The sequence below is a fragment of the Vigna unguiculata genome, chromosome 8, assembly GCF_037176805.1.
Source record: "Vigna unguiculata cultivar grain cowpea cultivar isolate G323 ecotype 2 chromosome 8, ASM3717680v1, whole genome shotgun sequence".
Classification (NCBI taxonomy): domain Eukaryota; kingdom Viridiplantae; phylum Streptophyta; class Magnoliopsida; order Fabales; family Fabaceae; genus Vigna; species Vigna unguiculata.
The window spans coordinates 11247351-11391529 of record NC_140799.1 but is presented as its reverse complement, the minus strand read 5'-3'; the positions used below and the strand labels follow the sequence as shown (position 1 = coordinate 11391529).

General features: G+C 35.5%; 6 protein-coding genes, 1 long non-coding RNA gene and 2 pseudogenes across 7 annotated transcripts; 5 read left to right on the top strand and 4 right to left on the bottom strand.

Annotated features, from left to right (window-relative positions):
* The first annotated feature begins 11796 nt into the window (after nt 1-11796).
* On the top strand, nt 11797-16557 carry LOC114193215 (uncharacterized). Its single transcript, XR_003606237.2, has 3 exons — nt 11797-11947; nt 16212-16393; nt 16474-16557. It is a non-coding gene; the product is annotated as an uncharacterized LOC114193215 (long non-coding RNA).
* Nucleotides 16558-76948: 60391 nt separating this feature from the next.
* Nucleotides 76949-82875, top strand: LOC114194697 (alcohol dehydrogenase 1-like). Its single transcript, XM_028085065.2, has 10 exons — nt 76949-77133; nt 78247-78383; nt 80047-80093; nt 80531-80856; nt 81028-81110; nt 81208-81283; nt 81505-81566; nt 81662-81757; nt 81855-82016; nt 82504-82875. Exons 1-10 carry the CDS (start codon nt 77097-77099, stop codon nt 82618-82620), a joined length of 1143 nt encoding a protein of 380 aa, XP_027940866.1. The 5' UTR covers nt 76949-77096; the 3' UTR covers nt 82621-82875.
* A 4896-nt stretch (nt 82876-87771) lies between these two features.
* Nucleotides 87772-88971, top strand: LOC114194832 (uncharacterized). Its single transcript, XM_028085244.2, has 3 exons — nt 87772-88104; nt 88335-88582; nt 88830-88971. Exons 1-3 carry the CDS (start codon nt 87772-87774, stop codon nt 88969-88971), a joined length of 723 nt encoding a protein of 240 aa, XP_027941045.2.
* Nucleotides 88972-90827: 1856 nt separating this feature from the next.
* On the bottom strand, nt 90828-91220 carry LOC114194831 (uncharacterized). The gene has a single exon (XM_028085243.1). It carries the CDS (start codon nt 91218-91220, stop codon nt 90828-90830), a length of 393 nt encoding a protein of 130 aa, XP_027941044.1.
* A 9238-nt stretch (nt 91221-100458) lies between these two features.
* On the top strand, nt 100459-107915 carry LOC114194677 (S-adenosyl-L-methionine-dependent methyltransferases superfamily protein). The gene is made up of 9 exons (XM_028085040.2): nt 100459-101275; nt 102584-102733; nt 102809-103079; nt 105458-105568; nt 105764-105923; nt 106207-106464; nt 106605-106727; nt 107008-107085; nt 107161-107915. Exons 1-9 carry the CDS (start codon nt 100658-100660, stop codon nt 107363-107365), a joined length of 1974 nt encoding a protein of 657 aa, XP_027940841.1. The 5' UTR covers nt 100459-100657; the 3' UTR covers nt 107366-107915.
* Nucleotides 107916-109282: 1367 nt separating this feature from the next.
* Nucleotides 109283-131228, top strand: LOC114195482 (uncharacterized). Its single transcript, XM_028085970.2, has 6 exons — nt 109283-109482; nt 109819-110833; nt 120465-120797; nt 128589-128678; nt 128807-128851; nt 130054-131228. The coding sequence occupies exons 2-6, from the start codon at nt 109931-109933 to the stop codon at nt 130963-130965; spliced, it is 2283 nt and encodes a 760-aa protein (XP_027941771.1). The 5' UTR covers nt 109283-109482; nt 109819-109930; the 3' UTR covers nt 130966-131228.
* On the bottom strand, nt 121850-124932 carry LOC146884139 (uncharacterized; annotated as a pseudogene).
* Nucleotides 131229-132340: 1112 nt separating the features above from the next.
* Nucleotides 132341-137430, bottom strand: LOC114193383 (Tetratricopeptide repeat (TPR)-like superfamily protein). The gene is made up of 5 exons (XM_028083149.2): nt 137144-137430; nt 134652-134790; nt 134415-134446; nt 133599-133685; nt 132341-132837 (listed from the first exon to the last, which is right to left on the bottom strand). Exons 1-5 carry the CDS (start codon nt 137330-137332, stop codon nt 132703-132705), a joined length of 582 nt encoding a protein of 193 aa, XP_027938950.1. The 5' UTR covers nt 137333-137430; the 3' UTR covers nt 132341-132702.
* A 2854-nt stretch (nt 137431-140284) lies between these two features.
* On the bottom strand, nt 140285-141365 carry LOC146884138 (wall-associated receptor kinase 4-like; annotated as a pseudogene).
* Between the last annotated feature and the right edge of the window lie 2814 nt (nt 141366-144179).

Genomic DNA, 144179 nt, shown 5'->3' with positions numbered 1-144179 from the left:
TTTGGAAAGTCAAGGCCCTTCCTTCTGCTCAACATTTTGCCTGGAAAGGTTTTTTGAACAAAGCTGCTACAAAAGACAATTTGGGTAGAAGGGGAATAAATATAACTGATAGCTTATGCAATATGTGTAGGTTAGTTGATGAATCCAGCAGTCATTTATTTTTTACTTGTGATGTGGCCATGGGGTGTGGAACATGTGCAACAAATGGATGGGTGTTAGCAATGTCAATTATTTCATGCCAAGACAACACTTTAATCATTTTTATCTTTTTGGTCTAGATGGTAAACAAAATAATGCATGGAAATGTATGTGGATGACAGTAGTTTGGTGATGAAGGATTATCTTGTTCCTTTTTAAGATTATTGAATATGGTGTGAGTTGATTAAGAAAGCAAAGCGAAATCCCCACTGGACATTAAGATAGCAAGCTATCTAGATGTGAAGGTTCCTTTCACAAAGCTCAAGAGAAGAAAATGATGGATTGATTCAAAACAAAAAGGAAATGGAAAGCACATAAACCATAGAAAACCAAGAACCATTAAAAGAAGAAGAAAACATAAAATGGAAAGGAAAGAAATGGTAAAAATGTGAGAAGCACGCCACTACAAGGCTAGGCTAGAAGCCATGACAACCTTGAAGATGAGTGGATGTGTGCCGCCACTTGCTATGCAAGATAAGGCTTAAAAGTATTCACTCCCAAGGGAGGAAACTCTCACAAATGGTTGAGACACAAGAGTGTTTTTACTTCAAAATGTTCAACCCTTTTACATGTCTAGGAGCACCCCTTATATAGAAGAGTTTAGGGGTCTCTAAGCAAATAAAAGATACCTAAGGATGTCTCTACAAAAACCTAACCCTAGCTTCTAGAAACTAGGTCAAATAAGGTTACAAAAAATGAGAGACAAAAGAGCTAACTATGGTGTGTGCAAGGTTAATTTCGTTCTAGCACAAAAGGAGACAAAAAATGTGTCTCATATGTCTCCAAAAAGTGGCCAAAGTGTGCTAAAAACAAAGGAGACCAAAGGTACATAGGTACACTTGCTTCATGCCTTTTACTTTATGCTTTATGCCTTTGCTTTACTCTCTCCTCCACATCATTTATGCTCCCCAATCACCATGCGCCACCTAGCATTGCTTTCTTACTCCTAATTAACCTACAAAGCAAATAAACATAGATTAGCATGTTGGCTTAAGTCAAGTCAACTATAGTCAACAAGTCAAACCTAGTCAAAGGTCAACAAGTCAACTAAAGTTGATTCAACTAAGTCAACTTTGGGAATCAAAACTAACAAACACAAATGAAAGGGATGAAGGATTAGTGAACTTCCTTTCTAAACATGCTTAGTGTTCTTAAGCATGTGCCTCTATCCTTTGTTGGGGTCAATCCTTCATCATTTGGTATCTAGAGCTTTGGTTGTCCTTGAATATGGTGTTTTCATGTTCTAACTTTGTCTTGTGTAGCTATCTTTGAATGGTCCACATAAAAACAATGTTGGCAGAAACTGTTCACGATTTTAAAAGATTAAACTGCACCTGCTCAGTGGTCCAAAAATTACGTTCTTGATGTCCAAAGAAAGCTCTGTTAGTCTAGTTTTTAACAAAAAAAGAACCAATGCATTTGGAATTCTGTGGAGAGAGTTATGATTGAAATAGTGAGCAAAGATCAGAGCTGCCGAGATCACCGCGAATCAACGTTTTTCAGGTTATGTTGGGCAGTTTTGGCTACTATTTTTGTTACTCTTCTTACTCCTAAATGTTGTTAGATAACATGTCTTTGTGTGCTTAATCATTGACCTTCATTTCCAAAAGTTTAAATGCATGATAGCTACATGTTTGAGTCTTTAAATGTGCCTAACTTTTGCTTGAGTCATATGTCATATGTTAGCTTGAAGTTTTCTTATTCTTGTTTTTCCAAGTATTTGAATCTTGCTTTCACTTTATGTCTTGCTTGATGTATGCTCCATGAAATTGATTTTGGCCTAAAACTTGAGGAACTAAGTGTTCAAGCCACCTAAAACTCTTTCTCACCATTTTATGAAACTAGTTGTGAAAAGAAGAAAATTTTTGCACCAAATATTGTCTAAAAACCGAGAGCAATCTTGCTCATTGGTGAACTAAAAGTGTGTTTTTCACTAAGTGTTATGCTACAAGTTTCATGCTTGAGAAGTGGGTGATATTGGCAAATTAGTTCCATGCTTTAACTTGGTTATGATCTTTCTTGGTGTATGCATGATTTAAGACTTGAAGATGCTTGTCAAGTGCTTTCCATAGAGTCTTTAAAATGTGTTTTTCTTGTTTTAGTCTTGTTAAAAGTTTTGTCTCAAACTTTTCTTCTTTAGAGTTTAGCTTTCCTTGTTTTTGTGCTTTTCTTGCTTGTCACTAGGTGTTCTTTGTTTTGTCTTAGTAGTTTTCTTTTCTTGAAACTCTTGGGATGTTGTGCCCGAATCACTTGTCTTGCATTTGAAAGGTTTTGAACAAGTTTTTAAAAGTGTTTGCTTCACTCCTTTGGTGGATTTTGAGTGCTAGCCTTGCCTTGTTACTTTGGGAGAGTGATCTAAACACTTGGGTTACAATTTTGGGTTGGATTTGGTCTCGATTTTCTTGTTTTCTAACCTCTAATCCATTTATTTTGTCTCGGATTTGAGTGTTTTTATTGTAGGAATCATGGCAAGTTCATCAAATGCACCTACTCCAAACAAAAACAATACATTGATGAGATTGCTTCGGGATTTGGAGTTGTCTAGGAAGGAGTCCTTTGAACAATTGAGAAAAGACAAGGAGCAAAGTGACCTAAGAATCCAAGAGCACATTAAAAGGCTTGAAGCTAAAGAGCAAGAAAGAGAGGCTAGGAAAAGAGGGCATTCTAGGCGCAACCCATCACAAGAGATGGAAACTCCAAAGATTCCTAAGTTCTATGGAGGAAGTGATCCCAAAGTCTTCCCTGATTGGGAAGCTAAAGTTGATCAAATTTTCAATGAAAATGATGTAAAGGATCAAACACAAGTTGATCTAGTAGTTTTAGGATTTTTGGAGTATGCCAATACTTGGTGGCATAAAGTTTGTAAGAATTATGACCAAGGGCCACCCGCGGCTTCTTGGATGGACATTAAAACTCTTATGCGCGCTAGATTTGTTCCTCCCTCCTATAGGAAGGAACTTCTTTTGAAGCTCCAAAGGCTTCACCAAGATTCTATGAGTGTGAGTGAGTACTTTAAAGAATTAGAGTCTCAAATGCATAGGGTTGAAATAAAAGAAACTAACAAAGAGAAAATAAAAAGATTTGTGAGTGGTCTTAGGAGAGACATACAAGACCAAGTAGAGTTGTATGAGTACTCCACTCTTGAAAATGTTTTCACACTTGCCCTTGGGATTGAAATTCAATTGAAAAGAAAAAGAAGGGCAAGGAAGAGTTACTCACCCAACCACTACTTTAGTCACTCATGGAAGGGAAAGGATAAAAAGAAACATGATAAGTTCACTTCTAACTCTCATCAAGAACCACCAAGTAAAAGTAAGTCACCAAGTGATCACATTCACCATTCCACTTCTCAAAGATCAAGTTCCATTAAATGTTTTAAATGTTTGGGTTATAATCACATTGCTTTAAATTGCCCAACCAAAAGGACCATGATCTTAAAGAAGAGTAATGATGTTGAAAGTGAACACTCATCTCCCCATTCTCTTTCAAAAGAATCTTCTTCCTCTAGTAAAACTAAAATTTTTGAGAAAGACCCTATGTTATTAAGGCGCATGATAGGTCAAGATCAAAGTGAGCTTGAGCCAACTCAAAGAGAAAACATTTTTCAATCTAGATGCAAAATTAACAAATGGGTTTGCTCTCTAATTATTGATGGAGGAAGTAGTACCAATGTAGCTAGCACAAGGTTGGTGGAAAAGCTTAGCTTAGAGACCATTCCTCATGCTAATCCCTACAAGCTTGCTTGGATAAGTAAAGAGGGAGAAATAGATGTCAATAAACAAGTCCTAATTAACTTCTCTATAGGAAGCTACAAAGATGAGGTGCTATGTGATGTTGTTCCCATGGAAGTCACACATATCTTACTAGGTAGGCCATGGCAATTTGATAAACAAACTTTACATGATGGCTATACCAACCAATACATTTTCTTCAAAAATGGGAAAAAGACAACTTTACTACCTCTATCACCTCAAGAAGTTAATAAGGATAGAAATATAATAAGAAAAGATAAAGAAGAAAAAGAAAAGGGGCAAGCTTTCACCAAGGTTTTACTTGCCTACAAAAAAATTCTCCCAAAGCAAGAGAGGAAGAGTAGTCTAGAAAATAAAGATGGCCTAACCAAAGCTAGGGGTAATACCCTTAGAAAGGATGGAACAAGAACTCATAAAAGGGAAGCACAAATCCTCCCCCAAATCAAGTCAAGCTCCATCTACAAAGGCTTAAAGAATTTGTGGTCAAATTCTCTCCAAGGAGGGGAGGATGATGAAGGATTGACCCCAACAAAGGATAGAGGCACATGCTTAAGAACACTAAGCATGTTTAGAAAGGAAGTTCACTAATCCTTCATCCCTTTCATTTGTGTTTGTTAGTTTTGATTCCCAAAGTTGACTTAGTTGAATCAACTTTAGTTGACTTGTTGACCTTTGACTAGGTTTGACTTGTTGACTATAGTTGACTTGACTTAAGCCAACATGCTAATCTATGTTTATTTGCTTTGTAGGTTAATTAGGAGTAAGAAAGCAATGCTAGGTGGCGCATGGTGATTGGGGAGCATAAATGATGTGGAGGAGAGAGTAAAGCAAAGGCATAAAACATAAAGTAAAAGGCATGAAGCAAGTGTACCTATGTACCTTTGGTCTCCTTTGTTTTTAGCACACTTTGGCCACTGTTTGGAGACATATGAGACACATTTTTTGTCTCCTTTTGTGCTAGAACGAAATTAGCCTTGCACACACCATAGTTAGCTCTTTTGTCTCTCATTTTTTGTAACCTTATTTGACCTAGTTTCTAGAAGCTAGGGTTAGGTTTTTGTAGAGACATCCTTAGGTATCTTTTATTTGCTTAGAGACCCCTAAACTCTTCTATATAAGGGGTGCTCCTAGACATGTAAAAGGGTTGAACATTTTGAAGTAAAAACACTCTTGTGTCTCAACCATTTGTGAGAGTTTCCTCCCTTGGGAGTGAATACTTTTAAGTCTTATCTTGCATAGCAAGTGGCGGCACACATCCACTCATCTTCAAGGTTGTCATGGCTTCTAGCCTAGCCTTGTAGTGGCGTGCTTCTCACATTTTTACCATTTCTTTCCTTTCCATTTTATGTTTTCTTCTTCTTTTAATGGTTCTTGGTTTTCTATGGTTTATGTGCTTTCCATTTCCTTTTTGTTTTGAATCAATCCATCATCTTCTTCTCTTGAGCTTTGTGAAAGGAACCTTCACATCTAGATAGCTTGCTATCTTAATGTCCAGTGGGGATTTCGCTTTGCTTTCTTAATCAACTCACACCATATTCAATAATCTTAAAAAGGAACAAGATAATCCTTCATCATTTGGGTTATCTGGAAACAAAGAAATAACATTATTTTTAGTGGCGGAACGGTCAACATTATAGAAATGTTCACTGTTGCATAATTGAAAACATGGGGATGGATAACTACTAAATTTCCAAAAGCACAAATTTCTTTCTCTGATTGGTGTCTTAATCCTTTATCATGCCTAAGACCTATAAGGTAGCATGAAATTATCGCGACTGTAGGCATGAAAAGTATTATTAGATTCTTAGGTAAAATATATGCATGGTTCTATGTTTCCACTCTACCTATCAGTGTCAACTTTTGCTCACTATGAATTGTTTGCTATAATTTTGTGTTTCCCTTCGAGGTAAAACTGATGGTTGAGCAGTGCGATGAGCATATAAGGAAATACATATTAAAGACATTGGTAATTGGCTATGGTGGACATTATCTAAGGAGGAATGTTGATAGACAAATGCATACATAGACACCTGCAAAAACTAAAACATAGTTGCAAACACTCGTTGACAGAACACGATACAAAGCATAATTCATATTACTTTGTGGGGATTTCTGTCAAGACATGATACACTTTATCGACCATACTACAATTAGACTCAACTGTGCTATATATGGTGTTTGAATTTACAATTGGAGTGTCTTGATGGATGAATATAAGTTAGGATTTTTTGACTTATAATTACACTGATAATTTTTATTGTAGGTACACTATATTATAAAAACTTTTTATATTTGTATACGGGTTGAAGCACACCCCTAGTGTTCCAAATATATACATATATATATCCTTTTGCTGATAAAAGAAAAGTTGCAGATTAAAGTTGTACGAAAGGATACTTTGAAAGTTTAAATTCTTTTATTTGTTATGAGTTTCAAACTTTGAAAGGGTTTATTTTTTTATTTTCTTATCAGCTTTCAAAGGAAACATTAAAAAAAGTTAGTAGATTAGATCTTTAAATAAAATTATCTTTTGTCTGGTTCCAATTAATCAGAAGTGTTCCAATCCGAAATTCATGATAAAATTACAGTTAAGAAGAAAAAGAAATGTACTTTTAATAACCATGCAATGCTTTCTTTTAAACATCGCACAGGGCTAGGGCTGGCCCATTTTTCTTCTTTTCGCACATGTTCACTTTCTGTGTGCACTCCATTGAGTTGACTTCTGTTTTATTTCTGTTTTGGGCTATTACAACATTTTTATCCCCACAACCCATTTGTATGGGTATTGCTTCCTGCACCCCATCAATTTCTTCATGTATCTATCAGTTTTTTTTTTTTAATTTCATTCCTACCCTACTGATTTTTATTTGAAGTTGTATCCTTTGTGGAGACTATCCCGTGAGCAGAAGTATTAATTTTATTACAATAAAACTAATAATAACATGACATCAATAAAGTTGAACAGTAAATGGACAACAAAACAATAATAGGAGGGTAAAATGTAAAATTAAACCAATGTCTTTATAATCTTATGGAATATTTAGTAACCTTTTTTCCTTTTCATTTTGAATATTAAATTTAGTCAAGTAATTTAAATTTATAAAAATGTTCATTCTGAATTTTTATGTAATAATAGTCACTACATTTAAATAAGTAAAGTTAGTGTATTGACATATGTTTGACTTGAAATTTAAATAATATTTTAAATTATTATTATTATTTTTTACTTAAATAAGATATAAATAGTCCCTTTGATCTTTTAATACCAGACAGATTTGAGAAGAAATTAATTGCTCTTTTTATAAGGCTTTTTACAATTTATATAAAGTATTAAATTTCTTTCCTTTTCTTTTTCCTATTAATGAATAACGAAATTAATTAACATTAGGGTAAATATGGTATATTTGACCTATTGTTTTAAAATTAGAACAAAACAAATAAATTAATTACTATTTTTTATTTGTTCGATTATGTTAGAAGATCTAGAAACTATATTTGGGTAACCTGGTTGTAATATTTCAATATCATATTTAAACAATTAAAACTCTTCGTAAATTTTATAAAGTTAGAAGAAAAAAGTGTGTCAAATAAATCAAGGCTTATCGGTTACTAGTGATACATTATCCTTTAAGATTATTAAAACAATGATATGAAGTTTTCACACAAGGTGAACTTCATAATGAACTCGGTTTACTCGGTTTATGTGACATTCTTCCAATTGTGTTGAAGGTTCTTTAACATTATCAGTTAAAGTTATGATTAATGTTCTTCTCTCAACATGAACATTATTATTTTGTTTAATGTATATTGAAATTGTGTCTAATATGAAACGTAGTAAAATTAAATTATATAACACAAAAAATAAGTTAATAAAAAGAATTTACGCTTGTAATGTATTTAGAATTTTCAAAATGTTAGACTTCTTATGTAATGAACACAAAAGAACCACAACAAACTTTTGAGGAAGAATTACCAACAACGACCAATGAAATTTAATGTATAAAAGACATTCTTACTCCTACAAATAAGGCGCTAAGTACACTTCTTTTTTCCCAACATCAAATGTCTCTAATAGGTACTTTTGAACCTTTTCACTTTTATTCCCAACGCCTTGAATGGCAATAGGATCAATAAATCCATGTAAATACCTTAAACATTGAAAATAAATCATATAAGAATAACATATTGAATATATTCAAACTTCATAAAAGTAATAAAAGTTTGCTTACAACAACCAAAGTTGTATTACTGATATACATAACATATCAGTGCCAAAGAGAACTTCAAAAATATCCTTTTGACATAAAAAAGGGGTGTTGAAGGTCCTATTTGTGGCTTGAAGAAGCACTTCTAATTGTATAGGTTGCAAGGCGATAGTCGCTGCCATTGCACCAAGTCATTCTAGAATTGTCGGTTGTGGTAATGATTCATTCACATCTTCCTTTTCTTGTACTCTAATTTGTTATACATATTTAAAATATTAAATAACATTAATATACACTTATGTAAATAAATTCATAATTGAATAAGTAAGAGCAATTACCTCCTTTGCAATTACTTTTACTAATCTAACTGGCCAAAGGATAAAATTTCCAGGGACCTGCTCCACTGTCTTAACCTCTTGAGTGGGTACTGGGACTCGAGTAGTAGCATCTCAAACATCTATAATCACTACTCTCGTAATATCATTTGCCATGGTTGCATGGTGTATGGCTATTCATGATTGAAACTAACAACGTTGTTTAACAACATGTGCAGGCTCTTCATCTCCATAACTGTAAAGATGGAATACTTAGATGGATGCAGTGGCGGAACCACGAAGGGACGGGGGAGCCGTGGCCCCCCCAACGTTTTTGATTTTTTTTATTTATATTATATGAATTTTTTTTGTTTTTAATTTTTTAAATTATGTATAAGAAATTTAATGTTTTGGAATTTTTTAAATAATAAAAATATATATTAGGAATAGATAAATATTAAAATAGGTATCTTTTTATTTATTTTATAAAATATAATATTTAATGTTAATAAATAATAAAACATAAAATTAAATTTAATAAAAAATAAATAAATTTATTAAGATATTTTTTATTTTGTCTCTCACTGTTTTTTGAGTTTCTTACGTATTGTATCCACTTTAGACTTTTACTTGTTTTGTTTTCTTTTGTTTATGAAGAAAAAAAGAAAGTTGAACACAAATTCATTATTTTGTTCTCTCATTTTTGTATGCTTTCTTCTATTATTGAAGAGAAAAGTAATTCTTTTTTTCTCAATTGATAGTGAAATATTAGTTTAATAATTAATATTATTTTTTATCTCACGAACATTTGGTATATTCATTTTTATAAATATTAAGAAAAAGCAATGCACTAAGTGTTTTTTAATAACTGGTTTTTAATTGTGACTTGATTATCATATATTTTTCTTTTATTAATTACATATCACAATTTTTATTTAGATTATGATAAATTATCTTTTAGTATTTTTTTTAAAACATAAGTATATTGATGAAGAAATAAAAGAATAAATTAATTATTTAAAAGTGATAAAATGGAAGCTAGTGTGAGGAAGAAAATAGAAAAAATCAATCTTTGACAAAAATAAGAAGTCAATTACATCTATTTCATTGATTTTTTAATCTGTCTCGTCTTATTTTAACTCTTCTTGTTTCTACAACTATATCAAAAAGATAATTTTCTACAATGAAAATTATTAAAATAAGACTGCAAAATAATACGGAAGGTGAATTTTTTTTGCTGACGATATGATTATTTACATTAAAAACAAACTATAACTACAAATTTTAGTATTGATTCAATTATTATTAAGTTAAATAATCTTACGGATCCATAATTAAATATATAAATTTTAAATATATTTTGGCACCCCCATAAATATCGAACAAGTTCCGCAACTGTCTATGACAGTTTCTAAAACTTATTTCAATATTATTACTTTTAAATGTCATATATAAAACAATTTATATATATAAATATTTCATTTATTTATGAGATTTTGATACATATATGCAGATTGAACTCACTGCACCAAAAGAATTTGCAAGCCAATGCCCTCTAAATTCTTTCAAATTCTTCAAAACTAAGGAAAGTCCCACTGGATTCTTTGAGATCCAATCCGGATCAACAAACATTCGAACACCTTGGTGGTAAGATTTCTACTTTACATGAGCCAAAAGTTAAAAGTTAATTTTATCAAAGAAAAAAAGAAGATAACTTAGATGAGAAGAGGAGAAGAAGTTAAATTTAAAAAATGCAACTTGTGTAATGGTTGGATTTTGGGTGCAGACGTACATGCATGCATGCACAATGTTCAATGTGTCGGGGAACGTATCCGTAATAAAATAAATAATAAATATTAATATCAGTTCGGAGGCCTCAAAGGGCGGAAAGTTGTCATTTGTTTAGAGTTAGGTTGTCTTATTCACATGTGTACATATCCTTAGTGGGGTGGTTTTTTGACAGTGATGCTTCTATTTGGTTTCAAGTGTACTTTTCAAGTTTGTCAAGCTAATAATAAAAAAAGAGGACATTTTCATAAAGAAATATATAAAAAAGTAGCAGATAGGAAACTTATAGCTATAGTCTCTTAGAATGAAAAGATTTTTAAGTTGCAATGGAGAAGTTTTAGAGAAAGTGAGGACTTCCCAAGATGGAAAGATAAAGATATCAAGTGATGGAAACCTTCTGCATGAGGAAAATGGAACAGCAATTGCAGGTGACATCCGCAACAGTTGGGCTGGTGTTTCAACTCTGCAATCCCTTTTCATTCAAGAACACAACGCAGTTTGTGATTCTCTCAAGGTATAATGATCATAAATTTCATCATGGAAAAAAACATTAACCAATCTTATTAATGAAGAGAAAACACTAACTGATCAATCTTTCAGAAAGATTACCCTGATATGAATGACGGAGAACTTTATCGCCATGCAAGATTGGTGACTTCAGCTGTGATTGCAAAGGTTCACACCATTGATTGGACTGTGGAGCTTCTTAAAACCGATACTCTGCTTGCAGGGATGCGTGGCAATTGGTAAGCCTCTCAACACCACACAATTTTCTCACTGTTTTTTTAATTTATATTGAAAATGTAAAAGAATTTATTTCTTTTTTTTTTTTTGAAATTATTGTTTATATTTCAGGTATGGGCTATTGGGGAAGAAGTTTAAGGAAACATTTGGACATGTTGGTGGATCCATCTTGGGAGGATTAGTTGGTTTGAAGAAGCCAGAAAATCATGGTGTCCCATACTCTTTAACTGAAGAATTTGTGAGTGTCTATAGAATGCACCCACTCCTACCTGATAACCTGCAACTGAGAGACATGTCTGCAACTCCTGGCCCAAACAAATCTCTGCCAGTAATCGAAGAGTATGACTATAAAATCTTATCGTAGTCAATGACTACTGAACTGTTATAAATGGTTAATGACAAAAGTTTTTCCATTTGGTATTGTAGAATCCCTATGAAAGACTTGATTGGACTAACAGGAGAGAAGACATTAAAAGAAATAGGAGTTGAAAGACAACTTGTGTCTATGGTGGTCACCAAGCTTGTGTCTTGATAATTGATTTTTAATGATATAAACAAATAATACAACGATATTTCGTTTTATAATTACTATTTTGGTAAGGACAATAATTATAGTGAAGTGATATATAAAATAATAGAAATAGGAAAAAAGAAAGAGATATAAGCTAATTTTGGGGAAACAACCTTTCTTTTACTTTTTCTTTCTTCTTCCCACAAATGTGAAATTTGTTTCCAGCACAACACATGCAAATGTGAAATTTGTTTCCAGCACAACACATGGGCACCATACTCATAATACATGACTTCTCATCTTTATAATCTAACACCTTTTCAGTTTTCTCTTCTTATAATATCCATTCCATTTTCACTCTTCATACACTCCACCATCAAGGTTCGTCTTCTCCGCACCGCCTAACCCTTGCCGGAGTGCCTCTACCGTTCTCAGGTAAACCCAATCCTCTCCTGGCCTTGCTCTCTATCAGATTCACTGCTTACCATTTTGTTTCATAATTTTTGGATGGATATGATTTTAGTTAGTACATGTTTTTATGATTCTGTGAGTTTTATTTGGAATCGGAAGAAGCCTATTTTGAATGTTGGTGACGTGACCAGTTTCCAATGGAAGGATGCTTTTGGTTGTTGGAGTGAGGTTCTGGAAAATCATTGATTATTTGTTCATTATGGATTGTACCAGTTGCGTTTTCTGAGTTCATTTTTGTGGTGCGTGTGACTTTGCTAGGAGATCTCTTATTAATCCTTTAAGTCACGGTTCTACTTGATACTGATCTCGCATATAAGAAACATCATTTGACTCTTACGATTTAAACATCATTTTCGATATGATTATGACACTGTATACACTATACTGTATAATATGTATAGTATTTATGTATATTAGGATGACTATAAACACTCTTTGTGTTCTATATTAAATCTTAGATATTTTGTAATTTTAATTATTATATACGAGGACTTGTTTTCATGGATATATATATATTTTTAAGATACTTTCAAGAATTAATTAAAAAAATTTAATAATATTTTTTTAATTTAAAACAACGAACAAAGTATGTCTTGCTCATGCTTTGGAAGCATGAACTATGTTTATGATTGATTAGGATCTTTATAAGGATTCATCCTATGTCTAAAAGTTGAAAAAATCATAAGTTGAAATTATTTATACTTTAAAATTAAATCGATAATATATATTCAATTTGAATATTATGAAAGTAACTAATGAAATGTGGGAAAAAAATGTTGATAGTTATTTATTTTGATACCAAATTATAGTAAAACATTTTGGAATAAAATTTTGTTCAATTAACAAATTACAAAATTTAAAAACACTCATTTGTTAAGTTTGTTTAATTAGCTCTCAAAAATACACGAGACTATAAATAAAGATCAATAGTTAATTCATTTTCCATCAACATTCGATCATAATGAATAACTTCATTTTTGCTTTTATAATGTTGTTTTTAGTACATGGTCCTACTAGAGGATTTGATTATTGGAAGATTGCAAAAACTTGGCCACTATAATTCTGTCACAAAAGTCTCTTTATGATTACAAAAACAACATCAATAAAGTTTATTATACATGGTTTATAACCATCTAACAATTTCTTCTCAACAATTTCTTCTCATGACACTCTAATTGTAAATCTAATAAACTACTAGAAAATTTTGACATAAAATTTTTATTTAAATTTATAAACACAATAATATTTTAATATAATACTGAAAATATGATACATTTTATTTTATGTGAAAATATGATATATATTATACTCACCACCTTATAAAATAAAAAGGTATCATCTTTCCAATATCATATCAAAATATTATTGTATTTATAAATTTAAACGAAAACGTTATGTCAGAATTTTATAATAGTTTATTAAATTTATAATTAGAGTGTTGTGAGAAGAAATTGTTAGATGATCATAAATCATGTATAATATACTTTATTGATTTTGTTTTCGTAATCATAAAGAGACTTTTGTGATAGAATTTTGGTGGCCAAATTTATACAGTCTTTGGATGATCAATCCTTTAGTAGAACCATATAATAAAAAAAAACATTATGAAAGAAAAATGAAGTTATTCACTATTCATGGAGAATAAATGAATTATTGATAGCTATTTATAGTCTCATACATCTTGTAAGAGCTAATTAAACAAATTTAAACAGTTAACGTTTTTACATTTTGATTTTATTAATTAAACAAAATTTTATTCTAAAATGTGTTACTATAATTTATATATATATATATAAAAAACATTGAACTGAACTATATGTTTTTCTCCCATTTCATTAGGAACTATATCTTTTTCTCACATTTCATTTTGAACTTTCTTAATTACAAAATATCTGACACTTATTTCTATTATAGCTATCCTAATATACCCAAATACTATACATCTCATATATTTAGTAATTTTAATTATTATATACAAAGACTTTGTTGTCATGGATATATATATTTAACATGTTTTCAAGAATTAATTAAAAAATTTCATTAATATTTTTTTACTTTAAAACAAAGAACAAAGTATGTCTTGCTCATGCTTTGGAAGCATGAACTATGTATATGATTGATTAGGATCTTTATAAGGATTCATCCTATGTCTAAAAGTTAAAAAAATAATCATAAGTTAAAATTATTTATACTTTAAAATTAAATCGATAATTTATATATATATATATATATATATATATATATATATATATATATATATATTCAATTTGAAAATTAAGAAAATAACCAATGAAATGTGGGAAAAAAAATATTGTTGATAGTTTTTTATTTTGATTTAAATTATACTAAAACATTTTAGAATAAAATTTGTTTCGATTAACAAATTACAAAATTTAATAAAACTCATTTGTAAGTTTGGTTAATTAGGTCTAAAAAAATACATGAGACTATAAATAGAGATCAATAGTTCATTCATTCTCCATGAACATTCAATCATAATGAATGACTTCATTTTTGTTTTCATAATTGTTTCCTTATTATATAGTATTATTAGAGGATTTGATTATTGGAAGATTGCATAAACTTGGTCACCAGGATTCTACTATGAAAGTCTTTTCATGACTACAAAAACAAAAGAAAAGTTTACTATACATAGTTTATGACTGTCCAACAATTTATTCTCACGACCATTTAGCTGAAAATCTAATAAACTACTAGACAATTCAGTCATAATGTTTTCATTGAATACAGTAATATTTTGATATGTTATTGGAAAGATGATACCCTTTATTTTACAAGGTGTTGAGTATGATATAAATAATAGAAAATAGGAAAATGATATTATGACTCCCAATTTTTAACTCTCATCCTTTATTCTTTGACGTGACTTAGTGTGGACTATTGATTCTTTCAAAAAAAAAAAAGAATGGTACATTAATCAATGTTTCATACTAAATCACATAAGGGAGAAAGTAATAAGAGTAAAAAAAAAATAGAAGTTGTAATATCATTCATATAACTTGAATTATACATGGAGGACTCTAAAACTCATTCTCCGGCCACAACAAATTTTTTATTGCTAATTTGGTTGCGATATAAATAAATGTTAATATACACTAATTTGTAACCACTATTAGGTGGCTATATCAGTCATATATTTCCAACCAACTTTTTCTGTTGCAATTGAGATGATATGATTTATATCATACTCTCACGTAAAATAAAATATATCATCTTTTCAATATCATATCAAAGTACTATTATATTCATAAATTTAAATGGAAATTTTACATCAAATTCTCTAGTAGTTTATTAGGTTTATAATTAGATGGTTGTGGAGAAAATATTTTATGGTCATAAATCATGTATAGCGAACTTTATTGATGTTGCTTTTGTTGTAGTGATAGATTTTCATAATACAATCCTGATGATCAAGTTTGTACACCAACAAAGTAAATTATTCATATTAAGAGTCTCAATTTTAATGAAAAGATCATTGATTTGTTTCGAAGAATTTAACGAAATTTATCATAAAAGATCGAATTATATTAGTTTTTTCAAAAATCGGGATCAAATTGAGACTAAAAAAATTGGAGGACCAACTTAACATTTTTAAACCAAAACATGAATCAAAAGAATAATTAAACCAAATATTTATTAACATAATTTTTATTTTCCTTTTTATTGTCTTTTTAATTTTTCACAGATTGTAATAATCTCTCACTCTCATATGTCTTCTTTTTGTTTTTAAAGAAAAAAAGTTAGACATAAACTCGTTATATTTCTCATTTATCCTCTTCCTTTCCCGTCTCTTGTCTTACTTGATAATGAAAATATTATTTTTTTATTTCATGAGCTTTTTGTATAGTTTTTTTATGAATATAGAAAAAAATAGTGTATTATGTATTAATAATAATGAATATATTTTTCTTTTAATAATTACATGTTTAAATTTTTTATTAGATTATGATCAATTATTTTTTAGTATTATTTACAAAAAAGGTATATTGATAAATAATGAAAGAATAAATTAATTGTTTAAGAGTGATGAAAATGAAATTATTGATTAAAACAATATAGATTCTACCTCTTCACATATTTTGAAGCATTATACTAATGATAAAAAATGTTCAGTTAAAGAAGTCATTTTTTGAAGCATTATACTAATGATTGAATCTAATGATCTCAAAATTATATTATTTTTGTCCCTCCGACGCTTTTGATCAAGATCCACCACTGGATGGATGCATCACATGAACAGCCCCATAAATCATATAAGCGTAGACATGTGCAATGGGTTAGAATTCTCCCATGTTAACATCACTGCACCAATGGAAAGTCCAAACACCAACGGCATAGATATCTCTGGATCATCCAATGTCTTCGTACACTCTTCCACCATTCAAACCGGTAACTAATCCACCCTGATTCCTATATCACTCTTCATCATCACTTTCCATCCATTAATGAATACACATTATTCATCACAGGTAATGACTGCATCGCCATAAACTCGGGTTCTTCCTTCGTCAATAATATAAGTGACATTTTTTGTGGATCTAGTCACGGCATCAGGTAAGTCCAAGTCCAAGTAAATTACTACATGAGTATTATTATAGTATTATTAGGAGTGTTGAATTCCCTTTGTGGTGTGTTTGGTGAATGAAAAAGAAAGTGTTGGGAGCCTGGGACGTAACGGAGATGATGCCAGAGTTGAAAATGTACACGTGCGGAATTGCACCTTCCTGGGATCTTCGAACGGAGTGAGATTGAAGACATGGAGGGTAAGGATGAAATTAAGGTTAAATGAAAATGAATTAATGAATGAATGATTAATATGATGTTGTTTTTTGGTTAACTAGGAAGCACAGGGTTATGCGAGGAAGATCATATCCATAATGCTTTTATTGTAAGAGAATGCATCATACTCAATAAAATTTTTAATCTTTGCATGACTTTCCTGATAAGATAACAAATATCCCCAAAACAGTGTTTTGGACAATTGAGCAGAGAGGATTAATGTATTTTGGGCATGGCTATACAAAAAATGGGGTATCTACTAACACTCAGAAGTAATGGCAACTAGGTCAACATCTATTGTCTATTGATCCCAAGTGATCTTGGGGATTCCTAGGGCTAACTAGTTATCATAGGAGCTTTGCTTGAGACTACGGAAAAATTGCCAAACCTACAAATCTACTCTTGGAAAAGACAACTTTAACTGGGGTTTGGAAATGCCGACAGTGTTTAGAGTAGAGGTGTCAATTTGGCCCAGCCCACAGGGTTTGGCCCTAGCCCATGTGGGCAGGGTCAAAAAAGCCCACATTGAAAAAAAGCCCTCAACAAAAAAGCTCACAGGGCCAAAAACCCTACAAAAGCCCTGTAGGCCAGGGCCAACCCATGGGTTTTCATCTTCCACACGAAAAATATATTATTTTTTAAAATATATTACTATCTGTGGGATAAGCCCAACGAACCGGACAAGCACGACGACCCGAATAGGTCTAACGACTCGGACCTGCCCTACGACCTCGACAAGAACGACGACTCGAACAGGCCCGATGATCCAAACAGGCCCAACAACCCAAACGGGCCCGACGACCCAAACGGGCCCGAATACAGGACAAACCCGACAACACGGACGGGCCCAACGACATGGAAGGGCCCGACGAACCGGACAGGCTCGATGACCTGGACGGGCCCAATGACCTGGACAGGCCCTATGACCCAAACAAGCCCGACGACCCGAACAGGCCCGACGACCCGTATGGACCCGACGACCCGGACGGGTCCTACAACCCAGACGGGCCTGACGACCCAGATGGGACCGACGACACAAACATGCTCGACAACCCAGACGGGCCGAACGACCCAGATGGGCCTAACGACCAAGACAGGCCATACGACCTAGACGAGCCCGACAACCCGGACAGGCCCGACAACCCGGACCGGCCCAACAACTTGGACGAGACAAACGATATGAACAGGCCCGACGACATGGATGGGCCCGACGATCCGAACGGGTCCAATGATCCAGACAGGCCCAACGACCCCAACGACCCCAACGACCCCAACGACCCCAACGGGCCCGACGACCCAGACGGGCCCGACGACCCAGACGTGCCAGACGACCCGAACGGGCCCAATGACCAAAACGGGCCCAATGATCAGAACGGCCCCGACGGACCCGACGACTCGGACGGGACCAACGACCCAGACAGGCCCAATGATCCAGACATGCCCAACGACCCGAACGGGTCGTCAGGCCCATCCGAGTTTTCGAGCGCGTTCGGGTCGTTAGGCCCGTTCAGGTCGTCGGGCTCGTTCGGGTCGTCGGGCCCGTTCGGGTCGTTTGGCACGTCTAGGTCGTAGGGCCCATCTGGTTTGTCGGGCCCGTTTGGGTCATCGGGCCCGTTCGGGTCGTCTAGCACGTTCGGGTCGTCGGGCTCGTCTGGGTCATCGGGCCTGTTCGGGTCGTCGGGCCCATTCGGGTCGTCAAGCCCGTTCGGGTTATCTGGCACGTCTGGGTCATCGGGCCCGTCTGGTTCGTCGAACCCGTTCGGGTCGTCGGGCCCGTTCGGGTCGTCTGGGTCGTCGGGCTTGTTCGGATCATCGAGCCCGTTTGGCTCGTTGGCCCCGTTCAGGTCGTCAGGCCCGTTTGGATCGTCGGGTCCATACGAGTCGTTGGGCCCGTTCGGGTCGTTGGGCCTGTCTGGATCATTGGGCCCGTTCGGGTCGTCGGCCCGTTCAGATCGTTGGGCTCGTTTGGGTCGTAGGGCCCATCTGGCTCGTCTGGCCCATCCGGGTTTTCGGGCCCGTCCATGTTGTCTGGCATGTCCAAGTTGTCATGCCCGTCCTGGTCGTCGGGCCCATCTTTGTCATCTGGCCCGTTCGGGTTTTCGAGCTCGTCCGTGTTGTCTGCCATGTCCGGGTTATTCGGCCTGTCCTGGTCGTCGGGCTCATCTTGCTCGTCGGGTATGTCCTTGTCATCGGGCCCGTCCTGGTCATTGGGCTCGTCCGGGTCGTCGAGCCTGTCCGGGTCATCGGGCCCGTTCGGGTCACTCAACTTAATCTTTGACTCTGGCTTAATGTAGTATTATTTAGGGGGCTAACCCACCTTAGCCCTAGCCCTAACCCACTAGAGAGGGGGCTTTGGGGGTTGGGGCTTTTTTTTGGTCCCCTCATTTGGGGCCCCCCTAAAAGGGGGCTTTATGAAGAGTGGGCCAGGGCTGGCCCATGAGCTAGGGGCCAAATTGACACCTCTAGTTCAGAGCACTTAAAAATGCTTGACAATCCGGCCATCAATCAAGGTAACTGATTTCTATAAGACTTTAATCATAGAAACAGATGCACCCAGCAGAGGTTTAGAAGTTGCACTAAAACAAGAACAGAAACCAGTGGCTAAGCTTCATTAATAAGGGCCAGCCAATTCAATGCAGTGTTAGGGCTATGGGAAAAAAGGGAGCTAGTTAATATAGTTAAGATATTTATTAGGTTAAAATACTTGGTCTTGTTGCAAAATTTTAATTTGGTCATCGTATTTTTATTAGTCTCAATTAGGTCCTCATTTTTGTAAATTAGTATCAATTAGGTTCTTTCCGTTAGTAGAGAACTAACATCGTTAAGTAGGTGCCACGTGTCAGTTCCTCGTTTTTTTGAATTTTTGTTGAATTTTTGAATTTTTTTAAAATTTTTTTAATTGAAAAAAAAAATTATGCCACGTGTCAACCTAATATGGTGACATGTGTCAAATTATTGTATGAATCTCAATTTGGTCCTCATATTTGTTAATTTGATTTGATTTGAGTCTCAAATTTTTTTAAAAATTTTCAATTTCAGACACTTCAAATTTAGACCAAATTTTACTTTTATATAATGTTATGATTATTTTTATTAAAATTGATATTTTTATTAAATATTTTAATAATATTAATTGTATTTAATATTAAAATTTTAAATATATTTATTTTAATTTCTTATAAAATTATTTTAAAATTTTACATTTGAATTTATAAAATTTTTATTTTTAAGCCAACTCTAAAATATTGTTGATATAGAATATTATACAAATATTTCGAATATAAATTTATTAATCTATATATTTATAATTTTAAAATAAAATTTAAATAAAGTTTAATGTAAAATATAAATTTAAATAAATTAAATATTGTTAAAAATATGTAATAGAAATATCACTTGTAATAAAAGTATCATCATTACATTTATAAAAAAATTAAATTTGTTCTAAATTTGGAGCACATGAAATTAAAATTTTTTAAAAAAATTTGGGACTGAAATCAAATCAAATTAATAAATATGAGGACCAAATTGAGATTCATACAATAATTTGACACGTGTCACCATATTAGATTGACACGTGACACACTACAAACCTGACACACGGCATAAATATTTTTTTAAAAAAATTCAAAAAATTCAAAAACAATTCAAAAAATTCAAAAAAACGAGGAGCTGACACGTGGCGTCTACTTAAGGATGTTAGTTCTCTACTAACGAAAAGGACTTAATTGATACTAATTTACAAAAATGAGGACCTAATTGAGACTAATAAAAATACGAGGACCAAATTGAGATTTTGCAACGAAAACGAGAATTAACGGAGTATTTTAACCAACGAGTTAAACAAATAGGAGAATGTAAAGGAAAAAGGGGGAGTTAAATCTATATTCATTTGTAGATTGAGCATTAGCTCTTTGTGAAAGAAGAAATCTTTTGCGAAGGAGAAACACTTGGAGGAGAGATTTCTCTCCTATTTATTCTTTTCATCCTATTCAATAAAAATCTCTTTTCTTTCTCATTTATATTCTTTGTTCTCAGCGGTATATGAATGAAACTCAATTGCTATGGCGGTAGCTGTGAACAAATGGTATCATAACTTGTTTGGTCTCAACCAATTTGGATGGTTAAGACTTGGATCTTGACAAAGCCCATTAAGAAATACAAAGCTCCTTTGGTACATAACATCATTTATACAAATGGGTTGCCGCAGATTCCTATAACTTAGCTCACTCATTTCAAATACAAATATGTATTATTTGCATGTCTAGCTCCGAGAAAATTAGCCACTAATTTCATTATTCTTACATTGTAAGGCATCTTATTTCTTTTGGTAGTTTCCATGAGTCTAATATAAAGGAATCAGTAGAAGCAAGGAGACTAAGGTTATATCTAGAGCATAGTTTATGCAGTCCTTAATGAGAGTAGAAGAGAACATCGTGTACTGGAACTTCTACAAATTTTTTATCTGGAAAAAAGTAACTTTTTTATTGTTTGTGGTGTCCTACTCATGGAAGCTTCAATATTGTTATAATCCTAGATTCATAGGGTAATTGAAAAGCCTTGTTGCATTCAGGGAAAAGAAATAACGGGAGGACAAGTATGTAGTATTGTAGGACATAATTGTGTCTTCCCCCATGTTAAATCTACATAATGATAAAACCAATTAAGCCATTATCACCAACCCCAGCATATATAAATTTGAATTTCTTAAAAGAAATAATGTGGCTAGTAGCCACTATCATATGATACATATAAGCTTGGACTTGCATTTCTATCAACTACAAGTTAGAAACATCAACAAAAAGACTATAAAGCACCAAAATACCGATCAGAGCAGGAAAAAATGGCAAAAAAAAAAACAGAAAGTGCCTTGCTTGTTATAATCAGAAAAAAGTTGAAAAGACGGTCGTATAGTTTCAAACACGTATAAAGGTAGATGTGAAGGAAAAGGAAGGGTTAAATCTAAGTCCCATACTAGTGGAGGGACATTTCCTTGTTTTATCTGTAATGCAATCACAACAAAAGTATGACAAATGATCCCTATAATAAGAAATTTAGATATCAAAATAAACTGCTTTCACAACCTAGCAAACTAGCCACCACAACAAAAGGAAAGGAAATACATATTAGGAAATACCTGAATGCAAATTACATGATAATCCTATAGAATCACCCCATCAACTCTTTTGCTAGCCTTTTGATTCCATAGTGGGATCTACAAAAGTTATATAAGTGTAGCTGGAAAACTCTTCAATCAAATATGTAGTGGTAGTGGTAAGAAAAAACATGGATAAATACTTGAACATGCAATTAGTACTCTGCTTGCTTGTAAGCATTACATAACTAGGAAGAAAGCAAAATATATTAAAGATAAATACTGACAATATTATCAAAAACTTTAACATGTTTTTCCTTCACATTCAACTTGCACAGTGAAAGAGCCATAGAATTATTCCCCATCCCACTATTACTCTATATGGTCACTATTTAGCAACAGTAAGCAAGGTATTAATTATATCTTAGAACAGAAAAAAAAAAGCAATTGACGAAAAAAAATCAATAAAACATCAAACAAAAAAACTCAAATACAAAGAGTGTCAAAATTACTATTCACAATAACAATTCTATTCCATAAATTGTAACATCCCTAAAGAATATTAGTAATATTTAATAAATAAAATCAGAAATAAAAATAAATACCTCATTAATAATAAACCATTTCCCAAAAACACAAGAAATTTAAAACTTTAATATACATGTAATAAAAGCAGGAGTCCATGATTATAAAACTGAAGTAATATTCAAATGGGTCCCAAAAGGGTTACAAAATTAGCTCAAAACCAAAATAATAAATATATATATATAAACAAAATCCCATGTTATCCCTCACTCCGAGTCTATGCATCTCCTGGTCCACGTGTCACATCATCTGCTCTCGGATAACGAGTTATCCGTTCATCGCCAGACACACACAGAAAGGGTGAGCTATGCAAAATATACAAAACAGATGCATGAAGTAAATATGTCACCCATCCCAAAATAACATAACTAAAATTTCATGCTTTTCAAATTACCCCACCATGACCTCATAGTCCTTCATGAGTCATATACATGAACTAGGTATTGGGACTTCACTATGCTCCCACGAAACTAACTCATTCGTGGTCTAACCCTATGAGCCTATCCCGCTCATAGTCCTGCCCTACAGAATCATCGTTTGTAGTAAATCATCCAAGCCTCCTCAACTTGGACCCTGGCACGCACGCAATCACCATACTATGGACTCCTCGCCCAATAGTAGCCAACGGGAACATATCAGTTCCTTGCCCATCGCGCGCCCGACACATGTAATCACCATACTAAGGACTCCTCGCCCATTAGTAGCCGATGGGAACTCAACCAGTTCCATGCCCATCATGTGTCCAACCATCAAGCACATCCCAAACCCCTATTGGACTTAGTCCTTCAAGCCAAAATACCACACCACATGCATATACTTCCTATACTTAGGAAAAAGTAGCCAAACTAACACACACAAGCACACACAAACATAGTAATTTGCTTAAACTCGTTGAAGCCAAGGACTCTCGCCCAAGCTAAGCCCTCAGTCTCGCTTAGGCTAGTTCACCTCGCCTAAGCGAGCTTAAAACAATAGCATCAACACATCATCTCGCTTAGGCGAGATCCTCTAGCCTAGGCGAGGTCATCTCTCGCCCAAACACCTAATTCAATCTCACCTGAGCTACAATGCAAGCAAAACATCATACTTGACCACGACATCTCGCTTAGGCGAGACCCTGGTTCGCTCAAACCCACAAAACTCCTCGCTTGGATGAGGTTTCGCGCTCAGAACACCCAGGTCACCTCGCAACCTCGCTTAGGCGAGTGTCTCTTGCCTGAGCGAGAGACCAAGTCGCTCAAGTACCAAAATAGTCGCTTGGGCAACACACTCGACCCCTAAACTAGTAATGAAACCCTGCAACTCTTGCTTAGGCGAGGGTGACCCGCTTGGGCGAGAATTGCAGTATCCCTCTCTTGGTCTTGCGCGAGAACAAACCACAACCATACCAAAATCCAATTTAGGCAATTTCCAAGCATTCTACCCCATCAAGCCATCACAGTAACATGGTTCAGACAGGTTTGCATCAATCAAACTAAAGGTTTGGCCAAAAACCACAACAACAATACCCTAAACCCTTATACCATTCATATAAACCACCCAAAATGACTTTGTGCCTAACTTCAATCCGCCAATTCTCAATTACAGTGTATATTATACCACAATCATACCCTATAGAATCCAATTGGAAGCAAAACGCAGAAAAACGAGCATTAATGGTATACACGTAATACAACACCCCTAACCTGGAATTAGTTATCGAAATTGAGAAAGACAGGACCCTTGATTCACAATTGCCTTCTTGCTTCAGCTCTTGCACACCCAAAACTCAACCTACACTCTCAATCTCGTGCTCCTCTCTATACAAATTCACCACACTGCCAAAACTCTTCCCTTTACCTAAAAGTTGGCTTTTATAGGTGTCTTTAAGATGGGTTTTAAAACTAAAACGAAATTGGGCTTTTTAGTGTGTTTAATTCTCATTTAGGGGTCATTATAGGATGTTTTCCAGCCCCTCTTGGTTCCCCCTTCTAGGTTTCCTTTTTTGCCCTCTCATATTCCCTCCAAAACTACACTTTTAAAAAATAAAGTTCCAATTTCATTCCCAACAAAGTTTGAACCCATGACCACTTAGTCACCCTTCAAGTGCATAACCAATTCAACCAGGTCATGTTAGTGATACACTCTAATCATGATAAGCTTACAATACCAATTCCATACTCATACATATTATTAAAAATCAATAATAAAACAACAACACATAATTGGCATACATAAGACTCAAACCCAAGTTCTCTCACACAATCAAAGTACTCATTTGAGCTAGTACTTTTCCATGTCACATTAAACAATAATTAATGCCATAAAGGCGCTTTCTACCCACATTTATTAATTAATTAATTATTTAATTAATTAATTTTCACAGGTCTTATAATTCCCCCACCTTTAAAAATTTTCGTCCTCGAAAATAGGACTTACCAGCAAAGAGGTGAGGATAAGACTTCCTCATGAGATCTTCCATCTTCCAAGTCATCTCCTGAGTTGCTTCGTCCTAGAGAACCTTCACAGTTCGAATCTCCTTCCCTCTCAGTTGTTTGACTTGAGAATCTAGAATTCTCACTGGTCCAACTTCCAAAGTCAGATTCTCATGCACTTGGACATCATCCTGCTCCAGCACATGAGTAGGATCTGCCACGTACTTCCTCAACTACGATACGTAGAAGATATTGTGCAGGTTTGCCAAGTGAGGTGGCAATGCAATCTTGTACGCCACCAGTCCAATTCGTCTCGTAATCTGATATAGACCGATGAATCGAGGAGTCAACTTCCTCGACTTCAATGCTCTCCCAATACCCGCTGTAGGTGTAACCCTGAGGGACACGTAGTCACTAGCCTCAAACTCAAGTGGCCTCCTCCTCTTATCTGCGTGGGATTTCTGTCGACTCTGAGTTGCACGCATCCGATCCTGTATTACCCTTACTTTCTCAGTAGTCTGTTGTAAGAATTCTTAGTGTCCGACATCTCCTGCCATACAAGGCCTCGTAAGGTGTCATCCCAATGCTGGAATGGTAACTATTATTATAAGTGAACTCCACCAGTGGTAGAACATCGTTCCACGTCCCAAGATGATCCAAGACACATGTTCTCAGTAAGTCCTCCAGAAACTGTATGGTTCTCTCATACTGGCCATCAGTCTGAGGATGATATGCCGAGCTCATTCTTAACTGAGTGCCCAAGGTGTTCTGCAGCGACTGCCAGAACTTCGATGTAAATCTCGGATCTCTATTTGATATGATACTCGCAGGCACACCATGTAATTTGACTATCTCCCTCACATACAACTCTACTAGTTTATCTAGAGACATCTTCTGATTAATGGGTAGAAAGTGTGCGCACTTCGTCAATCTATCCACTATTACCCATATGGAATCATGCCCCCTCACTGACCTTGGTAGATGTGTAACAAAATCCATGGAAATGATGTCCCATTTCCACTGTGGAATATCAAGAGGCTCCAACGTACCACCCGACCTTTGATGCTCTATTTTCGCTTTTTGGCACACTAAACAGGATGCTACATAGTCTGTCACATTAGTTTTCATGCCAGTCCACCAAAAGGTCGCCTTCAAGTCTTTATACATCTTAGTTATACTTGGATGTATGCTAAGACGGCTCTTATGCCCTTCATCCAAGAGCATCTTCCTTAATACCCGACTCCTGGGTACACACACCCTCTCTCTAAAATGCAGGATGTCGTCTTTATCCATCCTGAAATCTTTTCTCTTATCTGTACCTAACTTACCTATTATCTATTGCACCTCTTGATCCTTTCCCTGTTCCACCCGAACCTCATCTAAAAACTCATTGGTAATTCTCAACATGCTATACCGTATATGACTTTCCCCCATATCCAGCCCTAGATTCATGTCTCGGAACCTCTCTATCAACTCCAACTCCTTAATCATTATGGCTGACACATGGATCCCCTTCCTACTCAGGGCATCTGCTACGACATTAGCTTTACTAGGATGGTATAACAGCTCAAAGTCGTAATCCTTTAAGTACTCCATCCATCGCCTCTGCCTCATATTCAACTCTTTCTGGTCGAACCAGTACTTCAGACTCTTGTGATCGTTGAATACTTGGAACTATGCTCCATACAAATAATGCCTCCAAGTCTTGAGGGCAAAGACTACTGCTGCTAGTTCCAAATCATGCGTAGGATAGTTCTCATGCACCTTCAACTGATGAGATGCATATGCGACTGGCCGTTTCTCTTGCATTAACATGCAACCCCGCCCTTGATATGAGGCATCACAATATACCTCAAACGTCTTAGTCGAATCTAAAATAACTAACAGCGGTCCAGTCGTCAACCTTCTCTTCATGTCCTCAAAACAAGTTTCACATTCATCGGTTCAAGCGAAAGGATGATCCTTTATAGTGAGCTACGTTAATGGATTCACCCTCTTGGAGAAACCCTCCACAAATCTTCTGTAGTAGCCTGCCAAACCCAAGAAGCTCCTCACCTTGGTAACTGTCTACGGTCTCTCCCATTTCACCACTGTTTGAATCTTGGCTGGATCCATTGCTATCCCCTGGGCTGATATTACATGACCCAAGAACTGTACCTCCTCGAGCCAAAATTCACACTTCGATAGTTTCCCATACAGTTGTTGCTCCCTGAGGATTTCCAGCACCACTCTCAGGTGATCTGTGTGTTCCTCCCGGCTCTCAAAATATATGAGTATGTCGTCAATAAACATAACGACAAACTGATCCAAGTACGACCGGAAAATTCTGTTCATGTAATCCATGAAGATCGCAGGAGTATTCGTCACCCCAAACGGCATGACCACATATTCATAATGCCTGTAGCGTGACCTGAAAGCCGTCTTCTGCACATCCTCTAGCTTGACCAAGATCTGATGATACCCAGACCTCAAATCTATCTTTGAGAACACCGCAGCTCCCTTCAGCTGATCTAGTAAGTCATCAATCATCGGCAATGGGTACTTATTCTTTATGGTCAGCTTATTCAATTGTCTATAGTCAACAAACAATCTGGAACTGCCATCCTTTTTCTTCACTAACAATATCGGTGCTCCCCACGGTGACGCACTCGGTCTGATGAACTTCTTTTCAAGCAGGTCTTCAATCTGCCTCTTCAGTTCAGCTAACTCGGTTGGCGCCATTCTGTATGGTGCCATAGAAACTGGTCTCGCTCCAGGGATGAGATCAATAGAGAAATTCACATCCCTACTCGGTGACAATTCTGGAATCTCGTCTGGGAAGACATCAGCATACTCATCCACTACTAGTATGCTTCTGATCTGCTCAAATGTGCTCTTCTTGTCTCCTTGAGCCACTATCACCTCTAGCCACCCTAATCGCCTTTTGAGCTGATATCAACTCTAGCCTCAAGGTCTCTGGAAAAATCACACTACGTCTTTCGCAATCAATAACAACGTGATTGCCCGACAACCAATCCATTCCCAGAATTACATCCAAGCCCTCCATTGGCAAGCAGATGAGATTCACCTTGAACCTGCGGCCCACCACTTCCATTAAGCAACCTACACAGACCGAACTGGTAGCCACCTGACCCGAAGATGGAGTTGAAACCAACAACTCACAATCTAAGTCACGTTTTTCCAAGCTCAGATTTGAGACACATGCATCAAAAATAAAGGAATGTGTTGCTCCGGAATGAAACAACACCAATACTACTTTACCAAACAATACACAAGGTTCAAGAATAAGATTACCCAACTGTGTAGCCTCAGTGGTGGTTAGGGCAAAGACTCTGCCAACTGCTCTAGCTTGTTTTGCTGGCGATGCTGCTGGTTTCTTCGCGCCAGGACTCTTCTTTTCATGACAACTATTGGCAAAGTGTCTCAGTTTGTCGCATATAAAACACTTGCGACAATCGCTTGACCCTCCTACTCCACCTGACAGCTGGGGACAATTTCTCTTCAGATAGGGTCCGCCACACTAGTAGCAAGTGGGACCCTAAGATGCCTGTGGTCGGTTGTAAGGCTTTTTCATCTGCTTAGCCTCAACGAAATTTTTTTGATGTCTGCTCACAACTGGACCAGGGCCCTTCTCCAAATGCTCAACACTCTTGTCCTGTTCCACCAAGACTGGGAATCTTCTCCCTCTCAAGGGTGTCACCACCTTCTTCAACTCATGTTTGAGTCCTCGCTCAAACTTCAAGGACCTCCACTCCTTAGTAATGTTCTGCGAGTAGTATCTCGCCAGATGCTTAAACTTGTTGACATACTCTTGCACTGACATATCCCCTTGCTGCAGTGCAAGGAACTCAGCTTCCTTGTCCTGTCTAGCTATATCTGGAAAGTATTTCTCTAGGAAACGAGTCCTGAAGTTGGCCCACGTCACCGGCTCTTCCCGAGTCTCCATCTGTTGTTGCATATCTGTCCACCAATATTCTGCATCCTCATTCAGCAGATAGGTAGCAAACAGAAGCTTCTGCTCATCTTCACAGTTCATCACCCTAAAAATCTTCTCGCATTTGCAGAGCCATGCATCCGCTTCATTAGGAGAGGCTTTGCCAGTGAATTCCGCTGGCTTGTGGCACAAGAAGTCCTCCATGGTCGGCACCCTGATTGGTGCAATTACCGTTCTAGGCTGCGCTGCTATGGGTGGCTGCATCGCATCCACCATCCGGTGAATAGCCTCAACGATGTCATCAGCACCACTACTCCTCCTACTCCTGTTAGCAGTCATAGCCTGGATACGCCACATTACAACTATTAAAAATCAGTCACTTAGTCAAACAAAACCATTCACACCTTTTCAATGTTCAACACAAACACACAACAAACAACCACATTGATAAGCTCACTCCCCACTAGCCCCAAAATATTTAAAAATATTTTCAAAACTTTTGCTCTGATACCAATTGTAACATCCCTAAGGAATATTACTAATATTTAATAAATAAAATCAGAAATAAAAATAAATACCTCATTTAATAATAAACCATTTCCCAAAAATACGGGAAATTTAAAACTTTAATATACATGTAATAAAAGCAGGAGTCCATAATTATAAAACTGAAGTAATATTCAAATGGGTCCCAAAAGGGTTACAAAATTAGCTCAAAACCAATATATATATATATATATATATATATATATATATATATATATATATATATATATATATATATATATATATACAAAATCCCATGCTATCCCTCGCTCCGAGTCTATGCATCTCCTGACCCACCTGTCACATCATCTGCTCCCGGATAACGAGTTATCCGATCATCACTAGACACACACAGAAAGGGTGAGTTATGCACAATATTAATGTATCAGCACAATCACATCAGAGGAACACTATCCTTTGATTCCACACCACATGGCCACCACCATGTCATCCATGATCTACGTCTTTAGATGAATACCGTAACGCTAGGTGGAGTTTCCAATAAGAACATAGTTTGTAACGTCCCAAGATTACCAAACTCGTCAGTTAAATACTAAGGAGGGCAATCTATCTGGACTCATCCATATGAGCCACAACTCGCACACTCACACCGGCAACACTCGCCAACTGGAGCCACAACTAAAGAGTTCCTCGTGTTCATCTGCCATCCCGAGCCACAACTCAAGACATAAAACAAGAGGCGGACAACAATTTTATAAATAATATGAGATCTTTTATGCCAATTATATTTTCAACCGGTATAAAAATTAATGTGGTGGCAATTTTGTGATATTGAAAAAGACTTTTTATACCGATTATAGTTAGAATTGGTATAAATTTCGTGTATATATATATATATATATATATATATATATATATATATATATATTATCTTTTTTTTTTTTAATTTTAAAAGAGATATTATACTTGTTGACCTTGTAATAGGCACAATATGTTTCTCATTTCCCATTTCTTTCGTTCATCCGCTTTCCTTCACACGGTTCTTCGTTTCCAACATAGTTTTCCCACTTCCCAACAGTCACCGTGCGAAGTCACCTACGAAGTCGCCATCATCGTGTGAAGTCGCCTATTAAGTCGTCGTCACCGTGCGAAGTCGCATCACTGTCGCATTGTGTTATCTTCGTTGTTGAAATCACTTGGTCTCCTAGTTTGTGTCGCCCTCACCGTCCATCTCTTATATGCTTTCTCCATTTAAAGGTCAACATTTGAACCCTAACCACACATTACTGTTGTTTTATTGAATGAGTGAAATTGGTAGATTTGTTCCTTTACAGGAGTTAAGTGTGATTGATGTTGGAGTGAAAACGACCAAGGTTAGTTTTGGTTCTCGTTATTCCTATTATAAATTGCTTAATTGTTCAATTTCTCCTAAAATTTGTTGCGAAATTTCACAATTCTCGTGCAAGTAAAATGTCATGTTTTTAGTTTTATGATTTCCTTCTATGTATGTGTTTATTTATTTATTTTTTCATTTTTGTTATATTAAATATAGTAATATTCTGTAGAATTTTCATTTTTTGGATATTTATTTGTAGTGAGGAGAATGTATACTTCCTTTGCAACAAGCTATGTAGTGATGGAATAGCAAAATCTGAGGGATTTAATCTTTTTGATGTCTTCATTTCCAATGAAAAGAAACAGGCATGTTCTATTTCTTCCTCTGGTTGGTGTTGTATGTTCACTATCTAGTTCAAGGTGATTCATGTAAGACCCGTGAAAATTAATTAATTAAATAATTAATTAATCAATAAATGCGGGTAGAAAGCGCCTTTATGACATTAATTATTGTTTAATATGACGTGGAAAATTACTAGTTCAAATGGTTGAGAGTACTTTGATTGTGTGAGAGGACTTGTGTTTGAGTCCTAAGTATGCCAACTGTGTGTTATTTTAATTTATGCATTATTTTGTTAATATATTTGAATGTTGGACGTGATAATATAATCCTAAAATTTTAGGAATTATCACAAATGTGAATTAGTTGAATTGGTTGTGCATTTGACTTGGTAATTGATGGGTTGTGGGTTCAACCCTTGATGACAACAAATTAATCTCTTTATTTTTGTTATAATATTTGTGGTCTGAATGTGAAAGGGTAGGAAAGCCCTAGAGATAATGGGCAGCCAAGGGAGTTGGGAAAAACAACCCATAATGGCGCTTATGAAAGGTAATAATAGACATTGAAAAGCCAATTTTCATTTTCTTTCTTTTTACCACAATTAGGAGCCATATAAAAGGGAGAGTTAGGCAATTAGAAGGGTTTTATGTTTTAGAAGTTTGAAAAACTAGAGTGAGAAAGGATCACGAATTTTGAGTGGAAAAGTGAATTTGGGAATTGAGAGCAAAGCTGTAATTGATTGGGAGGGTGATAGAGGCCGTACCCCACCAAATTAAAACATATTAAATGCAGTACATGAAAGTGAACCAAGTCGTCTCCCAACGACCAATATTTTCATTCAAAGCCAATTTTCCAGGTGAACACAACAATAAAACACAGGGGGGGGGGGGGGGTTGCCAGACAGATTCAGAATGCTAATCAATAAATTAATTTAAATGCTACAGTGACTAAAACCGTATTGACATCCCTGATTCAAACGCAATTTCACTTATCATAGGCCACCAAATTAACGCCAACCCTGCCTTGTCTCAATCCACTAGATAATAATTCACTAAGCGAAAATTACAATCTAGCTTCATTATGCAATTAAGCAATGCACACATCCTTAAATTCGTGACAGCCAAGCTACATACATTAAGCATGAACGTATCTTAAACAAAACACATGCAATTACTCTGTAAATTAAGCATTGACAGATTCACCACATGCATTCCACGAATTCAGAACAAAACATGACAGATTTCACAAAACAAGCACAACCTCAAAGCTTCATTGCATTTTTCATCAAGGAGTCAATACACGAATTTAGCTAGACATGGAAATGAGTAATTAAACACTTCAAAACTGAAATCACAAAAATCAGAACCAAGAACCCTAACTTATCAAATCTGAAAACGCAATTTAAGAGCAAAAATTGAGATTTCAAAGCTTAAATGGAATGCAAAACGGTGTTATCATATATAAATGCGAAAACCCCATGAATGGGTATTGTTCCAAGTCAATAAAACCCACAAAACGAACTGCCCAAGCAAGAAAACGAATTCCAAATGTAAAACCCTCAATGGGTGCTGTCAAATATGCATAAAAACGGTAAAAATGAGCCAAAAACGTGAAAAACCGCAAGGGGGGACGTCCATGGAAGCTTGGAGAACGAAAATGGAGGTTGAAGATGATGGAGCGGTTGCCTCCCTCTCATGCAGACCTAATTCGTGGTCATATCACCCATGCCACTCAGAATTACAAAACTGCCATTATGAGCCGCAGAATTACAAAAATGCCACTCTAGGCCTCAAATGTTGACCCATTGACTTTGCTGACGTGGAAATGACATGGAAATGATGTGGCAATGATGTGGAAAGTTTCTTCAACTAAATATTAATGTCCAAGCTCCAAAATTGCTTCACCCAAATACCTAAAAATAATTAAAAACAAAAATTAGGCCAAATAATGTGAAATTAGTCCAAATTCGGAACAGTGGCCCAATAAAGCCCAACAGATGAAAAACACTCTAATGATGAACAATTAAGCACTAATCAACTGTCTAATGGGTGCACAAAGGCTAGTGGAATAGAAGAAAATAGTGACTCATCAAAATCGACCACACTTACCCTTTTGCACTCCTGGGCAAAATTAAAGAGTAAAGCAAAGCAAGGACATCACAAACATAACAAGAGAGACAAAAAGACACAAGCGGGTAGGTTCATGGATAGTGGATGACATGTGATGGTATGAGCGGGGAGGTTCATACTCGATTACTCTCATGTGGGGATACGAGCGAGGTAGGTTCGTATGTTCCGTGCTCACAGTTGAGAGATGCTGCGTGCGAGGAGGTACGTAGCTTGTGGATCACATGTGTTGGACTACGGGCGGGTAGGTCCATAGAGTAGGACTACGAGCGAGGAGGTTCATAGAGGCAGGACCACGAGCGGGCGTGTTCATGTGAGCATCATGAATCCTGAGTCCATGGCTAACCTTGTTGTATGTTAGAGGTTGAAAAGCCTTGTGGTGTGTTGTGAATGTAAACAAGGTCTAATTATGATAATATGATTGGGTGTTTTATATTATTTAATTTATGTGTTTCCTTACATTGTCGAGCTCACCCTTTCTGTTTGTGCTTGGCGATGATCGTGTAATTTTACACGGGAGCAGTTGATGATACAGGTAATGCTGCTAACACCTGAGACGGAGAGAGGGACTAGCTGGGAATTAGAGCTAGGGATTTACTATGTTTTAAAGTTTTATTTGGGACTTGTAATAACCTTTGGAATTACTTTTATTGAATGATTGTCGCATTGAATATTAAATTTTGTTTTGTCCCCATGACGGGAATTAATAAAGTTGCAACGTTCAAACTTCTTTTTATATTTTTAAATATTTAATTAAGTAATATCTATTAGGGATGTTACATCAACCCTAGTCGAAGGTGCAACATGTCTTCTTAGGTTGAAGGTCGAGACGATTCGACCCAGAATGATGGTCGGCCACTAGTGCAGTGAAGGGTTTCTGCAGCGGTTATTTTGGTCATTTGACCTTGGTTTAGGACCTAAGGCATATCCAGCCAAGGTAAAAAAGGGTTACCTTTTTGTCTCATATCTCAACACCAAAGAGTTGGCTCTAGGATAAAACTTGCCACAACACCAAAGAATATCACCCTAGCAAAAAACTACATGAATGAGAAGATAGAACATTTTCTCATAACTAATATGAGAGAATACAAAAGAATAAACTATTGCTACTTTATTATGGTAGCAAAAAGCACACTTACTACCCAAAGGTTGCCTTTCAAGTAGCCTAGTGAGTTCAAAGCATCGTAAGCCAAATCAAAGAACAATATGTTGAGCATCAAACCAGTAGCAAAAGACTTCAGTGGAATAATTTCCTAAAGCATACTTGAGTAAACTAACCAACAAATGGAATTTGGAAATAGAGGGGTATAACAATTATTGTCAACACCCAATTTCGTCCGGATAAAATAAATTGTTGTTTGACCTAGATAATAATTAGGAAGAAAGTTAAAAAAAAAATACAAAAAAATAAATATTTAATTGAGCATAAATACATATTTCTTTTTTACTTTTTATCTTATTTCAACTTTATTTTCATCTTCTTTTTGTTTTGTTTTTGTTTTAAATTCGTTTTACTTTTATTTTATGGTTTTTATTTTATTTTATTTTATTACTATTATTATTGTTATTATCTTATATTATTTTAACCTTTTTTTTAATTTTATTTTGAATTTTTGTCTTATTTTATTCTTTCTCTTTATTTGGTTTCATTTTTATTTTTGCTTAGTTTTATTTTATAATCTTTGGGTTTAATATGTTTTACCGTACTTTTTTTCATTTTAGCCTTTTTTTATCTTTCTTTTTTTATTTAGTCGTTTGTTTTAAAAAGAAAAGTTTTCCCTTTTTTTTATGCATATCCATTTTCATTTTCTTAACAACCCAATTCCTTTTTTATGTACCTGCACCATTCGTTTTCTTTTTCTTACCTTGTTTTCATTTCGTTCAAAAGCCTATCAAGTTTCTACCATGTTTACGTCATCTTATTTCGTTTTTACACTTTTTTTTAGATTAATTCTCACACCCACTTTTCTCTCTTTGCATTCTAAAATTCTCCCAATCACTCGCTTCCACGTTGCCACGTGTTACATGTTTTCTCCCTCAACTTATTTTCTAAACCATGCAAAAAAGGGCTCTTTTTTCTCCTGCACCAGCACAACCTACTGGTTGCAGCTCTTTCTTACACCATCATCTCTCCACGTTGGTTTCATGCATCAACACACGGTTTCACGCATTAACCTTCATACATCTCCTTTGTTTTAATCAAAAACTGTCGTTCTTGTGGATTCCCTCAATGATCAACACGCAACCGCCAACAAGGAATCTTTCTCTCCTATAACACGTTTGCCTTTATCTTTCCTGGGAGGCCCAACACTTACTCACACTGAACAACAACCCAAAGTCTACTCTCCTCCACCTACACACACAACTTCCAAGTATCAGAAAAGCACACACGGTGAGAGCACAAAAAGAGAACAAAATGAGAGAGAAAAAGAAGAAGAACAGAGGAGATTGCGAGATTGCGAGAAGAAAGGAACTGTCATAGGCATTGAGGATGTACAAGAGGTACACTTGCATCTTGAACGAACAGACCAAGACCACCACCAGGAGCTTCCGAGAAGTAAGCATCGTTTGTACCTTCAATACTTATGTGTCAACTTGATTAGTTGTTAGTTGTGTGTTGGATCGGTTGTATTTGATCTGTTACTGGTTCACGATTCCAATATGTTTATGTGTGGAGACCGTTGTTGCATTAATGGTTGAAAACGAGACATACACTAAACCCGTCCTCCATTCAACTAACGCTTCACTTTGTCCTCAGAGCCAACCCCTACACTAACACTTTCACTTCCTTCTTCAATACTCTGCATACCCAACACCCTAGCATTGACTACGACCCCATTCTACACATTTTCATTCTCCTACAACCTGCACATAACCACAAACTGCACATAACAACATTCATCTCTCTCGCCATCATCAACATCACGCCCTCACCTCCACCAAACAAAATCCGCATATACACTTAATTCATTTCCCAAACTCCAGCACCTTCATTCAAATTCTAACCATCAGCCTCCATCATCATTTTCACATTCACCTGCATAAAAAAACCAGAATAAAAAACAGATTCACTATCCTCCAATTATCACCACCTTCCCGCCGCACTCAACACAAACAACAATCCTTCCCAAAATCACCATCACCGTCACGCACTCTTCCACCATCAATTAATCTTTTTTCTCATCTTTATCATTCACCTGCGCAAAATCAAAGAACAGACCCCCAATTCCAGTGCCAAACAGCCACATCCAATCGGAACAAAGAGATAAAAAAAAAAACGAATTGAAGCAGTCACCGACGGCTTCGCCGCCGGCGAGTCAGGGTTTCTCGCAGAGGACTCGTGTGCAAACTGGTGCTAGGGTTGAGCCGCGTTGACGCGAGGAGAAGGGAACTGAACTAGAATCTCCAGCGGTGTTCCTAGTTCCCAACAGCGGCGCTGCGACGGCGGTCTGGGTCGCGGTGAGCTGAGCATTGTCGGCAGTGGCTTTGGGCGTCGGAGCAGCGGCCGTTCGAGTCGTGCCTGGGAGGAGGGAGAGTGAAGGTCGCGTATCCTGGGCTCTCGTCGAGGTCTGTGGTGGCGTCGCTGTCGCCGTCTTTGGGTGGTTGCAGCGGGGAGACGATATCTCGGGTTGGATGCGTGCGCGAAAGGGAGTCGTTGAGCCGCCGGGAACGAGGGCGACGTCTCCGGCGTCAATAGGCGCCGCGGTGGTGTGGTGATGCAACGGTGAAGGTGGTCGTTGATGGTGGTCGGCGTCGTCGCCGGCGTCCCTGGCCTGCCGGAGTAAGTGAGGTGTTGATGATGATTGGTCATGGTTTTGGTTCCATGCGGAAGAGGGAGAGAGGGAGGTGACTTGCCTCTTGTGTTTTTTCAGCAGCTAGGGTTTAGGTCAATTGGTTTCACTTGCCACGACTTTTTTTGTTTTTTCGCCTTGCACCCCCATAGTTTCATCTTGCACCTACCATTATTTCGTTTTGGGCTAGAATACTGTTTACGTTCTGCAACCCCTATTTGGATTGTATTATTTGTTTTTCACACCCTCTTTGCATTAGGAACTCCTTCGTGTACCCCCGTTTTTAATTCCTGCACCTCCATCTTGTGTTTGCTTAGCACACCCCTTTATTTACTGCACGCACCCCACCTGTTACTTCATACACCTTTCACATGTGATATTCATGCACCCCATATCTTTGTCTATTGTTTTTGGGCTTGTTGTTGTGTTTACTTTGTGCACCCTCACTAATGACTCATGTACCCCATATTTTATTTTCCACTTTTATTTCTTCTTAAATATTTTCATCCTTTTATTTATTTTATTATTATAAAAAAAAACAAATATATTTGAAAATTATAAAAAATTGCAAAAAATAGAAAAATCAAAAAAGTAAAAATGTTTTCTTTCGCTTCATTGTGTTTGTCCGGTCGCTCGCACCGTGTGACACTTATTTTCTAAACATACCAAAAATAATTTTCTTTCCCTTCTAGTGTCTGTTCGACCGCTCGCGTTGTGTGACACCTATTTTCAAATAATTCGAAAATGCCAAAAAAATATAAAATTTCAAAACATAAAAAACATCAACATTTGCAAACAAACAAGCTTTTAAGAACTACGTGATCCTTGATTCTCCGTTGTAAGATACGTAAGAGCAAGGCCAGTCCTTGTCAGGTTCACCTCCAAAAAATCAAATCATTTTCTTAATAGTTTTCCAAATATCTTTTAAAGAACTACATAACCCTGATTTCTCATTTTGAATGAGAATACGTAGGACCAAGGTCAATCCTTGTCGGGCCCAAAAATTAAAAAAAATATTTTTGTTTCTTTTTTAACATTTTTTACTCATTATTTTTTGGAAAAATTAACATTTTGAAAATCACATCAACTTTGCATATTCAATTAAAGGTACCGCCCTCGGGCGGGCGTTGCAGGGTGCTAACACCTTCCCTAAGCGTAATCGACTCCCGGATCCGAAATCTGGTTTTTCGCAGACTTGTCTTATCTTTACGGTTTTCCATAGTTTTCCAGAATAACTATGGTGGTGACTCCAATCTCTTTTCAAACCTCATTTTCTTTTTTGGTTCGTCGTCCCGTCGCGATTCCGGTTGCAATAATTATAAATCAATCAATACATTCTCATAACTTAAGGAGAAAAAAAAAACACCACTCTCTACGGAGGCACCCCCTATGTCTTCATCGCAACTGAAGTTGTTGAGAGTAAGAATGGCAGGCGTTCCAAAGGGATTGATTTCAGGAGAATGAGCGTCGTTGGATCTACATGAAGTTGCATGTGTGAGAAGTGTCGTCACATTCAATAAGTAAAACAAAATCACGAACGTAACAATATTTTTCATTGCTCAATAACTATATATATATATATATATATATATATATATATATATATATATCAAACAACCATCTTTTTCATATTCTTGAGTGTTTAGGTGACATATGCAGCATTGAGCATGTTTGCATAATCAATTAGAACATGTCTTGGTTGTTCTTTTACATTGTTCTTGCTCCAAATCTCAAATATGCATTTTTGCATTTTTTTTTCCAGTATTTCAGTCGACTGTTTTTCTATTTCAACCGATTGATTAGACTAGTACAAAATATGTTTAGTAAAATCAATCGACTAACTCTGTTTTTGACCGATTGAAAGCATATTGTCTAGAGGTTTTTGCATTCAAACTTGGTGATTGAATTGATTCAATTCAAGATAGTTTTTAGCCTTTAAAGATTGCCTAAATTTTTAACTAGTTAATTCACCCCCCTACTTGGTATTTCAACCATTTCAAAACTTATAGAAGAAACCCATAGTGTTACCAGAATCAAATAGATATATTTAAATGTTCGAAGCCTTCAAGTTAATCAGGAACAAACTAACATTTTCTAAAACCCCAAAACCAGTTGTTTGTTATACATGAAGATTTATAATTGGCAGAGCTACTTTATTTAACTAGTTTTTCTCTAAAGTTTTAAAAACAAAATTCATATTATTCACATTAGCGGCTGACACAAGCATATTATTCATATTAGCAAATATAACTCACCTTCACAGTATCTTCAAGAACACAAAGAATGAACTTCCTAATTTGTGATGTCTTCACCGATTTGCCCTAATGCGAAATTAAAACCAATGAACCAGTGAGAATCATAAATCTTAAAGATCCTCAATTAAGTTTTACATGTGGTATCAGAGCATAGGTTGTAGGATTTATGATTCTCCTTTTATGATGTTCGTTTCCAATTTTTATGAACCCTAATTAAAGTTTGAAGGGTTATTTAAGTTTTCCGCTACTTTAGAATTGAATGTGAATGACATGGTTGGAAACGAGAATTGATTCTCGCTTGGAATTGTATGTGATGGTGATTTTATTTTTTTTTTATTTTTTTTTTGTCATTGAATAAAAGAAAAGAAAAGAAAAAAACGGTTGCATGAACGTGAATAATGTGTGAATGCATGAGCCTTCAAATTTGGAGTGAAAATTGTTACGTGAGTGAACGTGTGAAAATTGGAAGTTTTCCAATTTCATAAATTTCATAATGTGTGAACCGTGTAATTAGTGGTTTTGTTAAATTATGTTTATTTATTTATTAAGATTAAAGTGTAATATTTTTATTGGTTTATGTTACCAATGAAATAAATATTAATTATTTTATTTATATAAATAATTAATATTTTAATTTTAATTTGCAATAATATTTATGTTTGTTATTGTTAAATTAAAATTAATGAGGATGCTATATAAAGTTTATAGCAATTAAATGTGTATTTATTTATTTGAAATTAAGTATGATAAATTTTGTTAGTCACCAAAGTGGCCAAAATTTTAAAGTTTATATGATTTCAAATTATTAATGTTTTTTATTTTAATTACCCATAGTATGGATGCTAAATTATGAATAATTAAATTTATGGGTTAATTAAAATTCATTAATTATAAGACATTTAAAGATCGCCCAAAGGTTGATTAATTGTTCTCATAATTAATGAACATGATTGTAGATAATTTTGTATGCGTCACTAATTTTATTTATATATTTATATACCCAAAGGTAGTAGGTGATTCTAGTTGATGCATATTTTAATTATCAATAATGTTATAATGTGATTAGCATCATTATGTTTATGTTTGTGTATTATTGGATCTCCCAAAGGAGAACATTAGTATGCATAGAATGATTGTTTATATATGAATCTGTTTTTACGTTTAGTTTTATGACTCAAAGCATTAATGTTAGGCATGTGTTAATTGCAGTCTCTGTTCCGGTATCTTTACACGCGCTTGCTTTGTCTGTTCCAGTCTTTAATGGGTTGAATTTCCCTGACTGGAGTGAGCAAGTCCAATTTCACTTAGGTGTGTTGGATCTTGATCTAGCTCTTCTAGTTGAAAAGCCGGCTGCTATCACGGATGCTAGTAGCAATGAAGAGAAAACCCATTATAAAGCCTGGGTAAGATCAAACAGACTTAGCTTAATGTTTATGAGAATGAGCATAGCAAGCAATATAAAATCAGCTCTTCCCAAAACTGATGACGCAAAAGAATTTATGAAATTTGTGGAAGAGCGCTCCCAAACTGTTGATAAGTCTCTCGCTGGGACACTGATGAGTACGTTGACCACTATGAAGTTTGACGGTTCGCGTACTATGCATGAGCATGTGATCGAGATGACAAATATCGCAGCAAGACTTAAGTCTTTAGGAATGGCAGTGGATGAAGGTTTTCTCGTGCAGTTCATTCTGAACTCATTACCGTCTGAGTATGGTCCGTTCCAGATGAACTATAACACCATGAAAGACAAATGGAATGTACATGAATTGCACAGTATGCTAGTTGAGGAGGAGACCCGACTGAAGAACTTAGGAAGCCACTCTATTCAATATGTGAAGAATCAATGAGCTGTTGGAAAGAAAGTTGCTAAGAAACATGGAAAGGGTAAAGGACCACTGAAGATTGACGAGTCCTCAACCAAAATCCAGAAGAAAAATGACAAATGTCATTTCTGCGGGAAGTCTGGACATTTCCAGAAGGACTGCATAAAGCGTAAGGCTTGGTTCGAAAAGAAAGGTGAGCATAATGCTTATGTATGTTTTGAATCAAACTTAACTGAAGTTCCCCATAATACGTGGTGGATTGATTCTGGATGTACGATTCATGTTTCTAATGTGATGCAGGGATTTCTTACAACCCAAACCATAAACCCAAATGAGAAGTTTGTCTTCATGGGCAATAAAGAGAAAGTTCCAGTGGAAGCGGTCGGGACTTATCGTCTAATCCTCGACACTGGATATCACTTAGACCTTATGGATACTTTTTATATACCTAGTATCACTAGGAATTTAATTTCTTTGTCTAAGCTTGATATTGCTGGATATTCTTTTAAGTTTGGGAATGATTGTTTCAGTTTGTTTAAGCGTACTTTTATGATTGGATCTGGTACACTTTATGATGGTTTATATAAATTGAATTTGGATAATTTATATGCTGAAACTCTTATGACTATGCATCACAATGTTGGTACTAAACGTAGTTTAGTGGATGAACGATCTGCTTACTTGTGGCATAAACGTTTGGGACATATTTCCAAAGAAAGAATGCAAAGATTAGTAAAGAATGAAATCCTTCCGGATTTAGATTTTACTGATCTGAATGTGTGTGTGGATTGTATTAAAGGCAAACAAACTAAACACATAAAGAAAGGAGCCACGAGAAGCACTCAGCTTCTTGAAATCATACACACCGATATATGTGGTCCGTTTGATGTAAATTCTTTCAATAAAGAGAAGTATTTCATCACCTTTATTGATGATTTTTTGCGTTATGGGACGTGTCTATCTACTGCATGAGAAATCTCAATCAGTAAATGCCTTGGAAGTTTATATAAATGAAGTGGAAAGGCAATTAGACAGAAAGGTGAAAATCGTAAGGTCTGATAGAGGTGGTGAATATTATGGAAGATATGATGAAAGTGGACAACACCCTGGTCCGTTCGCTAAGTTCCTTGAGAAACGTGGTATTTGTGCTCAATACACAATGCCAGGCACACCACAACAAAATGGTGTATCAGAAAGGCGTAATCGAACCTTAATGGATATGGTTAGGAGTATGTTAAGTAATTCATGTTTACCTGTATCATTGTGGATGTATGCTTTAAAGGCTGCCATGTATTTGTTGAACAGGGTTCCTAGTAAAGCTGTTCAAAAGACTCCTTTTGAGTTATGGACGAATAGGAAACCCAGTTTGAGACACCTGCATGTTTGGGGTTGTCAGGCAGAAGTAAGAATATACAATCCGCAAGAAAAGAAACTGGATGAAAGAACAATCAGTGGATTTTTCATTGGTTATCCAGAAAAATCAAAGGGGGTACATGTTTTACTGTCCTACCCATAGTACTAGAATCGTTGAAACTGGAAATGCTCGATTCATTGAAAATGGCGAAACCAGTGGGAGTGAAGCTTCACGAAATGTGGAGATTAAGGAAGTTAGAGTACAAGTTCCTATAACTAGTACTTCTTTATCAAGAGTTGTTGTTCCACATGTTGTAGAAACTCACAACAATCAAGAAGAACAACAAATTAATGATCCCGAGGTTAATAATGAACCAATAGTAGAACAACCACAAGAAATAGTATTAAGAAGATCTCACAGAGATAGAAAGTCTGCTATTTCGAATGATTATGTGGTTTATCTACAAGAGTCAGAAAATGACTTAAGTATTAATAATGATCCAATTTCTTTTTCAGAAGCCATTAATGGTGATAATTCTGATAAGTGGTTAGATGCCATGAAAGATGAGCTTAAATCAATGGCACATAATGACGTATGGGACCTTGTGGAATTGCCAGAAGGATGCAAGAGAGTTGGGTGTAAATGGGTCTTTAAGACTAAGCGTGACTCTCAAGGCAATATTGAACGTTACAAGGCCCGTCTTGTTGCCAAAGGTTTTACTCAGAAAGATGGCATTGACTATAAGGAAACATTTTCGCCTGTTTCTAAGAAAGATTCTTTTAGAATTATCATGGCATTAGTAGCTCATTATGATCTTGAGTTGCATCAAATGGATGTTAAAACTGCTTTTCTGAATGGGGATTTAGAAGAAGATGTCTATATGGACTAACCGGTGGGGTTCGCTGAAGAAGGAAAGGAGCACATGGTGTGTAAACTTAAGAGATCAATATATGGACTTAAACAAGTTTCTCGGCAATGTGTCAACACCCAATTTTGTCCGGGTTATTTTTTTTTATTTTTTTATTTTTTTTATTTTTTATTTTTTCTTTTCATCTTATTTTACTTTTATTTTTATTATTATTCTATTTTTATTTTATTTTTATTTTTTGTTTTATATTTTTATTTTGTTTTATTTTATTTTATTTTTATTTTATTTTATTTTGTTTTAATATTATTTTATTTATTTTTATTTTATGTACAATTTTCTTTATTTTCCTTTTTTACTTTTTATTATTTAAGAAAAAATAAAATGAAAAAAAAAAGAAGACCAAGAGGTTAACGTAAGGTCTCTGATGGTTATGGGTGGTAGCTAGCTGGCCATGGTCATGATGGCTGAAGAAGGAAGGAGCAGGAAACAACATCTGCTTTCAGCTTATCCCATGTCTCGAGGTGGGAAAGGAACAAAGCAGATGCACAACAAATATCATGAGGGATCCCTTCATTCAGCAGATTGGAACTTCTTCACTCATGGAGGCTTTCCCGCATTCTGTTCTCTAAAAAACAAAAACAACACCTTCATCCTAACATTCTCAACACCATATAACCCAGCCCAATACCACCGTGAATCATGATCACCTCCATAGCCTGTCAATACCACTTGCATCATCACCACCTCCATTAACCATCATCACCATCCCCACTCTTCTCCATTATCATCTTCCATCACCTTCAACCTGCAATCAGAAAAATCAAGCAAACCCACTTCACCGCCACTCTTCATCTTCTTCCGATCACATACATCAAATCAGAAATGGAGAAATAGGAAAAAACAGAAACGACGGCGGCGATGCCGCCGGCGAGTCGGAACTCTGAACGGTGGGGTGTGATCGCGTGACGTTTGCGGACCTAGTCACAGTGTGACTGGCGCAGTGGTGGCGAGTGGCAGAGGCTAGGATGCCTTTCTCTCTCACGGGAAGAAGAAACAAGAAAAAGTGGTGATTCGGGAAGCTTGGCAGCACCGGCGGCATCGACATTCATGGCGGTGGTCACAGCGGTGGTCACATACGTTTCGTTAGCATCATCTTGAAGGAGAAACAACCTCTGTCTCGCGCGTTGGAGAAAAAGGGAGAAAGAGATGCGCCGCCGATTAAGCTCCTGGCGGTGGTCGACGTTGTTGCTAGGGCCCCCTCGCCGGCCGGAACGAGTGCAGCGTAGGTGGGTTTGTCTTGTTGGTGCTGTGAGGCAGTGAAGTTGTCTGGCCGTGAATGAGGGTTGGTGTGAAGGAGAAGAAACTCTCTTTAGGGTTTTGCTTTCTATGAGTTATTTTTGGGTTTAGGTTTAAATCTGCTCCCATTAACTTCTTGCACCACCATTTTTAATATTTTCAGTGTATTGTTTCAGGTCTTACTCTGTGCACCCCCTTTTTTTCCTTTATCTTGCACCCATGTTTTAATTTTTGCTGCGAGTACCCCTGATATTTACTAACCTCGCACCCCTGCCTCACTTGTTCCATACTTTACTCTGCGTACCCCCTTTTCCTTTACCTCACACCCCTGTTTTAATTTTATCTACGAGTACCCCCTGATTTTACTAACCTCGCACCTCTACCACCCTTGTTTCATGTTTTACTTCGTGTACCACCATAATTGATAACCTTGCACCCCTATTCATGTTTATCTTATTTTGGGTCTATGTTTTATGTTTACTTCATGCACCTCACACATTACTTATGCACCCTATTATTATTATTATTATTATTATTTTCTTTCACTTTTGTCCTTTTTGTTATTAAATTTTATTTTATCCTTTTTTTTTGTTATTTATCTATTATTTTTTTTTCTCTCCAAAAAAAAAGAGAAAACAATTTTTTTAAATTATAAAAATTAAAAAAAATAGAAAAAAATGTAAAAAATGAAAATATTCTCTTTTGTTTTATTGTGTCTGTCCGGTCGTCCGCACCGTGTGACACTCATTTTCAAAAAACCAAAAATAGTTTTCTTTCTCTTTCAGTGTCTGTCCGGTCGCCCGCACCGTGTGACACTTATTTTCTAAAAAATACCAAAAGTAATTTCATTTCCCTTTTAGTGTCTGTCCGACCGCTCGCGTCGTATGACACATATTTTCAAGTAATTCAAAAATACCAAAAAAAATATACAAAATTTTCAAAGTACAAAAATATCAACATTTTCAAGCAAAAAGTCTTTTTTTTAAGAACTACGTGATCCTTGATTCTCCCCTGTGAGATACGTAGGAGCAAGGCCATTCCTTGTCAGGTTCACCTCCAAAAAATTAAATCATTTTCCCAATTGTTTTCCAAATCGTTTCTCTTTAAGAACTACGTAACCCTGATTTCTCATTTTTTAAGTGAGAATACGTAGGACCAAGGTCAATCCTTGTCGGGCCCAAAAATTAAAACAATATTTTTGTTTCTTTTTAGTATTATTTGTGTCATTATTTTGAAAATCACATCAACTTTGCATTTTTAATTAAAGGTAACGCCCTCAGGCGGGCGCGGTAGGGTGGTAACACCTTCCCTACGCGTAACCGACTTCCGAATCCAAAATATGGTTTTTTTTCGCAGACTTGTCTTATCTTTATGGTTTTCCATAGTTTTCCAGAATAACTATGGTGGCGACTCCCAAATCTTTTTTAAACCCGTTTTCTTTTTCGGTTCGCCATCCCGTCGCGATTCCGGATGCGACAGCTGGCGACTCCACTGGGGATGCTAGAGAGTCAAGCCATTTAATTATATATGCAAACTTGATGTGGTTTTTCCTTATGTTTTCTTTCCTCTTTCTTTTTATTTGTTTATTATTGTCTTTATTTGCATGTGTATATATTTGTCTCTTGGAATAATTGTTTGTGAATTGTTTTGCTTATTTGTTACATATTTGTCTGGGAAATTTTTTGACTATTTTGCATGTGGGGTTATGGTATGCATCACTCTCTCTCCACACACACACACATTGTGCTGTGCATATCATGAGTGGGGCCTTATACCCAGGTCTGTGTAACTTAGAATTAGAGGGGATTGTGTAGCGATGCCACAGTGGATGAACTTCCCAAGTGGTCATTGTGAGAACCCCAACTAGAGTTTGCTTGTTTCCTTGATACTCTCACTCCTTGTTGTATACCAACTGTTGTGGGAAATATCATGAAATGGGCCATAGCTCTATTGACCTTGATCCTTAAGTTTAGGGAACCATCCCGGTGAGCGCATATACTTTACTTTAGATCCATTAGGCGCTAAACCTCTGTTAAGGCATAAAGGGAGATTGCTTGCTTTAATCCTCACCTTTTGTGTGCATAATGTACATGTGAATAAGTGCCTATTGAGGCACAATCATGCATAGCATTTTTGTATCATATATCACATCTCATGAAAATAAGCGTCTCTTGAGGTATAAACATGCATTTCATTATGTCACTCTGTATATCATGCATTTCATTATGTCACTCTACATATCATGCATTTCATTATGTCACTCCGCATATCATGCATGATGTTTCCAAATACTTGTATCACATTTCATCATCATATCATGGGAATAAATGCCTCTTGAGGCACATGCATGGTACTCTTTAATCGCATCGACATACAAGTGAGTAAGTGCCTCTTGGGCACAAACTTGCGTTGCAATTGTTGTTTTTAGTCATAGTGGCATGTACATAGTTTTTTTTAATCCATATCATGCATCTCACCTCATATGAATAAACAGACTCTGCAAAAGAGAGGAAGGAAATAAAAAGGTTGTTGCATTTTGAGTCATTTGTTTTTCTAGCAAATCATCAAATTCACTTCTTGAAAAAAAAAAAGAGAATAATGGGGTGTCGCGCTTTTCTGGGGTCAAATGTTTAATCAAGAATAACGACTTGACTTTTTCTTTTGATACGTTCGTGTGCGCATGGTTTGAAACAGTCCATCCTTCGGCTTCCCTACAATGAAGGATTTGTCCTATCAACATTGACATTACCTAAGTTGATAAACATAAACCCTTAGAGTTGGCAAATTTTCTAAGTTTATCCTTGTCTACACTTGTTGGGTGGTCCTTGAATCCATCGAGACAAAAAAAAATTTCGTTAAAAAAAAGGAAAATGAGAAAAGAAAATAAAGTTTGCTAGACTCAAAACCAAAAAAGGCAGTTTTGGCAAAAAAAAAACAAAAAAAAAACACGCTTTGGTCAAATCAGTAGGTTTAATGAATAGATAATGTTTGATATCATATCTTTTGAAGCATTTGTCCAATCTGCATAACATGAGATTTTCAAACTCATCCTTTTTTCATTACATTTTCACCATAAAGCCTACATTTTGAATTTCATGGAGGATCAACATAAAAGGGGCACACTGGCCTGGATAGACTGCGAGCAAATCTCTTAGCATGAAAATAAAAAATAAAAAATGTCTGCTAGACTGAAGACCTGAAAGGGTGGTTTAGGCAAAAAAAAAAAAAGACAAGAATAAAAGTAAGGGACAACCTGTAACATGAACCAATTTTCTTCATGAGTTGAAACTTCTTGAAAGAGAAAATAATCATGTTTTGGAAATGATGTGTGGCCATGTTTCTTTATCATAAAACACAAAATGTGAACCTTTGTTACCCCTTTGAGACTTAAAAGAGCAATTTTTGTTTTCAAATTACCTCGAACAAGGGTCACCTCACATTGATGATTTACACTTTTGTTTGACAAACGGTTCACCAATAAAAAAATCCATGAGAATCAAAAAGTTTGAAAAAGACAAAAAAAATGATGATGATGATTCGGTTACATCAAGAAGAAAAAGAAGGAGGATCAATGTTAGAAAAAAGGAGAAATGGTGAACACATAAGAGGCAAATGAATTTATGATGCAGCATTATTCAAAGATCATTCTTCCAAGATACCATCACATCTTTTTAAGTTTTTACTATCCACATTTGCTTTCATACCCTTAGCCTTGACCACGATACAAGCATAATAAAGCCCATACAGATCCAAGACTGATTGTCGGTACCTTTCAAAAAGTTTAATTCATGGAAATCATATTGACGTGCTGAAAGGTTTGTCCAAAATAAAAAAAAGAGAAAGAAAATAAAATTGAAAAATATGTTTTGAGATTTGCTTTCACTGATTCAGACAGTTTTTCATTCACATGTGCCTAAAGCTCCTTAAAATAAGCCTGTTTAATCAATTAGATATGGGGCATCCTCCTTCGTTGTTTCATTCTCACCCTCTTCATGGATTTCATCTTCAATCCTACCATATCCTCTACTCTCAGCCCAAACTTGTCCAACAATTTCATACAATTGTCCGACCCTTTTCTCTAAAATCCAAACTAGACAGTTGTTTCATTTCTCCATTCATATGACCAGTCATAGGGCAATCTCACCTTGATTATCATGGTCACGCTAGGGGCAGCTTTTGATATCCTAATCTTTTTCCACCACTCCATGCCTTACCATAATTGGGGCAGATCAGACACAATTTGTGCTTCAATCTAGGTCCTCAAGTCAAAGAAATCTTTGAACTCCTCTTAATTTGTCTAACCCTTTTCATCATAAATGGAGTAAGTCAAACACATTTTGTACCCTAGGCCAATCCATACTCTCACACTCGGTCAACTTTTGAAGTCCATATCATTTTCTTCATGTCATTAGTAGCTGGGGCAAGCCCAAACATACTTGGTGCCCTAAGACTAAATCAAACTGAGTCAGCTCCCTAGTCGGCCCTCGTCATCTCATCCAACCCCTTCCAAGCCATCAGAAATTTCATACATGTTGTTTAGATAATGCTTCAAAAGAAATAAAAAAAAAAGTTTTTCAATAAATTGATGAGACCAAAGAGTTGATTTCAAAAGAAAAAAAATGAAAGAAAAATAATGTCTCATGAAGAAAGGAACACCCTATTATCAGACCGAAGGCAAGTCAAAGAAAAATAAACCAACTGGGGCAATCCTTTTCACCTAATCCTTTCCATTTCCACTACCTCTTTTGAAATAACATCCATCATTCAAATTCTTCTTCAAACACCAAAACTGGGGCAGTTTTGTGAGTCTCACTTGAATTTCTCACCCCAAATGCTCATCAATCCCCATCTTCTGAAATAAAACCCATTGTTTGATCAAGATCTTTTGTGTATACCAGAACTGGGGCAGTTTCGTGGGTTTTTGCGTGAATATCTCACCTTAACATTCATTGATCAATATCCTTATACCCTTTTTCTCATACACCATAACTGGGGCAGTTTTTGGGATTCTTGTGCTTGTCAACCTGATATTCACATATTGCTTCTCCTTTGAAGGGTGTGTGGAGACAACGTGCCCACACGACTATCTCAGTCTCCTTCAAACTCTTTCCAAACATTTCTAGCTTTCACTCACTTGTGAATTCAAACATGTGTGCACTGATATCATAAAAGAGAAAGTCAAAGATATACTCATTTCAGATGTTAGACCTCGATAAATGTGACATTCCTCACTTTCATGAAACAGTGAAAATAAATGAGTTTGATGATTGCAAACGAAACAGTTGGCTCATACTTGCATAGGATAATCAAAGGAAAAAACACAACCAACTTTGTTTTCATTAGGCATTCAACTTTTCGTGCATATCTGGGTTTCGACACCCTGATCCCTGCACCAAGGTTTTGACACCTTGTTTTCTCTTGCATATCGAGGTTACGACACCTTGACCCTGCCCCAAGGTTCTGACACCTTGTTTCTTATGCATATCGGGGTTACGACACCCTCATCCCTGCGCCAAGGTTACGATGCCTTGTTTCTCTTACATATCAGGGTTACGTCACCCTGATCCCTACACCAAGGTTTTGACACCTTAGTTCTCCTACATATCGGGGTTACAACACCCTGATCCCTGCACTAAGGTTTCAACATCTTGTCTCTCTCGTCTAAGTTAGGGTTCCTACGCTTTGTCAAGGTTCTACATCTTGTTTTTCTCCTTATTAAGTTGGGGTTTCAACATTTTGTCAAAGTTTCAACAACTTGTTTCTTCTCTTTGAAAACATGGCTACCAATGTTTGAACGCCTTGTCAACTATCTTTTGCAATCATTACTCCATTTCAAAATAGGTTGATTTTCATCCTACTTATCTCCACAACAATGAGTGTGATGATTGAAAATAGAACAATTGACTCTAGCAAAAATTTTCAAAATGCAGAGCATAACAAGTTTTTCATCATGCATTCGTGCATTTCATGATCTTGATCTCTACAATAATGTTTTGATTCCTTGTGCTTAAAAATAAGAAAACATGCTTTCTATCATGCATAACCATTTGCATGTCATATCATCATGTCGTGTGTTGACACCAGATTCGAAAAGCAAAAACCTTGACATCATGAACATGCAATCATTTTCATGCATCATACATCTTCAACCATTGTTTCTTCTGAAGGAATCAATCTACAAAAATTATCTTGAGTTTTCTCAAATTAAGGATCATCTTCAAAGTCCTATATATCCTCTGAGCCCAGTTTCGTACTGGCCCACCAAGCCCGGTTTCGTACTGGCCCATCAAGCCTAGTTCTGTCTGGCCCACCAAGCCCAGTTTTGTACTGGCCCACCAAGCCCAGTTTTATCTGGCCCAAGCCCAGCTCCGTACTAGCCACCAAGCCCAGCTCTGTACTGGCCCACCAAGCCAAGTTTTGCACTGGCCATAAACCATAGCTCCGTACTAGCCTACCAAGACCATCTCACTTGGCCCGCTAAGCCTATCTCGTGACCCTCTCCTTAGGAATGGTCAACTCTTGTGTTCTCCTTTCGGACAACGACCCTCTCTTTGAGATTGGTCAAGTCCAGATCCTCCTTTCATCAAGGCCCTCTCCGATGGAATGGTCATTGATTTTCTTATGCTTACATCAAGGCCCTCTCCGATGGAATGGTCATTGATTTTCTTATGTTCACATCAAGGCCCTCTCCCATGGAATGGTCATTGATTTTTGTCACACCAAGGCCCTCTCCGATGGAATAGTCATTGATTTTCTTATGTTTACATCAAGGCTCTCTCCGATGGAATGGTCATTGATTTTCTTATGTTTACAGCAAGACCCTCTCCGATGGAATGGTCATTGTTTTCTCTCTTTATCAAGGCCCTCTCCAATGGAATGGTCATTGATTTTTGTCACATCAAGGCCCTCTCCGATGGAATGGTCATTGATTTTCTTGTTTACATTAAGACCCTCTCCGATGGAATGGTCATTAATCTCTTTGTCACATTAAGACCCTCTCCTATGGAATGGTTGAGTCTTGTTTTTACTTTCCATATCATGAGCCTCTTCACAGAATTGGTCGCCAGATCCGTGTGAATCTATTTTTACTCATCTTTTTCCTCTTGAAAATCCGGACAAAATTAGTGTCTTTATCTTTACTTATCTTTTAATGCGATCATTTGAAAATGTCACATTTTCATATTATCTAATAAAATTTAAGTAAAGAGGGGCAGCTGTCAACACCCAATTTTGTCCGGGTTATTTTTTTTTTATTTTTTTTTATTTTTTCTTTTTTCTTTTCATCTTATTTTACTTTTATTTTTATTATTATTCTATTTTTATTTTATTTTTATTTTTTGTTTTATATTTTTATTTTGTTTTATTTTATTTTATTTTATTTTATTTTATTTTTATTTTATTTTTTATTTTATTTTGTTTTAATATTATTTTATTTATTTTTATTTTATGTACAATTTTCTTTATTTTCCTTTTTTACTTTTTATTATTTAAGAAAAAATAAAATGAAAAAAAAAGAAGACCAAGAGGTTAACGTAAGGTCTCTGATGGTTATGGGTGGTAGCTAGCTGGCCATGGTCATGATGGCTGAAGAAGGAAGGAGCAGGAAGCAACATCTGCTTTCAGCTTATCCCATGTCTCGAGGTGGGAAAGGAACAAAGCAGATGCACAACAAATATCATGAGGGATCCCTTCATTCAGTAGATTGGAACTTCTTCACTCATGGAGGCTTTCCCGCATTCTGTTCTCTAAAAAACAAAAACAACACCTTCATCCTAACATTCTCAACACCATATAACCCAGCCCAATACCACCGTGAATCATGATCACCTCCATAGCCTGTCAATACCACTTGCATCATCACCACCTCCATTAACCATCATCACCATCCCCACTCTTCTCCATTATCATCTTCCATCACCTTCAACCTGCAATCAGAAAAATCAAGCAAACCCACTTCACCGCCACTCTTCATCTTCTTCCGATCACATACATCAAATCAGAAATGGAGAAATAGGAAAAAACAGAAACGACGGCGGCGATGCCGCCGGCGAGTCGGAACTCTGAACGGTGGGGTGTGATCGCGTCACGTTTGCGGACCTAGTCACAGTGTGACTGGCGCGGTGGTGGCGAGTGGCAGAGGCTAGGACGCCTTTCTCTCTCACGGGAAGAAGAAACAAGAAAAAGTGGTGATTCGGGAAGCTTGGCAGCACCGGCGGCATCGACATTCACGGCGGTGGTCACGGCGGTGGTCACATACGCTTCGTTAGCATCATCTTGAAGGAGAAACAACCTCTGTCTCGTGCGTTGGAGAAAAAGGGAGAAAGAGATGCGCCGCCGATTAAGCTCCTGGCGGTGGTCGACGTTGTCGCTAGGGCCCCCTCGCCGGCCGGAACGAGTGCAGCGTAGGTGAGTTTGTCTTGTTGGTGCTGTGAGGCAGTGAAGTTGTCTGGCCGTGAATGAGGGTTGGTGTGAAGGAGAAGAAACTCTCTTTAGGGTATTGCTTTCTATGAGTTATTTTTGGGTTTAGGTTTAAATCTGCTCCCATTAACTTCTTGCACCATTTTTAATATTTTCAGTGTATTGTTTCAGGTCTTACTCTGTGCACCCCCTTTTTTTCCTTTATCTTGCACCCCTGTTTTAATTTTCGCTGCGAGTACCTCTGATATTTACTAACCTTGCACCCCTGCCTCACTTGTTCCATACTTTACTCTGCGTACCCCCTTTTCCTTTATCTCACACCCCTGTTTTAATTTTATCTACGAGTACCCCCTGATTTTACTAACCTCGCACCTCTACCACCCTTGTTTCATGTTTTACTTCGTGTACCACCATAATTGATAACCTTGCACCCCTATTCATGTTTATCTTGTTTTGGGCCTATGTTTTATGTTTACTTCATGCACCTCACACATTACTTATGCACCCTATTATTATTATTATTATTATTATTTTCTTTCACTTTTGTCCTTTTTGTTATTAAATTTTATTTTATCCTTTTTTTTTTGTTATTTATCTATTATTTTTTTTCTCTCCAAAAAAAAAGAGAAAACAATTTTTTTTAAATTATAAAAATTACAAAAAAATAGAAAAAAAATGTAAAAAGTGAAAATATTCTCTTGTTTTATTGTTTCTGTCCGGTCGTCCGCACCGTGTGACACTCATTTTCAAAAAAACCAAAAATAGTTTTCTTTCTCTTTCAGTGTCTGTTCGGTCGCCCGCACCGTGTGACACTTATTTTCTAAAAAATATCAAAAGTAATTTCATTTCCCTTTTAGTGTCTGTCCGACCGCTCGCGTCGTATGACACATATTTTCAAGTAATTCAAAAATACCAAAAAAAATATACAAAATTTTCAAAGTACAAAAATATCAACATTTTCAAGCAAAAAGTCTTTTTTTTTAAGAACTACGTGATCCTTGATTCTCCCCTGTGAGATACGTAGGAGCAAGGCCATTCCTTGTCAGGTTCACCTCCAAAAATATTAAATCATTTTCCCAATTGTTTTCCAAATCGTTTCTCTTTAAGAACTACGTAACCCTGATTTCTCATTTTTTAAGTGAGAATACGTAGGACCAAGGTCAATCCTTGTCGGGCCCAAAAATTAAAACAATATTTTTGTTTCTTTTTAGTATTATTTGTGTCATTATTTTTGGGAAAAATTAATATTTTGAAAATCACATCAACTTTGCATTTTTAATTAAAGGTAACGCCCTCGGGCGGGCGCGGTAGGGTGGTAACACCTTCCCTACGCGTAACCGACTTCCGAATCCAAAATATGGTTTTTTTCGCAGACTTGTCTTATCTTTATGGTTTTCCATAGTTTTCCAGAATAATTGTGGTGGCGACTCCCAAATCTTTTTTAAACCCGTTTTCTTTTTCGGTTTGCCATCCCGTCGCGATTCCGGATGCGACACAATGGTATCTTAAGTTCAATGATACTATTGTGTCCTTTGGATTTAAGGAAAACACCGTTGATCAGTGTATATATCTGAAGGTCAGTGGGAGTAAGTTTATATTTCTGATTCTGTATGTTGATGATATCTTGCTTGCGACTAATGATCTTGGTCTATTAAGTGAGACTAAGATGTTTCTCTCTAATAACTTTGAAGTGAAAGATATGGGTGAGGCATACTATGTGATAGGAATAGAAATATTCCGTGACAGATCACAAGGATTGTTAGGTTTGTCTCAGAATGCATATATTAATAAAGTTTTAGAGAGATTCAGAATGGATAAATGTTCAGCATCTCCTGTTCCAATACAGAAAGGAGACAAGTTTAGTCTCATGCAATGTCCAAAGAATGGTTTGGAACGGAAACAGATGGAAAATATCCCTTATGCATCTGTTGTTGGGAGTTTGATGTATGCTCAAACCTGTACGAGGCCAGATATTAGCTTTGCAGTTGGTATGCTTGGTAGATACCAAAGTAATCCAGGTCTGGAGCATTGGAAAGCTGCAAAGAAAGTTTTAAGATACCTACAAGGAACAAAGAATCACATGCTTACTTATAGAAAATCTGATCACCTTGAGGTGATAGGTTATACAGATTCAGACTTTGCCGGCTGTGTGGATACAAGAAAGTCTACATTTGGTTATGTGTATCTTTTAGCCGGAGGAGCGATTTCATGGAAAAGTGCAAAGCAGTCTGTCATTGCTGCATCCACCATGGAAGCTGAATTTGTGGCATGCTTTGAGGCCACAGTTCAGGCTAATTGGTTGCGGAACTTTATTTCAGGACTTGGAGTAGTCGACAGTATTTCCAAGCCGCTGAAAATTTATTGTGATAATTCTGCAGCAGTCTTCTTTTCTAAAAACGACAAGTATTCTAAAGGTGCTAAACATATGGAGTTGAAATACTTTGCCGTTAAAGAAGAAGTTCAGAAACGTAAAATGTCAATAGAACATATTAGCACAGATCTTATGATTGCTGACCCTTTAACAAAAGGGTTACCGCCCAAATTGTATGCTGGTCATGTAAAGAATATGGGCATTATGTCTACTAGTGAATGTTAAATGTTGAATGTTAATGTTTTGAATGTTTATGTGACACTTTGAGCTCCCTAATGTATAAATTTCTGAAATCTATGTTTTCTTCTTTATGTTTATGCATGCAAATTATGATGAAGAAAACAAATTATGTTATGTTATTGCTTTGTAAAATGACATTATGTTTGAACCCATTATGGACTTCTCGTTTTTAAGGTCATATTAAGGAGAAAGGGATGATATAGTAGTACATGGAAGGGATCATGTCGATCAAATGATGTGTGACCGCCATGAATCTTATTATTTCTGTATCTTTAATTATGAATAATGATGGAACCAATTTATGCAAGGTCTTTTATTGCGCATTATGTTTATGTATTAAATCACATAATGTTATGACATCATATGAGTCAAGTGGGAGAATGTTAGAATTAATTGACGAATTAATTCTATTAGTGACTCATTTGAAATATTATGATGGGCCCAATTGTGATTTAATAAAATATAAAGACTTATTGGTTATTATTATGGGAAGTGATAATAAAATAAAGATAAAGATAAAATAAAAACCAACTTGATGGATGTTGGTTTATTAAAGGAATTGGGGTTCTGTCTCTGGCCATAAGGTTCTTTTCACTGTAACCCATCAAGTACGTGTGAGAAGAGAAAGAAAGGCAAAGAGATAGATTGAGAAACGGTGGTTGAAGAGCATACAAGATTATAAATTTGAAGAACGCATATTTACATGATCTCTCATGGATCAAGGTTAGTGCTCTATTATGTTTTATCGAGTGAGAATCATAAATCTTAAAGATCCTCAATTAAGTTTTACAATTAACTCAAGATAACAACCACGGCAATGGAAGGGAATGATCTTCTTATGAGGAAGGATCGCATCTCTTAGAATTTGAAGAAGAAAAAACATTGAGTCAGAAGAGAGGGTCACGTAGTTTGAAGAAGAACACGTTGAAGACCTAAAATTCTAAAAACAATGTTTAACGTTAACTAACAGAGAGAAGAAACATATTCTTAATTTAAATTTATTTTTAAATAACTTAAAATATTACTTTAAATTTATTTTTAAATAAATTAAAATACTACATTAGAATATTAAAATTTAAATTAATATTAACTAATTCCATGTTATAATAAAATTAATTAATTACAAATTTATTATTATCATTAGGATAAAAACTTAATTATTTACAGTAACATTTATTTAAAAATGTTACCATATTATTATTATGATTATTTATGGTAACATTTTTAATTACCTATGGTAAAAATTTTTAAAAGTATTATTATAATTATTTAAAAGGTAACATTTATAATAAATGTAAAAAATGTTGCAAAATTTAATAAATCTTGTAGTGACATCATTCAAATATAGGACTACGATTAAAAGTGTGTTAACTGCTAATTAATTAACCAACGTTGGATTTATTTTCTACTTTACAAGTGACCATGTTCAAACATAGGAATTAATCTTAATTGAAAAGGTGAAGAGACATAAAGCAGCTTTTTTCAACAACCATCCACCTTTCTCGACATTGTAGTTGATGGTGGCCCATTCTTTTCATGGTTTCAAACCTAATTCTTAGACATGACCTTGCTCTAGAAACTACGATCAAAGAAATTGCTTAAACAACGGGCTTTGCTAACACTAGTTTTATGCAACACCTACAAATTACTTAAATCTTAAGAATAAAAAGTTTTATGCGATTAAGTAATAACTATCTCAGTTATAATTTTTAAAATGATTATCATGAAAATCAACAAAATATGTACAAGAAATATGACAGGAAAAAAGATAAAGCAAGAGAGAAAAAATAAAGCGTGGTTCAGGAAGGTAGTTATGAGAAGATATAAAGAAAGAGAAAAGAAAAAAATAGAAGATTAGAGAAAAGGATGAAGAAGCGTACTTCGTGGTTTTTGGTCATTCCATATTAATACGTTAAAGAAATATTTTGTACTATGGTGATTTAATACTTTTTTTTTCTATTTTGTACTAGGTCGAAGAACCGGCTACATCTCAACTATATGAAGTGATACTAATCATGACTAAGAATTAAAATAAGATTAAACTTTTAATCTCACTAATCAAATCATACTTAATCTGTAGAATATATGGACGATGCTAATATAAGTCTATGGTCTATTGAAAAGTTATAAATAGATTGACATAGAGTATTATTATTCATAAAATATATAAGTGATTTGAGTGACACATCATTCACATCCTACTCGGATAACAAGGTGTATTACTCATTAGATATAAAATATACTCACAATTCACGAAGAAGATATTGGAAGAGATATCATATAGACTCTTGTAAGAACCTTTTGGTACTTACCATGGAGTCGAGTTAGATTGTGAAGAATTATATGGTATCTACAAGGAATATGACAAATATGAACACTAGTTATTACTGAACATAAGGAAGTCTAAAGGATCAAATGACATTGCTTACGAAACTATGAAAGGATCTTGTGGATCTAAAAAGATAAAACACCAAAGAGATTCATGTTTATAACAAAAGAACGAATCCATGAAGAAAAGGCTAGACGCAAAATCCCACATATCTAGGGAACACCAAAACAATGTTAAACAAGTGATGACAAAAAAAAAAGATCCCAAGTCAATTATAGTGTATACTCCCACCACCAAATGATATAATGAGAGCCCTAGAAGCCAAAAGTTATCAAAATATAAGATCCTACTATAATACATAAACTCCTACCTCTTTAATGATCGATGAAACTCGCCACCACCCTTTCATAAATGATATTATGTAAATTATGCTACCTCCACCTAGAAGAGTCTCTCAATCGATTAGTATAACAGGACAACCAACCAAGATGAACACAAGACGTATACGTCATGCAAGTCAGTTATGGACATTGTCATCCTTTTCAAGTGTTCCCTACATCCCTAAAGGGGGTTGCTCTAAGCTAGTTTGCATGGCTTCCACCTAACTCCATTTATTGCATTGACACCTTAGTGGCAAACTTTGGTACATAGTTTGAAACAAGCTTACCACATCTTCTAACGTCCATTGCCCTAGCCAACATCCAACAGAAGAAAGGTGAATATAAGGAGAGAGAAAGCAGAAGAAAGAAAGGAGATATTAAGTAGAAGAACAAAGGATCAAATTTTATTATCTTACACAAAGCATGTACAAGGGTTTATATATGCATGTATACAATGCAATTGTACCAACGGTCAAAACAGAAACAAATAAGCTCTAGTTACGTAACAGCCCCCCGTAAACTCATGGGTGTCCCGTCAATCATGAGTTTAGAGCGAAACTGCATAAATGAAGGTCCAGACAACGGTTTTGTTAGAATATCAACAATTTGTGATGTTGAAGGAATATGATGAAGTTGTAGATGACGCTTTTGAAGGTGATCACGAACAAAATATAGATCGAGCTCAAAGTGCTTTGTTTTAGAATGAAGGACATGATTAAAAGCAAGCATGACAACGCTTTGACTATTTGAAAAAAATGATAGGAACCTTCGGTGAAGCGCCTAGTTCGAAAAGTAGGTTGCAAAACCAAAGAGTTTCTACAGTAACAACTTTTTAAGTTTCTTCGAGAAACCACTTTTTGTTTGCAAGTTGTCCAAGAAATAAGGTTGGAGCCAAAGTAAACCCAAAAACCCGATGTGGATTTTCGATCATCTGGGTCAGCACCCTAGTTAGAATCGCAAAAGGCATGAATGCGAGAATCTGATGAAGGTCGGATGTGAAGGCCAAGGTGTGACGTGCCAGCAATGTAACGTAAAATTCTTTTCACAGCACGCCAATAATGCTCTTAGGGATTATGCATGAACAGGCAAACCTTGTTAATTGAAAATGAGAGTTCAAGACGGGTAATGGTTAGATATTGAAGAGCCCCAACTATGGAATGATATAATTTTGGATATGAAATTGTTGTTGTGCCATCTTGAGACAATTGTAAGGATGAAACCATAGGTGTGGGATATATTTTGGCGTTGTCCATTTTGGCTCTATGTAGAATATCTTTGATGTAGTTTGTTTGAGTAAGAAGAATACTACCATCTGAATCCCAAGTAACCTGGATGCCAAGGAAGTAGTGCAATCGACCTAGATCTTTTAAAGCAAAATTTGTGCGAAGGAGTTAAGTGACAAAATGAATAGCTTTTTGAGGAGCTTCCTGTAACGATTATGTCATTGACATAAACAAGAAGAAATAACGAATGAGTAGATGTGATTTTAATAAATAAAGATGTATCAGATTTTGTGGACTAAAAACCAAGGTTTAGGAGAGTGTGACTTAGCTTAAAAAACCATGATCGTGGCGCTTGTTTAAGGCCATATAACGCTTTGCGTAGCTTGCAGACAAGAGTAGGATCATAAGAAATAAAGTCAGGAGGTTGTTGCATGAAGACATTTTCTTCAAGATCACCGTATAAAAATGCATTGTTGATATTCAACTGATGGATTTCCCATTCAGCAAAGATCGTGTGTGCAAGAATGAGACAAATGGTAGTGGCTTTGATGACCAGACTGAAAGTATCGAGGTAGTCATGTCCAGGAGTTTGTTGAAACCCTTTGGCAACTAAGCGAGGTTTATGCCTCTGAAAACTTCCATCACCATTGAATTTGTTTTTAAAAACCCTATTTACAAATTATTACCATTGCACCTACAGGAAGAGAAGTAAGGGTCCAAGTTTTGTTTGCAAGGAGAGCTTGATACTCTTGTTGCATGGCAGCAAGCCAACCAGAATGTTGCATAGCATGTTTATAAATTGTGGGTTTAGAGGCAATATCAGCAAGAAATGTGCGAGGCTTGAAAATGCTTGCTTTGGCCCTGGTAATCATAGGATGGTGGTTAGTATTGACAAGCGAAGTTTGTATGGGAGATGAAGGTTTGTTTGGGTAGATATGCCAATTGGCGTAGGGGAGGTGTGAGTTGGAAGAATAGTGAGTGTGTGTGGAGTGAAAGAGGTGGAAGAAGAAGCATTACTATTTGTAACAAAAGGGTTATTTGTCGAACCATATGGAAAAACAGTTTCATTAAAAATCACATGTCTGGATATATATGTTTTACCTATGGAAGATAAACATATATACCCTTTATGACGATTATTATATCCTAGAAATAGACATAACTCAGATCACATACTTAATTTGTGTTGATTATAAGGTCTAAGAAGGGGATAACACGCACACCCAAAAACACGAAAGAAACTATAGTTTGGTTGTTTGTGAAACAACTTAGTATAAGGATTATTATTTTCCAAAACAGGTGTAGGCAAAGTATTAATTAGAGTAGTCGCAGAAACAAAAGCTTCATCCCAGTATTTAAGAGGAAGAGACGCACCACTTAGAAGAGCAAGACCAATATTTGTAATGTGACGATGTTTCCTTTCAATATAACCATTTTGTTCATGTGTATGTGGACAAATTAAACAAAAATGAATGCCATATTGTTGAAGCAATTTGTTTAACACAAGAAATTCCTTGGCATTGTTAGTTTGAAGACTTTTAAGTTTAAAACCTGTTTGAGTTTCAGCATATGTTTTAAAATTTATAAAAACAAATTGTGAACGAGCATGCAACAAATACAACCATGTGTAACGAGAGTAGGCATCTATGAAAGCGATGTAGTACCTGGCTCCATTTGTCACAACGATGGGAGTAGGACCCCAAATATCAACAAAAACTAACTCTAAAGGATTATTGTAAATAGTTGTAGATTTTATAAAGGGTAGTTGTTGAGCCTTGGCTAATATACAAGGTTCACAAACATTACGCATTGGAGAACAAGTAATATTACAATTGCGTAAAACATTCATTACAACTGGAAGATAAGCATGTCCAAAACGTGAATGCCACAATTTAAATGAAGATTGTAAAGTAGTATTATGTGATTCAATGATAGGAGCATGAAATTGTTGGAAAACATATAGCCCATTTTTAAGATTTCCTTGCAGCAGAATCTGTTTGGTGGCCTGATTTTTAACATAGCAACGTGTTGGGTAAAATTCAAAATACACATTATTGTCATGCGCAAATTTAGATACACTAAGCAACTTCTTTGAAAGAGAAGGGACATGCAAAAGTTAATGAAGATTAAAACAGTGAGAAATGTGTGGAAATTTGTAGGAAGAGGAACCAATATGAGTGATTTGCATACCTGAATAGTTACCTAGTTAAACTGTTTTGGATCCAATGTAAGATTGTTTATTGGTGAGATTGTTGACATTATTTGTGATATGGTGTGTGGCCCCACTGTCGGGGTACCACACAAAGTCATTAATAAGAGCAGGATTGCCAAGAATGGAGGAGGTATTGTCATCTTGTGAAGAAGATGGAAACGTAGACGTATTAACATGAACGGATGTAGGAGGTTTGTTATCATACTGATGTCAACAGTTTGTGGCAATCTGACCCATCTTGTTGCATATAAGGCATTGAGTGCAGGGATTTTGATTGCTTGGCCATGAAGTGTTGGATGATCCCCAAGAACCTCTTCCAAAGAGTTTGTGTGCCATTAGTACGTTGAGCTCGGTTGCCGCGGTTGAAAGAGCACCCACCTCGCTGGAAAGATCCTTGATATTTGTTCTTGTTGTGAAATTAGTGGTTGTAGAGATGTTTGCTTGAAAAATAGATGAATCATTGAGTTTATGTTTCTCGAAGTGTTCTTCTTGCGCAAGCAAAAGAGCTTTGATATCTTTGACGTTGTACGGATCAAGGCGAGAAGTAACAAAGGTAATGAAAGAATCGTAATCTTCAGATAATCTGTCAAGGATGGCGTCAATATGTTCATCTGCAGATAAGGGAGTGCCTATAGCTACTAAAGAATCGACGATTTTCTTGATGTCAAGATAAACGTTGACAGATCGATCTTTCTTTGATTGACGAAGTTGAACACGCAATTTCTTTATGTGAGCACGCGTATGGAAAGCGTAGTAGGTGGCGAGTTTCTGCCAAATTTGAGATGTGGTTTCAAGACCCACCATCTTGGTGAGAATGGGTGTCGTCATTGATGCAAGAAGCCAAGCCATGATATGTTGATCTTGTTGATAATGATTGATGTACGTCAGGTTGAGAGTGTTGGAGAGACGATTAGTGACGGAGAGAAAGCGAGGAGGAGCATTTGATCCATCAAGATAGTGAAAAAGTTTGAATCCCCTGACAGTAGCTAAGATTTGTTGTTTCCAAATGAGATAATTCTCATCAGATAGTTTCAAAGTAATGGGAGTTGTGAAAGTTTGAGGGGTGAAGGTGATGGATGCTAGAGAGGAAGGAAGAGAAATACTAGTGTATGATGATGGCATGACGGTGAGAAGGTTATGCCCAAAAACTAGCTCTAGATACCATATAAGGAGAGAGAAAGCATAAGAAAGAAAGGAGATCTTAAGCACAAGAACAAAGGATCGAATTTTATTATCTTACAGAAAACATGTACAAGGGTTTATATATGTATGTATACAATGCAACTGTACCAACAGTCAAAACAGAAACATGTAAGCTTCTAGTTACGTAACAATGAACCACTAAGTTTCAATGTAGGTGATCCTTCTTGGTTATTGCGAAGGCAATCAACATTAAGCAATGATAATAAAAAGAAAAAGAATGAAAATAGAACAATAGTAGAAGATCATAAGAAAAATATATATCCATTAATAGAGAAGTTGTGACTACATTAAGATAATTGTTAACTATAACTAGGGATGTCAACGGGACGGGTAGGGTACGGGTAGTAGCTCCCCCGTACCCTACCTGCTGGATAAATATTTGTCCCGTACTCGTATCCATATCCGTCAGGTATCCGTTATGCGGGTACCCATCTAATTTTTTCATATCCGTGGGTATCCACGGGTATCCGCGGGTATTTACAAAAATATTTAAAGAAACAAATATTTAACCATAATTAGTACTTTGATCAACAAGTTCCCTTTCTCCGATTGATTCTTGAAAAACAAAAAAATAAAAAATCACTAACAATTTATAATTGTAGTTTATTTGTGAATGAAATATTAAAGAAATTACTAACTTCATCAATGTCCACCTCTTGCAACATTTAATAAAATTTCATGTTATCATTGTCGAATTTTAATCTAGAAGAGCCTAAAAACATAAGAAGTTCATTAAAAATTTTTAACAATCACTTATTAAAATATCTAAGTAAAAGTGTTAGTTTCATTACCTTCCATCACTACAAGAAAAACCGATATTACCGACGGTCAAAATTCGTCGGTAATGGTCAAAATCCGTCGCTAAATCGACATTACCGACGGATTATCGACGGTCAAAATTTCTTCAGTAAAATGTTTGTCGATAAAATTTTACCGACGGAAATTATGTTTCGTCGGTAATTATCAATAGAAAAATCCGTCAGTAAATTTGTCGGTAATTACCAACGGAAAAATCCATCTGTAATTACCGACCGAAAAATCCGTTCGTAATTACCAAAAAATCCATCGGTAAATTTGTTGCAATGTTCATCTTCTTCCTCATCCCTCTTTCAAAATTTTTGTCGTTTGTTTTCGTAATCGTCGTCGTCGTCGCTACCACCATCACCGCCGCCACTATCGTTGCCTTCGCCGTCGTCTTCTTCTTCTTCCTCTTTCTTCTTCTTCTTCTCCTTCATCTTCTCCTTCTTCCTTTTCTTCTTCTCCTTCTTCCTCTTCTTCTTCTTCTCCTTTTTCTCCTTCTTCTTCTTCTCCTTCTTCTCCATCTCCTTCTTCTCCTTCTTCTTCTCTTTCTCCTTCTTTTTCTTCTTCTTCTCCTTCTTCTCTTCTTCTTCTTCTTCCCTTCTTTTTCTTCTTTTCTTCTTCTTCTCGTCTTCTTAAAAGGTGATATTTGGGCGGGAAAATTTTCGCTTCTTTTATCGACGGATTTTATCGACAGATTTTGGGTTATGTAAGCATCGACGGATTTACCAACGGAAAAATCCGTCGATAATTCAAATTTGGGCGGGAAATTTCTCGTTTTTTTTACCGTCGATAAATTTGTCGGTAATTCAAATTTACCGACAAAAATATATCCGTCAGTAAAATTCCATCAGTAATTTCAGTTTTTTTTGTAGTGCATGTTGGTCCATAACCAGTCTTGGAGACACATCGATGCCTCCACAGTATCTGGAAGTAATATACTCCGTTGTGGGGTAAGAATCTGATCATCATTATTGAATGAAGACTCATAATGTTTTTTACTAATATATATATATATATATATATATATATATATATATATATATATATATATATATATATATATATATAAGGATATCTTTTTGAATTAAAGTTTAGCGGGTACGGGTATCCACGGGTATGGATACTATATCCGTACTCGTCCCATTAACATGGGGGTATCAAAAATACTCGTACCCGCGGGTAGCGGGTATCCATATTTAATATTCGCTTTTTACCCTTGTGATTTGTATCCGCGGATACTCGCAAGTACGGATTTTTTTGACATCCCTAACTATAACTGATCAAAAAGAAAAAGAAAAGGATATACATAAAATAAAGATAAAAAAAAACAAAGAAAAACATAAGATTTATCATTTTCATTAATTTCGGGATCTTCACCTAAAGAGCCCTCAGTAACAAATTCACCACCTTGAAAAGGTTCTCCTAATTAGCATCTCCGCAAGGATGTCATTAACAACTATTAACTCACCTTGGTACACATCTATTCAATACCAATGGTTGTGCTAATGTAGACTCAACCAAGTGGAAAGATTATTGAAACTCTATAAATAAATTGACATCTTATATCTTATCACATTCAATAGCATTTATTGGTCATAAAACATGTGATTGACTCGAACATTGAAATATATTCTACAAATATATACCTTATTCAGACAAGAGACTTGTTACTCAAAAGACATTGAATTTCTCGATTATGCAAGAAAATGACATAGGAAAATGTGCTATAAAATTATATCAGTGTTTAACTAAAAATTTAATGTAAAAATTTATATATCTTTTTCTCATATATTACTTAACATATAGGTGCTTATTTCTATTTCAACTCAGTTACATTTTTAATATGTTTGATATATCTTAGGGAAGGATATATGAGGACGTGAGTTTAATCCAAATTTTCAAACATTAGTAAAAGTAAATAAAAATTAAAATATGTATTTTAAGATTATATACATACATTTTATTCATAAAAAAAACTTTTATCACAAGTTTTACTTAGTAAAAGTTATGTAAGAAGTCATGAACTATTATCAATAAAAAATCATAAGAAGAGAAAATACACGTGGATGACGAGAGAAGTAACCATATCTAAGTGTAAGAAAAAATATCTTAAGTGATTTTTTTTTTCACAAATTTCTTCTGAAAACTGGTAATATCGCAGGAAAATATTTTTGATTAAAGATGTAATTTATTGCTTTTTATTTGTAATGTTGATCTATACATATATTATACCATGAATTACTTGTGAAAGGAAAGAATTTTTCATATAATGTTTTATTTTAATTATTCTACTTACCTAGTCCAACCAATATATTTAAGAATATGGCTCAACTTGCTAAATATTATCCATCTAAAGTGATTAAATAATGTTAATAAAGATATTTGTTAGTTTCGATATCGTATATGAGCATAACATATGACTAAATCTCGATAATTTGATAATGTGATATATTGATTTCATAATTATCCATTTATATCAATCATCAATAAAATATATGATTAATTTGATTTTATAATGTATTATTATTATTATCTTATTAATTTATCTTATATGTTATCAGTTTTTATTAGTATTGATATTTTAAATTTTGTGACAGATTTTGTAAAGTTTCAAAAATCCTATAAATACATGTTAGTATTGAATTTTAGAGAATTTTTTACACGTAAATATTTTCTATAATTCAGCCTCAGAATATTCACCAAGAATTCGAGTCATTCAAAATATACACGCTTCAAATCCCAAAGAAGTACCGTATTAAAATAACATAGCATGTACTTTCCTAATAAATTATGAGTATAACAATAAATTTTATATTTAAAAAATGAAAATTAGATTATCAAACCTACTTGAAGCTGTCTAGCCACTTAGGTAAAACCTATAAATTAGCAACACTTGGAAAGAATGGAATGCAAGATCACCACCACGCGCGACACCAAAATTCAACGGATAGAAAAAGCCAATGTCACCACCACCTACATGTCACGTTACATCCTCTTTTTCTGAACATAAAAGTAATAAAATATATTTATCCATACGATTTAATTAAACTAATTAATTAGATCTAGATAATAAAATAAAGCTATTTTAAAAAAACAAAATGAAGCTCTACCATCTTTCAGTGAAATTTTATTCTCAACTTTATATATATATATATATATATATATATATATAATATCTTCTTTTAACATATGTATGTAAAAAAAACATGCAGTTTCAAATTTTTTCCCTTTTCTCATTTTCATTAATTTAAAATATAACAACATATCCTTAATATTATTAACTCGAGTGAAATTGGAATGAATTTCTTTAAATGAGAAGATCAGAAATAAGTAAATTTGCGTTTTGCAAACAATGATTAAAAGAAGAAACTTCATGGTTACTAAGATATCAATTCAAAGTCGATTACGAGCATAACTTGATTTTTTTTGTTTGAATCAATAATTGAACTGCTTTTTTTCCTTTTACTTTATCTCTAAGAATGAATATTTTCCGTATCAAATAATCCTTCTAACTGTTTTTTTATTTATTTAAAAACTTTAAACTCGTTCTGATAATTACACATATAAAGTGATTTTGATAGAAGTTGTCTAAATAACATTCATTTAGTCAGCATCAATTATGGCTAAAATATATGAATAAAATCAACATTGCAACAAAAAGATGAAAGGTGAGATAACTATGTGCAAACCTCTCTTGTGAAAAAAAAAATATGTCAATAGTTTCAACGCACTATTAAATATCAATTACAAAGTTACCTAATACTTTATGTAATTTACCTTTAACCTAACTTTGACTCTTTAATAATTGAATTAGTTTTTAAAAATTATTGAAGGTAAGACTTGGTTGGTATTTTTGTAGAAATAAATTTTAAATAGACCAAAGAAAGGGTATAAATATTTATTATTTTTATTGTGTTAATCTATCTAAACTTCAGTTATAAGTATTACTAATTGTTACTATTTATACATGTCTAGAACCACAATACCATCTCTCAATGGATACAATTTTGGTGATAACAAATATATATGTATTATTGTTAGAATTGTGAAACTTCTATATGACCTTACATTCTTTGATTGAAATTAATAATCAATGCTTGCACTAAATCCGTAATTACAAATGTTATTTTACACAAAATCAAAGATAATGTGTAAATTTATATTTGCTTATATAAGCATAATAACTGCCTCAACGTCCAAAGCCTTATGGAAACTTACGATTTCAACAACGCTTAAAATATCTATCTTTTGAAATATTTTAAAAATGTGAATCGACCTTATCAAATTATGTTATTTTATATTATCTTTGCATTGTTTCCTGATTTACAATGTACAACTTTATACTCAGCACAAAAAAATCGTCATCATATAAATGGAGGACTAAATTGAATCAAGGTTTTGAAGAGGAATTAATTTCAATTTTCACTAAAAGTTAAAGGACCTAAAACATATTTAACCCTTAAAAAAATAATGGTAATTTTAAAATTTTAGATAAGCTCTGGTTCCTACAAAACTGAGGCAGATATGTTCAATATGCTTCAATTTTGTTCCTGTTGAAATAATAATAAAATATTAGGGAGCACAAATCATATCTCACCTCAATCATTGACTTCTTTGGCATGGTTACTCCTTGGTTTGGATGCGTCTTTTTTTGTGTTGGTGGATTGGACCCTTAAGGGGTTACCTGCAGAAAGGACTCCAACGATCAAGTCAACGAAAACTCTCTCAAGTCAAATCACAGATTAGTGAATTAATTAAAGTATACCTTTAATTGTTGGGGTCCACATGTATTTATAGAGACATTAATTATGTTTTACCCTTCTTATGGGTTGGGCCCATCTTTATTACGTTGGGCTAATGTTCAGGCTCTGAATGGGCCTAGGCTAGGCCCAAGTTCCAAGCTTGCAATCTGATATCAGAGGCCCCTATGTTATTTACTAAGTATGAAGTGAGCAGATTTTTACTCATGTGTTATTCTGGAAGTGGGCGGTGTTTGCCCTTATGTATGTGTCATTGTTTTGCGTAGTTAACCAATTGTTACACTTTTATTATGGGATTATAAGTTAGCAGTTTAGGCCGGGTAGTTAGTTACACTAGTCCTAATTGCCCAGGTATAGTACATTAGTCCCCCCAGTCTTTGACAGGATAAATCATGTCGAAGGTTATAAGTTGGCGGTTTGAACAGGGTAGTTAGCCATATTGGTCTTACCCGCTTAGGTATAATACATCAGTCCCCCAACGTTTGACAGGATAGGTCATGTTGAAAATGTTTGTTTTATCCTGGTGGTATTTTTTGCAAGAAAAAATTACTTCTTTCTTGGTTTTCTCCTTGGGGTATGGTAGTCCCCTAGTCTTGAGGAGTGGAAACGTCGCTAAGACTTTGTCAGAAGTGATGGGAGTAGTTGAAAGGACGTATGTTGTCAAGAGTCTCATCAAAAAGGGCTTATGCAACCATCATTAATTGTGATGTTTTGTATTCGTAACGTTTAGGCGAGAAAGATTTATTGGGAGCGTAGCTATTTATTATAAATAGTGGTTGAGAAGAAGATTTTTTTCATTCTGCTTCATTTACTTAGATATCAGAAAAGTGCCTTACTTGCGTTTGTGTCTATCCGATATATTCCCTATTTTTGTCGCCATCTTTACTTTACACAAGGTATGTCTAACGATAGTGATAGCATGCCTTCATCTGGTTCGGGTAGTGGGAGTGGAAGGTCAAGGGATGAGGATAGTGGCCATCTAGCTAGTGAGAGGGGAATTCCGATAGAGGTTACTCTTCAAACTAGAATGGATTCGACGGAGAAGGTAGCCGAGAATGAGTTACCAGCAAAAGCCAGATTTGAATGGGTGGCCGCTAACGTGTGGACCCAGTATTCTCTCTTCAAGTGGTCTCAAATACTGAACGCCTTGTTGAATTGCGTACTTGTCCTCGAGAGGGGTACTCGACCAAAGTTAGTATTATTGGAGCGAGTAAGCGTCGTTAAGTGTGTTTGTCATGGCTATGAGGGGGCCAAGGAGTGATTTTTTTATATGTACATGTGTCACTTTTCCCAATTGCATATGTGGATTTCGTTCGATGACTTCACGACGAAGGTACTTCAACTATTGAACGTTGCCCCTACCCAACTACATCCTAATAGTTGGGGTTATCTTCGAGCCTTCCTTGTGTTATTTCATCTCTTTATCTGCAGCCTTCTCCGCAGTGCTTTCTGTATTTTTACGATACTCGGGCTAAAAGTCCAATTACCTGATTGTCATTAATAATTTTTCCTAATATAAGCAAGTTAGACGCCTTTTCACAGTCCTTCAAGCATTTTAAGGACAGGTTTTTCAAGGTAGTCATGAAGGACCCAAGTTGTTCACACTTTTACAACGAAGATGGAAGTACAAAATTCCCTTTTAGTTGGACTGACAACCCATGGTGGTATAAGAATATGAAGAGGGAGGAGTTGTCGGTGGCTGATAGAGAAATGGTGGAAGTTTTGATGAAATTTAGTGATAAGATGCCCACTAAGGACTTAGTTAAAGTTTATTTATCCGTGCACCCTCTTATTGATTTAGAAGGTATCACTTTGTATTTTTACCGTTATGTTTTATGTGAGAGAGATAACCGTTAATGGTTATGTTTCAGTTCATATGGCTCAATTGGGAAAGAAGAACCTGAATTTGTTCAGGACATTGCGTAAGGAGTAGGCTGAGAAGGCCAAAAACATCGTGAATATTGATGTTCCCAACTTGCATGAACTACTAGTTGATGTGCATGTTCATGGAAGATCCAAGAGAAAGGCCTCTGCTCCTGCCCAACATGGTGTTGGGAAGGATTTGAAGAAGATTAAGAGTGTGTTGTTAGGGCCAGAATCTTCTTCTGGGTCAAAAAAGCCTGAGGCATGCTTGATAGAGTTGCTTGAAACCACTGTTCGCCGTGACATTGAGATACATATCCTAGAATCGTTGGTTGCATCTATAGATAACATGGAGCCCAACGCTATGATCAAAACGATGCTCGAGTTTAACAGCAAGGCCTTGATTCTTGGTCGTAGAGTGGGTAGTTTGTTGCAAAAGGAATTGAAGGGAGGGGGTAAAGCTATGGTGGAGGAAATTGAAGAAGAGTTAAAGGCTTAGTCAACCAAACATGAGGAAGAGAAGGCAGGTTGGGAGAAGGAATGCGAAGAGTGGGTATCTGAGAGAAAACGCTTAGGTACTTGGAAAGTTTGATGCTTGGATTCTAAAAGGATGGTTCTCCGATCTCGACTGGTAACATAGCATTCGTTCCATAAACTAGGCTGAAAGGAGACTAGTTGGTGCCTGATTGAGGTGTGCATTTATAGGCCCACAGGACTTCGAGTATTTCCTCTGGCCACTTCCCCTTCTCCTTGTCTAATCTTTTTCGAAGTTTTATTAGAATGACCTTGTTGGCGGCTTCTTCTTGTCCATTTGTTTGGGAATGTTCCACTGAACTTATTATGTGTTTAATTCCTAAACCAATAAAGAATTTCGCGAGCTCTTTATCTATAAATTGTCATTCATTATCTGTTATGATGGTATGTGGCACCTTTTATCTGCATATTATGTCTTTCCAAGCGAACTGTTGGACCTGTTGTGCTGTGATAGTGGCAAGTGGTTTAGCTTCGACCAATTTTGTGAAATAATCAATTCCTATGATGAGAAACTTGACTTGCCCCTTACCAAGATTGAACGGCCATAAGATGTTCATTTCCCACTTTGTGAATGGCCACGAGGATAATATGGAATGTAGCTCCTTTTGTTTTTGATGAATAAGATTGCCATGTTTCTAGCATGGTATACACTTCTTGACGAAGTCGTGGCAATTTGACTCCATAGTTGGCTAATAATAATCAGCTCTTAGGATCCTAGTTGTCATGGACCGTGACCTTGAATAATACCCACATATTCCTTCGCGAATTTCCTTTATGACGTACTGAGCTTGTTGTCTGGTAACACACTTGAGTAATGGTTGTCCATACCCTCCTTTGTCGGCATTATCAGGTAGGTTTCTAGTTTTTAAGTAGTGCACATATGGTGACATACAATCGTGAATTACTTTGAGTGCCAAACATGTGTTTGCTGTGGAGGGTGCCGCCAATGTTTACTGCAGCAAGGACTTGTACTTTCCTTTGTGCTTTGTACTTGCTAGCTTAGATAGGGCATCAACTTGCGTGTTTTGTCCTTTTGATATATGTTCTATTTTTACATCTTCAAATCTGGACTTTATGATATTTTAGACCAGGTGGTAATACTAGACGAGTGTGGAGTCTTTAATTTGAAGGTTGTCGTTTAGGTGGCCCACGGTCAGCTTGGAATCTATCTTGCATGTGAGGACGCGTACTTCGAATTCCTTTGCTAGATATAGTCTAGCTAAGATGGCTTCGTATTCGGCTTGATTGTTAGAGGTTTTGAAGGCGAAATGCAGCGATTTTTTGATAAGTATCTGATTGGGGCCTTCTAGGACAATAACAGCGCCTGCTCCTCTCTGGTTAGAAGATCCATCAACATACAAGGTCCATTGCTCTTCTTGAGGCGCGTGTTGTAGGTCATTGACGAAGTTTAGGAGACATTGAGCTTTGACAGGTCTGTGTGGTTCATATTGAATATTGAATTCGGATAGTTCCACTACCCATGAAGACATTCGTCCAGCTAAATCTGGCTTTTGGAGAATTCTCTTTATAGGTTCTTACAATAACTTGGTGATTCTAAAAGTAGGGTCTGAGCCTTCTTGCTGCGTTTACTAGAGATAGGGCCAACTTCTCGACCATATGATATCTGGTTTTAGGGTCTTGCAGCGACCGACTAACAAAGTATATTGGGTATTGGGTGCCAACAGATTCTTGGGTGATGGCAGCGCTAATCGTTCCTTCCGTGGTCGTGATGTAAACTATCAATGGGAGGTTTATGTTTGGTTTTTGTAGGATTGGGGGGGATGCCAAGATTGTTTTGAGGTCTTGAAAAATATGCTTGCATTGGTCATTCCATGTAAACTTTGCTGATTTTTTGATGAGGTTGATGATGGGTCGGGTTTTTTCGGCTAGCTTGGGGAGAAATCTTGATATGGCGGTAAGACGGCCTGCTAGTCGCTGCACCTCCTTGATGTTCGTTGGGCTTCGCATTTCAATGATAGCTTTGCAATTTTTGGGGTTTGCTTCAATTCCTCACTGTGTGAGCATGAACCCCAAGAAATTCCCATTGTCTACACTGAATAGTGGCTGGTGGTCAGAGGCAGACGTTGTTTGCGAATGGTCCTGGTTTTAGTGCCAATGCCATGCATTGAAGGATAATCTCCTACGTTAGGTTTTTCATTCGGAGAGCAGCCTTTTCGAATCGGTCTATAAAGGCACAAACATCTCATCTTCTTCCTATCTAATGCTAAGGAGGGATAGAGGAGTGGCCTGATGGGGGCGACTTCCAGCAAACTAGGTGGTGAACAGGTGGGATAGGTTGTCGAAACAGTCGATGGAGTATGGGGGCAGGGAAGTGAACCATTCTAGAGTTGGTCCTTTGAGGGAGGTGGGGAATGCCTTACACATAATGGCATCTTCATTTGTGTACAGACTGATGTGGGTGACATAGATCTTGACGTGTTCGTCGGGGTTAGTGTCCCCGGCGTAGCGTTCCAATGTGAAGGCTTCCCATTGGCTGGGGAGAGAGGTTTCGGTTATGCCATCGATAAAAGGGTGACGACGTCTATATGTATAGGGTGGTACAGGGTGGCGAATGATGGTGGGGAAGGTTGAGGTGAAGTGATGAGGTGGGATGTGGGTGGTGGGGAGGTTAGTTGTGTTGTGGGTGGGAAAGGTAGTGGCGTGGTGTGCGGGAATAGTGGTTGGGTTGTGGGTGGGAAGGGTGGTGGCGTGTTGTGCAGGGATAGTGGTTGTATGGTGGGTGGGAATGGATGTTGAGTGGTGGGTAGTGGACGTGCAGGGAGTAGGGTTATACTCGCTTTCTTCTTCAGTAGGTTGGGGAGTAGGGATTTTGGAATATTTTCCCTTCTGGGTGGGATTAGCTTCTATCTTCCTTCTCAGGTTGGAGTTCTCCTGTCTCAGTGCTTCCATCTCATCAGCGTTGCGCTTCTTAAGGTCAGCGAGCTCTTGTTGCATCTTGGTTAGACCTTCCAAGATAGCGGCCAAATTCAGGTTGTTGCCTATAGGCATGCTTGGTCCTGCCTCAGGTTCTTTTGAAATTCCAACTTTGCTACGTGTAGAAACCATCCTTGCAAGTTCTCAGATTGTTGTGGTAAGATACTAACTTATGCCCCACGGTGGGCGCCAATTGTTCCTGCGAAAACAATAACAGAATATCAAGGAGTACAAATCATATCTCACCTCAATCATTGACTTCTTTGGGATGGCTACTCCTTGGTTTAGATGCGCCTTCTTTTAGTGTTGGCAGATTGGACACTTAAGGGGTTACATGCGGAAAGGACTCCGACGATTAAGTCAGCGAAAACTCTCTCAAGTCAAATCACATATTAGTGAATTAATGAAAGCAAACCTTTAGTTGTTGGGGTCCACATGTATTTGTAGAGCCATTAATTATGTTTTACCTTTCTTATGAGTTGGGCCCCTCTTTATTACGTTGGGCTAATGTTCAGGCTCTGAATGGGCCTAGGCTAGGCCCAAGTTCCAAGCTTGCAATCTGATATCAGAGGCCCCTCTATTATTTCCTAAGTATGAAGTGAGTGACTTTTTACTCATGCGTTATTCTAGAAGTGGGCGGTGTTAGCCCTTATATATGTGTCATTGTTTTGCGTAGTTAACAGATTGTTACACTTTTATTCTAAGACTATAAGTTGACGGTTTGGGTCGGCTAGTTAGTTACACTAGTCCTAATCGCCCAAGTATAATACAACAGATTCCAAAATCTATAAATTTTCTAAAATTTCAAAATTGCAACCAAATTTTTATATGTTATGATTTTTAAAATATTGAAACTTAGAAGGTACTGTCAAAACGTAAAACTGCACTAATAATACAATTTTTTTTGAAGACGTCGATTGTAACAAATGATATTATGTCATTGAGATGCAATTAAAGCTTCTTGCAATCTTGGATAAAAGTAATTAAATTGTTATCTGTTTTGGTGCTCTTGAGTGGAGCAAGAGTTTGATATGTGTGATATATGTATATTATATGGTGTGAATTTTTTTTTATGAACAATAAATTATATATTTTAAAATATATAATTTTAAAGTAAACATATAATGTGTGTTTTAAAATTATATATGAATAATTTTAAAATATCAACTCAGCCTTAATTATGTGTGTTCGTGTACATTACAAGAGTAGATGAAATCTTGAGAACTTTCAAGGTAGTACAATAAATATACATATGTACATAAACATATAATGGGGAAATTTTTCAAAAGAAGCAAATTGTTTCTATAATAATTTTTTAACCTCAGAAAAGGATAAGGGTAATGATCCATCTCATTCGTATAAAGAAAGTGTATAGATATCCATGAATAGTTTATGGTTGTTCCATGATAGCTTTAGATAAGATCATAGCCAACTTTGTTTGATTTCATCTTCAAGTATCCATATATAACCATGCATATGAGGTTGTTGTATGAGAATCGTTTTAGCTAAGAGCAGAACAACTTTGTTTGATTCCATTTTCTTGTGTCTACTTCCTTAAACTGTAAGATTCTTTCTGGCACTTTCGGACTTATTAATTCAGACCTTAATTTTTTTGACTTATTGCACGTTTCTTAGTGCATTTTAACTTGTTTAAACAAAAACTGCTTCAATTACTGTAATGACAACAAAATTTGACAGAGATATTTTGTTTGCAGTGATTTAACTTTAGCTTTGTTAGCAGCTCCATGATTGAATAGGGTATAATTTGTGTCTTTCATCTTCTCTTGTCGCCTGCTGCATAATAGCTTTATGGCTTTTATATGAATAATTGAATATTGTTACCATTTTTATTATGAGGTAAATTTCCAAATATGCTATATTTTTTATTTGTTTTATATAACCAATAATTTGATTGTTATCATTTTTATTATGAGGTAAATTTCCAAATGTGTTCTATTTTTTATTTGTTTTATAGAACCTTTAGGTTATTACTCTTCTGTTTATTTTCTCACTTAACTATTTAAAAATTAAAAATCTTTATTTACTCTCTCTTTAGTTTTGTGTAATCACAAAAGAACTTAACTGGCAGAATATGGGAAAAGAAAAACAAAATCACAAGAAATAAATTATATTTTTTTAAATAAAAAACAGAAAGAAAATTTGTGATATTTAAGGAGGATTGAAACATATTTAGACTTATAAATTAAACATGTACTTAGTTTCCCTTTTTTCCAGAAAAAATTAAAACATGTAGTTTAGTTTGTGTAATGTATAAATGATAAATATTTATTTTATATAATTAAAATTTATAATAGCTAATTTTTATATATAAATAATATTATAGCTATATTTTATATAAATAATACATGTGTTAACATATATTAAATTTAAATTACTTTAAAGTGATAGTCTTACAAATATTTTTTCTCTTGCCTATATATATATATATATATTAATTTATTTACAATACATTGATAAGGTAAAGATTTAATACACGAACAACTTATGGATAATTTTTATAATAAATTTGATGACGTTTATTATAAATACTTTAAACAATGATACTTTGAATGGTTTGCTATATTTGTTATCATATTAAAAATCATACAAATATCATAATTGTGAACTAAATATTGATTTTTCCCAAGCAGTTTTGTCCAATAAACCTAGTTGATCTAGCTCTCTTCTATACTTTTTTTTTTCATCTAGATAACTTAATTAATTCAAGATATTTTATTTAAGAAAAACAAATCTAGTTTCTGTACTTAACTAAAGAGTTGGAGGTAACTCACATATTAAACTCAAATCAAATTATTTCAACACTGTCCCAGTTTGATTTTAATCAAATTTTACTTAACTTTTGGTGGGACATCATCTTAGATGAAACTTTAAACATTGTTGGATAAAAATATATTGTCTACTAATTAATTAAAATTATCTTAAGTGTATAATTAAACTATAATTTTATACTTTAAATAAATTTATAATTTGCATGTTTTTTTTACAACATGCTTAAATATTTTATAAACTCATCTACTTTAAACTTTAGTTAAATTTCCAGAGCGACTATGATAATAATTTGTGGAACATAATCAAAGAGAATCGTCCTTTATAGTTCTTATCCATTCTCATCATAGCTTGGTGTGGGCCAACAATTGTCTGATATAATGCACATTCCTTTTCAAGTATAGTATTTTTTGGTACAAAATTCCAACTTTTTCCACTATAAATAGAGTATCCATCTTCAATGCAAAATCATCACATCAAGTTTTCAATAATTAATTAATTCCTCTTTGAAAAAAAATATATTGAAGCCATGTCTTCTACTGCTGGTAAAGTCATCAAGTGCAGAGGTGAGCCATCTCCATTTCTGTTTTCTTCAATGTGCTTCTCTGGGTGAAGTTAGGGTTCTCATTTTTTTCATCAAACCAAACAATATATATGGCAAAATCATTGCTTTGGTTTACTTTTAATCGGATTCAGAGTTTTGGGATTAGTTTTCATATATAATTGATGTAAAAATGATCATATTATATAAAGATGAGATGAAAGTGTGGAAATCAAAAGAGTAAAATTTTACGAAAAAAATAATTATCATATATAATTGAGGAAACTCTATGTTGGAGAATGTAGGGTATAAGATAAAATATTAAAATGAATAGAAACATCTAGAGGATGAAACTCTTTTTAGTCAAAAGTGTGGATAGATTTAAAGCTAAAACATTTTAATATGTGTTGGTAAGTGAGTTGTTTATAACTTTTCAAGAGGTTAACTTTCTCATCCTTTTAATAATGAGTCTTGTAAGCCAAAATTTATGATTATGGAGTTTGTCTTTTAAGTTTCTTAATACACTCTACTTCTAAATGTATCTTAAGATTATATAATATTTATGTACTTATGCTTTTCTAAATGTGAGATTTATTTATATATTAGTGGGATAATTTCTCTTCTTTGGTTTTGTTTTTGATAAATTATGTTTATACTCCTTTTTTAATATGATATTAAAATTTATTCTAATGATAATTGTTGAAGTTATTCTGTCACTTACTATTGAATCATTCACAAATATTTAATCTCACAAATAAAATATAAATACCTTATTACAAGATGTATATTGAAGATCTCACGTTGACAAGAAATAAGACCAATGACAATCCTTATTCCTTAAAAGGGTATAAATAAGGGAAATGAAAAATAAAGAGAAATTGGTAAAAATTATTCTCTTTATTTTATTAATTGTTGTGTTTTCTTTAAAAACAAATGTTATTTGTTAGTTTTTTAGTGGAATAGTTAAACTTAGGATCTCTCTCACTCTTCTTTCTAAACTTACTAAACTAATTTTATTTTTCTAAATTGTTAAAAGATGATCGAACTTATGATATTTTTCTTCATTATTTTTAATTTAAGTACTAAATCACCTTAGGAGTGGTATTTAATTAGTTGTTGTGTTTGGTGTGAAATGTAGCTGCCGTGGCATGGGAACCAGAGAAGCCACTGTCGATAGAGACGATAGAAGTGGCACCACCTGGGAAAGGAGAAGTGCGTTTGAAAATCCTCTTCAACTCCCTTTGCCGTACTGATGTTTACTGGTGGGATGTTAAGGTAACTGTTACTTTATTTTTTTTTTATTTGTCTTTTTCATATTTTCTAGTATTACTTCTTGAATTTATTGAATCATCTATTATTAAATTGTTATGAGATCATCATTATGATATGTTTACTCCTACATTATGACATGAATTAAAAATAAGATTAATTTAAAACATATAAATAGAGAATATCATTGTTTTAATAGATTTCAATTTTTTAAATTAAATTTTAAGTTTAATTGATTTATATGACATGGTGTTTTTGTTTTATGTGCTTGTACTATATATTTTGATTTTATATTTTTTTGCACGAGCTTTAATATTGGAATATTTCTATTCTAGTACCCTTTTGTAAAAAAAAATGCACTGGACTAATTTTTCAATTTTCCTTAATTATGTTATTTTGATGGCTAATTAAAAATGCCAAAGCGCGATAAACCTATATTCCACGAATTGAAAATTTATTTAAACCTAAATACAAATCACAAAATCAGTTTCTCAAAGTCAAAGGAAGTAATCAACAAAATCGATCTCACCTTTGTTATAAAAAATAAACATTTTTAAATATCTTACATTTTAGCACGTTGGACGACAATGACTCAGAAACGTGGCAAATCGTCACATGCCAATGCATAATTATTCGGAGTGATGTGTAGGACACAGCTTCTCCAAAAAGCAACTATAGACCTCAATGATTAAGATATTCATTCACTCAAAACTTGTTTATTTGTTGTTGTAATTGTACGAGTTTTTAATTTATTTTTTATCGATCTTATTATTCCATAACACTTTTAGTTTATTCCTATAACTATTGACAAAAGTAAACACTCTTAAAATAAATAAAAATTTGTTTTATTATTTAGGTTTTGATTCAAAACTCCGCATCTAAAGTTTTTTATTTTATTGAAAAGACTCTTTCTAACTAATATTAAAATAAGGACAATGATATTTTGACTATTAAATTTTGACAATCTTTCATTTATACTTAGATGTGTTATTTTTTAAGTGATTTTGAAATATAGATAAATGAATAAATGGAAAAATGGGTAGTCACTTAGGAAATGTCATCTCATATCGTAAGAGAAAGTTGTCAAAATTTAATTGTTAAAAAATCATTTTCCTTAAAATAAACAAGTACTACTATGAAGCCTGAACATGTTGTGTCAATGGCGTGTTTCGTGTTCGACACATATCGGACATACATGTCAGTAAAGTGTCCAATTTAAAAGACATTTTTTTATCTTTGATATGATTTTGACATGACTTCAACACAATGTTAATAGCCACAAATTCAATGACTTTTTAAATAATTTATAAACTTGTAAACTTATCACACAAGTTTATATTATTATTATAAAAATAAGAAAAAAATATTATATAATCACTATTTTTCACTTTTTTGGATATTAAATAAATAAATTAGATTTATTTTTGTGTTAGTTAATAACATGTTAATTAAAAGTTTAAAACTAATATATATATATATATATATATATATATATATATATATATATATATATTCCCGTGTACTATATTTTTTTTAGTTGCATCTTCGTGTTTGTACTATATCGTGTCCGTATCCGGATTTGATAGAAACTAAATCTTACATTACAGGTTCTAATTCCTATTGATGTTTCTGTATGCTAGCATTTATGTCGTTTCGTTTTGCTTTCCAGGGTCAGAATCCGCTGTTTCCTCGTATATTAGGTCATGAAGCTTCAGGGTATGTTGTTACATTCGGTGAAGACTATTTTTCAAGTGATAATTTATTAAATAAATTGTTTTTTGTGGATAGAATATTCCACCTTAAGACTTATTAGTTGACTATCTAATACCCTTAAATTTTCGAATATAATCCTATAAAGACAAGACATGATGATGGGATGAATAAGAGGTTGTCACATTAAAAAAAGTTACTATTTTCTAACAAGTTGATCTTGTCTTGTTTAACCCAGCTTTTACTAAATCGATGCTTAAAACATTAAACTCTCGGAATCGATCTTCTTTTTTCTAAATTATTAACAAGGATTCAATTCATAACCTTTCTCTTCCTTTCTTCTCATCTTAGATTTTATAACTCCTTTTATTATAAATCTTATGAAGAAAAATAAAAAAGTTAGACACATGATTTGATGGTGGTTATGTGAATGAATGAACTAGGATTGTGGAGAGCGTGGGTGAGGGTGTGACCGATCTGAAACCAGGAGATCATGCACTCCCAATATTCACTGGGGAGTGTGGAGAATGCAAATATTGCAAATCAGAAGAGAGCAACCTCTGTGAGCTGCTAAGGATCAACAGTGACAGAGGAGTTATGCTCAGTGATGGCAAAACAAGGTTCTCCAAAAATGGACAACCCATTTACCACTTTCTTGGAACTTCCACATTCAGTGAATACACTGTTCTTCATGCTGGCTGTGTTGCCAAGATCAACCCTGCTGCCCCACTTGACAAAGTTTGTGTTGTCAGTTGCGGATTTTGCACAGGTTTGTCATATATCTACTAATTTCGACTTCAGATTTTTTATTGAGCTTTTTAACACTATTTTTTGCTTTGGGGAACCACATAAAACTACTCTTTAAACTTATAATGCTAACAAAATGTTGCCAACAAAACAATGTGGAATTTGTTAACGTGTGTCAATTTTGTACATGCAGGTTTTGGTGCTACTGTCAATGTTGCAAAACCGAAGCCTAATGATACTGTTGCTGTCTTTGGTTTAGGAGCTGTTGGTCTTTCTGTATGTTTCATATCCTTCACTGCTTTTTTTTTTTCCTGCAAGAAATTAAAAAACCATAATGGCTACAGTTCTTACCTTGTTATACTCTGCATTCTAGGCCTGTGAGGGAGCAAGGGTTTCTGGTGCATCGAGAATCATTGGGGTTGATCTACTTTCCAGTCGATTTGAACAAGGTAGATTCAATTAGGACAAGACATAGATGTGAATGATGCCTTTTAAGTGTTTGTGATATTGTTCCTTAATCAGTGTTATAGTTTTTACCTTGACAGTTAGTGCCTTTAAGAATTATTGAATAGAGAATAGTATGAAACACATACACCTAAATTTTGTTCATTTAATTATGATTCAGATTTAAGTATATCAAATGTCTAATTACATTGCTATTCTTGGTCAGCCAAAAAATTTGGGGTCACTGACTTTGTGAACCCCAAAGAGCACAACAAACCAGTTCAACAGGTTAGTAATAGTTCATACTATGCCGAAAGTAGTTCCAACTTTCACTTCATTTTATAGACTAATTCTCTATCTTGCTATGATATGTGGCATTAAAGGTAATTGCTGAAATGACTGGTGGAGGAGTAGATCGTGCTGTTGAATGCACTGGAAGCATCCAAGCTTCGATCTCAGCATTTGAATGCACTCATGATGTATTTTCCAAACCCAGAGCTATTATTCTTGTTTCTAGCTACATCAGTATGAAGTTGATCTTGTTATTAAACATGAACTTCAAATGTTTCTTCTCAGGGTTGGGGTGTTGCTGTGCTTGTTAGTGTTCCACACAAGGATGCTGAATTCAAAACTCATCCCATGAAGTTCATGGAAGGAAGAACTCTGAAGGGTACCTTCTATGGCCACTTCAAACCCCGCACTGATATTCCTGGTGTTGTGGAGAAGTACCTCAACAAGGTAAATCATAGAGCTATATCATGATTTTAACATCTACCGTCCACATAAAAAAATTGAGTTAAATATGCTTCTAATCTCTAAACTAAAACTTATTTATTTCAAACTTTAATATGTTCACTAACTTTAAAAATAATAGATATAATCATTTTTAATCCATCGAAATTTAATTTATTGTTTTACATGTTAAATAGCATACCAAGTTAATGTTGAAATGTGAATGTAAATAACTTAAACTGTTTTACATATCAAAAGAATTTAACTCGGTTGGTTCGAAAAATTATATCTATTCACTTCTAAAGTTCGGATAACAAACTGCGTTAAAATTTCGGACAAAAACAAATTTTATAAAAGTTGAAGAACTAAAAATATACCCACCCTAAAAAATGTTCACATTTAGTTATATATTATAGTTTAATATGAATTAGTAAGTAGAAGATTGTTGAATAATTTGTGGATGAAATGAGAATGAGTTTAAATGATAATGCAGGAGCTGGAACTGGAGAAACTTATCACTCACAGTGTGCCATTCTCAGAGATCAACACAGCATTTGATCTTATGCTGAAAGGGGAGGGAATAAGGTGTCTGATCCGCATGGAAGAGTGAAGGAGTTATGTTCTCTGGTGTGAGAACAGTGTTTGTCTTTGATGTGAAAAAAGAGAGTTGTTGGAGAATAAATTTGGCACGTAATTCAGTTGTTGAATCTGTGCTATATGTGAGTGTGTAAAGTGGTAATGGAGGTGATGACTTTCTTGGTCATCGTCCTGCTTCTGTCACTTCTTTTGCGAATGGTGTGTCTTGTAACTTTCTTCTGTTTTCTGCAATATATTTATATCTATATTTTCCTTCTTTCTTTATTAATCCTATACCTCATTGCATTTATCCATTTGGTAAGAAGGGAAAAATAGATGAAAAATCAGATCAATGGAAATAGAGTAAAATGTGGTTGGTTTAAGAAAAAATTAGAAAATAAATAAAGGGTAAATAATTGTTTCAATATAATAAATATCGATATGTTTAATTTTTAATATAATAAAAAAATTATTATATTAGTATAAAAAATTAAATTTATTACTTTTATTTGAATTTAGTTAATAGTAAAAATAATTAAACACACATTTAATCTTGGTTAATTATATAAAAATTTAAATTTCGTTAATATTAGTGAATTTGATTAATAATTGAAGTAATTAAATGTATATTAGTTTTTATTAATTTCATGTATGTTTATTAAAGAAAAAAATAACTAATCTTAATATATAATTTGTAAAAAAAATTATTGAAGATAAACATGTGTTAAAGTATTGTTGAATTATTTCTATCATTGATAAAATTTAAATAAAATTAAGAAAATTGAAATTATTGTATTAAAATTGTAATTTATTTTATTATACTATTTATTTATTCATAAATAAAAAATATACTTAGAAGAAAAAGAACAAAAATAACTATAAATCACGCGTTTTTTTTCAACTAAAAGCGATCGCTATTTTTCCTTGCTCACATATGTTTATCTATATTTTATCTTGGGCGATAAGTATATAATATTCATGGTAAGAAAAAATTGTAATCTTCTTAATATATTGTCTAGTATTTGATAATGCATGAAACAAATAACTAAATAATTGAAGATATGACATGTTAATTGAGCTATCACTTTTGTTACGTTCCATTTAATTAATAAACGTAATTAAAGAAACGTTACACATAAATGATACTATATAGCAGTCTTGAGGTCCTTAACCCAACCCCTACAAACTAGACACACCACGATGCTGAAAGAATACAGTTGAAAAGTCTAATCCATACTGGTAGAGAAAGTAAAGCATGACGTGATACATGGGACAAAGTCCTAAAGGAAAACCAAGATCCAGCCCATGCAGATCATGCAACGGAATCATCACCTCCCTGTTGTCCACGATTGTTCCTCGCATCCGCTCACACCTACAAGTTGATGATCATCGCAAGAGAGAGAACCACACAACAGAACACACAACAACAAAAGTAGGGTAAGCTAAAGCACAAAAGATTTCATCCATCAAGTCCAATATAATTTCACAATATCATACACTCACTTAAACCAAGTATGTTATGACTCATCAGGCAATACACTACGACTTGACTCGACTCATCCGGATACATATAACTTGGTCGGATTCAGCGGATGCTTTCACTTGTGGTGGATACCTCTGCTCACCCCCAAGCTGCTCACCCCCGAGCTATGTGTTACAGTGTTACAATAAATCAATTTCCCTCACCACAAGGTTAGCCCTTAGAAGATTTCAGGCCTCCTGCTACTCTCACCACAGGAGCCAGTCCACTCTAGGTGAAACTAACTGACTCCTTAGAGTGTCAGGATGCAACCTTACCTTGAATCCTTACCTAGTTATACAGATGGGGCACCACTATGGACACCCACTAACAAGGGCCATGGAATTACATCCCGACCACTGAAGCGCAACCCTGGAGGTCTCACCTAGAGACCTCCAAGGAATTACACACTGACACGGACCTACATTCATAAATCAGCAATACAAGAACATTAAATCATGTTTACAATTTCATACCAACCCCTGGGATCAATTCCTCATACGTATCACATTTTGAATCCATACCACTGGTCATCACCACCCCATGAGTCTAGGGCCTCATCTCATATCAATACCATGTTACTTTAATTCCAATCCACGTACATAGAATTCAACTCATCTCGTTATCATGCCACATTAATAATGCCCATCTCATTTAGTTCACATGCCAATTCTCATACCAAACCAATAATCTACAATTCATGAATCATGCTACGCATACATAATACTCCATTATATACATGTCTCTCATTACAACATTCATACCCAAACCAATACCAATCATCCAAGGATAAACAAGCATCTAAATACAGCACTGTCTCACCCAACACCTCGCTCAGGCTGAAGGGTCTCGCTCAAGCGAGCCCCCTTCGCCCAGGCGAGGGCTCAAAAAGCATCCAGAAATCAACGTGAGATCTCGCTTAGGTGAGACCTCTCTCGCCTGAGCGAGATACTCGCTCGCTCAAAAAGAAGAGTGGGTCGCCTGGGCGACCTTTCGCGTAAAAAGGGTTTGGGCGAGTCCCTGGTCATCTCGCCTAGGGGAGACTGGCCCGCTTGGGCGAGATTCACAGGTCTCGCCACTGTTTTCCTGCAACAGTTCCTCGCTCCAGCCCAAACAACATATTCATACAACAATTTCAAGCGTTCAGAACCAAAATAGCAACACACCAACCACACAAACTCGAAATAACAGTCAAACAATGAAGGAAACGGGACATATGAGTAAGGTCTTAGCTTCCCTACCTGGAAAATGATAAGCACGAGATCTCGACCCCTAAACAGCGGAGAACGGCAACACAAGGGGTGACTCAAGGTAATGGAGTACAAGTCCTCTTAACTCAACGTGACAGTGGAAGCAAACCCTAGCGGAGGGGGGTTGACAGTTGTAGTCTTAGGTTCTCTGAAATGAATGGAAAATGAGACTTAGGACAACTAAGATTGATTTTTATCTACTGGACCAGCCCTTAGGCCCACTTACAAGGGCAGCCCTTTTAGTTTAGGGCTGAAAGATAAGGAGCAATCTTAACAGGCCTTAGAACTTTTGTCATGAACTAGTGCAACTTTGAAAACATGTCAAGCATAAAAAAAAGTATAATTCATATGATGAAAAAAAAATTACAAGAAAATGATTAGGCTGAGCATAAAAATATTACTTAGTGAGTTTTGAGGACTCTTGTGAGAAGAGCAACCCAATTACATAACTAAAGTCTAAACGGGGCCTTCTTCCTACACCCCAAAAAATTCTTCTATACCCCCAAAAATTACAGTTTTGACCCTATTAAACTTTTTACCTGTCTCGGTGGTTGAGAGAATTGAAATTCAATTTACTGCGGGCCAATTTCTTTTATTACTCAACACTGCACCCCCAAATAATATGTCTCTGTTCCATTTTCTTTCTTGTGCTTCCTCTGTTCAATTCTTCGGTTGTTATTCTCTACACTTTGTCCAGTGGTCCCAGGTTTCCCTCTCTTTCATTTGAAGGTGCTCTATCCAGTGGTGGTGTCCCTGCTTTCACTGCTTCAGTTGCTCCAAGCTCATTCCATACGTGGTTCTCAATTTGTTAAAGCTTTTCTTGTTCTCTTGCACGTTACAGGTTAGTATTCCTTCATGTTTTTATTAATGGTTTGTTGGAATCTTGGAATTTTGTCTCTTGTGTTGGATATTTTATTTTGTGATCACTACGGATGTGGAGATCCGTTTCAAGAAAATGTGAAATGGATGTCAACATCTGTTATGTATTTTTTTTCCTATTACGGATGTCGAGATCCGTTTCAGAAAGATGTGAAACGGATGTCGACATCCGTTTCAAATTTTTTTGAAACGACATTCATTTCATTTTTTTTTGCTTTTTTTTACGAAACGGATGTCGAGATTTGTTTAAGGAAAATGTGAAATGGATGTCGACATTCGTTTCACATTTTTCTGAAACGGATCTCGACATTCGTTTCGTGTTTTTTTTTCTTGTTGAAGATGTCATAGCGAGGCAAGCGAGGCAAAGAAGCACTGAGGTAAAACCAAGATACAAAATGTTGTAATGAGAGCTTGAGGTTGGAGAGCTTGAGGTTGGAGTGCACGTGACAGTGGAGGTTAGAGTGCAGGTGACAGTGTGTTTGAGTGTGTGTTGTGTGCGTGGTGAGAGAGTCCACTGAGTGTGGTTTTAGTGTGTGCATGAGTGAAGTACGTTATGTGCGTGAGTTTATGTGAGTTTGTGAGGTTGTGTGTTGTGTGAATGGTGAGAGAGTGCAGTGAGTGAGTGTGGTTTTAGTGTGTGCGTGAGTGAGGTGCAATGGTGTGCGTGAGTTTGTGAGGTAGTGTGTGTTGTGTGCGTGAGTGAGAGAGTGTAGTGAGTGTGGTTTTAGTGTGTGCGTGAGTGAGGTGCAGTGGTGTGCGTGAGTTTGTGAGGTAGTGTGTGTTATGTGCTAGGTGAGAGAGTCTAGTGAGGTTCAGTGGTTGTGTTTCAGCTAGGTGAGAGAGTCCAGTGTGTGTGCTAGGTTGTGTGCGTGAGTTTGTGTTTGTGTTTGTTTCTTTTATTTTGAGCTAAGGATAATTTTTTCTCCTGTTGCATTGCATATTTTGGTTATCTACTTGCATATTTTGCTTATGTGCTTGCCTTAATCGAGTTTTTTTTGTATTAAAATATTTTCTTTTTATTATAGCTCATCATGGAAGATCATCATTTTAGTTATTTGAGTTTCTTGGATACTCAAATGGATTCTCAAGTAAATTGTAATCTTATGTCAGACTTTTCTGATTTCGTTCATGATATCTGCGAACAAGATTATACATCTCACTTTACAATTGATGATATCTTCCCAACACGTGAAGATTTAATTAAGTGGGTTAGAGGGATTGCTTTTAATCTTGGATTTGTTGTTATTATGCTAAGATCAGATAAATATAATGGACAACCCGGAAGAAAGACCCATGTATTACTAGGTTGTGAAAGAGGTGGAAAATATAGAAAATGTAAATGTGATGTAGAACCTAGTTTATCTGGGATAAGAAAATGTGATTGTCCCTTTAGATTGAGAGGCAAACCCATCTCTCAAGGGGAGGGATGGGTGTTGAATGTAAAATGTGGTTACCATAATCATGATGTCTCATCTACTCTAGTTGGTCACCCCTATGCGGGTAGGTTGAAGTCCCTGAACACTCGTTGCTTGTTGATATGACTAAAAGTCAAGTAAAACCTGCAAATATACTTCTCACTCTCAAAGAAAAAGATGAGTGTAATGTGACAACTTTGAAGCAAGTATATAATGCAAGATATAGGTACAAACGTTCAGTAAGAGGTTCAAGGACCGAGTTGCAACAGTTAATGTTGATGTTGGAACGTGATCACTATATCCATTTTAGTAGATGTGTTGATGAATCTGATGTGGTTAACGATCTGTTCTGGACCAATCCTGATGTTGTGAAGTTGTTAAATTCATTCAATATTGTGTTCTTAATGGATAGTACTTACAAAACCAACAAATATTGGTTGCCATTGCTTGAGATTGTTGGTGTCACCTCAACAGGTTTAACTTTCTCAGTCGCGTTTGCATTTTAATCCAGCAAAATAATTTCACTTGGACTCTTGAAAGGCTAAGAGTTCTGTTTATGACGTCTGAGGGTGGTCCACAAGTCATTATAACTGGCAGGGATCTGGCTCTAATGAATGTTGTTGGCGTTGTGTTCCCTAAGTGTTATCATCTTCTATGTCGTTTCCATATTCAAAAAAATGTGCAGGCAGAGTGCAAAATGTTAGTGAATTCTGTTGATGCATGGGATGTTGTACTGCAAGCATGGGAGAATGTTATGGACTGTGAAGATGAGTTAAAGTTTAACGATTGTGTTAATCATCTTGAGCTTGTTTTCCAGTCATGGCCTGTATTTTTTGAATATGTTAATGACTCGTGGATCATTCCTTACAAGAAATACTTTGTGAAAGCGTGGACGAACAAAGTTATACATTTAGGGAATACAACATCAAACAGGTATGTTTGCATCTTCTTATTAATTCATTTTTTTATTAATGGTTTATATGATTCCATGTATAAATTGTATTAGGGTTGAGTCTACTCACTGGAGCCTCAAGAAAGTTCTTAGAAGTACTATGGAAAACCTTTGTTCGTGTTGGGATGGAATTCACAACGTTATTATCTTGCAACATAACTAAATAAAGGTGTCTTTTGAAAGAAGTCTTAATCTGATGAGTGACTCTTACAAGACATTGAGTTATAGAAGATTAGTGGGATATGTTTCTAGATCTGCCTTAGAACTCCTTGCTCCAAAGTTAGAAAGAGTTAAGAAAATTGGATTCGATACTAGTCGTTGTGGCTGCATTCTCAAACAAACTTATGGTCTTCATGTGCATGTGAATTAGCACGATATGACCCTGGGATGATTCCTTTCCAAGAAATTCATGTCATGTGGACTAGGTTGAGCTTCTCAAATGTGTCCTTTTTCACAATCCGAATGGCAATTATCTATTCAGAGCGAGGTTGATCTACTACTTAATATTTTCAAAGAAGTTGACATTGTAGGAAAAGTCACCATCAAACATAAATTACTTGACATAGTTTACCCTTCGATGACATCAATGTTGCCGCCAGCGAGTAAAATTAAGACGAAGGGTGGACCTAAAAGTCATCGATCAAAGAAGTCAACCAAACGTGATCCCTCATATTTTGAGCATGTTGACGCCTTCATTGAGTCATCAAGACAAGACACGTGTGTTGCAAAAACAGAAAACAAGTTGAAGACCAAAGGTGTAATCCAAGAAAAGATAATACACATGCTAGAACAGTTCAATCTTGTTTTTCAGCCTTATATAATGGATTTTGTGGATGTAGTGGCAGATGGTCATTGTGGGTATAGATGCACCGCTGCATTGCTCGGTATAGGTGAGGAGTCATGGCCTCTAATCAAACATGATTTATACAAAGAACTTAGTCAATGGCGAGATGAATATGCTACATTAGTTGGAGGTTATGATCGTCTGGAAGAACTAAGAAAGTCTTTGCTAGTTCATTCACCATCAGGGGTATGACTTCTATACACTAATGTTGAAACTTATTTATTAAATGTTTTTATCATTTTGTTTGATTATAATCTAATTAATTACATACAGGCTAATCTAGACAAGTTAATGACTATACCAGACATGGGTTATGCGATTGCTAATCGATATAATGTAATCTTCGTGTGCTTGTCATCAGTTCAGAATTTGACGATATTCTCACTTCGTACATCCGCACCTATTTTGCAAAGTCAACATCGACTAATTTGTATCGGATATGTTTACGGTTCTCATTTTGTGCAGGTATATATATTTTTTTTCAAAGAACTTTATTTCTTTATTGACTAATTACATATTTACAGGTTCGTCTACAAGAAGGTTGTCCATTATCGATGGTGGATATCATATCATCTAGCAATTGTTATCCAAAGGCAAAGGGGTGGGCATCATTTTATAGAGATAGGATGCATGCATTCATAGATTTACACGTAGTGGATCGTAGATATGTAGATCTTATGAAAGACTGATATTTGTTAATTGTATTAAATTTTTGACTGTTGTAGTTTATTTTAGGAAATTTCATATTGTAATGTACTTTTAAAAAATACGTTTGTAATTATTTTACTAATATATAAGATACTAACTTCTCTGGCCAATGGACGGATATATTTTGGCCTTATTGCTAACAAAATAGACGTATGAATTTGTAATCATAAATATATGAAATAATTTAATATAAAATCCAATAAAAATGTAAATTCTAACACCAAATACAAACATAAAGTAAATCGGCTATCCAGATGTAGATGGTCGTCGACCTCGAAGTCTACGTCCTCCTCTAGTCTCTTCCTCTTCTGTTGCATCACGAGCTATCTGTAATAACTCATGTGTGCGATCCCAAGAATTGTGCCCTCACTAATGTCTCTACAATCTATCATCCGCTGATAATACCAAGTTAATGTCCAATATTTAAGTTACTAATATGAACAAATAAATTTGTTACATACCAATAAACCACCAGAAGATGATGACCCTAACGTCCTCTGAACTAGTATGTCATCTGGCAAATTTCGACGAAGTCGCATAACCACAACCCTTGGTTGCTCGGCCTCAACTCCGCATAAAATGTAAGGATGGGAGACCCTCCTAAACCACTGCAAATATCCATCCGAACATGAAAAAGGAGCTGGCGCGGAGAACACCTGAACTACGACAAACTATTAGTAGTCTTTCCACCAATCATCATTAGTCGGAAAGTCCAACATGGGAAGCGAACTCGACGGTCGTGGAATAGGCTGCATGAAGCCAAATTGTCGCAGCACACGCTTCAGCAGATGACGGTGTACGAGGATACCAAGCTTGAGGTAGCCAGAAAACATGGCAGATACAACAAGTGGTCGACCAGCCCTATGTGCTACATATGGGTTCCAAATCACCCCATCATATGTCAAGGCATCCAACTGAACTCTAACATCAGCTATAGCAGAAGTAGCGCGTCCAGTGATATAACGTCTAGCACGGGGTTCGGTCTCCACATATGTATCCCGTAATTGCTTCCTTCCCAATGTAGGGAAGTGCTCGTATATCCAAGCATGTATCAAATAACATTTCATTTAACTATTCTGATATAAAAGAAAAAACAAGTAAAATATTTAACAAAATGTAATATAAAATGGTACATGTAGAAGAGGTAGGTATCAACTAATTGCTTTGTATTTGCAAAGTTGGCATCTCCTAGATGCTCATATAAGTAGACAAGAGCGCAACTCCTCAAGCATATCTACGACATGTAGGGAGATCTCTAAATAGCTCGAAATGGGTACGGACATAGGTGGCACTTTTATTAGCAAATATCGTGCACCCTACAAGGTGCAAAAGATATGCGCGTGCAACAAACTCCCATAGCTCGTTATCACAACAACTATCATACAAATCTCTCAACCAGCTAAGTCTGACTTGTCCACCACGACTTTGATTCAACTCATTGCAAGCCATGGTTTGATCAACACCAAGAAGTGTCATCAAAATCTCAATTGAATCTTCATATTTAAGATTTTCAGTGGAGCAAAATTGTCTAGTGATGGGAAGATGAAGGAGCGACCAGACGTCATCTAAAGTGATGGTCATCTCAAAAATTGGTAGATGAAAAGTATTAGTCTCGGGATGCCATCTCTCCACGAAACCCAATATTAACCCAACATCGGGATATTCATATAAAATATCGCATAGAGGCGATAATCCAAAAGCTACCACAAAGGGGAGAACAAAAGGGTGAGGAGGTCCTAATTTTTTCACTTTTTTAATGTGGGAGACTACTTTCACAACACGATCCTAAGAAAAAATAAACATAAAACAATAAAAATACATAACAACAATAAAATAAAACATTTATAAAAATTTCTTACTAACCTGACCATCACATGATCTGTGCAACATGATCCTGGTACTGAGTCAATAAAGAAGTATCAGAGGGACCACCTGGAAATCCTGCACCATTGTTATCAATCCCCTGCTCCTCGTCCTAAGGAACATCGGAAACCTCATGCTCAACGACATCATCCTGAACAACATCAGCCTCGTGTTGAACCCTTTTACGACCTGAAGAGGTCGATCTCCTCCGTGCAGTACCATGTGCAGAACTCTCGGGTGCATTGTGTGAACTATAAGACCCACTTTTTTCAGCCCTAATGTTTAAGGGCCAACCCTAATTTGTTGGGCCTAAAGCTGGCCCATAGGGTGCCCAAAGACCCTAAACAACCCTAACCCTCTCATTTCAGCTCACTTTGCAAAAACAGCACCTTGCTCACGTTCTTTTTCTCTCAGCAGTGCTCTACTAGGGTTTGAGTGAGAGCCCCTTTCCTCCAAGTTTGCAGTGTGTTTCCCTCATGTAAGTTAGACTTCACTCTTCTCTTATATTTTCCTTTGCCAATTGCATTGTTCTGTCTTGAGTCATCCTTATGGACTCATTCTTGCTCTTGTGTTCGTGCTTCCAGCTTGCGAAGCTATCCTTGGAGTTGTAGTACCATTTTGCTTGCTTAAGCCTCCTCCCAGTAGCTTTTGATAAGGTAAAGGAAGCTAGGGTTTACATTTTCTTGATATTCTGCTTATTTTTCTTGTTTGTTTTGATGGCTTTGGTACTTAAATTAGATTGTTGGTTGTATGAAACTGTGTGGTATGTATATGCTTGGCTGAAACAGGTGTGACAGGTGCGAATAGGCGAGAAACCTACTAATCTCGTTCAAGCGGGTGACCCTCGCCTAAGCGAGAGTAGCAAGAACTCACCCCTGGTTCCAACGCGAGTTGTCGCTTAGGCGACTGATTGTGTTTTTGAGCAAGAAGTGGTCTCACTTAGGCGAGACGCTTATGCCTGAGCGAGAACTCGTTGGAACCTTGCATCGCACACTATCGAACTCTCACCTAGGCGAGAAGGGCTCGCTTGAGCAAAAGTACCCCTTTTACCTGAGCAAGAACCTTTAGCTTGGGCGAAGGCTCGGGCAAGAGGTGTTGTGTTGGCTAATGTTATTCCATGATTGTTTTGAATGTCTTTTTGCTCTTAGTATGGGGTAAGGCTTGCTATGTATGCTTGAATGAGACTGATTGGCATGTGTTATTATGTATTAGGTCATGACTTGGTTGGGATGAACATTGGTATGCATTTATAAAGGATGAGGTTGATGAAATATTGTTATGTAGAGCATGAAAGGGAGAAAAACATGACCGGTTTGGTTGGTTGGCTGAATTATCACATGAGATTTTTGGGTGCATGAGGTGAGACATGATTCTGGTGTGCTTAGGACGTAATTCTACGTTGGTTGCGTGGTGGTGCCTCATTTGGTCAGGACGTAATTCCATGACTCTCTAGGTGAGATCTCATGGTGGTGCCTCATTGGTCAGGACGTAATTCCATGACCCCTGTTAGTGAGAGTTTATGGTGGTGCCTCATTTATATAATTTAGTAAGGATTCAAGGTAAGGATTGCATCCTGACACTCTAAAGAGTCAGTTAGTCTCACATAGAGCGTACTGACTCGAGTTGTGAGAGTAGCAGGAGGCCTAGAACGCTTTAAGGGCTAACCTTGTGTGGGGGGGATGAAACATTGTAACAATTAGCTTGGTAGAGCAACTCGGTAGAGTAGTAAAGGTCACCACAAGTGCAAACATCCGCTGAATCTGACTAATTATATGTATCTGGATGAGTCGTGTCATGAGTCTTAGTGTATTGTTTGCAAGTCATAACATGATTGGTTGACATAAGCATCTTGGACTATGAAATTGTATGTAACTGTATGTTAAATCATTTTTTTGTTCTAGCTTACCCTTTGTTTGTTTGATTGTTATGTGTGTGGATTTCTCTCTTTGCAATGATCATCAATTTATTGATATGAGCAGATGCGAGAAATCCTCGTGGTCAACAGGGGAATGGTGACTCCGTTGCATAGCCTGCCTAGGCTAGATTCTGTTTAATTGGGCTTTTCTCTTAGGGCTATGGCCCATGTATTGCCTTATCCTAGAACTTTATTTGGAATAATTTAGATTCCTTACTCTATTTTGTTACTGGCATTGTGGTGTGCCTTAGTTTCTTTCCTGTTTTCTTGTGGACAACTGTAAGGAGTAACGTTTATACTCTAGGACCGTGCTTACTATATTATTCTGTGTGACATTTTCTTTAATTATGGTTATTAATTAAATGGGGTGTTACATGAACTGCGTCTAGATAAATTACCTCGTGTCCTAACCATATCTATAATTAAAAGTATCAAAATTTCGGTAACCAAATATAGCAACATGTAAACAAAGAAAAATCACCAACAAACAACAATATCACTCAAATTCAAATTAACAATAACATATACTAATGCATCATGCACAATTGATACGCAATTGAAACACAAGAAAAAAAATATGTAAATGCTGCTTCTGCCTCTACCATTTGTCTTCATTTTTCCCTACTAAGACCCTACAAGTACCTTCCAAGTTTTGATATTCAAAATTAAGAGAAAAATAATTTGTTTTCACATAGAAGTTAAAAACTATCTAGCAAGAATATTTTATTATATTTTTTTACTTATTTATTCATTCAGAAATTATGAATGTGATTCTGATAGTGCAAATAATTAATATTAGGGGTCAAAAGCGGTTGTTTTGATTCCTCTAATCTATACATTTTACTGTAATATATTTGGTTAAAAATGAATTTTTATTTTAATATTTTGCTATTGAAGTTGATGGAACAAAATATATAGGAAATACGATCGAGAACCATCAAACTATTTAATTGTTGTTGTTTATTAAGGATGTCAAATTATGAACTGTGGGAGGAACCATTATTGTGACACCATGATTGGCTTGTGAGGAACATGAAAAAGTCTTACAAAAAAACAAAATATAAAAGAAAAAACATGAAACGAATGTCAAAATCCGGTTCAAACTTTTAAAAACGGATCTCGACATCCAAATGCTCAAAAAAAGCAAAAAAAAAAAAACATGAAACGAATGTTGACATCCGTTTCAGACTTATATGAAACGAATCTCGACATCCGGAACGCTGAAAAAACAAAAAAAACATGAAACGGATGTCGACATCCGTTTCAGATTTTAATGAAATGGATCTCGACATCCGTTTTGCTAAAAAAAAACATGAAACAAATGTCGACATCCATTCAGATTTTAATGAAATGGATCTCGACATCCGTTTTGCTAAACAACAAAAAAAAATACATGAAACGAATGTCGACATCCGTTTCAGACTTTTATGAAACGGATTTCGACATCCGTTTTGGTCACTTTCATAGAAAAAAAATTTGACTCTCGCAGTTCATATTAAACATGAATCTTTGATTATATTTTCTAAATAAACAACATATTCATGCATCTATTGCACACACCACGTTCCGTAAAATCAAATTAAAAAATACATGGTATAGAATAACTTAACTGGATTAATTCTTGGTTGTTTGGCTATTGGCAGTGTTGTTGGCAATGGAGTGTGCGTGGGGCTGCAAACTCAAACAAAGAGGAGAGAGGGGTGCGCCAATACAAAAGACACAAAACGGGGGAGAGGCAATGCGAGAAGGAAACGAGAGTGTGAATGTGGAGGCGTGGAGGAAGGAAACCGAAAGTGTGAGTGGAGGGCTGGAGGAGGAAGCAGCAACAAATAAAGCAATTAAAAGCTGCTAGGTTTAGGGTTTAGGTCAAACTGAAAAAGTAGACCAGGGGTGCAGGGAATCTAATTCCTTTTTGGGGTGCATTTTGAGGGGTGGAGGGGAGTGGTTTTTGGGGTGCAGAGTGTCGTGGTGTTAAATGAAGAGAGAGTTACTTTTACATTTTACTATGGACAAAGATGAAAATATGTAAATTTTTAGAGGTATTGAAAAAATAGTTAGAGGTGTAGGGAGAAGGCCCCAATCTAAACATAAGGCTTTTACTTCATGCACCAACCCAATTACATAACTAAAGTCTAAACATAAGGCTTTTACTACATGCACACAACCCAATTACATAACTAAAGTCTAAGGCTTTTACTATATAACCCAATCACGGAACCCACAATTTTTGTGTACCTCATCAAATTTTCAAAATAACCATTTTAATTTTTATAAAAGTGATTTCCAACTATGTATTTTGAAAATTTTCTAAATTTTCGGAATAATATTTTGAAAGCAAAATTTCTGGAACAAAAAGTTTTAAATAAAAAACAAAAGGGAAAATGAGAAATAAAAGACGGAACTGCAACAAATTAAAAGTGAGGATGGATGTGAGAAAGAAAAATGATATCAATATTTTTAATTATTAATCACAGGACAAAATTAATTTAGTTTTGCTCAGTTTCATATATTTTATTTTATTGAGTTCCCTGGAAATTATTTATGGGGGCACGAGACATTACAACTCAAAATTTAACTCCCAATTTAAAGCGCGCAAAGGTGGATCTACACAACCACGCTGTCCTTGTGGCCACATAAATATAAAAAACAATATTTTTATAATTTTTTAAATCAATTTGTGTGGTTGATTATTGGAAATTGATTTATTGCATTCTCTTTTATAGTTTTGTCCACCCATAAAACACCAACATTGTTTTTAAATAATAATAATAGTATTACTCTTTGAAACTAATATGCCCTATTAAAAACCATAAGTGAACATAAAGGTTTTTATCAGAATTTTATTACTATAATAATTTTATTGCATAAAGATATAAACAAATAAAATGTAAATCCATTTTTAATTTATGTAAAGTTAGTGAATCTGATTTTTATTCTCACAAAGTTTTTCTATACTTACAAAATTTAAAATCGCTGTTATTAATTCTAATAACGTATGTAAATATATGTTTTAATTCTCGTAATATTTTGTTTTTCACTTTTCAAAATTTCAAATAAATATTTAGTTTCTTAATATTCATTTTAAAATAAATAAATGCTTTATTTTAGAAATGTCGCATACTAATGACAAATCAATAAATAAATGGCCTATTTATATTTCGTTCAATAAATAAATTTTTAACTAATATTAGAGATATAGTAGTGCTTTTTTAAATTAAAATAAATAATTTTGTTTATCATAATCAAAACTGAATGTTTAGCCTTAAAAGACAAAAATTTAAATCATACTATTTAAAATTGATTTAAACGAGTTATCTTATATCTATATTCATACAATCTATTTAATTATATTTGAATCAAATATAAATTGATAATATTTTGAAAATCTAAAACTAAAATTTATTACGTCATTTCAAGTTATGAATATTAGATTGGACCATATTCAAATCAACTAAAATTAAGTTAGGTTCATGTTAGGTAAGGTTAGACCAATTTGGATTAAAGTTAAGCTAATTCGGTTCGAGCTCAGTTGAATTGAGTTAGATCATGTCTAGATGGAGTTGAATCAACACAAGCACAATTCAAGTCGAGTTAACTCGAACCCAAATCGAGTATAGTTAACCTAGGTCCAAGTTGAACCGAGTTAGGGTAAGCCCAAATTCAGTCGAGTCAGGATGGGTGCAAGTTCATATAATATGAGGTTGATCCATATTTAGTCAATTTGGGCTAAGATCAAGTTGGTTTTAGTCTTATAAAGACCAACTCAAGCCTCGCCCTATTAAGAGTAGACCCAACCCAATCAAGATTGAATAAAGTCAAGCCAAAGTTAAGTCAAGCCAATTGGGACTCGAGACAAACTAAGTTAGCCCATCAAGACCATGTCAGGCTTGGCCACATCAAGACTCCAGTAGGCCTAAGTTAAGCCAAATTTTCCTTAAGCCTAGATTGAGCCGAGTCAGCTCAAGCCCAAGTCAAGTCGAGTCGAATAAGCTCGGGGTCAGGTCGAACCAAGTTAGTTTGGACCAAACTTAGTAAACTTAGCTAAAACAATGTTGGCTTAAGTCCATTTAAGTAAAGTCAAACCATGCTTAGATTGTACTGAGTCAACCTTGGCCCTAGTCGACCCTTGTCACTCCAAACTAAGGTAAAGTCGAGTTGACTTGAACTAAGGTCGAACCAAGTTGATTTAGACAAGTTCGAGATGATTCAGTAAGATCCTAGGCTGAGTCGAGCTGGCTTAAAATGAAGTCGAGCTAAGCCGGTCTGAACATTGATTCAACTTGGGCCTATGTTGAAGCAAGTCAGTCCAAGCCCATGTCAAACATAGTTGCCTTGAGCTCGTGTCTTTGTTCGAGGTTGAGCTGAGTCTATCCAAGTTGAGGTCGAGTTAGGTCGTTTTGAGCTCTTGTAGTGCTGAATTGACCCAGGCATAAGTCAAGCTGAGTCCAACCAAACAATTTGGAGAAAAAGATTGATTTGGTGACTTTAGAAGGGAGGTTGAAAGAAGTTATGCGTTCAACTTCCCTGCTAATAAAAACTTGCAATTAACATTTGATGATCAAAAAAATATAAAATTGAGTTTGAACTAGGTGGGAGCAAGATGGGTTGGACTAGGTATGACCATGTCGAGTTAGGCCTGTGTTGGCTTGAGCACTTGACCTACATCGAGTTAGGCTATGTCAAGTGAGACGAGTTAATCTCAAGTCAAGTTGGTGAGTCTAGTCTCACCTCTAGTCAAGTTTTGTTGGACCTAAGTTAGACTGAGTTTGTTTGAGATTATGTTAAGTCATACCCAAATTGAACACAATAGGTTGAGTTCTCAAGTCAAACTCAAGTGACATTGAGATACGTTAACTAGGTTGAACTTATGCTTAACCAATATGCCTATATGGTATAAAAGGGCGGAACATCATATTGGCAAGGGGAGCCACGACTCCCCCAAAATATTTTGAATTTTTTTTATATATTTATATATTTTTTAAATTATAATTATATATTATTTATATTAATTTTATATTATGGAAAATAATAATAAAAAATAAAATAAAAAGTTTAATGGAAACATTGATTTATAAAAGATATTAGGATTTTGTTTTTGCTATAAGATATTTCTACCATGTAAGTTATTATGAAAGTGTGTGAAGAGAAAAAAAAAATACAAAGAGATAGATTGGGAAACAGAGGTTGGAGAACACATAAATTGAGTTGCATGATCTCTTACATATCAATGTTAGTATCTTATAATGATTTATGTATGTTAGATTCATGATTCTTCTTAGGATGTTTATCCCAAATTAATGTAAACCCTAATTATGATTTTAGAGATTCTTTTATGAGATTGGTATGAATCTAATTACAATTTCCCCAAATTAGTATAATACTTAATTATGAAATTTAGGGATTTTGTGTTTTCCTCCTATGGTAAATTTTAAAGTTTTGAATTTAATTAAACTGATATGAGTTTTGTTATGTTTTGTAATGTGATAATTGTGATTTGTGAATATAAATTTTATCTTTTTCTAAATAGGTGAGGGGTGATAGATTTATACTAGAAAAATTGTGATAAAGAGTAAAATAATTGATTCTTTTTTTTTTAAGGAGGAAGGTTTGTTATAAAAATGAAAAAAAAAATGCATCTATGTTTACTAAACTTGAGAAGTTTCATAATAACTAAGAATTGAAGACAATGAAAAACAAATCTCTAACATTCCTAAAGTTATATATAATGAATTTAAAAATTCATTGGAACGCGATCCAGGAAAAACGTCCTCAAATTTCACAATACCCACCAATACGAAGGGTTTATCTAAAATGGTATTATATTCATGGTTTGATATCATGAAATAATAGCGAATGATAATCATATGTTTTTGAATTCTACTATTATTAGTGCTTGTTTTAAGTAGAAGAAATGAAGAAAAAGAAATGAAGAGTTTTTTTTTAACAAAAAAAAATTTATATATATAAAAAAATCTAATTTGACACTCTTAAATTTTTTGTTAAAGTTTCGACACTGATGATATAAATATTAAGATATAAATATTAAGTTAAATGATATAGATAGTAAGTTAAATTAATCTCTCGTCGAGTAAATTAGTTGATTCTACATTGAATTATTTTAATTTACAAAATAGATTTAATAAATATTTAATTCATGGAGTGAAAATTTTGAATATTTAGTTAAAAATATATATAGATTTTAAATTCATTCTATCTCGATTAAATCTAGACTAAATTTTGAAAAATTGAATCCAAAAGTATTCCTCACACAGACCCCAGAATGTTTTTTCAGTGCTCAAACTAACAAACAATATAACATGAACCATGATGGAACCTACTAAAATTATGCAGGATAACATAGTAAACAAGTTTTTCTATTCTGAGTTACACCTTCAATAATCTAAATTCAAAATGGATAATTCCGTAATTGAATTTTAAAGATGATATCTAAACATCCTGAAGCTGGAAGTATTAATTTTTACGTCTATTTTTCTTTCCTCTTCTCAGTTTTGGATTCTGAGAGAGAGTATCTTTTTCACCCATTCACCGATCCTATTTGTCACCATTTCTTGCGTCCAACACAACAACACAATAACTACACAAACACGCGATCTCATTAACTAAAGCATGTTCTCACTCACTCTCCTACCAATCTCATTTCTGGTCTCAACTCCGAAGTGAGATCCACACTTTCATCTCTTCTTCTCTTTCACACACTCAAACCAAATGAAGTCCCTTTGGTCCATGGATTTTCTCAAAACCTCATCTGTTGTTAGAGTCACCGCCCTCACACTCTTCTCCCTCACCCTCTTTCTCTTCCTCTTCACGCATTTCTCCCCCACTTCTTACTCTTCCTTCGCCTTCTCCTCTTCTGCCGCCGTCGATGCACCCTCGCCGGAGCAGCCACCACCTCCTCCTCCTCCTCCTCCGCCGACTCCGCTGGCGATGGCGCCTCATCTTCCGGAGCCGAAATTGTCTCGTGAGCCGCCGTTACCGCCGGTGGAGCGAATGGGGGTGTTGGACGGGAACGGCGTGATGACGGAGGATTTCAGAGTGGGGGAGTTAGATCCGGGTTTGGATGAGGAAGGGCAAAACGGCAGCGTTTTTGTAAAGGAGAGTGGTGGTGTGAGGGAGAAAGTGGAGAAGTATAAGATGTGTGATGTGAGGATGGTGGATTATGTGCCGTGTTTGGATAATGAGGAAGTGATGAAGAAGTTTGAAGGGAGCGTGAGAGGGGAGAAGTACGAGCGGCATTGCCCCCAAGAAGGGATGGGCCTCAACTGTCTGGTGCCGCCGCCCAAGGGTTACCGGAGGCCCGTACTTTGGCCCAAAAGCAGAGACGAGGTACTTGCTCTGTAAGTTTTTTGTTTCTTTGTGAAATGCTTTTTTTTTTTTGTCTTCTTTCTTTGGGTGGTTGGTGAGTTGCATTTGGGTTTTGGTGAGTAGTGATTTTGATGAAATGACTGATTAGTTAGCACGCTTTTTTGCATGGATGGTCATAGGCCAAGGACTGCTCGCGAACATGTTTAGTTTTTGTTTTATGTGAAAGGATGTTTTGTCTGATGTTGCTGGTGAATTTGAGAAGGGTTGTTTGGTTGTAGTTTTGGTGAGTGGTGATTTTGAAAGGGGTGAGAAGTTGGCACATGTTAGTACATGGATGGCCTTGGCCAAAGTACAGCTCACTAATGTGTTCAGTTTTTGTTTCATATGAAACGTTGTTTTGTGTTCTCTAGATGGTGAACTTGAGCAGGGGTGTTTGGTTGTGGCTTTGATGAGAGTGGTGATTTTTGAAAGAGTTAATTAGTTAGCACGCTGGACATGGATGGTCATTGAGAGCTTGTGAGCACATTCTAAGATAATGTATGCTTTGTTCAAGGAGAATGCTAAGTGCTAACCTATAAGGGTAGGAGTTAAGGATTAAGGTGGAAGGTTTTCGTGAGAAAGTGTTACCAATGTACCCTTCTAAGTGTTTTTCTATGTAAAAAATAGAATGTATATATTAATTGTTTAACCAATGAACTAAGTAGTGGGAGCCTTTTCTGAAATGAAAAAATGCATGATTTTTGTTGAGATGCTTGTGTGTTAGCGAGAAGGTAAAATGAATGAGCTGGAGATGAACAGTGATTAATTGGTAGCAGGTGATAGAAATTTAACTGATAGGGATCGTGGAATTTGCATTCTTTTTAATCTGAACCTTCATCATTAGGATAATCTGGAAAATAATTCTTCTTTTCATCTAGAGTCTTAAGCACCGATAAGAAGAATGTATTAAATGATTTTTAGTTATGTGAAGAGTGAGAGAGGGAGACCAAGGACTTTCGAAGAAATTGTTATGAGTAATCTCATGGTAAATAATATTCCTAAGAATTTGGTTTTTAACTGAGTACAATAGTAATGTGTGATCCATGTAACCACTCTAACCTAGCAGGATAAGACTTTTGTTGTTAGTCTTTGGTATTTTGAAGTTTGATTTATATCTTAATGAGATGCTGGGAGCTGAATCTGATTTTGTGGTCAAAATTTACTGAATTTTCTCTTTATTTTGTTAATCTTGATTTAACAAACACGTGAACTTTAAATTTTGTATCATCTCACACTTTTCAATTGGTTTGGATTGGGAAGAAAGGGTTGTTAACATGTGCTTAATTACAGGTTTGGTTTAGTAATGTACCCCATACACGTTTGGTTGAGGATAAAGGTGGACAAAATTGGATAGCAATAAAGAATGATAAATTTGTTTTTCCTGGTGGTGGAACTCAATTTATACATGGTGCAGATAAATACCTGGATCAGATTTCTGAGGTTAGTCACTTATTTAAATTTGTTCTGATATTTGTTGCTAACATATTGAGAGCATTTTTGAAATTGAATGTGCAGATGGTTCCTGACATTTCATTTGGTAAAAACACCAGAGTTGCATTAGACGTTGGCTGTGGAGTGGCAAGTTTTGGTGCTTTTTTGATGCAACGTAATGTGACCACTCTTTCAATAGCTCCAAAAGATGTTCATGAAAATCAGATTCAATTTGCGCTCGAGCGAGGTGTGCCTTCCATGGCAGCAGTATTTGCTACACACCGTTTGTTATTCCCAAGCCAGGCATTTGACCTCATCCACTGCTCAAGATGCAGAATTAATTGGACTCGTGATGGTACTTCCTCTCTAATTTTTCCTTTTATCTCTCATTGTTTACCTCCTAATTTTTGTATGTTTTTTTTAAAGTTTATACGAAAACAAAACATATAGGACCTTGTGACTGAAACAATTCTTTGCAGATAGGGGCTTGTGCTGTGTTGGATAATGCCATCTTGTAACATGGTGGCTATGAGGGATTCCATTGTTTGTTTGTGTGCATAAGGGTAGTAGTGGTAGGGGAGGGCTTAATATCAATATGAGTGGCGTCAGGTAATAGAGGATTGTGGGGACAATCTGGGAGTAGGCCATTGGGTGTGCGAAAGGCATGTTGAAATTCATTGATGAGGGTTATGGGGGCAAGATTTGAAGTGGAGAGCGGGGAGGGAGAAACTATGTTATGGTCAAAGTGATGATAAGTGAGCAAGTTTAGAGATGCAATGGAGTCTATGTGTAGAAGCGAGAGATTTTTGTGGATAGATGTTATTGTGCAGTGGTTAGATGTAGATCCGAAAAGGGTAAAATGAGAGTTGTAATGGGTTAAAAAAAGCGTAGGAGTGGAAAAATCAGCTATCATGGGGCCTAAGGTTGAAACTAATCCATGCCTAGCACCACATCAGCCCCTTCAATAGGGATAAGGTAAAAAGGGATGATGGAGTGTGATTGAATAGATATTGTGCCTTGGGGGAAGCCATAACCGAAAAGGGTGTGATTGAATAGAACATTCAATATGGTCTTCATTGCCAACCATAGCCGAGAGGGGTATGGTGAACAATTGCAAGAGAGAAGCTCACCGGGGTAGTAGTGTATTATGAGAACTATCAATGTCTACCAAGATTGTGATGGGTAATTTCGCAATATATTTGAACCTTGAAACTTGAAACTGTGAGAAGAATGTGTGCCGTTGATGACTTGAAAGGATTAGTTGAAATGAAGCAGATCATGGATTTCATTGATTATAGGGAGGTTTGGACTAGGGTTTGTGTTTGGTGGGGGGTCAAAATCCTTGTCTAGCAAGAGGAGAAATGTGTGGTTATATACATTTTTGACCCGGATTGAAAACTTTTCATCATAGTTGTAACATGCGCCAGCTGCTTATTGTTCTTGAAGTTCGGCATAGGTGAGTTTTTTTATGGGTATGGATGAAGCGGCGGAAGTAATGGATTGGGCTTGGATGGGGCTAGTTGGAGGTAAAAGGTGTTGAGATGGTTATGGGAGGGACGGTGTCAATTATGAGTATTTAGGTTTTGAATGTTGGATTTTGGGTATTTGGTAAAATTAGTACTAGTCAGCTGGATGACTAGTTCTCAACAAATCTTGGGTATAAGGCCGGAAATAAAACAGCTAAGGGTCGTTTTCAGGGTAAACTAAATTACTCTGTTCTATAGCTTTTGAAAAGTGGCTTCGTAATAGGAGACTGAACCATGTTGGCACAACTTGAAGCTTGATGGTTAGTAGAAGGGCGAAAAGATAACTCTAAAGCCCTAGCCTAAGTTGGCTAATCAACCAACTTGTGATTTTGGTACATACATTTAAACCCGACCTTAAGCATCTTCTTACATGAAAAAAGCAGCCATGTGGAGGCAGAATTCCCAAGGTATTTGGTAAAAATTAAAGTACTAGTTAGCTTGAAACAACCAATCTAGAGGGTCTGTGTCCTGAAATGGGGGTAGTTGGATTGGAGCTTGGGGAAATGAAAAGGGAAGGATGGGGTAGGTGGGAAAGATGCACGGGTTTGGGAAGTAGTTGTGGTATTGGCAGTTGTATAGACTACTTGAGAAGGGTTTGGACCGGATGATGACTTTGATATTTGCAAAGGCATGGTTATGGATTGGTTCATGGCTTTGTGGTCAGTAGCAGTGAGAGGTGGGGAACAAGGTTTGACTCGTTTTTAAATTCTAAGGAGGTTTGGTGAGTTTCCATGGTATTTTGAAGTGTGGTATGGGGAGTTTCATTAAAATCACGACCAAATGTGAATTGAGTCTATAGAGCAGATAATTTTTTCAAGATAATCTAGAGGGTTTCTTCCATGTCTTGGGTGGGTTTGGGAGGCATGGAGATGGGAAATGAAAACATCAATTTTATACGAAGTGCACAGTAGGTTAAGGAAAACATAAAAGAGCAAATCTATTAAAATTCTTAAAAGAGATAATACATCACAGCTCACTGTAGATAGCACACCATCATTTGCTGTTTTTGATCAGCAATGTGACAAACAATTTATGTAAGTATTTGAGCTACCCTTTGGAATGAATTGTTCTCAGACTAAGATGTAACCAAAGTTATATATATTGACTTAATAAACTTGAGAAAAAAATATATGAAAGTTGGATCACAATTATGCTTAATGCTTCAGTTCTTTGTACTGATATTCTGTTTTATATGGCTTTAATGGAGATGGAATTTTGCTTCTTGAGGCCAACAGGCTCCTGAGAGCAGGTGGCTACTTTGTCTGGGCAGCACAGCCTGTTTACAAACATGAAGATGCCCTTCAAGAGCAATGGAAAGGTAGTTCATACTTTCTGTTTACCTAACAGCAGTAATATTTTCAATGGGTAATGGGTTGATAGATACTTAAATGTTGAGGGTCAACTATTTTCTCACTCCATTCTTTCTGTAATTAACATGATATGGTATAAATGACCTAGATCATATTGACCTTTGATATTTAATTTTAAACCCAACGGTCTTTGGACTGAACAGAAATGGAGAACTTGACAACTCGAATTTGTTGGGAACTTGTAAGAAAGGAGGGTTATATTGCTATATGGCGGAAGCCTATGAACAATAACTGCTACCTTAGTCGAGACATGGCTGTGCATCCTCCATTATGTGAGTCCAATGATGATCCAGATAATGTTTGGTATGACACTGTATATATTGTTTAATTTTGCAAAATATCTTTCATTTGTGGTCTTCATTATTACTTGAACTGGAATGTAAAAAATAGGAGTCAGTGATGTCAAAAGATTCATTGTCATTCCAAGAAAGTTTACTGAAAGTTATAATAAAGAAATTGTTTCAACTTTGGCCTTCTACATGGATCCATACCGTAAAAGTTTGACTTGTCAATTAGAATTTTATGCCTGCATTTCTTTACAATCACAAAATATCAGTACTTATGATAGCCACAAAACAATTTGCAGGTATGTCGATCTTAAGGCTTGCATCACTCAATTACCTAGTAATGGATTTGGAGCAAATGTTACAGAGTGGCCTTTGCGTCTCCATGAACCACCAAAAAGGCTCCAAAGCATCCAATTGGATGCCATTGTATCCAGAGATGAACTTTTCAGGGCTGATACAAAATATTGGTTTGAAATAATAGACAGTTATGTTCGGGCTTTCCGTTGGAAGGAGTATAACCTGAGAAATGTAATGGACATGAGGGCGGGATTTGGAGGGTATGGGAGTATTACTTTTCTCGTTATCTCTATCTGATTTTTTGTTACATTTGCCAGTTATTTGGCTTCTATAGAATGATTGTCTGACCTTGCTGTTATCTCTGTGTATTATGACATTATTTTCACTCTGATAATTGCAGGGTTGCTGCTGCACTGCATGATCTCCGTATTGACTGTTGGGTTATGAATGTTGTCCCTGTTAGTGGATTCAATACCTTGCCTGTTATATATGACCGTGGGCTGATAGGAGTTGTGCATGATTGGTACGTGATTTTCGTCTTTACACTATGAAGGTTGATATGTAATGTGCTTTTATGTCTAATTTAAGTTAGTTGAGAGAGCTCACTGAGAATTTGGAGGCATTTGAGCATAACAAGCAATTAATCACATACTGCCAGAACGAGATCTAAACTAGAAGAGATAAACCAATCTATAGCATTAGTTTATTTATTTATTCTACTTTTGAAACCAGTTCCAAATATTTTCACGTTTCTGTTTTTATTTTCTTAATTTTTACTGAGTAGGGAATTTTTGCCTTGACAGGTGTGAACCATTTGACACCTACCCTAGAACATATGATCTGCTCCATGCAGCAGGTCTTTTCTCTGTTGAAAAGAAGAGGTGTGTATCACACTATACTTTTTCCTTTATAGACACGTCCCATTATTAGTGTTTGATAAACGAATTGCTTCTCAGGAAAAAGTGTAACATCTCAAGCATTATGCTTGAGATGGATCGGATGCTAAGACCAGGAGGGCGTGTATATATACGTGACACCACATTTATTATTGGTGAACTTGAAGAAATTGCAACTGCATTGGGATGGTCAAGTTCCTTAAATGATGTAGGAGAGGGTCCCTATTCAAGTTGGAAGATATTAAGGTCTGAGAAACCATTCTGAGTTGCTCAATTGTGTCAGAAACATTTTTGAAGAAATGTTTGTAAATTGGCTCATGCAACCGGAACACGGCACTCCACCTGATATCTCATTCTGTGCCAGAAATGTGAGCAAAACTAACCCTGTTCATGTAATTTTCTAAGAAAATCGTCTATTTGCCAAAACTGGTAGTCTTCATACAGTGTTGGATCCCTACTAACAGTTTTCTTCTAAACACTTGACACACAAAAAAAGAAGAATATTTGCCTTGTATCAATCACTACAGTATTGGTCATATGTTTAGGTGATAATTTTGTGTAATTGATCTTCGTGTAATGTAAGCTCAAGTTATAGTGTAGAATAGACCAAATGTTTGAAATTTGTTTATTGTGTGACAGTAAAGCTTCACCTGTAATGTTCTCTGTTCCCTCACTGCCACAAACTAGGGTTTGATAGTGTTTGTTGTTGTGACAAGATGACTGTCAAGAGTAATTAGCTTGTTAGAAACAAATCTCTACACTGTAGTATTGTATCTTTTATTTATTTATTTATTCAGATCCAATAAGTTACTTTATTCGTACTCTTCTACTATTCTTTTATCTGTATGATGTGTTATTCCATCAACTAGGAATTACTTGCATATCTTCTCAGTTTTCTGATAATGGCTGAATGTTGGAAATCGTATGTAGACACTGATAACATAACTAGTAATTATTAACTTTTACATTTCAGTTCTTGACAGTCTATGTGATCTTCAATATACATATATTATATTGTACGCTCACTTAGTTGTTCTCCTTCAAGGTTCATTTCAAGGTTCATAAAATGATTATAAGCTTCACCAAACTTCTAATCATGTCAGTAGTATGAATTTCTAATTAGTTTTTCATTTGGTAGCTAATAATTACGATATTCATAAAGTAACTTCACAATTCATCCTCCAACATTATCCACTATTTTGCCACAATTTAAATGGATAATCACGTCGTTCAATTCTAATTATAGTCAATTGTAAATTCTTCTTGTAACGTCTATATTTGTCAACTCTTTCACAACTTAACAATATATATGCTTTCTTTTATTATTGACCATTTGTTGTATATGACCTTAATATTACAATAACAAATCCTATCTTAAATGTTAGCTCATGAACTTTTCAAACATATCATTCCGTGTACCAAACACTTATACAAATTATGATTACTACTTTTCGTAACATAAGCATCATTATTTTCATATTAAAATTTAGTACTTTCTAGAACATGTAATCCAAAAGTTGAAAACTAACTTCTAGATTAGATAATGCAAAAGTTAAAATATGGAAGTAAATATGGAAATAGGAATTACTTCTACATACTTCCACATTGATCAATATGGAAGTATATATGACAATTTAAAAGTTTGTTTGGTTTCATATTATGTAATCTAAGTTAAATTTACAATTTAGGATTGTACAATCATAATTTTTCTGGTCTGAGTGCATCTCTCAAATTGGACAATCCGGAATTGAATCTATCATAGCTATGAATTATAAAATCTAGGGTGTTACAATTCGCAACTACGTTGAATGTGAAATTAGTACAATGGAAGACTCAATCTAAAAGACTTTGGAATTATTCTAAAAATAACTCAAAAACTAGTTATACCTTTCTTATTGCTCGAATGCTTTGAATAAAGGAAGCCGAAGAACTAACTCAAAGGAGTTACTTAAGTTCAACCTTTACCTTCAACCACACGCTTGCTAAATCAAATGTAAAAAAAAGAGTAAGAGATCACAAGACACAAATCTAGAGCATCAATGAATGTTTTAGAGGATAAATGAGTTATGATACAAAAATGACAAATTAAACATTAAAAATGACAAATTTTCATGGGCTTTGTCGAAGCCCAACCCCAACCAGAGCCACGTGGATCTTGGAACTATTTTAATTTTTTTAAGGAAAGGACGGAGAAAAGAAATGACCGGGGAAAGAAAGAAAGGAAGAAAGACTGTTGTGTTTAAATAAAACAAGAAGGATAAGAGAGAAGCACCTTCTTCTTCTTCTTTGTTACTGCTTCAACTTCTTAACAACAATTTCACACTTTCACTTTTTTCCAATTCCCGTTGGTTAAGTCACTCGCTCTAATCCCACCTCTGCACTGTAAGCCCTTCTTTTTCCTCTTCAATTTTCGCTCGCTGTTTGCGTTTCCGTTTTTGGTACTCAATTCTTAAATGATAAATGAATAATTAAAGCTTTTGGGGTGCTTTTGTTTTTCACTATTTTTTCTTTGGATGTTTACTGAATTTTGTGGCATGAAAGCGTGTTAGTGTTTTGTTTGTGTTGGCTGTTTTCTAGCTTTTGTTTCTGCTGACGCTGCATTTACCTTAGTGGTTGAAGTTGAGGTGGATGTTTTGATGGTTTATTTGGCTTTTCAGAGTGGAATGTGTGTATTTTAACTGGCGTTGTGTTTGTGCTTTTGGTGTTTGTGGTTTTCAGCGTTGTTGATCGGTGAAGTTGGTGAGAGACAAATCTTGAAGAGTTTTGGATCTGTTTCCTGGGAAACCCTAGTTTTCTGCCGTGAGTATTTGGAAATTGGGATTCTGTGGAGATGCAAGCTGAGGATGGGACTAGCAATGGTGATAAGTGGGCTGGGTTGGGTAGGAGGTCAGATTCTGAAGATGGAGATTACGGGGGGAGAATTCTAGGTGGAAATAATATTGCTGGAGGTGAAGAAGGTCAGGGCTTGAAGGATGAAGCTTTAAAGGATGGGGTTGTGGTTGAAGGTGAAGAAGTTCGGGGTTTGAAGAAAGAAGCTTATGATAGTAGGGTGACAAGTAAAGGTGGGAATGGTATTGCTGAAGGTGAAGAAGTGTGGGTCTTGAAGCGTGAAGCTATAAATAATGGGGTGACGCACGAAGGAGGAAATTGTGTTGCTAATAGGAAAGAAGTTTGGGGTTTGAAGAATGGAACTGTAAATACTGGGTTAACAGTTGAGGGGGGCAATGGTGTTGCTGAAGGTGAAGAAAAAGTTCAGGACTTGAGGAATGAAACTGTAAATAATGGAATGGTTCTTGAGGGTGGAAATGGTGTTGCTGAAGGCGAAGTTTGGGACTTGAAGAATGATGCCACGAATATCAGGGTTGTAGTTGCTGATGGGAATGGTGTTGCTGAAGATGAAGAGGTTTTGGGCTCAAAGAAAGAAGTTATATATAATGGAGTGGCAATTGCTGATGGAAATATTATCGCTTACAGTGGAGAAGATCTGTGCTCAAAGAATAAAGCTGTAAACAATCAGGTGGCAATTGCAGATGGGAGTGGTGTTACTCCAGTTGAAGATGACCGCTTGAAGAATGAAACTGTAGATCATGTAGAGGTACTTACAAATGGATTTGGTGTTGTAGAAGGGAAGTCTGGTGCTGTTGAATGTTTTCGAACATATAAGAGGCGCAAGCATGTAAAACGTGCTTCAGAATTTAAAGTTCAGGAGAACAGCAGAAAACATTTGGAAGTGGTAAGTTACCTGCTGGACCAGTTTTTCCCTACTGCTTTTACAATATTTGTGCCTTTGATGGTTCTGTATATCTATTTGTCATCACTCCGCACAAGATGTTTCATGTGTTACGTATGTCATTTTATAAAATTGTTAGAGGTGGTGATAGCTGGTAGATTGTTGGGTTTATGTTAAAAAGAGGTCAATCAGCTTTTTTTTTTTCGTAAGATGCACATGTGCCTATTACTTGTAGTTATGGAATAATTTACAGGAGTGCTGATATTCAAGGGTATTCCTGTTCTATATGGGTTGGATTGGACTTGTAATTATAAATGTTTTAGTTAAGTAGTTTAAAAAATATGACTATGGAGAGATATTGTCCTTCCTTGGTTAATTATGGATGATTTACTCCGGCTATATTTGGGTGGATGTAGTGTGCGGTGGTTGTTTCTTTAGCTGCTCCCTAAGGCATTTGTTCTAACATACGATATTAGGTTTCTGGTCTTTGGTTTCTTGCTGTGGCTTCTAGGTCTATGGTAGTGAGTATTTGTAGAAGGTTTATTAAGCTGAGTGATGCATTAGAAAAACGTAAAGTAGAATGCTAGTGTTGGTAGAAGAAATATTGAATACTGCTAATCCTTTTGTCTCTGTGCTCTTTAGTCTTATTTTGCTAATGCTTTGAAGATATGGAGTTACTTGGACACAAACACAGATAGGATATGAGTTCAATAAGTATGCCAATGTTAGTAAGAATAACTTAAGTAACCCATCATGAGCTGCATTTGATTCAAGATTAGGTATGTTACTTCTTGTTAAGTTTGTGAATTTAAGAACAAAAATGATGAGTAGAACATCAAATGACAAAATTTGGGGATCATTTCTCTTGTACGTTTTAGATATTGTTCATTGGAGCAGCTATGGCTGGTTAAAATTTTATTAGGTCCAAAATGGAAGTGTACTCAGAGTTAAAACACAAGGGAAAATGTATTTTGGTTGTGGATCATACTTGATATTTTTATTTGTGACAAAAGAGAACTAATTGGCAAAGTCAATGTTTGACATTGCTATTGTGCAAAGATCAAATCCTCATGCATGTACACTGTTGAGTGGAGAATAATTATGTACAAAAGTGAAGCTGAGTTGCAACCTATGCGGTGTATTTTTCATAAACTCTAGGAAAGAGAGAATCATCAAGTTGAAACCATATGCTTTTTAGACAAAACATGATTTCTATTTATATTGAGAAAAAATGAATCAGTACAATAAGTAGAGGAGATTTGATATCCTCTAGTAATAAATATATGATACAGGAATAATAAAAAAGGTTCCTAATAAAACAGATAATCTGGATATTCTTCATTATATAGGGGATCAATTCCGTATTTCTATAATTTTAACACTCCCCTTGAAGTAGAGCATATAAGTTGTATGTTCCCAACTTACTACAAATATAACCAATCCTTACTCAACCAACTATTCACTAGAGTTGACAAATCTAGTAGCCAAATATCCAGGCTCCAATTTTTCTCTTTTGAAATGAGAATCCATCATAGTATGTTTGGTCCTCTCATGAAAGATAGGATTAGAGGCAATGTGTAATGTTGCTTGATTGTCACATTCAAGGTGCATTTGGAAGTTTTCATCAAATGTGAGCTCTTTGAAAAGTTGTTTTAAGCCATATGAGATCAAAAGTGACTAATGTCATTGCCCTATATTCTGCATCTACACTTGAGCTTACCACAACATTTTTGTTTCTTACTTTTCTGCAATGTTAAATTACCTTAAACAATAACACAATTGATTTGCTAGCTAGAAGGGAACCAACTCCCAAATACCACTACTTTAAAGGGCACACATCTTATTAACCATCACTTATCACCATTCTTGGTGAGATAAAGCTTCATCTAGAGATCTAGAAATGGAAATAGAAGATGATAAGGACAAATAAGTATAATGTATGGTGTAAAAAGGATGATAGTTGTGGTTTGTACAGTGGGGAGAAGGGTTATGGGTAAAAGCGTACCTATTTGAATAGCAATTGGTCAGTCATTTTAGAGAATATTAGATTCGGTCCAAAAGATAGTGTTGGGGAAAGATTGAGCATGACCTCTATTATATCATTCTTTGTCCAAGATGGATTGTCGTACTAGAATTTCAATAGGCCATGAACGATGTTGACATACTTCAAGAGGTGTTGGAGAAACATCCCCGAGTTACAATAGAGTCATCTAGTGATGATGAAAGAAGATCGATGGTGGTGGGAAAGTGACTATATATGTCGCCATTGGAATAAACCCTAAACCCTATTATATGGAACAAACTCAAAGAAAGAGATGTTAGTAGTCATGAAATACCTTTGAAGATTAGGAGAGAAACATTGATACTCATTATGAGAGTAATGATATTCTACAAAGACACATTGAACGACCGAGGTAGAAGTTTATCTTGACCAGGTGAGTTTATGCACAAAACATGTGTTACTAGAAACACGTGGAAGAAGACTATGAATGAGGAAAAAGGATAGAGTGGTGGGGTACCCAATCATTAAGACAAACGATGGCAACTAATTAATAAGGTAACATACTATAAGGACGACATCCACCCAAAATTATGAAGAAGATGAATTTGAAGAAGTGTTTGAGTATAGTTTCAATTATATGTTTGTTTTGTCGTTCATACAATCCATTTTGTTGAGGAGTACGAGGACATGAAGTTATGTAAAGGATAGCATTAGATGGCATGAATTGTTGGAATTGGATACTAGAGGACTCTGCTATCTTGACATTAGATTGTCAATGTCTTGTTTAGCAATCCCATCTCCTAAGCTTTTACATGAATGCTCGGGTCATCCACGTTTATCAAAATTGAAAAGTATGATTCCCGAACTCAACAAACTCCAAAACCATATTTGGAATACATATCAATTAAGAAAGTATGAATGTGAGTCATGTCAATTAGGAAAATATATCCGGTCTTCTTTTCCAAAAAGAAATGAAACAAGATGTAACTTTGTCTTCTCTATAGTTTATTTTACCATTTGGGGTCCAAGCCGAATCTCATCCTTTGGGTTTCAGTATTTTGTAACTTTTGTTGATGAATGTTCTCATTGTACTTGAGTTTACTTAATGAAGGATTGGTCTGAACTTTTAAATAATTGTGTCTATCCTTGGTAAAACTAAAAACCAATTTATCAAGATCTTAAGGGGTGGTAATGCCAAATAATACTTTTTTTGTAGTTTTCCACTCTTTGTATATCCTTTTCCTAACACTGTTCCATTTTCGCCCAATAATCCAAATTCATCTCATTAGCCCAATTCACATGGACCATCACGCCTCCTCTTATCACTTACCAACGACGGATTCAAATGATTGGTCCAATACCTCATGGTGTGTCCTTTTCATCAAGTCCTTTACCATTCGTACTACATCTCCTAATTATGAAGATTCTAGTTGGCCTATTTCCATTCCGAAATGTACTCGCTATACGCACAATCCTCATCCTATTTACAATTTTCTAAGCCATCATTGTTTGAGCCCTTTCTATTTTTTCTCCTCTTTATCTTTCATTACCATTCCTAAAAATGTGACGGAGGTACTTAATCATTTTGGATGGCGACAAACCATGATTGTTGAGATACATGCTCTTGAACATAATGGCACATGGGACTTGGTTACTCTTTCACTTGGACAGAAGATTGTTGGTCGTCGTTGGGCCCAATGGTGTAATTGATCGCCTCAAAACTAGATTGGTGGCCAAAGGGTATACTCAAATCTATGATCTTGATTATGGTGATACTTTTTCTCTCTTACCTAAATTGACTATTGTTCGCCTCTTCTTTGTTGTGACAATTATGGCATTGGCCTCTCCATCAATTACATATCCAAAATGTTTTTCTTCATGGTGATTTAAAATAGGAGATTTACATGAAACTTGACAATCATTTTATTCGAGAGAAGATGTTATCCAAAGAAGTTTTTGTACCAAGCATGTTGGATCTGTTGGAAAATTACTATATGCTATACCTATGAGCTGTACCTATCTTTCTAGGTTGGTCTTTGCTCTTTCCTATGCTCATTGTATCATAACTTTATCAATATAAATCGGATAACATATGAAAGGAGTGTTCAATCTCTCAGACTCTCAAATATAGTCTCCTTTATTTCTCAACTGGTGCGATTGAGGGCATGGGAAGAAAGCATGATAGATTCTGTTGAGATGTAATATTTTATTTTATCATGTATGGGATCTTTTCTTTAGGGTTAGGGTTAGGACTGGGCCTTGACTCTTTGTATTCTGCTTACTATCTTCTTATATAAACAGTAGTAAAACAGTAACAGTGACAAGTTTTTCACTGTTTCATTTATCTGAAATCTCTTCAAGATGGTATCAAGAGCCAGAACATGAGTCTGGTTCATCTTCACTGTTTGTCACAGTGACTGTCATCGTCCGCCGTCTTCCGCAACTGTCCGCCGCCGTCCGCCGCGCCGTCCGCCGTCGCCGCCGTCGCCGCCGGCGTGTATACTCCGGTGAAGTCAGGGTTAGGTGCGCCTCGAGGAGCGCAACCCATCCCCGCAAGTCACGTCCCCGGAAACCTCCGCACGCGCCGCCACGCTCCGCTTCTCTCCGGCGACTTTCAAGCGCGTGTACACCATGCGCCGCCTTCCCGGCGCCGGAATCGCGCCGCGCCACCGTCGTTCGTCTCGCCGGAGCCTCCTGGTCTTATATCTGCTCTTGGTTCTCTGTTTCGGTGACCATATCTTGAACCTAGGGTTTCTTCTCAAAAGTTAAGTTTTTTTTTTAATGGCTTCTACGGGTGGATTGTCTCCCTCTCTATCAGCTACTCCTATTATTACCTCTGTGAAACTGAACTGGAAAAATTACTCCTCTTGGTCAGCTTCGGTGGAGTTGTGGTTTCTTGGTCAAGGTTATCATGATCATCTTGAAAAAGAGGTCTCTAATATTTCAGAGGAAGAGAAACCTAAGTGGCAGAAATTGGATTTTCAGTTGTGTGCTGTTTTATGGCAATCAGTTGAGCAAGGGGTCTTAGACATTTTGAGACCTTACAAGACATGCTTCTCTTTTTGGAAAAGGGCACAAGATATTTTTGCTAACGATATTCAACGCCTCTTTGATGCAACTCAAAGAGTAGCCTCACTCAAACAAATCAATCATGATATGGTTTCTCATATAGGAAAGGCTAGGGCAGCAGTAGAAGAATTGAAGAGTTTTTTTGTGGCTGATTCATTAGAAGATATCAACAAAAAACTTGATAAGTTTTACATGGTCTTAATTCTGAGGAGCCTACACTCGACTTTTGATCATGTGCGTGATCAAGTTTTAGCCGGTGATCAAATCCCTTCGATGGACAACTTAGTTACTAGACTTCTTCGTGTACCTACATTGGTCAAAGATGAAAGTTCAACTGATGTTTTTGAAACATCAGCAATGGTAGCACCACGAGGAAGAGGAGGAGGTCGGAGCAACCGTGGAGGACGTGGTGGTCGAAGTGGGCGTCCTCAATGCTCATATTGTAATAGAATGGGCCATACCCAAGACAAGTGTTACTCCTTACATGGTTTTCCCGATAAAGCTGCTCATGTGTCCAAGTCTGATCATTCAGAATCTAGAATTTCTGATGAAGAGTACCAAGAATTCTTGAGGTACAAATCTGAGAAATCCAACAATCCTGGCTCATCCTCTTCAATGTCAACTGCATGCATCTCTCAATCTGTGGAAGGTCTTAGTCCATGGATTCTTGACTCAGGTGCCTCAGATCATGTCTCTGGTAACATTTCCTCATTTTCCTCCATTTCCTCTCCCAAAAGTCCTCATTTTATTACTGTTGCAAGTGGATCCAAAGTGGCATCTCAAGGAATTGGCAAAGTTTCTTTATCACCTTCACTAAATTTAAACTCTGTTTTGTACATTCCTCATTGTCCTTACAATTTAATCTCTTTGAGTCAATTGACTTGTTCCTTAAATTGTTCTGTAACCTTTACTGCTAATTCCTTTGCTATACAGGAACATGGTACGGGTCGTCTGATTGGAGAAGGACATGAGTCACGGGGACTTTATTTCCTAAAACCAAGCTCCTCAGTATCTTGTTTTGCAACTTCATCCCCAAAACTTTTGCATGATCGTTTAGGTCACCCAAATTTGTCTAAGTTGAAGATGATGGTTCCGAGTCTCAAACACATTCAAGCCTTAGATTGTGAATCGTGTCAGTTAGGAAAGCATGTTAGATCTTCCTTCCCTAAAAAGTCTGAGACACGATGTAATTTTGCTTTTTCTACTGTTCATTCTGATGTTTGGGGACCAAGTCGTGTCACTTCTTTTGGTTTTAACTATTTTGTAACGTTCATTGATGAATTCTCTCGATGTACTTGGGTTTATCTAATGAAAGAAAGATCGGAACTTTTATCCATATTTGTGTCCTTCTTTAATGAAATTAAGAACCAATTTGGGAAGACAATTAAAATTCTCAGAAGTGATAATGCTAAGGAATATTTTTCTGCTGCGTTTTCCTCATTTTTATCTTCCCAAGGAATTTTACATCAGTCAACATGTCCTCATACTCCACAACAAAATGGCATAGCCGAAAGAAAGAATAGACACCTTATCGAAACTGCACGCTCTCTCATGTTGAATACCAATGTTCCTATTCATCATTGGGGAGATGCAGTCCTCACTGCTTGTTTTCTAATCAATAGGATGCCTTCTTCTTCTATTGAAAATAAAATTCCTCACTCGATAATTTTTCCAAATGATCCTTTGTATCGTGTTTCTCCATGTGTGTTTGGATGTACTTGTTTTGTTCATAATGTCTCTCCAGGTCTTCATAAACTTTCTGCAAAGGCTATTAAGTGTGTCTTTTTGGGATATTCTCGCCTTCAGAAAGGGTATAAATGTTATTCTCCCTCAACCAAAAGGTATTATATGTCTGCTGATGTTACATTCTTTGAGGACACACCTTTTTTCTTGTCCTCCATGGAGGAGAGTTCTTCTATTCAACAAGTCCTTCCTTTACCATCCTGTGATCCCTTGGTTCTTCCTGAAACTCAACCTCAAAATGCCAATGACATTGTTCAACCACCTCTTCTCACATATCAGCGTCGCACTCCAGTGACTCCTTCCTTGCCTGAAGACCCCTGTGACTCAAATCCTTCTCCACCAGATTCTCGAATCATGGATCCTTCATCCTCTTCATCTTCTCTTGACTCCGATCACACTTGGCTATTGCCCTTCGGAAAGGTACTCGCTCTACTCGTAATCCACATCCTATTTATAACTTTTTGAGTTATCATCGTTTGTCTCCTCCATATTTCTCTTTTGTTTCCTCCTTGTCTACCGTTAAGGTTCCTAAGAATGTTGATGAGGCACTTGGTCATCCTGGATGGAGACAAGCCATGATTGATGAAATGCAGGCACTTGAACACAGTGGGACTTGGGAACTTGTCTCTCTTCCTCCTGGTAAGAAGTCTGTGGGCTGTAGATGGGTCTATGCTATTAAGGTTGGTCCGACTGGTGCTGTAGACCGACTCAAAGCCCGTCTCGTCGCTAAGGGGTATACTCAGGTATACGGTCTTGACTATTGTGATACTTTTTCTCCTGTGGCTAAAATAAGTTCTGTTCGTCTTTTCCTTGCTATGGCTGCCATTCGCCAATGGCCTCTGTATCAGTTGGACATTAAAAATGCCTTTCTTCATGGTGATCTGGAAGAGGAGATATACATGGAGCAACCTCCTGGGTTTGTTGCTCAGGGGGAGTCTGGGTTAGTTTGTAAGTTGCATCGTTCTCTCTATGGCTTGAAGCAATCTCCTCGAGCTTGGTTTGGTAAATTTAGTCGTGTTGTGCAGAATTTTGGATTGAAACGTTGTGAAGCGGATCATTCAGTATTTTATGGTCATACTTCTCCTGACAAATGTGTTTATCTTATGGTTTATGTTGATGATATTGTTATCACAGGAAATGATATCACTAGAATTACTCAATTGAAGAACCATTTGTTTAGCCACTTTCAGACCAAAGATTTGGGTCGTCTTAAATATTTTCTTGGTATTGAAGTGGCGCAATCAAGAGAAGGTGTCATCATTGCACAGAGAAAATATGCTCTTGATATTTTGGAAGAAACAGGTCTGACAAATTGCAAGCCCATTGATAGCCCTATGGACTCAAATCAAAAATTAACAAGAGATCAAGGTGAACTTTTCTCAGATCCGAGAGATATAAAAGGTTGGTTGGAAAACTCATCTACCTTACTATAACAAGACCTGATCTTTCTTATCCAGTGGGAGTTGTTAGTCAATTTATGCAAAATCCCCACATTGATCATTGGAATGCTGTGATTCGCATTCTCAGATATGTAAAAGGGAACCCAGGACAAGGATTGTTGTATGAGAACAAGGGAAGTACTCAAGTTGAAGCGTATTGTGATGCAGATTGGGCTGGTTGTCCAATTGATAGAAGATCTACCACAGGGTATTGTGTATTCCTTGGAGGGAACCTTGTATCTTGGAAAAGTAAGAAACAAAGTGTTGTTGCTCGATCTAGTGCAGAGGCGGAATATCGATCTATGGCTCTAGCTACATGTGAACTAGTATGGATTAAACAACTCCTTCAAGAGTTGAAATTTTGTGAAAATGAGCAGATGAAGTTATATTGTGACAACCAAGCAGCCCTTCACATTGCCTCCAATCCGGTGTTTCATGAGAGAACAAAGCATATAGAAATTGATTGTCATTTTGTTAGAGAGAAATTACTATCCAAGGATCTTGTTACAGAGTTTGTCGGCTCTAATGAACAACTTGCAGACATTCTGACTAAATCTTTAAGAGGGCCTAGAATTCAATTTATATGTTCCAAGCTTGGAGCATATGATCTATATGCTCCAGCTTGAGGGGGAGTGTTGAGATGTAATATTTTATTTTATCATGTATGGGATCTTTTCTTTAGGGTTAGGGTTAGGACTGGGCCTTGACTCTTTGTATTCTGCTTACTATCTTATATAAACAGTAGTAAAACAGTAACAGTGACAAGTTTTTCACTGTTTCATTTATCTGAAATCTCTTCAAGAGATTCTTTTCCTTTTTGTTACCTTACATTATAATAATTTGCTTCATTGCAAATAATTAGTCCAGCCAAGGGGTTAAATTTGTCAGCTCATTTTTTTGCTTGAATTGCATTATTTTTTGACAGTTGCTATTATAATAGTATTTGTATTTAATGTGGGAATAGGAAGAGAGGAAATTTTTCTTTACCAAGATTTGTGCCTCACACTAAAACAAAATCATGACTCTGGCCTTGGTCCAGACGTTACTTCAAGCACACTAAACACTCCTGGTTCTTTCTGCAAAGTTGTTTTTGAACTTTTTACGCTATATACTTTATTCTTTCTGCAGAAACTGTGATTTGATTGTAGGCAAGACTTAAATAGATTATTTACTTGACCATTGGGGGAATGTCGTGCTAAAGCATTTATATCATTCATTAATCAATGATAATGGTGGTATGGAATGGTGTATAAGAGAAGCACTTATGATTCATCCTAAAATTAGTTGTGCCACTATAATGACTGTTGATCAGTTAGAAGTTCACTTATCATGCATACAGGACCAGTTCCTTCAGTTTTACTTTTCTCATTTTTTTCTGCAGGAAACTTTTAAAATTGATAATAATGGTCAAGAACGTTCTTCGGATTTAGAGTGTTTGCTTTATAGATTACAGAGTGAAGCTAATGGGCAAGAAAATGCTGTGCATAATGGATTTTCTACTGAGCCTGATGGCCATGGTGCAACTGAAAGGTGTCAGCGTTTGTTCTGTGATATCTTAGCATCTGAGAAGTTCAGTTCATTATGTAAAATATTGCTTGAAAATTTCCAAGAAATGAAACCTGAAACTGTAGTCGACTTTAGCCTGATAAACTCCAGGATGAAGGAACAAGCTTATGATGAATCACCTACACTTTTCTTATCTGATCTTCAACAGGTAATTTATAACAGTAGCTTGCCTCTTGTTACAACTTTTACATAGCTATGATTTTTCTTGAAAATTTGAAATTTTTTTGTAACTGAATATGTGCTTTAATTGAGTGCCATGATGGTGATGTGCTTGTTCTTTTATTTTTGGTGAAAATCTTGTTCTTAGTTTTAGTTATAGTGTTTCATGAAAACTCAATCAACAATCATGAATATTTTTTGCATCCAATGATTTGGATTAGTTGGCTCTTACCTTACACAAAAATATTCTTTCATGCAGAGAAAGAGTTCCTTGGTTGCCCTTTAACAAAGTAACTCTAACTTCAAAGTAATAATTACACAAAGATCCCTAGAATCTTCTAACAACTTCTAGTAGAACACTTAATATACTACTAACACTACCCCTCAAGTTGATATATGGATATCTATCATTTCTAGCTTGCATGTGAGGTCAGAAATCATTGAGTGGAAAAAACTTTTATGAACAGATCTAGTAATTGATGCCTAGATGAAACATAGGAAGTAGTGATAAGACCACTATCCAGTTTCTCTTTAATCAAGTGTCGTTCTATCTATGTGTGTTTGGTCCTATCATGTTGAATTGGATTGTGAGAATGCTAATAGCTGACTAATTATCACAATAAAGCATCATGGGTTCGTCATAAGCCACTTTAAGATCATTTAGACTAATTCTCAACCATAGCAATTCACACAACCCATGTGCTATAGCTCGGAATTCAACCTCTACACTAGACCTCACAACAAAATGATTTCCTTGACCAAGAAACCATAACTCCACAATAGCATACCAAGATGAGTAATTTTTCCAGTTCAATTTTGCAGTGGTAATAGTAGGAGTAGCAGGTAGAGAGGAAGTCATTCCATTAGTAGAAGCCATTCCAAAAAAAACCTAACTTGAGAAGAAACCCTAGGTGAAAGCTATGGCGACCAAAATAGAGGAACAAGAGCAGAAAGACGTCCATGAGGATTCGGCGAGACGAACGACGGTGGTGGGGTGCGATTCTGGCACCAGGAAGGCAGCGCATGGTAGACAAGCGTTTGAAATGTCATCGAAAAAAGGCGGCACGTGCGGAGGATTTAGAGGCTGTGACTTCCAGGGATGAGTTGCGCTCCTTGAGGCACACCTAACCATGACTTTGCTGGAGTAGATACGTCGGCAACACTGACGGCTGCGGCAGACGGCGGACATGCAACGATGGACGGTGCCTGTGACAAACAATGAAGATGAACCAGAGGAGATGTTCTGGCTCTTGATACCAAGTTGAAGAGATTTTGGAGAAATAAAACAATGAATTTTTATCTCATTGTTATAGTTTTACCATGGTATGTATAAAGTACAAAGAAGCAGAATACAAAGAGTCAAGGCACAACCCTAACCCTAATCCTAAAGATGGGTTCCCATACATGAATAATAGTAAAACAAAAAAACATTACATCTTAGCATTAGGAATATGTAGAACATTTTTCAGAACTATTGTTGGGTTTATTTGGACATCTCCTTGACCAGCTATAGCTATTAGTTTCCATTAGCTATGGATATTTTCTTGTTGTTAGGACATGGGCAATATCTGGAAAAGTATTTAGGGAAGGGTGTTATATGATTTGTGGCTTCGCATTCTAAAACCCAATAGTGGGTACATGGTATATTTGAGACATTAAATCTAATCGAAAATTGTAATCTAGTAGAATATGTCAATGAACACATACTTATGGATTTTTCCAATTTATTAAGGAAGGATCTTACTCTTTCTAGCTCCTCACGATTGAGTTGGATAGATCCTCCTTGATTTTCAGGAACAACAACATGCTGCTTGACCCCCTCTCTTTGGAGGAGCTCCTTTGTATCCCTAATCTTTGCTTTGAAGTTTTCCTTGCAACTTCCAACATTTTTCCCTAGTGTGGTGTGGCTTGTTGCAATAAGTACACCATACTCCTTCATTTCTTCTCCAACTTCATAAGAAAGGCTCTTTTCCTTTGGTAAGCAACCATTGTTGTTTCTTCGGCAATCATTGCTGAATGTTTTGCAATAGAAGTCTCTAGCAGTAGACGACGGCTACTTTCTTCACTCTGAGTAATTGCCATGACTTCATTGAGTTATGGCACCTTCTCCTTTCCCAATATTTGAAATCTGACTTGATCATATTCTTGGTTTAGACCTACCAAGAAATCATACACCCCATCCTGGTCAATGTACTCTCTTAGAATTTCCAAATTCTCATAACACTTGACCTTAATGACCTTATAGTGATCCAATTCCATCCACAAAGCTTGCTGGTTTACACACTGTTCTGCCTATTTCCCTAAGCAAATCTATGACATTTTTGTTGAGAAATGAAGATTCCTTTCTTAGAGTAGGCTACTTCAATTCCCAAAAAATACTTGAGTTTCCCTAGAATCTTTATTTCAAATTCTGCTGCAAGACATGTCGCAAGACATTCACTCAACTTCTGCTGCTCTCTCTTGCCTTCTTCGGTTAAAATAAGATCATCTACATAAACCAGCAAAATAGTTACTTCCCCTGAAACTGAATGTTTGAAAAAAAGAGTATGGTCTCCCTGATTCTGTTTATAACCCAAACTTGTTATCACATTAGTGAATCTACCGAACCATGCTCTAGGAGATTGTTTTAGTCCATATAAGGTCTTTTCTAGTTTGCATATAGTTCCTGAGCCTGCCATTTCATCATAACATGGATGTAACTCCATGTAAATTTCCTCTTCAAGATTTTCATGTAGGAACACATTCTTTACATCAAATTGTTGTAAGTCCCAATCATTATTCACTGTTAATGATAATATGACCGACTATATTCATTTTTGCAACCGGAGCAAAAGTTTCCAAGTAACCACCCTATAAGTATGTGTAAATCCTTTAGTCACTAATCTTGCCTTGTAAACTGTTCCATCTACTTCAAAATAAATACCCATTTGCACCCTATTGCCTTTTTCCCTCTAGGTAAGATAGCAAGCTTCCAAGTCTTATTTTTGTTCAATGCTTCCATTTCAACATCCATGGCTTGTTTCCATATTTTATAAGATAATGCTTCAGATACAGAAGATGGTATGAATATGTTATTCAGATTTGTAAGGAAAGTTTTATGGGTAGGAGAGAGTTGTTTGAAGGATAGAAAATTTGATAAAGGATAAACAAGTTTTCTTTATAAGAGCAATAGGTAGGTCAAGGTCATTAGGTTGGCTAAGGTTTTCTTGTTGTACTTCTGAGGTTTCCAAAATTCCAGTATCACATTCATTAAACAAATTTACAGAACTAGTAGATGTTACCTCATGTTGTGGTACTGGATTGGATTCTTGAACATGACTAGAAGCTGGAATGACCCTCATTTTTCTCCTTGAATACACTAGATTTTTCTCAAATTTTCTACCATTAGTAATCTCCGTTTCAAATTGGGTGTTTGAATTTGTTGGGGTTCAATCTTAAGTTCAGTTTTGGTCAAAGTAGTTTCGGTCTCTAGTTGTATTTCAATTTCAGGTTGGGTTGGACTAATATCGGGTTTGTCCATGTTCACCACACTAGGATTAATTTCAGGTCTTGAGAATATTAGAAGCTCATCTTCCCTTAAAGGTTTATCTTCCTTTCTTATACCCTCCCCCTGAAGATGAGATACCTTAAAATAACTTTCCTGTTCAGGAAAAGTGTCAAGGAGCATGCTGTTATGCTAGCCAACATTAATTTTAGATTTTATATTTACTGTGGCTTAATTAGTAGAGAAGGTAGAAGAGGGAGCAACAATAATGGCTATGACTTCATTCAGAGTTGGAACTCTTTCTTTGCCTAGAATTTGAATCTGAACTTGATCATATTCGGGATTTAGGCCAACCATGAAATCATACACACGGTCTTGCTCAATATACTCATTGAGTAGAACTGAATCCTTTGAAAATTTTTTCTTTTATCATACGATAATGATCCAATTCCATCCATAGGGACTTGAGTTGATTAGCATATTCAGTGACAAATTTATTACGTTGTTTAGCTCCCACAATTTTTACTACTTCATACATTTGGGTAGCATCCTTAGCCTTTGAGTAGGTTTGTTCTTCTGTTTTCCAAATCTCCTTGGATGAGTTTAGAAACATACATGTGTCACTAATCTCAGGTATCATGGAATTCCAAAAGCCACACCATAATCATTGAACTTCTTCCCATGATTTGAATCTGGTTTCTGTTTCATTAGGAGGATTTACTGTCAGATGGCTGCCCTTGCCTTTGCCTTTTTAATATGGTTCGTGTAAGTTGGGACCATTTAAGATAGTTCTTTCCGTTCAATCCGTATGTAGAGTGAATATTATACAATTCTCCATTATTAGGGAGTTTGTCACCTTAATCAGGGACAAAACTCACCATCTCGAGAAGCAAGAATAATGGAATGAAAAACAAAGTGCAGCAATGAAGGCTGCAAGAAGACGGTCGTAGATGCAGTGAAGACTGCATGAAGATGCAGTGAAGACTGCGTGAAGATGCAGTGATGAAGGCTGCAGTGACAAGTAGAAGCAGCGATGAAGGTTGCAGTGGAAAAAAACAGAGGCAGCAATGAAGACTAGAGTTTGGAAAATAGACGCAGCGATGAATCGGAGTGGGTCAAGGTTGCGCAGTAGTGGTGATTGCGATTTGGGGTTTTAGGCTACGGTCAGAGGCTCCTGGATAAGGAGCTCTGATACCATCTTAAAATTAGAAGGGAATGATATTTTTAAAATTAGAAGGGAATGATATTTTTATTCCTTATTGATGATCATTAGGCCAACTTACCTATTTAAACATATACATATATAACAGAACATGTCCTTAGAAAGAATAAATCCCTATAATTACGGATTTTATTCTTGTTAGAATTATTACTTCTATTGTATCATTAAACCTATGTATAGTGTGTAAAGTGGGGGAAACCTCTACTGCTGTATCTAATTATGCACCTAGGATCCTAGTGCAGTCTCTTCGTCTTCCATGTACTTGTGTTGGAAGTACCACATCGACTAGAGATAAGGCCAATTCATAATATATAAGTGAGGTGCAAACTTCACCTTAGAAGCTGGTTTTGTGGGGTTGAGTTAGGCTTAAAGCCCACTTCTAACATGGTTCTAACATGGTATCAGAGCCAAGTTAGAGCCTATCCTAGTGAACGTTCTTGGACATTCTGTTCCACCCGATATCGGGGCGCTAACGAACCACCCACTATTTTCTTGTCCCACGCACGAGATGAATATACTTTGGCGTGAGGGGGTGTGTTGGAAGTACAACATCGATAGAGATAAAGCCAATTCATAATATATAAATGAGGTGCAAACCTTACCTTACAAGCCGGTTTTTGGGGTTGAGTTAGGCTTAAAGTCCACTTCTAACATGGTATCAGAGCCAAGTTAGAGCCTATCCTAGCGAGCTTTCTTGGACATTCTGTTCCACCCGATATTGGGCCACTAAGGGACCACCCATTAATTTCTTCTCCCACGCACAAGACGAATATACCTCGGCGTGAGCGGGTGTGTTGGAAGTCCCACATCGACTAGAGATAAGGCCATTTCATAATATATAAGTAAGGTGCAAATCTCACCTTACAAGCCGGTTTTGTGGGGTTGAGTTAGGCTTAAAGCCCACTTCTAACAACTTGTATATGTTTTCATTATAAATAGAAGAGAGTGAGAGTGGTCCTAAAAGTATTCTTATTACAATCTTCCTAACATTAAAACAGAATCTGAACTAATTAAGCCACAATAAATAAATAAAAAACTACAATCAAGGTTGGCTAGTGTAACAGCTTGCTCCTTGACAATATCACTTCTGGTGCCCTGTATGGCTGCCATGGTTTTTACCATCACATCATAAATGTGTGCAACATCTTTCCTTAGAATATTGTTCCTTTATTGCAATCCATATGGCTTTCTGCTGAATTTAGAAACAAACATGTGTAACTGATTTCTAGAGCCCATTGAGTTCCAAAACCATGCCATGATCATAGAGTCTCCTTCATCCCATGACTTGAATGTAGGATCATCTTCAGCAGGGGCATCATTGGTTAAATGGCTAGCCTTTCCTTTTCCTTTCAAGATGGTCTTAATGACTTGAGACCATTTTAGATAATTTTTTTCATTCGATCAATAGGCTGAATGAACACTTTATAATTCTATTGCATTGTGGGGCTTGTCTCTATTTTTCATTTCAGCCATTACAATTATGTACAATTAAGGAACAAAATAATTGATAAGTGAACTAGACAAAGATGCAAGATGCACAATAATGGATGTATGAGATTGTGGAGCAATGAAGGTTGATTAAACACACACTCAGAACATGCAACCATGAAGATTGCAATTAGTTTTATTGCAATTAGGTTTACACCACAATGAAGACTGCAATTAAATCACACGATCAAAAGGTCCAAGAAGTATAAGGGCTTTGATACCATCTCAAGTTTAGAAAAAAATAATATAGAATCTTATTCTGTGTCATTACATACGACCGATATTTATACATACATACATATATATTTTGGATAATTTTTGAAACAAGCACAACCTGTTCTAGGAAACAAATCCCTGAGATTGGAGGATTGATATGCTAGTAATAAAACCAAGATACAACCAATATACATAATTAAACTAATAGGAATAAAATCTAAAACTTCCTAAAATATCTTGATATTCTTTAAGCAGAGTTTGCATCCATAAAATTTCAGCAGTTGTTTGAACAAGACCTGGCAACAGCAGCTTGTTTCTTAGCCACCTGGAGATGGGATTTGATATAAGAAAACTAGCAGGAATAAAATCCCTGAGATTGCAGGATAGATATGCTAGTAATAAAACCAAGATACAACCAATATACACAATTAAACTAGTAGGAATAAGATCTAAAACTTCCTAAAATATCTCGATATTCTTTAAGCAGAGTTTGAATCCATATAATTTCAGCAGTTGTTTGAGCAAGACCTGGCAACAACAGCTTGTTTCTTAGACCACCTAGAGATGGGATTTAATATAAGAAAAATGACAGCACAGGAGGTGGACCTGCGATCATTAGGATCTGTAGCCCAATCTGTATTAGGAAAAGCTTGTAACTTGTAAGGGAAAAGGAGAGGCAGATGTCATAGGAGTAGTATTATGAAGACCATGTAAAATACTAACTATCATATTATTCATGCACTAGTAAAAATACTTATCATAGTACTTAAGAGGAAGACCATGTAAAATACTACCTATAATATCAAATCCGAATTCTAAAATGGTATGAGAGCCTGCTCTAGATCTATTATTGGGCCACCTATCATATTTTTCATGCACCAGTGTTGAGCTGGGGCTGGGGGTTGATGTATTTCAAGTCTTGCACTGACTATTGATAAGGCCAACCTAATGTATATGAATAAGGGACAGGCTGGTTTAGTGGATGAATTAGACTTAAGTCCAAATTAGTAGAATACAATACAGGTAGTGAGAAGGTTCATCCATGATTCCTTGGCCTATATTTGATACACCCAAATCAGATATAATCAGATCGTCAAGAGCTAATTAATGAGTGCCGTCAGACTTTACTAATTTAGCAAAAAAGGATAGTTCCTAAAAATTTTATCAACTACTAATTTCTTAAGATGAATAAATTATTATAAATCCTATATCAACATGATTGCATCAGAGCCATCCATTATCTTTGCCTAATCAGAACTGTCCACAATCTTCAGGGTATTTCTTTACAGTGTTTGTTTATTTCTAGCCTGAGTAGGTAACAGGAGAATTTAATCTTATTTTACATGACTCGGCCTTGTTGATATTCTTAGGTTTGGCAGAAGCTTCAAAATACTGGCCATCAGATTGTTGCTATAGCCAGGAGCCTCTCCAACTTGTCAAAAGCTTCCTTCCGTGAGCGGGTAAAGAAAACTGTTGTTAATAATTTTCCAGTTCCATAATATCTTCATTGCTTCCGAATTATATTCACTTTTAGCTGGGTTACGACTTTTTCTGTCCTTTATAAATCATATCTTTTCTATATTGTCAGGTTGTGATTTCAGCGCACAGATCCTTTGAAGACGGAAAACAAGTGGTAAGAGTATCAATATTTTATTCTGATATTTCATGTGCTGATCATGCATATATCTGGATCGAGTTTAAAAAATCTGATGTTTAGATAAATTGACTTAAAGCGCCTTTGATCTAGTAATCAGATAAAATTTGTGCATATTCCAAATCCTCTCACACTAATGCCACTATTCTATGCACATGTACAAGAGTATTATTTTTCTCTTGATATTGTAAGTTGCAGTTTTTGTATTGTAAGATTCAGTATAAAATAAAAATACATGTATATACCCTGGTGTTTTTTAAAACAAAATGAAAGGTGGGCCATGTTTCAGTTTTTGTGTAAAAACATGAAATAAAATTATGAAGCAAACCCCAAATAGTCTTTAACCTCAAGTGCAGAAGTTTCTCTGTGGACTATATAAATAATGCAAACTTCAAATTCCACTAAGGCTGTTTTTAACTTTGGCTTGCTTTCCCTTGTTGGTCTCCCATTTCACCATTAATAATAAAGAAACAAGTTGCAAGCCTTCTAGCTACTGAAAGAGACCAATGCTGTCTATTATGTGACAGAGACACATGATGTTGATTGTTAATCAATTCTAATTGAAAGCACTAGAGCTTAGACAAATAATGATTGTCTTTTTTGTTCAGTTTTGTCTTGGTTATATCATATTCATCGTTGTAGCATCAATTTCTGTTGCATTATTCTGCATGATCAAAGACCAAAGGTGCCTCTATTGTCTTCTATCTTTTTTCTTTTTGATTTCCTCTTAAAAACTAAATGAGTGTAGAATGAGTTGTCATTGTTTAGTATGGCCAAAATTTATTGCTTATCCGTCCTGCGGTAACCCCACCCAATTTGTCTGGCAATTTCTTAGGTGAAATGCTGGGTAATGAAAACATTAATCCCTATATATTGAAACTTTTCGCTACCTTTAAAACATTATTTTCCTCCGGTTGATAGATACGAGAAGTGTAATTAATTTTTCCTCTGGCGTCTAAATTTTGCTGTGTTCAGAACACACTTGTGACTTGTTTGATTTTTAAGACTTATGTGTTTAAGTATCTTCCTAGGTTTTGCAAGTTTTAACTATCCATGGTGCATGGATTGTTTATGCTGTTCAATCAGAGTACCAAATGCACTTCACTTGATTTGAAATTTTGCTTGAGATTTATTAAACCGGTGTTGATTTTTTATGTTATGTCAAATGGCTGTGTAACCAGGAATCAATCTCTCACATGAAGCCGGAACGGAGACTGGAATGTGTTACATTCAAAATTGGCAGCTGCAGGCATTGTGGAGACAAAGCAGAAGGTGTAGACTGTTTGGTTTGTGATTCATGTGAAGAGGTATATCATCTGTCTTGTATTGAGCCTGCTGTGGAAGAAATACCCCGCAAAAGCTGGTTCTGTGCCAATTGTACTGCCAGGGGAATTGGATGTCAACATGAGAACTGTGTGGTGTGTGAACGGTTGAATGTCCCAAAGAAACTGGACGACATTGTTGGCAGGGAAATCATCCCTGCAAAAGAAGAAAACCCAAATGAATTGGAGGAGAATTCAAATTGTACTTGTGATGGGATTCCAGTTTCCACAGGTCCAAGACATCTTTCTGTCTGCAAAATTTGTAAAATGGTGGTGCATCATGGAAAAATAAAAATCTGTGGTCACTTATTTTGCCCCAGTAAATACTACCATGTAAGGTGTTTGTCTAGTAAGCAGCTTAGGACATACGGTCACTGTTGGTATTGCCCTTCTTGTATATGCCAAGTCTGCTTCACCGACAAAGATGATGATAAGATTGTTCTCTGTGACGGCTGTGATCATGCATACCATATGTACTGTTTGAAACCTCCGCTGAATTTGATTCCTGTGGGGAAATGGTTCTGCATAAAATGTGATGCAGGGATATTAGCAATACGTAAGGCAAGAAAGGCACACGAGAGCAAGAAAGGGAAAATTGGTCAGAAGGATTTAAAGCCAAATGAAGACATTGACAAGAAATGGAGCAGAAAACGTGAACGGGAATCTGATAAAGTTGGAGGAATGGAGATGCTTATAACTGCAGCAAATACTCTGAATTCTGAAGAGAAAATGAATGCAATCCAGATTGAGTCAGAGAGAACATTAACATAAGGGCGTATGTGCTAACTGCTAATACCTAATGTTTTCTATTTCCTGCATTTGTTTTAGATAACTCATTTTCTTAGGCTGTAAAACTACGATAGATTTTACTGACTTTTGGATACATGCCGTTTGGTGAGAAAGGATTTTAGAGGCCAAAGAGCATAATGCATCAATAGAAACTGTGATACATGAAGTCTTGGTCCTTTTTGCAGGTCATATAGCATTGTAATATATGTGGATGATATGAAAATTGATTGGCTACTTTTTTTCTCCATGCAGAATATAACGTTCTGATTGTCATGTTTTGGTAAGCCATGTTCTTTATATTAATGTCGATGTCCGGTTTGTTGATAATAAAAAGGGGTGTGTTTTTGTTTCAGTATAAGAAGTTCTGGAGTGATTTATTGATCATATATTGAGTTAATCTAAAGCCAATAACTATTAGGACTTTTAATTACAGAAGTGTTACTTGGTGATCCTGTAGCTTGGCTCTGACCTGTGTGTTATGAATAATAGTTTGTTGATGATACTTTTTAGAGGGGAAAATAGTGAATTTGTAAATTTAATGTAAATTGGACCAACACGTGCAAAGTAAACCTTCACTTTATTTCCTATTATTTTAATTTAATTATTCGCTTTTAAAATTGATATGAAAGAAAAGAAAAAAATATTTTAAGTCTCTAATTGTTGAACCAAGACTACAATCAACTAAACAAAAACAACTTTTTCCACCCGTACAACACACCACAAGAGGGGAGTCTTTTTATCATTCACCATTTGTTGACAAGACACTTTCAATGCGAAAATTAACACCAAGATTTGTTCTTATCTCATTCTCTTCTCTCTCTATATTCCTTTCCAAAGTGGATAAATTAGGGCAAACAATTAATTTTTTAGTTCATTGGTTTGAATTATAAACTATTGGTAGCCTACTAATAGGAGAGCATCCCCTCATTAAACTCCATTCTAATAATTATAGTTTATTACATATTAAAATTCAATTATTATTCAATCTAAATATGAAGAATATTGTCTTGAACCTTATCTTCCACTTCTATTATCTAGAGTTTCATCGAGATATTGGAGTACTTCGATAAATAAATTCTAACTCAGTAAATTTAAATTTTTTTAAAACTAGTTCCTTTTTCATTACGAGACAATGTAGTATTTTATCTTAAATATAATTAAAAAATGTATTTATGAGATATAAAAACCTAATGTTAGACTCAAAAATCACCTTAATTGTAGGTCAATAGAAAAAGTTGTTTTTGATATAAAACTGTTAAACAAGAAAGTATATCTTCTATTTTACACTTCTGTTTATACAACAACTCCATTTTCCGAATTTAGTTACATAATACAAAAATAATGAAGGTTAGAAACCTTAGAATAAGTGACTTAAATTGAAAACAATTCGATTAAATTTATACATAAACAGTACACATTAGGTTGAGTCTAGATATGTTCAATATTTTGACTGCATTGGTTGTTTTTCCCTTTTTTTTCCAGTGGCGGCTCTAAATTTGGGAATGATTGAATTTCAACCATTTTGAAAATATTATACGAAACAACCATCTTTACACTATCACATTAACATAACCATTGCGCCACCTTTTACCACCTAATGAACTTTTTTTGAGTATTGAGCTACTGAAAAGTACACAGACTGAAATTTGCTATATCTACAGCAACTAGCATAACCAAATATTACGTTGAATCATAACTTTTGCCCTTGCTTATATACCTTCACTGGTTTTCATCCTTTTCACCCACCACATAGCGATTTTGAGTGGCACTCAAACCAGATGAATGAAGTTGCTTTCTCTTCTTTACAAGATGTAAAGAGGTTTTCCTATCTTCTTTAGCTTCCTCGTAATCAGGCTGCACAATCATAAACTTTGTTCAGTATCCATCTAAAACTGGAGAAAATATGAATATCCGTGGTGATTCAGCTTAAGCTTCAGAAGAGACCATGCATATATACCAGGAACCTAAATTTCCACAAAAGACCTCAAACCCAAAAGTAAATGACAATTCTCATTTAGTTCTGCTAATTAAAATATTGAAGTTGTGATCGATCACTGAGTAGTTTCTCCACATACTACTGCTCCAAAATGTGTTTTAGTGAAGATGTGATTTGTAAACTTATTTACCACTTTATTTAACCAGTATATTTGAATGCCAATTATAGGAAGTCAATCATCTGGTTCTTGAATTTATAAATATAAATCCAAGGTCAATACTGGATTATCTAACCCAAGTACCAAGCAAGCTAGATCGGATTCAGTAACCTTTTTTCAAGAAAAGTCACGTAACTTTAGTTAACTGGTTTGTTTTATATTTGTTTTTAGGAAAATTGAAGTTGACTATTCAACACATAGAGTTACATGACTTTTCTCGGGAAAAAGACTGAATCCGTCCTCCAAGCAAGCACCATGAAGACACTATAAAAAAAGATTAAGAACTGAATATTATTGTGATAATGAGTGCAAGAAGTACACATGTATGCACGTACATAGGGAGACTATTCTAATATTTATTGATTATAACTTTTTTGCTGTGAAAAGGAAACTAAATTACCTTGAAATAAATTCATACAAATAAAAAAGGAAAGAAAATCATGTGCTTCAACAATTACTAACCTTGAGAGCTAAAGCTCGGTCAAAGCTTTCAATAGCATTATCTGGCTCACCAAAATTCAGTTGTGTTCTGCCAAGTGTGACCCATGCCTGGAAGGATCAAAATTGAATTGCATGATTCAACTATGAAACTGAAATGTACTAGCTTTGCTCTAGTAGGCATTATCACGGTGATTCAAAATCAAACTTTGGCATATTTTCTAGTTAAGACCATAAGTCCTACAAATACAACCAGCAAAAAGTTTGATATAAAATGTAACATAGTGATCATGTACCAAATCATAACACAGACATAGAGCATAGAAAGCCAAAAAGTTAGAACATTTTATCTCATAATCAAGAAAAATCTAACATGGTTCTAGATCATACACTTACATTTTCAATGCTGATTCCTTTACAGTACCGATCACACTCATCACTTAAGCATATACATTACAAGAACAAATGTGAATCAGGTGACAGTGAAACTCAATTTCAAATATATCTTCATACTACTAGTTTTTTTGGATTCAATAAAAAAAAAAGACAAACAGCATATAATTGCCTCAGATTTCAACCCATAATTGGAGATCAAAATGAGGAAGACCAATTATATGCATGAGATAGATCACATACACACAGGTCAAAGTTTTTCTGAGTTTAAGAATTTTCTGAGAGAATCTTTCAAATTCCACACATCCATTGTCAAACAATAATTATATACTTATTTAGGCACAAAACTACCTGAAACTAAATAATGTACATAAATATCATTAGTAGGAAGGAATATTGTAAAAGTCACAATGTGTAATGGTTAATTCAAATAAAATAGTATCATACCTCAGCCCATGATGGGTCCAATTCAGTCGCTCCTGTCAAGTAGAGGGCACATAGATTAACAAATTTCAAGCACTAAACAACTAACAGTTTAACAATCAGCAGAAGAAAAGCTTCACATAAATAGTCTACTTCTTTGCAGAATTAAATATATAATAAATTGGAATAAATTGTAATTTAAATTTTCATTAGATTAGATTCAATACACAAGATTAAACAAAATCAAGTTCCCAGACGCACGAGTTGCAGCCTTTAGAGCATTCCAAGTGTCTCCAATTTCCAGTAAAACTTGGGCTTTTTGTTCATGCAAAATTGGAACATCAGGTGCCAACACAAGAGCAGCTTCCCATTTACTTAGTGCTTTCTGGTACTTCCCATCCTGCAAGAACAAGATGTTATTAACTACAAAACAAGGCACTGACAAAGACATAAAACATCACAAGGAGACACCAAGTTTTAAAAATTGTTGGACAAGAACATGGCATATATACCCATAGATAATTGAAATCTAAGAAAAAAGAACGGACACATGACTAGAGAATTAGGACAAGGATCAAAACTGTCGGAGGAGATCTGGGAATCCTGGATGAGAGAAGGAGCCCAAGGCAAAGGCTAACAAATTCATAATTGAGAGATTTTGTGTCCTGATACTCTAAGAGAAAGAGAATAATGATGGGGAGATTATTAGTGTGACGACCATTTCTCTTCATTCTTCATGGAATATTTAGTTGTTCCCTGCCTTGTCCTTACATTACATCACTGTAATCGATTACTAGTCCTCCTACTTCATACATTTGGTGTTGGTTATTGATAGATCGAAGAAGCAATAACCACACGTTTTTTTCACTTTTAGCTTGATTACAGTTTCAAGATTAAAATAAGTAGATATATATCATACGTTTCAAATTGGAATGTAGCCCGTGACAGATGAAATTGAGACATAACAAAAGCACATGTCTTATTTATCGTTTTTACTATTAACAATCTCTTGAAAGCATAAAGTGACCAAATTCTATATAAGTTGTAAAGCAAGTCATTAATTGTGGAACCAAAATAATCTTGCTGTTGTCTAGATGAACCGATAAAATGCTACTCCCAACTGTAAGTAAATGTCTAAGAGATTGCCACCATAGCTGTGTCCATATAGCTGAAATGCAAGTGACTTACAAATAGAATACTCATCAACAATACTTCGACTGATAATTGTGATCGTAATTTACTTTAAACAAAACTTTTTTCCAGGTAGAGTAGCTTAATCTGGAAAAAGCTTGAAAAAAAAAATTCAATAATCAAATTGGTATCTAGAGCTAACTTATAGAAGCAAAATCTCAGACTCAAACAGATGAAGGTCTTGTTTGGATTATCTTCTGAACAAGCAATTATACGAACACAGAGTCAAATGAATTAAGCTTCTCTAATACGCTAAAATCAACTTATACAGTTCAACTTTTATAGAAGTTCTCTTAATAAACTTTTTCAAAGACTTATTTTTACTTACGCATTAGTTAATTTTAACTTATGGAAAAGTTTAGTTCATATTACTTAGTGATTTGATTCGGTTATAAGTTCTCGTTGAACAAGATTATTCAGACAAGATCTAACAACGTTTCCAAGTATACTTGCATAAATTGGAAAAAAGCTAGGACATACATTAAGTTTGACATGAAATGGGAAGGAATTTCAAGATATGTAAGGGAGAGTGAAGGCAAGATTTTCATACTCTAATTCTCTGATTCCTGATTGCGATAAAATCATTTAAAGTCTTCCAAAATAGCCACCCACAGTTAATTTTTTTAACAGAGTCCTTATATATTTCATTTTTTTTATAGGCCACTGAATTCCAACCATCATTAACATTAAGGATCAATATGATAGCTCAGATGGAGACAAAGCATGGAGACTAAGAGTTTGTTGATAGCTTTATGATGGTATACTAACCGAGGAGCGACCAGTAAAAAGGTTGGGATTGTTTTGAACACAAATTCAAAATGCTTGTCTCCAATATAAGATAATTTTTACATTCTCTCAATTCGTGTTTATAAAACTGTGTTGCACGATTCTATTTGTTAAATAGAGTGCTGTAGTTTATCAAAGCCATCAATATGCTCATATCGATTAACAAAAGTTAACAAAGTTTTAACCGTTCCTACCTGGAGAGGACTTAAGTAATGGTTAAAATCCTCTAGTCTACACAAACTTATTACGCACAAGGGAAAAGAACTTTTACAATTACAAGGTAATACAAATTTACAATCACCTATCACGCATCACAAACTATTACGTATGTAAATTTATTAACTGTTATAATATCTACGTTATATTAAATGTGATTTTTGATTGGTTTTCACTTGAAAGTATAAAGGTGTTTAAAATCCAATGTACTGGGAAAAACCCACAAGAAAAGTGCTTAATGTATAGTGTAGTTAAACTCTTAAGAAAAATACTAGTATGAAACTTTCAGCCTTAACATTCACGTTCAGAAAAGCAAATCAGAGTGGGAAAAACATCAATTTTCTATATAAATCATAAATTCAGCGACCCTTGTCTCATTAAATTGATAAAAGTTCAGAAAAACGATTCAATTTTAGTCATATTTTCCCACCCCAAGTTCTTGTACGCAGCTTTCACAATTCTAATTTATCTTAGTCCACCTTTCGCTTTTACAAAATAAATAATAAATAAACAACTGAACCTAAGACATCAACATGGGTATGTGTAATAAAGAAACATACCATAGCGAGCTTGTCTCCTTGAGCTTGGAATTCATCCGCCAATTGTGCAGCACGAGATTGGTCGGGATCGGGAACACGCGCGCCATCTTGTGAATGGGGTTGGTCGTTATGCTCGAAGGGAAGGTCAGTGAAGTGAGACAACGTGGGTAAACAACGTTTCTTCTTGTTGTTCTTCCAAGTCACTTTCATTTCCACGGCCAGTTCCTTCTTCAACGTTTCTGTATCGAAAGAACATGGTTTCTTCTCTCTATCACATTCTCGTAACTTCACTTTTTCCTTCTGTGTTCTTCTTCACGGGCCTCTGGGTTTGTTAATAGAGAATTTCTTTCTGCACCACATAAATTTCTCCTACACCTTCCAAAATTTTGACATACCTATTTTACCCTCTATGGTTTGTATATTTTTAAAGCTATCAAAACTACATTTTTGTATTTCATTTCCACAGCGCTGCTTTGAAAAATCTAAGCATTATCAGGATACTGTTGAAGATAAAAGTTTTTGGATAAGGTATCTGATTTGGTGAGCATTAGATGTTTTCTTTGAAGATGGGAGCAAAAGTAAATTTATTATTGATTTTTAAATTATTTCTAAACGGTAATTTAGAAGTTTTTCATATTAAACAATTCAAAATAAAAAATTTAGTTACAATTTATATAATTTGAAAGTAAAAAAGATGGTGTTGGATTGTGTCGTCCATAAGTAAATACATGAAGTATATTTATCATTCAAAATATGCATAAAATTTATATTTTGAATTACACAATTTATAATGAAATTTTATATTTCAGTTGACCAATATTGAAGGTAAAATTACATTTTGGGTTACTGAAAATTTTATGTTTTATATTGATTATTTGGAAAGAAGGTAAATTCTTATTTTAGGTCATGTAATGTAGAATACAATTTTTACCTTTTAGATCGATAAATCTAAAATGTAAAATTTTATTTCAGATTTTGTAGTCCATAAATATAATTTTGTTTGGCATAAATGATTATGTGCTTGAAAGTTATTACGGTGATTATGTTTGACAACAAAATGGCTGATAAGGCTTGGAATAAAAAATCAAATAACAGTAATATGTTGATTGGTATGGATAAATTGAGAGTCAACAACAAATGAAATAGAGAAATAGTGAAGCCTTCACAACAAACAAGGTAAGTAAAATATGTTATTATTTGTGTCAAAAATTTGACAAGTGACATATATTTTGATATTGTAATGTATTTTTGTAGGTATTGAGCGAGATAATATACTTAAATGGATTTGTAGGATAAAATTTAAGTTTGAGTTATTTATTGTCATATGAAGATATATACAAAAAATGTGGACAATAAGAAAGGAAGACATATTTATTGTTAGGACGTAAAACAAAGCAGAAAACACATGTGTTACAAGAAGGACTTATAAGTCATTGTAACTAGAACAAGAAAATGTGATTATTCTTTTAAACTACATGGTAAATTAGTGTGTAATAGAGGTGTGTGGATTGTGAAATTTCTATGTAGAAATCATATTCATGAGCTGGTGGATGCATTAGTATAAGTCATTCATATATTGACAAATTAAAACTTAGTGAACAATTTTAAAATATTGACATGATTAAGAGTTTAGTGAAACTCATAAACATTTTACTAACTTTAATATGATTCAAAAATAAAAATGAATGTGTTTTTTCGTTTCATTTTAACCTAGTAAGAATGTGTGTTCAACATTTTAAAATTGTTTGCTTTAGTGGGTAATAATTAAGATATAAACATACAAGATAATTCCTTAGGAAATGCAACAAGTAATAGGTGTGTTTATATGCATGTCTTATGCTTACTACATATGCATACAAATATTTAAAACTGTGTTTAATTTAATGGGTGGAAGTTGCTCCTTAAAAGTTTGCAGAAATTTAAATTTTAACTTGAATCTCAAGATACATTTAAATGAAGTTTGTATTTGACTCAAATCTTTTGACAATAAATGATAAAAATATTCTTTGTATCATATTTAAGTTTCATCAATATTCTTTAAACTCATGCTAGTTTAAAGTCTTTAATTATACTTGTTGTTTGGTCACTGTTATTCACTTAAAACATAATGAAAAAGTACATGGTGATGTATCACTTATTAAACGAAACATACAAGATTTACTATATTTAACCACTCAATTTAAATAATTCGAGAGTGATGTCTTCCCTCAAGTCTTTTTCATTGTTTTTTTTTCTTTAGTAAATGAAATTAGTATATATTTTTTCTGAAACTTTTAACATTCTTAGTCAATTTCACATGAATAAGAATGTTAAAAGAAAGTGTAGAATGTTAGTGGATTATGTAAAGACACGGGAGGTCGTCTTGGATGAATGGGTATGATGCTTGTGCAAGTAGTGTGCAAGAAAGTGTAATTGGAAAGCAAAGTTCTTCATTTTAAGAAGATATTGATCTATCTTCATTCTCCTTTGCGAGTGTTGTGAAATTATAACTTTAGGTGGATTGTCCTTGATTTTGTGATTGTGCTTACTAGGTTTTGGACTTCACCCCAAAGTTCTGTAGAGGTTTCACAATTCAACAATTGTGTTGCAATGTCGATGGCCATTATATTTCTTAACCACCTTAGGGGAGCATAGTTTCGTGCAATCTAATCTTCATAGTCAGGATTGTCTCTTTGAGTTTTGTCACTTGCAGTGACAAACTATTTTGTACATTCTTCTGTTCCTAGTACATAGCCATCACGTTTGCAACCTTTAATCAATGGAAGAACTAATGAGTTCCATAAGAGATAGTTATATCTATCCAGCCTAACATAGATAGTTGTGGATAGGTCATTTTTTTTTTATTTGTGTTGGTTGCGGAAAACATGATTGGATCGAGAGCCTTCAAGTTTTAAAGCTTTGACACCAAGAAAGAGAAAAGAATAGAAATTTGACTTGATTATTCATATGATAGATTAGATTGTGTGCTTATATACACACATTGCAATATAATTGTAATCATATAATAACGCTAGCATTACAATGAACAATATAAAGACAAAATTGATCATGATAGTTGCACATTACAAAACCAAGTCATGGCATAATATTATGGATATTGATTTTAATTAGAAGAATCACAACTTTCTATAACTGAAATACATGTTGTGCCTTTTACGTTGATCATCTTCCATTACCAAAGTCAATTAATTCATGTTCTCTCAAGCTATCATATTCAGTATTTTGTTGGTCGCTACTATCACCATGTTCATAAGAACTTTGTGTCTCATGAAGTAAGTATTGACTCTCCTCAAAGTTTTTGCTTGTAGTGATCCAAGGGCGTTTCTTCATAAGCTTTATTCCTTTAGTTCCATTGTCACTTCCTTCATGCTAGGCCTTTCTTCCCTTGTAAGTCTTAGGCATCTAGCAACAAGAATAGCAACCTTCATAATCTCTTGATAGTTTTCTTCATCCAAAAGACCAACCTGAAGAATATTAAACAAACGATCCTCTTTCAAGCTACATAGAAAGTGAACTGCAAGACTTTGTTTCTCTTTTGCCTTGTTAAAAGAGAACGGTTTCTCCCCTATAAGCAGTTCTACAAGCACTACCCCAAAACTATAAACATCACTCTTTTTTATCAACTAGCTTGATTGCATGTACTCTGGGTCTAAATACCCCAAGATCCCTTGTACAATTGTAGCTATCTCAGTTTATTATTTGGAACCAATCTTAAAGCTCCAAAGTTAGAGACTTTGGCAGTGTAATTATCATTTAAGAGTATGTTAGCAGTCTTCACATCTCTGTGGATGATGTGTATAGAAGCTTCTGAGTGTAGATATGACAAAGCTGCAACTACTTTTATAGCTATCCTTAGGCGTGTTTTCCATGAAACATTGACTCCATGACCTTGGTTATGTAAATAATAAAAAAGGGTGCCATTATTAACAAATTCATAGACCAATAAAGGAACTTTTGTCTCTAGACAACATCCTAAGAGTTTGACCACATTCCTATGGTTAATCTGTGACAGTATAATGACCTCATTGATGAATTGTTCCACGTGGCTCTGATCCACTATTTTGGACTTTTTGATTGCTACAACTTTGTTGTTTAAGAGAACTCCTTTGAAAATTGTACCATAACCTCCTTTACCTATGATTAAGCTCTCATCGAAACTGTTTGTGGCTTTCTTGTGTTGCTCTAAATTGAATATTGTAGTGGTCTTAGACGAGTCTATTCTTGTGGAGAGTTGCTCTCTCATAATGATGTATCTGTTCTATTGAAAAGACTTTTGCTTTAAACATAATAATTAATCATATAGCTGCACTTATTACCAAAAAACAATCACACAATAGAGTGATAAAATTTTAATAACCCATTGTTTTTTATAAAAAAAAATACATATCTTTTAAAAAGTAAAACATTTACTTGAATAACATAATAGTATTTTAAGTTAAAAAATTTTAAAAATTAAATTATTAATATATTCTCTGTGAAAAGAGTATTTTTTTTCTTAAACGATTTCATAATAACACTCCCTTTTCATATAACCACGCAACTTATTTTATTAATTTTGTGTTGAATAACATTTTTTAATATTAAAATATTGAATGGAAGTATAAATTAAATTATTCAATAAAAAAAATTAATGAAATAGGTTATATGAGAGTTAAATTAAAAAAATAAAATAGATTTTTAAAATATCACATGCCTTCTAACTAAAAACATTGGTGGCTTAAGGGAAGAAAAACTAGGGATGACAATTCGGGGAGGACAAGGCAAGTTGGCCCGTAGGTCTGCAGAAAAAATGTGGGATAGATTGGGATGTTGAACTCGCTGGCCTGCATAGGCCCGCAATCGCATGGGCTAAAGTTTACTTAATAGGTTGTGAGTGTTAGTTTTGAAATGGTTGAAATGCCAAGAAGGGGGGGGGGGGTTTGAATTGGCTAGTTAAAAATTTAGGCTATCTTTGAAATCTAAAAGCCACCTTTAATTGAATCAATTAGATCACCAAGTTAGGATGCAAAAGCTACTGGACTGTATACTTTCAATCGGTCAAAAATAGAGTTAATCGACTGATTTTACTAAACATATTCTATTCTGGTATAATCAACCGATTGAAACAGAAAAATAGTCGATTGAAATACTGAGAAAAATGTAGAAATGCAGATTCGAGTTTTAAACCAGGAACAGTGCACAAGAATGATCAAGACAGGTTCTAAATGATTATGCAAATATGCTCACTGCTGCAGATGTCATGAAAATATGCAAGAACAAGAAAAAGATGATTAAAACACATGTTCTTTAAACTTTAAATGAATATGCAAGAGAGAAAGGTTAGAGAAGAGATGACTTCAAGATAGTTCAAAAGGGCTTCATTAAATCTTCATTAAATCTTCAAGAAGCATACCACCTTGGCTTCACATGTCAACATTATCCCCCTAATTTGATGAAGCCAACCTCTATCTTCTTCTATCTATCTTCTTCTATCTTCCATTGCATATTGCTTCCATTGGTTAGGTACCATTAAGTTGATGAAGTGACATCTAATCTTGAAACTTGTAAATCTGAAAAACATTTACAGTAGCAATACACACAAGCTAGCAAGCATACAAATATGCACATGCTCCCCCTATCAATAATATGGGTTTAAGTTCATATTTGATTATTGATTCCAATTTTAATGCTTCTACTTAGTTCAATGATCAATTTTCCATTTTGCAATTTTTCTCCCCCTTTGGATTCGTCAAACAGAACAAATGCATAAAAAGCACAAACATTGCATATCATTTCATTAATAATAGAACACAATACAACCAACAGAAACTAAAAACAGAGAATAAAACCATAAAGCTGATACAATCAGCCGATTGGAAATAAAAACAACCAACTGAAACTGACAGAGCTCAAACTGAAAAATCACAAACACATGAATGCAATGAATGATCCTAAAAGCCAACACACTCAGTCATCCTAAGGATCATTTTTGGTCTGGAAAGAGGTCAACATGCCATGGATATCATGGATTTGGCTATCCAATGCATTGAATCTCTTATTGCAATAGTTGTGATGTGCATGTTGGGACACATTAAGCTCATGCAGCTGGTTCAACACCATCCTCTCAAAATGTGAGTACACAGGGCCTCTATCCTTTGGAGGGTTGTAGGGAATTAAATCCATAGGTCCAGTAGTTGGTTCTTCCTCTTGATTTGCACCACTTAGGCTAGCTTCATGGTCATGTGCACCCCCAACTACAACACCAACAGCTGTCCATGCATTTCCCACATTGAGAAAGCCCATTTTGTGCATATTTTAGTTGGAGGTATGGTTCAGCAGTCCAATTGACTCTTCTAGCTCATCCTCTACATCAATTCCAAAGTGTTCAATGAATTTTGATACCAAAACCACATATGGTAGCCTAAAATTCGTGAGTCTCTTGGCCTTGAGCATGTGATCATGAAACACATATCCAATCCGCTTGAATGTTGTGTTGGACACAGTACATGAGAATCAAATCTCCCTTATCCAATGTTGAATGGTTGCTACCATGTGGAACAAGGACTTTTGTCACTTGCACACCCGTTAATTTGAGTCCAACCACATCTTTCCAAGCTTTCTTGTTGATCTCCATGTGAAAACCCTTGATGCTTGACAACAACATGTCATTTTTGAACTCCAAGTTTGTGAAAAACACCTTCACCAAGTCTGGATAAATTTTCCCTGAAAGTTCAAGAAATGACTTCAACCTTTGATGCTTCAATTGTTGAAATAGGCTCTCAAAGCCTTTATCTCTCAGCCACGAGAATCTCAACACCTTAGGAATGCTGATTTGCTTCCTTTTCATCTCAATGAGGAACACTTGAATGTTGTCCTTATGATCCTCAAACCATGCTTCAATTCTCCCATGATGTTCTTGATTTGGAGACCTTGGGGTAGGAGGAGTGGAGTGCTCATCATCAGATTGTGTAACTCTTTGTTGATGACGAGGCATGATGAGTGTGGGTATGGTTGTTTCTAAGAAATGTATGATGAAAATGCAGCAATACAAGTGTAGTATTTATAATTGAACAGGCTG

Excerpts from the sequence above, each read along its gene's own strand:
- LOC114194832 (XM_028085244.2), top strand. The coding sequence starts at position 87,772 with ATGACTAAAAGTCAAGTAAAACCTGCAAATATACTTCTCACTCTCAAA. Across the intron at positions 88,105-88,334 it reads GGTTGCCATTGCTTGAGATT|GCAGAGTGCAAAATGTTAGT; the intron begins GTTGGTGTCACC and ends AAAAATGTGCAG. Across the intron at positions 88,583-88,829 it reads GGGAATACAACATCAAACAG|AAGATTAGTGGGATATGTTT; the intron begins GTATGTTTGCAT and ends ATTGAGTTATAG.
- LOC114194697 (XM_028085065.2), top strand. The coding sequence starts at position 77,097 with ATGTCTTCTACTGCTGGTAAAGTCATCAAGTGCAGAG. Across the intron at positions 78,384-80,046 it reads TTTACTGGTGGGATGTTAAG|GGTCAGAATCCGCTGTTTCC; the intron begins GTAACTGTTACT and ends TTTGCTTTCCAG. Across the intron at positions 80,857-81,027 it reads CAGTTGCGGATTTTGCACAG|GTTTTGGTGCTACTGTCAAT; the intron begins GTTTGTCATATA and ends TTGTACATGCAG.
- LOC114194677 (XM_028085040.2), top strand. The coding sequence starts at position 100,658 with ATGAAGTCCCTTTGGTCCATGGATTTTCTCAAAACCTCATCTGTTGTT. Across the intron at positions 106,465-106,604 it reads ATGAGGGCGGGATTTGGAGG|GGTTGCTGCTGCACTGCATG; the intron begins GTATGGGAGTAT and ends TGATAATTGCAG. Across the intron at positions 107,086-107,160 it reads TTCTCTGTTGAAAAGAAGAG|GAAAAAGTGTAACATCTCAA; the intron begins GTGTGTATCACA and ends ATTGCTTCTCAG.
- LOC114193383 (XM_028083149.2), bottom strand. The coding sequence starts at position 137,332 with ATGAAAGTGACTTGGAAGAACAACAAGAAGAAACGTTGTTTACCCACG. Across the intron at positions 134,791-137,143 it reads AAGGAGACAAGCTCGCTATG|GATGGGAAGTACCAGAAAGC; the intron begins GTATGTTTCTTT and ends TTGTTCTTGCAG. Across the intron at positions 132,838-133,598 it reads ACCGAGCTTTAGCTCTCAAG|CCTGATTACGAGGAAGCTAA; the intron begins GTTAGTAATTGT and ends ATGATTGTGCAG.
- LOC114195482 (XM_028085970.2), top strand. The coding sequence starts at position 109,931 with ATGCAAGCTGAGGATGGGACTAGCAATGGTGATAAGTGGGCTGGGTTG. Across the intron at positions 120,798-128,588 it reads TCTTATCTGATCTTCAACAG|GTTTGGCAGAAGCTTCAAAA; the intron begins GTAATTTATAAC and ends TGATATTCTTAG. Across the intron at positions 128,679-128,806 it reads AAGCTTCCTTCCGTGAGCGG|GTTGTGATTTCAGCGCACAG; the intron begins GTAAAGAAAACT and ends CTATATTGTCAG.
- LOC114194831 (XM_028085243.1), bottom strand. The coding sequence starts at position 91,220 with ATGAAATGTTATTTGATACATGCTTGGATATACGAGCACTTCCCTACA.